Raw genomic sequence first — 144,179 nt, forward strand, 5'->3', positions numbered from 1 at the left:
CTATGTTCTATAACCACCCTTTAACAAAGTCAGACTGGGATGGGTCCAACGCCTGGAGGTCTCCTATGTTCTTGATGCTTCCCATGATACAATTCTTTCCATGGCTTTGCAACTAGGACTTGCCAGTCTAATGTGTCTGTACTTTTAAGGCTCTGTTGAAGGTCTTTCTTTATGAAGGAGGATGACCATCTTGGTCCTCCATTTTCACTGCACAAAGTCTGTTTTAAGACTATCATTAAATTAACTCCAGGGATCCTGATAAGTCATATTTTAGACTGCTCAAGAGGCATCCTAGGATGTTATCAGGGCCCAATGGGGCTGTGTTCTTGGCTTTAATGAATACAACCAGTACATGCTCCCTAGTTGTAGTTGGAATGGGTTATGTTTGAAGGTATTTCTTGGGGATGGTTGGGGTGAGAGGGGATAAAGTTGGAAGCAAATTTGTTCACTAACAGGTTCACTATATCACTAGGCTTGATGACTGTGGCACCATTAACCACCAGTTCAGCACAATGTTAATTTGGCATTGCCTAGAAAAGGCACTATGGATGTGCGTAAAGGTTTAACCGGTATTCAAAAGCTTAGAGGGGAAAGATGCAGACCATCCTTGGTGAAGCAATGTGTCCTGTTAACAATGTCCCCTGAAGCTGACAAATATTTTATCTACTTACAATGACAGTGAAAAGACAAATAGTTGTTAAAAATCAATCCTTTTGGTCATATTGTGTCATCATCCTCGGTGAGGGTAATATGCTGCTCAGTGCATTGTGACATCATCCTCAGTGATACATTGTATCATTGTATCATCCTCAGTGATGGTAATATGCTCCTCAGTGCACTATGACATCATTCTCAGTGATACATTGTATCATTGTATCATCCTCGCTGATGGTAATAATCTGCTCAATGAACATTCAGAGCGTTTGCCTGGATTTGTTCATCTGACACCAGTAGGTAGCAATGCGCTGTACAGTAGAAAACACACAGAAAGCAAATTTCCCTAGAGAACAGTCCACAAAATGGTACTACTAAACACAGTGCAACACACCAAATTTATAACAACACAGAAAAAAACAGAAAACTAATTAATGAGCCCTCTGGCCAATAAAATTACTACACTTTGAAACCTTTTGTGTACGGTCCTACTAATGTAAGCAAATGCAAATTAACAATCAAAAGTACTTAGCGTGGCCTGGATGGCACTGGGTACAAGCAAAACACATCTGGAACACAGGCTAAGATGCCAAGCTTTGTTCATCTCTGAAAAAATCAGCAGGATGTAATATAGGTTCATAGGTTCATACTAGGCTATCTGCCCAAGGGCATTTATAAGCCTAGCCCATAGTTATGTGGCTTTCGCCACCCCTTTAGTTTAAATAAAACTATGCCTATTATTTTGCTGAGCCTCTGTCAAGCAGTGACACTGAAGTAATCCCTGGGGTATATCTGCGATCTCCCATCCATTGGTCAAGATTCCTCTTGAACAAGGCCAGCGAGGTGCTCTGCCTCACATGTACCGGGATTTTGTTCCACAGCATGGGAGTCTCTGGGGATGAATTGATCCCCCCCAGCAACGTTCTATTAATAAACGTGTCAAAGGTTTAAAGTCTCCCCTTCTGAGTTCTTGGGGATCTAGATTTTTGGGTGAGAATCATCATATCAATCTGGGTTTGACATGACATATAGCCATATGTCAGGTCACCTCTCTGAGCAAGCAGTATGAGACTGAATAGAGCTGGAGTTCTTTCAGTCGGGCAGCATAAGACATATTTTTGAGACCCTTTTCCTTTTGGTGAGGGAACTTGGGGCCTTTCCAGCTGCTTGTCGGGTCAGACTCAATCATTTCCGGAATGGGTGGTGAGCACAGGGGGCCGATGAATGATGAGTGAGTACAGGGGCGATGACCTCCTTGATCTAGATGTGAATCCTTCATGATCAGGTGGGCAATGTAGAAGGTTTTCCTGACTACTTTAGCAACATGAGTGTCAAACGAAGGCTAGGTGTCAACCTGGGTCCCCAGGTCCTGATGACTTCTTCTGTGCTCAGTGGATTACCTATATAGTAGCTAGGGTAACCTAACAGTTGTTTTTCCCGAAGGGTATGACTATGCATTTCTTGGCGTTTAATTTTTAGGCCATGGCTCTGGCACCAGTTATCCATTTCCTGTGAGGCCCTTCTGAAGGATATCTGTGTCAGAAGTGTTTTCACTATGGTGCCCAGTTTGCAGTCATCTGCAACTTTGTTTGTCCATAATAACCCTCCTGTGTTTGCTTGCACTTCAGAAGTAGATGCAACAAGAGAGTGGACCCAGGACTGAGCCCTGTGGGACACCACTTGTGACAGGCTTTGAGTCTGACATGGCTCCAGCAGCTCTCTGACCCTGTGGGTTTTAATGCTCCAGCCAGTTTGCAGCCCATCTTGTGTATTGTGGGTTTACATTCAAGCTGATGAGTTTTTGATGATACCTGAGTGGGGGTATTGTAGTCGAAGGCCTTTGCCAGAGTAGGCTATATGGATGCCTTTCCCACATCAATGGCCTGGGTGACTGTTGAAGAAAAAGAAAAAGTCAACCAAGTTTAAAAGGTCTGCCTTTGACAAAGCAAACTGGGTTGGATCCAAAGTCAAATGCTTCCCTATGTGATTGATTTAGGCCATTATAGTCCTCTCCATGGCTTTGCAGATAAGGCTTGTCAAGCTAATGATGGGATGGTAATTTCAGATTTGGTGTGGAGCACCCCCCTTGTGAGAATGGGACACCAGTGGCCGATGCGCCACTCCTTGGGTACGTATCCTGAGGTGATGCTAAGAGATTACAGCTGTAAACAACTGTCCTAATAATTCCTCATGAGTTCGTGGAGCACACAGCCGGGGACACCATCCGGTCCATGGATGCTGTGTTTTTTGCCTTGAGAGAGGTTCTCACTCACCTGGAGTGGAGATGTTTGGGGGGGGCAATCCTCTATATATGATATCTCTCCTTTTGGGGAAGTTTGCACTGAACCTGTCAGCCAGTATGTTGGCAATGTGTGTAGGTTCAGTAATCTTCACATCATTTTGACTAATTCTTGAGCATATCGGGAGTTTCCTCCTCCTAGGTTTTAATAAGAAGAGGAGAGGCCTTATGATTGTCTGTTGTGTCCTTTTTTTTTTTTCAAAAAAAATGGATGATTTTATTTTTATAGAGCTCTTAGTTTTTTTTTTATATGATCAAAAGTGTCTTTACCTTTCAAAGTTTTGCTCTCTCTCTTGTAGTAGCTTCCTCCTTTTGTTGTAGAGCTTGTTTATGTCTGGGGTCCACCAGACTGGACGCTTCCTTTGGTACAAAGAGTCTTAGGTTTTGTTTGGGATTGCCTGATCCATGCAGTCCTGTAGGGGGGTAGAGCCAGCCAGAATCAGTTCAGCGGGGTTTTTGAGTAATGTTTACCACTGGCCTGGGGGGCCTTAAAAGGGAGACCACTTTAGTTTTTGTGAAATGTGAAATTATTTTGAGAAGTTTTCATACTTTTATTTTAGGTCAGGTGGTGAGGACCTCCGAAGAGATTAGTTTATAAGTCTGAATCATGAGTGGTATACTTCCGGTGTTTCGGTGTGTGGGTCTACATATTCATGATGATATGGATCAAAGTATGTTTCTCCTCTTGTGGGGATGGTGGACTAGTTGTTCCATAGCATTGAGTTTTATTGACTCAAGGAACCTTTGGCTTGTAGGGGTGGTGAAGGCATTTGTAAAGTGATTCAATGTTTGAGTAATGTTTACCACTGGCTCAGGGGCTTAAAGGAGGGAGACACTAGTTTTTTTAGAGTGTGGTAGGGCTTTGAGAAGTTTTTTTTCACTGTGGTCTTTTTATTTCAGGTGCGGGATGAGATGAGGACCTCCCGATAGATTTATAGTTTATGATCTCTAGTGAGGGGTGAGGGGTGGGTATGAACATTGTTGAACCATGTGTACATGATGATGAGATGAGAGTTATGTTTTCTCCTCTTCTTGTGATGGTGACTGGTTGTTCCATGGCATTTGAGTTTATGAACTCCAGAACCTTTAGGCTAGAGTGTTTGGGCGAGTAGTGTTCCCAGTCTATATTAAGGTAGTTGAAGTCACCTAGTATGATGGTGTTGGAGATACATTTATTCCTCCAGTGTTTCAGGAAGGCCATGTGAGGTTCCTGAGTTTGAGAGGGTGGCCTGTAACATGCTACAAATTGCAGAGCAGTCTTGCCTATGGTTAATTGCACCTGGATGGTCTCCGATGCATCGTGCATTGCCACCAACCTTGAGGTGTGTGTGTCCTTTGAATATGGACACCCTCCTTTCTTGGTGTTGTCTGGATTTGGGGCCGGAGCATGATATGAGGTGAAACCTGATAGTGCTGGGGTGCTCTCAGGAGCCTTGAACCAGGTTTCTGTCACAGCAGCACAGACATCGGTGTTCTCCACTGGAAAGGGCCCCTCGCATCATCTTGAGTTTGAGACTTTCTGGCATTGAGCAGCATTACCCTTTTTTTTTTCCTTTTTTTTGTGTAGTAGGTAGGTTTAGGTTAGAATTTGAGCCTTGCCTAAAAAGGCACTATGGGGTGGCAGAGCTTTGCCAATATCCGGAAGCCCAGGGTGACAGGTGCAAGCCGCCCTTGCGCAGCATGGCTTGTCCAGCATGTCATCCCAGGCAGACGAACATTGGATCCCCTTTTGAACACACAAATTAAGCCAATTTAATTAAGCTGATCTCTTATCATCTTGGTGTCATCTCATATCTAGGTGTCAGTGGGTGCTGCTCAAGGTCAGGGTCATACCTGCTTGGGCTACATAATCAGAGAGCTCCTCAATGTCTCTTTTCATGTAGTCCCTCAGGTCGTTGACACCAGCGTGGACAATGACTGAGTCGCGTGCTTACCTGCTGTGTTGAGACCCTGAGTGCTTGCGTTATGTGGCAGATTCTAGCTCAACAGGCAGCTTACTGTGACCTTCTCCTTACTCAGTCTGGTGCGGGCGCCAGTGTGTCTGACTATGGAGTCACCAAATGACGAGTGTGTCGGGCATTGTGTTGGGCTTAAGGGGGTGTGACTTGACTGCATGACCTGACTGTGTGTGCTATGTGTTTGGTGTGTTTGTGGTCCTGAGGTGGTTGGTTTGGTGGGTGTCTGCTCTGGTGGCTGGTGGTTTTGTAGATTTTTGATCAGAGCCTCCAGCCTCCAGTTTGGCGTATAGTTGCATCTCTCGCGTATATTTGTGTTTTGTGGGAGGGAGGAGGGATTGTTTGTGTACATGAGGCAATGTAACATTGCCTCAATATTCCCAAGTTCTTTCACCAGAGGAGGAGGAGAGGACACTAACTGATCCGTCGACATGCTAGAAGTAACAGATAAAAACTTACAAAAGACTCCGGGGATGTGGGTTCTTGGCTGGTGGGGTACTATCTATAATCAAAGTGCTTTATCAAGGTGCAAGTACTGTAGGAGCAAGTGCTAGGCTTTACAGATAGAGAATAGTCTACTTGGGAATCAAGTAGAGATGAACTTTTTAGTTATAGGATACGCTGGTTAGATCAGCAGTACAGTTCGAGGAAGGTAGTTATAAAAAAAAAATTGAAGTGGAATTTAGGTAGCCGATAGTTTAACCTTGTTTTAACCACACGCTGCTCTTATTGTGCAACAGTGGCAACTCCTTCATCGCTAAAAAGCGTATCGTTAACTTTATAGCGGGGCTTGAAAAAAAGAAAATGGAAAAAAATGAAATAACCCTGCACTAGTTGCTGTTTCTAACCACTCCTCTGAGGACAAACAAGCAGCTCAGTACTCCCCACTCCCACTGGTGAGTGTATGTAGCAAAGGAGGTTTACTCAACAGCTATTTAGTGGTTAGGTACTTAGTATCAGGGATCAACAGAAAACAGTGGGTGGGAAAAGCACTTATTTAGCTTATGCAACATTCATTATCAATGAAAGAAGAGAGTGAGGGGCTTTGAGTGGAGTTGAGGAACACAGCCTTATAAATACACCATAGAAAAAGGGTGGGATGGAAAATTCAAGAAAGAAGCAGGCTAGCGAGAGAGGGATCACAGCTTTCCATACCTCTTCAAGTGCTGCATAAAAAGACCCTGGGTGGGAGTAGCTCTGTGCTGGATGTAATAAGCTGGCAAGAAACTGATCATTCAAATAAAGCCAATATTGTAGCTCTTTCAGAAACGTTAATGTCTCAGTGGGGACAAACACAAAGAACAGGGGAACTGAAGGCACTAGAATGCAACATTAAACAGGAAAATGGTAAGCTGGCTATATATATTTTTTTACATTTTATTAAATAATCAGTTAAGACATAGGCACACATACATTTCTATAAAAGAAAAAAAAATGTGTTATGTTCACAGTTACAAGCATTATACAGCACATATATGATTTTATATGATTATCCTCAATCCCTGTCTGCCCTTAAACCTCACTCCTCCTCATCCAAAAAATATTCTATATGTATTGACCCACAATTTCCATTTTTTCTATGTAGTTTGATCCTACCATTTTGTAAAGATCACACTTCTGGTTCTTTTATCTCTGCTTCAATATTCACTACTTCAAATACACTTGGTTTAGACTCTGATTTCCATTTTCTAGTAATTGTTTTTTTCACAGCCAACAGAATTAAACTTAACAAGGAGTTACTATGTCTAGACAATTAAGATCCTGTATCCCAGCTCAAAAGAAAAATCATTTCTTTGGTTACACCTATTTACTCACCCAATATTTCTGACAGAGCACTCTGTGCGGAATTTTAAAAGTCTGCTAACTCATTACATTCCCAAAAGATATGTTCCCAGTTACCTCTTTGTTCCCAACACACCTCCACCTGAGGAGAAATTCTTCGGAGTCTGCATGAGGTATAGAAATGCCTATGCAAGTGCTTCCAAGCAAAAGGCTTAACTGTTTTGGACTATATTGCATATTTGGAAGCCATGCATATGTCATTCTATTGTTTCCTTGTGGAGTGCTTATCCAATCTATCTACCCAATCTTTTCTAACCTCTTCTGACTGATTCCTGTAGTTATCATGCAATATTTTATATGCCCTACTAATTTTTCCTTTTTAACTGCAGCTTCTGTTCTAGATTCAGCTAAAACCTCTACCAGAGCAGGTCTTTCCCCAAGGATTACCCTGTCTCTTTCTCTTTGCTTATACTCTGATATCAGTCCCTGATAGGGAAAGCAGTCTCTAGCTCCCAGTCTAAATGTCTTCTTTGCCTCTTCCCATTTTATTGCCTTTCCCTCTTTAGTTATTTGTTCACAATACTTTGGTTCCTTTTACAGTTTCCTCCAGTACATTTCAGCCTCCTCTTGCTTATTAAAACGAACAAGAAAGAAACACAGTGCCAAAATCCAATGAACTGTTAAACCAATAGAACACACCACAAGGCACTGCCAAATCACCAGGCAAATAAACAAAGTGAAACATTCCGAGAAGAATTTATTGAAACACCGTAAAACAGTCAATACACTTAAAATGCTTAACTATATCACCCCATTTTTCATCCCTAGTTAATGGATTTCATCAGATGAATACTACAAAGACACAGGGTTTGAATCAATACACATTCCCTCCCTAAATTAATCAGACACTAAAAACAAATAATTAACCTCCGTAGTGAAATCTAATTACTTAGAACAAATATCTCTGTACAAATATAAAACATATAAATACATATAAAAACATCATAAAGGTCATCAAAAACATAAAAAAATGCAGTATATTGTCACTATTTTCCAAAATATGTTAAAAAATTATAACAGTAAAAAAGTAATAAAAATGAATAAACACCCACAAATGTAAATATATTAAGCAATATGATAAAAAGTTGAATCATGAAGGATCATAGAATGTGATCATAAATCTGTTGTCATGACAATTATAGTTAAACACTGTAAATATTATATTCTATGCAAATAAAAATAAAAAACATCTACTTGCTATTGAAACCTAAAAGCAGTAAAACAACACCACCTAGTGTTCAGGTTGAAAAATAACCATCCGGCATGAAGTAAAAAACTCTAATAATAAAATATCCAAAAAATTATAGATATTTGTTTAGAATACCTTGGTTCCAAATTCCAGCATCCTCTTGCTATTCTCTGTAACTCTATCTGCAGTCCTCCCTATCAGTAGAATCTTCTACCTCCATTCTCCCATTGGTTTAGTTCTTAGAGTACTCTCTGATACCTTATGAATGTAGCATTCTGTATGGGTGTTGTCATTCCCTTCTAAGATCTAAATCCAAAATCCCATTCTCCTCGTATTTCTTAAGCCCCCCCACCCTTTTCATTATTATTCCTTTCCACTTTGAATTATAACCTTCTGCTTGTGTTATGTATACGAGCCTTAACTGTGTAGTTCTAAAATATCCCTTCTAATCAGGTAATCCTAAACCACCTTGTTCTATTGGAAGGATCAGCTTATCCCATTTGACCCTTGGCCTCTTCCCCTGCCAAATTAAATCCTTCAACTTTCAATTAATTACTGTCTACAACTTCTCCTCTGATTCATAAAAATATGTGTGACCTGTATATAAAACTAAAGGGACTAAAACCATTTTCACTGCTTGTATCTTGCTAGCCTTATCCATAGATACAAGGTTCCAGTTTCTGACTTTTTATATTACCTTTTGTTTAGCCTCTTTGAACACATCATTAGCTGCCATAACAGAATCTTTTTAACTCATACACCTAAGTACTTCATTTTATCGTGCTCGCATAAATATTGGGATTGCTGAATCAATTCATGGGTGGGTCCATAGTTTACAGCTATAGCCTTTGTTTTGTCTTCATTAATTTTATATCCACCCCAAAAACTGAGGCTGTCTGAGAATATTCCACAACACTGAGAGAGATGTCCTTTTCTGGTTTTATCAGGTACAAAATAATATTGTCTATAAATAATGCCAACTTTTCTTGATTACCATACTAGTTATATCATTGAATTTCAGAGTCATTTATTTTCTTTGCTAATAGCTCTAAATATAAAGCAAATAAGGGGGAAAAAGGGCACCCTACATGTTTCCTCTGTTCACACACAACTTATCAAAGAGGAACCCACCCACTTTAATTTTCATCTCAGATCCCTCATATATCCTCCTAACTAACCTTATTACTGTATCAATGGACACAAATATTTCCATTGCCCTACTCATAAAATCCCAGCTTACTCTGCCAACTGATTTCTCTGCATCAAGACCCACCAACAACAGCAGTTTCTTACATCTTGCTTTTCTCTGGATCATCATTGTTCTATGAATGCTGTCAAATGTTTGCCTTTCTTCCACAAAATTACATTGATCCATATCTATCAATATTGGCAATACCGTTGCTACTCTTTCAGCTATTATATACATAAACACTTCATAATCATGGTTTAAAATTGAAGTGGGCCTATATGAAGATAGGTCTGATGAGTCTTAACTGTATTTAGGTATTATAGCCAACATGGCTTTCTTCCAGGATGTTGGTCCTTCTCCTCCTTTTAAAATGCTATTAAACAAAACCATCCAGCTCTTTGTCCCCTTTTCCCCTCCCAGCTGCCAAATTTCCACAGGAATACTATCTATTCTGGGAGATTTCCCTGTAGATTAAATACACATCATCATTTTATCTTATCCCATCTTAGCCGTCAGTTGTTGAGCCTCAGTTACCTATAACCTTGGCATACTTACGTTTTCCATAAATATTTCTATTTGTACTTTTTCTCAGTTTCCATATTCCTCTGCTTTATTCAAATTTTCATAAAATTTCTAAATATCTCTAATACCTCCACATGATTTCTGGTTATTTTACTTGTTCTAGGCTCCCTTAGGCTCCCTAAGTTTGGCACAATCCTTTCAACTTTCTGTTGCCTAAGTCATTGCGCTTACTATTTCTGTGGTCTTGAGTTAATATAAAAAAATTTTACTTAGCAGCAGTCTTTCTGAACTTATGCATATTATCCAGATACTCCCTTAATATCTCTTTAGTGCCCTGCAGTTGAGCTCCTTCTTGTTATGTGATTTTCCCATTATTCTGTAATAATTTAACCTTTGTCAACTCCTCTAAGTAATTCTTGTTACTTCTTAATCATATTTCTTTTTCTTTTATTTCTACCCTGTTTTTAAACCCCACTTACATTTTATCCCACTCACTAGCTATAACGTCTGAAGAAATTTCTGTCTTCCCTAATAATTCTCAGAAAATTTCCACTACCCATTACTTAAATTGCTCTTTTTAATAGGTAGGTGGGGAAGCACCAGTGTCTCATTTTTACTTCATTGTTCTGCATTTTAATTTTTGTTTTTATTTGTGCATGATCTGAAGCAGTCATTGTGTGTGTGCATGTGCATGTATGTGTTTGTGTGTGTGTGTGTGTGTGTGTGTGTGTGTGTGTGTGTGTGTGTGTGTGTGTGTGTGTGTGTGTGTGTGTGTGTAAAAACCTTTAATTCAATGCATACTTTCCTGTGAAATATAATTTATGTCTAGTCTAGTTCAGCTATTGTACCTTAGAGAATAATATGTAAATTCTCTCCAAGTTACTACTACTGAATTCATGTCTTCCATACCAAATATTTTCTTAAATTTCTTCCCCTACTCTTGTTTGTTATATTTTCCCTCTAGATTCCCCCAGATACATCCTCATTGTTGCAAATCAAATTCCATTCCCCACCTATAATTAATATTCCCTGTTGAAAGCTTATTATTTCTCCCAAAAATGTCTTAATCCCATAATAGCAGTTTTTGATAAAATATAAATATATGCTAGTATAATCCTCCTCCCTTGCGAGTAGCCCGTTACTGCTATAAATCTACCATTACTATAGCTTTTCCTCTTCTTTCACTAGTGGAGCTGCTTTAATTAGTAGAAGTATCCCCCTTTTCCTTTGTCCTTGATGCTCTGCTGAATACACATGCGGAAAAACTTTCTTTATCAAATTCACATACTTATTTCTTTCCAGATGTATCTCCTGTAGCATTGCTATTTGTACTCTGCATTTCTTAATATAATTGAATACCCACGCCGTTTTGTCTATACCTGTGATGCAAATCACATTCTACAGTAATATGTTTACAACCTGAAGCCCACTACAAACTTTTAGGGGTCATTACTGATGATGAACTCATATTCAACTTGTACATTCTCCAATGTATAAGAAAGACAGACCAAAAACTTGGTCTACTTTATCGCAATAAAACATTTTTAACAACTAATTCCAGACTCACCCTTGCTCAAGCTCTCCTCCTTCCCCCTTCTTTATGCTGCCCCTGTACTCACCAACATCCAAACTACAACCTTAGACAAACTACAACAAACTTATCATAAGATAGCTAGATTTATCACTAACTCTCCATATAATATTCATCATTGCCTACTCCTAAACCCTCTCCACTGGCTTGAATTCCCACATTTACTGTTGATATCAAAACTCCAAATGTTACATACCATTCTGTATAGACCTTCTTCCTGCCCTGCTCTCTCTACCTTCATTACCACTTACTCTCCTACTCATACCATCCGTTCATCAAATCATCAACTGTTACATATCCACCACCCTAAAAATGTGATAAAAAAACTGTACCAAATCAGCAACTGTTACATATCTATCACCCTAAAAAACAGTAGGCAAACTACTGCATCAAATCAGCAACTGTTACATATCTACCACCCTAAAAAACAGTGGGCGAACTACTGTATAAGTACTCTGTTACCCAAGCATGTAACAAACTTCCGAGAGACATATGCTGCATCATACACCCATCCCACTTTAAAAAGAAACTCAAACTTCATCTACTCAACTCCAAAACCTGCCCTTGTCTAACCCCAACTTAACTCCCCCTCCCTCTCTTGTTCCCCCCTTAGGCAGATGTATTTCCCCATAGTAAATACTTCTAACCCAAGCTCTCTAATTACAACTGATTAATTCAAATCTTTATGCAAATATGTACATATTCTACCTACTTTGTATAAATATGATAGCTGCATTTGATTGTATGTGAATTTTAGCTACAATATTTCCTTATGTTGTTGTTTAATCAAATCATTTCTTATATAACTACTTAGAATTGTGCTTTTTTTTGCAAATTGTATATCTATTCTTGGAGCTTTTCTCCTCGGTTCTCCACTGAAAATGGACCACAACCTCAGCTGCACTAACCCAGTTAACAAATGTCAATAAATAAAATACATTTAGTGTAGCCATTATAATAAGAAGTTATTATTCCCACCTACTATATATGACAACTTTTAAAATGTCTAGTTCCAGATTTTGTGTTACTTGCAACCATTAATATTTGACAGGTTGATCCCTTATACAGTTGTTTTTTGCCATTTACACTTAAACCTATGTCACATTTTACAAGACTTTTTGTTTTAATGAAAACCATTGAACAAAGCAAACCAGCATTCCTGAACAACATGCCTATAACCTATTAACTTAGAACAAACACACAAAACTGTGTACATCTTCAAATAATGAAGTTTAACCCTCCTTATAGGAACAGTTGTCCCAAATTGACAGCTGCACACAAGCACACACACACACACACACACACACACACACACACACACACACACACACACACACACACACAATTTAACCTAACATTAAGGTTATCCATACTAAGATGCATGTTACATCCTGTGCTCCTACTTACAGTAATTATTTTTGTTTATTTTTATTTTACATTTGTTGACTGGAAAAGTCAGACTGGACACATATCCATTTTCAGAGGAGGCCCAGGGAGAAAAGCTCCATTATGATACATGATCAAGTTCATAAGAACAGTAGTATTTACATACAAATCAGGTAGAATAACATTAGTAAATATAAGGCAGTATTAGTTCAGGCTCATAATAAGATTTACAGTTCAGAATTATCACACTTCTTAATACATGCAGTACACTGCAGACTTACACATACAATACATGCAGTTCTTTGTAGACTTATAGACACAATATTGTAGTACATGCTTTTCTCTGCAGACCTATACATTCAACATGTTAAGGTAATACTTGAATCAGAAAACAGGGTGAGAAACTAAACATGACATATGGCTGTGTTGAGTTATTGCTTGTATGCCCGTCTTTACCCAGGGGTGAGACAGGAGCATAGCCAGTTGTTCATAAGGTTGGCTTTTAGGAGTTTTTTAAATTGTGTAGTGGAATTATTGGATGTTAGGGTGGCAGGTAGGGAGTCCCAGAGTTTAGAAAAGAAGTAGCTAAAGACAGATTTTCCTGCCTTATTTTTATGTTTGGTGACGTCTAGGAGGTTTAGGTTGCTAGATCTCAAGGTTCTTGCTGTGGTCTGAGGATGTATAAGATGTAGCAGAGCTCGGATTTTGTCTGAGTTGAAGTATAACTTGTGTGCTATTGACAATTTATTGAGCTGAAGTAGTAGAGGGAACTCCAACCAGTTTAGCTTTTTGAGAGAGTCACAGTGATGTGTTCTGTATGAAGATTCTGTAGTAAATCTGTCTATCTTATTGTAACAGGATTCTAGTTTGTATAGGTCAGTTTTACAAAGGTTAGTTAGTACTGAGGATGTGTAGAGGAGGGTGGATGTGTCCTGGCTATTGTGGTTTTAGATTGCTTTGAGAGAAATTGCTTGTTACGATAGAGCAGTCCTAGTTTTTTGTGTAATTTCTTGATAGTTTGGGCAAAGTGCAAGTCTAATCTTAGATGGTTGTCTATTTCAACACCTAAAGATTTGGTGTGGGTGGTTGGGGTAATCACAGTTTTGTTATTAGAGGTGATAGTAAAGTTATCTGTTTGGGAGAAGGATCTATAAGAGCTGAAGAGGAGTAATTTTTAGTAGTAGTTTTAGTTGGGTTAAGAATAAGCTGGTGGTTATGAACCAGGTTTCAGCTAGTGAGAAGCATTCTTATGTTTGGGAGTGGAGGTGCTCAAGTTGGGGGAGGCACATATGATAGTGGTGTCATCTGTATATTGAATAACTGAGGCCTTTGCTGTGGAGGATGAGAGTTGATTGGTGAATAGACTGAAGAGTAGGGCCTAGAATGGAGCCTTGAGGGACTCCTAGGGATACTGGCAGTAGAGATGATATTTCTTTCTGCCATTTTACTGCCTACTGATGACCTGATAGATAGTTCTTAAACCATGTAATAGAGGAGATGCTGAAATTTAGGATGGAGAGTGAATGGGGAAGTTTATTTTGATTTACCATATTGAAAGCTTTAGATAAGTCTAAAAATATGGCTGAGACTAGTTGTCCATTATTTCTATGGTAATTAACAGGATTAGTGAATGATATAAGTTCGGTGGTGGTACTATGGAAGGGTCTAAAGCCATGCTGTTTTTTAGATATCAGATTGTTTTCTTGAAGGTAACCCATGAGTTGACTGTGTATGACCCTTTATAGGATTTTTGATAATGGTGATAAAATAGCAATAGTATGATAGCTATTGAATTCAAAGAAGTTATCTCCTTTGTGTAGTGATATGATATGGGAGATTTTCCATATATAGGGTACTTTACACTCTGAGATAGATCTGTTAATGAGAATTGCAACAGGATAGGCAATAGCTACTGCAGCTATTTGGATGTATTCTGTGGATAGGTTATCGATGGCCAGGGTGGTAGGTTTGAGTTTTTGGAGGAGTTTTAGGATGGTTTTGATTGTCACTGGCTGAAAGCTAAAGTGGGAGCTCTTATCTTGTGTTTCATTTGTAGTTGGTATATTTCTTGGGGTAGGGTGATTGCTATTAATTTGGTTATTAGCTAGGGCCTGAATTATCTCAGTAAAGTATTTATTAAACTGGCTAGGGATGTTATCTTGGTTGTTTCCTGCTGTGGGTGTGGGGGTTGTAGTTTTCCCAGGTTGCAATACAGAGTTGATTGCTGCCCAGAATCTTTGGGGAGTTTTAACATGTCTTTCCTGTAGATTTTGGTAATAGCTGATTTTATCTATGTTGATGAGTTTCTTGGCTTTGTTACAAAGTTCTAAGTAGTTTTGTTTTTCTACTTGGGTTTTGTTTTTGTGAAATTGTATCCATGCTCTGTCCCTTTCTTTGAGATTTGATCTGGTAGGTTTATTTAGCCAAGGGCCCTATTTAGCTTTTATTCTAGTGGTTCTGGAGGGAGCATGGTGGTTTAATATTTTAAGAAGATTAAATTAAAGCATAGTACTGCATCTTCAAGAGTTAACTGTTTTAGAGGGGTCCAGTTGCAACATTTTAGGTCACAGATAAAGTCATTAGGGTTAAAGTTCTTTTTGTCTCTGACTTCTTTTTGTGTTACCTGGCTTATATGGGGTGTTTCTCAGTAGGTATGTTGGTTGGTGGTTGCTGAGGATGTCTGGCAGACATCCAGCTTGGAATGTGAGGGATGGGTGGGATATAAGTATCCAGTCCAGTATGGACTGGAGTTTGGATCTTTTGTCGTTTCTGGTGGGGATGTGATATCTTGGGTAAACCATTGAGGTTAATGTGGATGAGTGGATTTTGGATAGAACGGTTGAGCCAATCTATATTAAAAGTCACCAAGCAGGATATTTTCTTGAGGACGGAAGTTTGAGATCCATTCTAATAGGTTTTCCTTTATTGTAATACTGTTTCCTGGGGGGATGTAGCAGCTAATGATATTAATATTTTTTTGGTTTAGTTTAAACTTAGCAAAGATGAGTTATACATTTTTGAAGTCTGGGATGGTAATATCAAGTTGTTCAAGGATGAGGCATTTTTTTATACATTATAGCTACCCCTGTCCCCTTTGCCTGCTCTGTCTCTGCAAATGATATTATATTCTGTGGCTGTAATTTCATTATTGTGGATTTCTGGTTTTAGCCAAGTCTCAGTTAGTAAGACAATTTCTGGTTTGTATAGAGCTAGTAGGCCATGGAGATCATGGACCTTATTAAGGATACTTCTCATATTTAGGTTAAGAAAGAGGAGAGAGGTTTTTTATCTATGGACTAGGGGATTGGCTTGATTTGGGTTTGAGGTGATTGGTGTGCCTGGACCTGGGTTGGGGTGTATGTCCCCACAACATGTAAGTTTTTTTAGAAGATATAAGTAGAGTTTGTTACATTTGATGATAATTTTAAAGTGTTCTAGAGAGGTGTGGGACTTTCTACTGGGGAAAGGTAATTTGTGTAGGTGATAGTCTATGTGGGAGGGTTGGAAGAGGTAAAGAACTAATTGAATGTTTGGTGGGGCCAAATTATAGCCTAGGGTTGTAGACTGCCTGGGGGATGTTAGGTTGTGGTGAAGCTGGACATGATAGTTGGTTAAGGCTGAGAGTAGAAGCAGGATAGAGATGGTGCTTGTACAGAGTAGGAGTCTTAGTATGGAATTATGTTGTAAGGGGTACATTTCTTATTATATTAGGGAGAGTTGATAGAGTAGGTGGAGCAATAGTAGTACTGTGATGAGGGTTGTAGTAGACCTGTTAAGAGGGCTGATTGGGTAGTGGAGTGTGATAGGTAGCTAGGGTGGTGGGAGGTGGTCTGTGGTAATGGAGAGGAGTGGTCTATGGCTATAAATCAAATTAAAAAGGGGTGGGTGGGAATAGGGTAGGGTAAGGTATGGGAGTGGACCAAGGCTACAGGGTGAGTGGAGCAGGGTAGAACCACGGACAGCTGACTGAACAAGTAAGAAACAATCAGTCAGGTTCTTATTTTACAGGTCTGACTGTATTGGATAGCTATGGCTATACAGTTTTAAGTTTTGCTGCTTAGCATACTCTTATTGGACTTGTAATATATTATGCAAAAAGGGCTAAAAACAACAATTTTCAGTTAATTAATGGCAGGAGGGGGTGTTGAAATGATTAGAAGTGCAGTCTGGGAACAGAAAGGAAGGGTTGGTATAAACTACTCATGGGATGTGAAAGTATCCATTTAACAAGTGATAGGATATAATTACAGTTAGTCAGTTTTAAACATACATTGGTTGTAGAGCAGTCTGGGTACTCAGGCTTTAAAGTCCTTGCTTAGGGAGCACAGACAGGGTTCCGGCCAATTACTGTTGGGTTCTCTATGGGTGGTTCCTTGGTCAGAGCTTTTTAACTTCTGCAAAACAAAGTAGGTATAAGGTGACAGGATAGTACAGAGAAAATAGATACAGAGAATAAGAGCCTGTAATGAGCAGTGATGAGGTGGGGGTAGGCTATGGGGAAGAGCATGCTTAAGACAGAATAATATATAAAATATGTACTAACTAACAGGAATTGGAGAGCATGCTCTGGCAGAATAATGTAAAAAATATGTGGTAACTAACAAGAATTGGAGAGATGTAGGTAGAGGCAGGGTGGGTGAGAGAGTAAAGTGGGGAGAGGGAGACAGGTAGTTCACTGGATATGTGTGTAGGTTTTTTTGGAGAGAATGTTAAGGGAAAAGGCAAGAGAGAAAAAGGAAATACAACAGGGCAGTTTAAAAGTTAGAAGTTGCAGTTTTCAATGCAGTACTGCAGTGGTCAGGGATAGGATAGTGGCTTATTGTTTAACTATTTAGACTTTGCTGCATTAAGTAATCACTGTATGTCCCTGGGTAGCTAAACACTGTAATCACAACAACCAGGAATGTCACCACTCAACAGTTATTATAGCTACACAATTAAAACAATTCAAGCGGTTATTACCTCACACAGTCAATCAGACAGTTTCAGGGCTATTCTATACAATACAAATACAGGAATCAGTTTTATCCATTCTAACAGTGCCACATAGCAATTAAGTTAGTACATATCAGGTTTGTTTGGTGCTACAATATATTTAGGCAATTCATTCCATAGCAGTAGTTGGCAAAGAGTAGAGACAAGCTGATGATGAAAAAAACAACTAATTCTCAGTGCTAGGAAATCATGGGGTAGTTTTCTGCTTTTCCCTTTTAGCATTCACCCTAAAGGTATACTCTATGCAATGTAGGAACTAGCAAAAGTAGTAGTATCCATTAAACTAATCAGTTTTAGACCTGCGTACTACATTACAGTGAAAGTCAATAGCATCCTTGCATCTTTAAAGTAAAGTTGTTAAATACCATATGCTGTTGCCAGGAATACGAATCTATAACATCCATAGCTTTCAATAGTCCTAGGCAGAACACCATTGTATTACTATACAATAAAACAAAGCATTATCTATTTATGGCACTTGGACATCATCAGTGAGCTTTCTGGAGCCTGCAGGGAGGTAGAGGGAGTGAATATGGCGTAGTGCTGCAAGCAGGGATTTTGAATGCCACAAAGGTTCACGGGAGTTGCATGGGCCTATGCAAAGCCAAACTCCATGGGAGATGTTAATTTAGGATAGGATAGCACATATCCAGAACCACAGACAGCTGACTGAGAAAGTAAGATATAGAAACAGTCAAGTTCTTATTTTACAGGTCTGATTGCATTAGATAGCTAGGGCTATACAATTTTAAGTTTTGCTGCTTAGCATACTCGTATTGGACTTGTAATATATTATGAAAAAGGGCTAAAAAACAAGAGTTTTCAGTTAATTAATGGCAGGAGGGGTGATAAATTGAATAGAAGGGCAGTCCAGGAGCAGAAAGGAAGGGTTGGTATAAATGACTCATGGGAAATGCAAGTATCTATTTAACAAGTGATAGGATATAATTACAGTTAGTCAGTTTTAGACATACATTTGTTGTAGAGCAGTCCGGGTACTCAGGGTTCAGATTCCTTGCTTAGGGAGTACGCACAGGGCTCCAGCCAATTACTGATGGGTCCTTTGTGGGTGGTTCCTTGGTCAGGGCTTTCTGACCTACTGGTTGTAGAGCAGTCTGGGTACTCAGGGTTCAGAGTCCTTTCTTAGGCAGTAAACATATCAACTTTACATATATTATAATCTGTGCACTTGTACACCCATCCCCTAAATCGAAGTTACAGCATTTTAACTTAAATATGCTTTTGTACAACTCTTTCCTGATTGCTGCATTTCTTAAAACTAAAAAGGAAGAAAAATGGCATTTGTTTACTTTAGTATCTTTATCACATACAATAACTTAAAAACACTACTATATAACATGCAGTTTTATACCATGAAATATTTTAATTGTTTTCTTTTTTTTCCTCCTTTTCTTCAGTGTCCTGTGAAACATTAATGTCATGAAGTAGGGCATATGCATTTCAGTCCCTTACAGTAGTAACAAAGTCACCAAAAGTCAGTCTTTCCACTTTTTTCTTGTGAAGCCATATTTAATAAATGTAATTGATGGTTTATAGTCTCACATTTATTCACTAATTTGAATGTTGCTAGTAATCATCTTGTTCATTTCTATCTCCCTACCCCAGACTTCATTTCAAGTCCAAGGTACTCCTGATTCTTCTAGTCATCTCTTGTGTTTTTCAGTCTCTCAAGAATTTTCCTTTGGAGCATTGGAAAAGATTTCACTTTCAAAGCTTCTCTATAATGTTTATTATCAGAAGAATGTGAATTAGAGTTCATTTCTGTTTGGTGGCTCACTTTTAGTTGGAGAAACTTTTGTATATCCTCATTAGCCTTTTCCACATCAAAAATATATTTGATCCTCCAGGAAAAATATTCTGAAGGCAGATTGGTACAGCAGCTTGAATCTCACACCTGACATTCAACATTACAGAACTGCTGGGATAAATTTGCTTCAGTATTGCCTGGTATACAATGAATAAACGTCTTCTTTAATCACTCTGCTGTCTCCAATATTTAATTATTTGCCCTTCTGCCACAGTTTTCTCAGGATTAATTGGGATTAATTATTTATACTGGTATGATTGTATTATTATGTATATAGGTCTTGGTTGCTTCCTTGGGGACAGGTTTGGAGCATTCACATGATGTGCCCCTTCAGTTAACAAATCCTGCTCTGGAATACCAGTCCAGTTGCTTAGTTGTGATTTTATAACATTAATAATGTCTGTTCCTTCCAGTTTCCCTGGTACCACAGAAAATTGCAGGTTTCCTTACATGCTCTGTCCTCTAACTCTACTATTTTTCTTGAGCAGTCTCATACTCAGTCAACCTTTTCTTCATTTCAGTCTCTGATTTTTGCAGTTTTATAATTCATCTGAATAGCTGTTTAAAACTTTTCATTTTCCCAGCCTTTTTTTTTCATTGATATACCCGTTCAGTGTTTCATTTATTTTAATCAGACTAGCCCACATATGGTTTATTTTTCCTCTAAATTACTGGAGATCATGTCTTGCACCAAAGCTGGAGCTCGAACTGCTTTCCACTGAGCAGCTGCAGGATTTTTCCCAGTCAGTATATTTTCTTCACATTCTCTAGTCAATTATCTTTCCAGCTGTCTAAGTTTCTTCTTTGCTGGCATCAATGTGGTGTACTTTCTAGCCAGTAACACAATTTACTAAAACATGCAGAATTTCTGGTCTTTATCTATCAGTTTCATTTTTTACACTAGGAGAGCTGAAATTGACCTGTTGGTTAATGTGCAGCCATCTTGGAAGTCCCTGAATATAAAATTTTGGGAGCAAAGCTGAAGCATCAACACTGTAAAGCACAACTCCTAGAGAAGAAAAAAAAAACATTGCTCTCACTACTAAAATTATACTACATTTTAAGGCACCAAACTATGCAGATATTTGCTAGTAACAATGTTTATTGAACAATCAGTAATAAATGACTAAACAAGGCTCAAATTCAGAAGCAGTAACATTTCTGCCACAACTATGACTGAAACTTCAAGACTAGGGTACACAAGTGTTTAAAGTACTAGCAAATAGCTTTTGCAAATAATTCTATTTGTGGAAATAGAAGTGCAATATAATGTAGAAACAATCTCCCAACAACTGTAAATTCAGATACAAGACCAATGTCTCAAAACAAACTAAATAATGCAAACAGATAATTATTTTGGCAAAAACATAAAACAGGCAAAAAAGTACAAAGACATATCACCACGAAGGTCATTTTAGGTGCAATTTAAATATTTAAGTAAAATTGAAAGAATGCTCTTGCCTTTTTGATGAAAAGCTTATTACTCACAGTTCAGGGCTTCCTGCACAAAAGACCATGGGTCCTAGTAGCTTAATGCTAGGTATAGCAGGCTAGATAGGGAGGGATCAAATCATAATGTCAATATTAGAGCTCTTACAGAAACTTTAGGTTAATGTCTCAGTAGGGGATGGGGCAAACACAAAGAACAGGATAATAGAAGACACTAGAATACAAAAACGGAAAATGATAAGCAAAATATAAATTTGTAGGAAAGAAAATGGAACACCAACAGTAAAAAAGCACTTGAGCACAAATTCTGGAACAGAAAATACAGTGCTCTCACTATTGAAATTGTACTACAGTTTAAGGTACCAGACTATGCAGACATTTACCAGTAACACTGTTTATGCAAAAAGGCAGTAAAATGACTAAGCTAGACTCAAATCAGGCAGAAGTACAGAGTTCAGCCACAACAGTGAATGTAACTACAAGACGAAGCCCCAGCAGGGTTTGAAATGCAAACAGATAACATTTACAATTGATTATACTTGTGGAAATAGAAGTGCAGTATGATGCAGAAATCTTCCAACAAATGCAAATTACGGAACAAGACTAACAGAAAACTTTTTTTGGCTAAAACATAGAAAAACCCAGAAAAGTACAAAGAGGTATCACCACATGGGTCACTATAAGTGGAAGTTAAATATTTATGCAGAATTTAAATAGTTCTATTTCCATTTTGATGAAAAGCTTGTTACACACCATTTAGGAATTTCTCTACCTCTCCATGTATTTCTTGAATGACCCTGGGTGGGGATACCGCTGTGCTGGACATATCTTGTTACACACCATTTAGGAATTTCTCTACCTCTCCATGTATTTCTTGAATGACCCTGGGTGGGGATACCGCTGTGCTGGACATATCTTGTTACACACCATTTAGGAATTGCTCTACCTCTCCATGTATTTCTTGAATGACCCTGGGTGGGGATACCGCTGTGCTGGACATATCACGCTAGCTAGAGAGGGGGCCAATCAAATAAAAAGCAATACGGGAGCTCTTTCGGAAACTTTTGTTTAATGTGACATGGGGGATGGGGCTGACACAAAAAAAAAGGGGAAAGAAGGCAGGAGAATGAAACTTTAAGCAGGTAAATAATGAGCAGAATATAAAATTGTAGGAGCACTACAGGAATATCAACACTGTAAGTGCACTAAAGCACACATTCTGGAGCAGAAAAAGAAATACTTTCACTATGGAAATTTTACAAGAGTATAGAGTACCAAGCTATTCAGAAATTTCCCAGTAACACCGTATATCAAAATTAAACCAGAGCAAGAAAATCTTGTATGTTCAAAAACAATGTTCCAGTGTTTTCAATATTCATTAAATTCATTAAACAATCACATATGAAGACATATTTGCACTAGTACATCTAAAAAATAATAAAACTATAACTAAAAATAAATCTCATAAATAAATAGAATAAGGCAGGAAGAAACTCAAAAACTTCAAGTTTTATTTGGCAGATGAGCACTTTACATAAAGATAAAAAATTTAACTGTTGGAGAATATATACCTAGTGGGAAAACCGGTTTAATTAATTAATTAAAATAGACCAGGTGACATCATATATTTTCCTTACAAGCTAACATGTTACTACATCATATAAGTCATTAGAAATACAAGATTTACCAATGATTTAAATATGTTCCACTCAGTCTGTTTAAGGGGATATGTAACAATTGTTGTGAATTAACAGAAATGATTTATGTAGTTAGGTAGTGGTAAGCATATACATTTATTTTTAAAACTTATTAAAATATATTTCTGATTAAGCCTGTGGCAGAGATCGAACGGTGCCCCTTCAGAGAAGAGACCACAGTTGCAAGGGTATAAGCGGAGATGTGATTGGAGGGATATCGTGCGGGTATGTACATGATTGGTTGATTAAGCCATTTAACATTCATTGATTGGTGGGTGCGAGCCTGCTCTGTGGTTGGAGCAGGGCAGGAGCTCAGTCCACTGGCTAGGACATGGGTAGAGTGGCCGCCCCCTGTCGATGTCATTGGTGGACAAGAAAAGGCACCAACTTAGCTTTAGATGCTGATAGGACTTGAGGGGAAGCTCCATGATAGGAGCAGGTTGCAGAAGGGGACAAGACTAGTAGTTTGGAAGCCCCAATCAATGCCATTAGTGGGTACAGAAGTGGCACCAAATCAGTTAAAGGCATTGCTAGGTGGAAACGGGAGCTATGTGAATGGGGAGTGATGGGGGTGGTGTTAATGTGGAAAAAATGACCATTGGTGAAGTGAGAAAAAATGTCAAAAGGCAGGCGCCAATGGAGGAGCTTTAGATAATAGGGAGTGGAGAGGTAGGATGAGGTATATGCCCTAGTAATCTAATTGGTGCAACATAGTGGATGATAGACTGGGTTTTGTGGGATCACAATTAGGCAGTCACAGCAAAACTCATCCCTACGGAATGGTCCATATTAGAGGTCACCATAAGTGGCAGTATTTGGTTGGTTAGATTACTGAAATGGGCGGAGGATTTGAGGAGTGAGAATGGGCGAGGCTAAGGTGATGTGTGTTGCCTTGATTAAGCTGATTGCGTTGCGTTGATTGGTAGCCAAGCTTACACCTCACCAATTACGTGAGAGTGCTCCTGCTTCAGAGCCAATGCAGTCAGTCAGTCAAGTTCTCCTTATACCTCGTAATTAAACAACCAAATAGTACCTCATATATTAATTAAAGAAAAATAATAACAAAAATAATAAAAATAATAATAAAAATAAAAGTAATAAAAGGCATAGAAATAGAGTCAAAAGTGAAATTTGGCATGTGTTAAAATAAGCTTTTTTGGAAGGACAGCTATGTAGAAAGTTATATTACAAATGTTACAGAATGCTATAAGGCGAATGTCGGGAATTTAACAATACGAGTCTGAAAGAGACTTTCAACCATAAAATGAAAGCCTTCAGCTTTGCAAAACTGAATTAGAGCTGTAATGAAAGGTGAAAATATGAACAGAGGAGGAAGGCCACAAAATATCTCCAATTTACCCAGTAAAATACTATGTAACGGAGTCATAATGTGGTAATAAGTAGAAATAAACAGAAGATAAATTTTTCTAATGATATAGCGAACAGGACTGCATGAAATTAAATGAACTATGAAAAAAAAATAAAATAAAATGAAGTAACAAAATAGGTAAAGTTAAAAGCAAAAAGTAAATTTAAACATAGAGGTAGAGCAGAATGGGCCATGTGGAAATATGGCGATTGTGGTCGATTTGTGCTGTATCTAGAGCACACCTCCGACCATGTAAAAATGGGGAAACTAAGGGTAAAAAAGTATAATAATTCATAGGATTTGGATAGAGGGCTCCCTCAGCACTAGTATTTAACCACACAGTATTAATATGTTTATGCTTATTGAACTAAACAAAAAAATAATAACGCAAACTAAGCAAAAATAAAATGGAATAAAACAAACCAAAACAATACATTTCGTAGATATACGTTGTTGAAAACCATGCGTTGTAGAAAGCTTTAATACATTTCTGCTAGGTAAATGCCTTGTAATGCAGCAGTGTGGGTTACTAAGGGATAATTTCAAACACATAGTGTACAAAAACTTGAACAAACTTGATAAAACTGGCCATCGATCCCCAGTGGCGTGGGTCGTAGGCTGTGGGTATAGCAAAAATATGGCTTTCAAAAGCCATCTTAATAATGTTGCAGAAAGTATATTCATTCACCAATGCAATGAAAAAATGGAGAAAGTCATGAAGAAACTCAGAGAAAACTGTAGTGTGAAAGCCCCTTGGTGCTGTCATAGTTAAACAACAATGATCATAATTATAATTAACCCTGTGGAATGAACTGCAGAGAGGGATTGTGTGCTCGCTGCAAAACGTTTTCTAGATACAAATATTAATGAACCACAGATAGTACAGTAAAAGTAAAAACCGTAATCAATAATATGAGAATTCCTTGACAAATGTATTCTCCAGATTTGTATTAGGAAAACTTGCGATCCATTATGGAGCAGTGGTAAGAAAACCACATGGTGTGGGTAGTAATAAATCATAAATCATTTATCCAGACTTCCAAGTTTCAGTCTCGTTTGTTTGATTTCTGCTGATAATACTATTACAGTATAATAGCAACCGTGAAAACCAGCAATGCATCCTGGAGAAACAGAGAAAAAGAAGTATGCCTAACCACCTAATATAAAGTAGAATAAAATAAATACTAAACTAAAATAAAATAAGGGTAAACAGTAAGAATGTACATAGAAAATACCACAACAGTATCATAAGTTAGGATAAAAACCAGTAAACCAGTTGAATGAAGGGGGGTTAATACAAGTGAAGGTAAGCCACAGAAAAACCTTTTGCATAAAGAAAATAGTTAAACAAAGCAACTCTTGAGCATTGCGCTCGGGTTTTTAAGAAAAAACAGAATGTTAATGTGCTTTCACATATAGCTTCATCAGAACTGCTATTCAACCTGGGATAGAAAACAACTTCAAAACAGTGCCAAAAAATCAACATATTAAGAAATATTCTGAGAAAATCAACAGTTAAAATCATCAGAAAAAAAGATTTGTCCATATGAAAAGGTCCGAGCTAGTAATAAGCGTGGTGGTGAATCTTCCGAAGGTTGAGTACACTGGTTATGGAAATGGTGATGTTGAGACTGGGGGGTTTATTGGCTTGGAGCCTAAGTTGCCAGTCTAATTCTTTCTTTTCCAGTTTGTCATTGTAACTCCCTTGTAGTTCCTCAAATTCAAGGATGTCCAGGACATGGAAGCTGAAAGTTGAATGTCCCGGTGTTACCTTGTTGTGCTTGACTAGGACGTTCAGTGGGTTGTTTTGTTTTATGTCTGTGGGGTGCCTAGCAATCCTGGTTTTTAGCTTATTGATAGTCTTGCCCACGTAGAACACTGGGCATTTCTTGCATTCGGCCCGGTAGATGACTCCCTTTGTTGAACAATTAACTGGAATTTTGCTGAAGTATGTTCTCTTAGCATTCAGGCTGTGTAAGGAAGATTTGTGGCTCATAAGGTGGCAATATGAGCATCCAGGTGGGCCACAGCTGAAAATGCTGTGCACGGATCCTATGGGTTCTGTAATCATCCGTGAGGCTTGTCCCAGGTAGTCTCTTAGGTTTTTGTTCCTTCTTTTGTTAAATATTGGTTTCTTGGGGATCACTTTTTTGAGTGAGGGGTTATTTCTCAGGCTCACCCAGTTGTCTCTAATTGCTTTGGTGATTTGGTAGTAGTCCGTAGAGAAACTCAGGGTCATCGATAGTTCGAACTGGCTTTCTTTTTTACTTTTATTACTGTTGTGATTTCTTTGGGTATTGGCACCCTGAGGAAAGTCTGGATATTGTTCCCTATTGATGGCTATGGGTTCAAGGATGGTTATGACGAATTTCCTGCTATAGCCACAGGCGAGGAAATCTTTTTCTAAGTCCAAGAGGTTTTAGTAAAATCGGCGGTCTCCCTTGATACTCATGCCATTCTGATACCTTGTGATTTAATCACGTTTTTCCTTGTAATCAGGGGGTGCATGCCTTGTTGGTGCAGTAATAAATTCACCCTTCTGGGCTTCCTGTATAGATTGTTAGAAAGGTGGTCGACTACTTTGGTGATAGTCAAGTCCAAGAATATCGCTTTGTTTTTATCGTGCGTGTTGTGAATTTTAAGAAATCCATGGATTTGTCTATGTGGTCATAGAACTTGAATAATTCATCTTCTAATCCATTCCAGATGATAAAAATATCATCAATATAGTGGAAATAGCATCCCATGAATTTAAAAAGGGGGGATTTGTACACATGTTTTTTTTCCCATTTGCCCAGTGCGATATTAGCGAGGCTGGCGTGCCATGGCTGGATCCATAGCAATCCCCTTCTTTTGACGGTAAAGGTCGTGGTTAAATTTGAAATAGTTGTTTTCCAGGAGAATTTCCCTGTGATTTCCCTGGAGCTGCTGGCTTCATTTTCTTCCAAGGTTTCTGAAACAGCAATGATGCAGTAATCATGTGGGAGTGCTGAGTAAAATGCTTCCACATCTATTGTGACCAAGAAGGCGTCTTCCTGCACTCTGATGTTTTTGATTTTCTTTAGAAGATCTCCCGTGTCCAGCAGGAAAGAGTCATTATTTTTGGCAAGGAGCCTGATTGTAACCTCTAAGAAAATGGAGAGGGTTTCAGTGATGCTCCCACCACTAGCTATGACTGGGCGGTAAGGAGGCACATGAATATTCTTATGAGGTTTTGGGATTCTGAAAAAAATGTGGAATCTGTGGGTTGAGCGCTGTGATGAAATCCAGAACTCTTTCACTGATCCATCCATTTTCACATAGCTCTTGAAATTCCAATGGGATATTCTCGTAGGCTGCTTTAACCTGGAAAATGTTGCATTTTTCATAGTACAGGCTGTTGTTCAGCATACCATCAATAGGCCACTGTATCAGTCACTAAAAGGCCACTGCCTTTGTCGACCTTCATAATTCTCCTTGTGGGATCATTGCAGAGGTTCTTGAGTGCTTTTGATTTCTCTGGTTTAAGGTTGAAGTATCTCTTTTTGGGTGTTTTTTTGAGGATTTTACAAATATCAGCCTCATATTTGGATTTGAAAGCTGAAGTTGTTGGGTGGGGGGTGGGGGGGGTGCACAGAAATTACTGTTTTTTTTCCAGGGTTCTTTGGCATGTTCTGGTTTTGGTATGTCCAAGAAAAAACATTTTCAGGTTCATTTTCCTGATGAGCAGTTTTAGATCGATTAAACCTTTCAATCCACATAAACACACTACAACATTGCTCAATCCTCTAAATTCATATCCATATACTTCTTCTACCCCTAACTATCAACTACCTAGATGTCACATCTCAAATATGTCTTGCCTTCTGATAACAAAACTAAATTTCTAACCTTTCTAAAATGTAACCTCACTATGAAACCTATCAATCTTAACCTTCAAGCTGGAGATATCCACCCTAACCCTGGTCCAACTTTCTCCTCTCCCCTAATGTCCATACCCAAACTCAATAATACCTTCCTAATAGGACATCTTAATACCCAAAGCATAAACAACAAAATACCCTACGTGCATTCCCTCCTTCATATACACTCATTTGACATTCTCTGCATCTCTGAGACCTGGCTAAAGCCCTCCACTAAAGACACTGAGATTACTCCCCAAGGCTACAATATGGTAAGACTTGACCGTCCCAACCGTAAAGGTGGTGGAGTTGCAATTCTTTATAAAACTCATCTAAATATTACTACCCTTCCTGCCTCTCCAACTCAAGATAGCAAGGTAGAAGCAATCATTTCAAAACTCCAATTAAATTCCAAAAAATCCCTTTATATTATATGTATATACCTACCACCTGGTAATAACATACCAATCCTCGAAAATTACCTTAGCTGGATATCTGCCACATATCCCCAAGAAACTATCATCCTAGGTGACCTGAACATAGACTGGAATAGCATTACTGCTGATAATCCTTCTTCTCATATCAACCTCCATGGTTTTATCCAAACCATTACTTCAACTACTAGGCTCAACAAACATAGTAATAGAGAAAGCATTTTAGACTGGATTCTTATAAATAAAGTCAAAGATAGTTACAAAGTAGGAACTTTGCCAGATGATGTTAGCGATCACTCCTTAACATTCATAACAAGGGAAAGGCTGATTGTGTAAACTCCTGCATTATAAGAAACATACGCACCATCAAACACTTCAATCCAGAACTGTTTCAGTCTGAACTTAGTGCATGTAATTGGAACCCCTTAAAAACACTCCCTCTTGAAAATGCAGTAATATACTTTAACTCTACTTTTTTATCCATTCTTGACTTACATGCTCCTGAACGTAGCATTAGAATTAAATCTAATGCTGCCCCCTGGCTCTCCCATGATACCAAAAAACTTATTCTCACTAGAAATAAAGTCTGGTCCGCATGGAGATCACACAGAAATAACCCTGATCTTCTACACTTCTGCCAGCTTAGAAATCTAACCAAAAGGCAATAATAGCTGATAAAAAGAAATTCTACTTCAATCTACAACAAACTCACCTTAATAATTCAAAACTTTTCTGGTCTTCAGTCAATAGACTCCTCTCCCCAGGAAGTTCTAAAACACCTTCCCCACTTAATGCTGATCCTGATACCCCTCAACAAACTGCAGATGCTTTCAACTCTTTTTTCACTGAAACTATACAAGCTCTTGCTAATCAATTGAACGCTAATAACTCACACCCAACATGTAACCTTATAAACTCTGCCTTTAAATTCTCTCTACATCCTATCGCTACATCTTACATACACAGACTCCTTCTCAAACTAAAACCTTGTACTCCCTCTGCTGACAAGTTACCTTCACTCTTTCTACAAAAAGCTGCCAAGGCTATCGCATATCCTATTTCTATTCTCATAAATAGGACAATCAAAGAAGGTATCATCCCTGATTTATGGAAGGTCTCTCACATTATCCCACTCCATAAAGGTGGTAACTCCATTGACTACTCTAACTATAGACCTATTGCTCTCCTTTCTCCGCTGGCCAAAATAATGGAGAAATGTATACACCATCAGCTTGTACAACACCTCTCTCTCCACAACATTATAGCCAACTGTCAACATGGCTTCAGACCATATCATAGTACTACTACTGCCCTCCTTTCCTTTGTAGACATTATTAACAGGAACCGTAACAACAACCTACTCTCTTCTGCCATCTTCATTGACCTCTCCAAAGCATGCGATATGGTTAACCACTCTTTATTAATCAATACTCTTGAATCCCTATCTTTTGATATCCCTGCCATTAGATGGTTTACTTCTTATCTCACTAACAGAAAACAAGCTGTTCTCTGGAATAACCACATCTCTTCTCTTTTGCCTGTTTCTATCGGAGTTCCTCAAGGCTCTATTCTCGGCCCACTTCTCTTTTCCCTCTTCATTAATGATCTCCAAAATATAATCCCTCAAGCTACTTGCATTCAATATGCTGATGATTCTACACTCATCTGCTCTGCATCGTCCACCTCAGAACTTAGATCTCATACTCAAAAAGTATTTAATACCGTCGAAACATGGTTCTCTAGTCGATTCCTCTTACTAAATGCTAAAAAAACTAAACTCCTCCTCTTCACCCCCACAGCCAGGACCCCCCCTTTAAACTTCACCATCTCCTCTAACAATGCCACTATCATCTCTCCTGACTCTACCACTAAACTGTTAGGTATTACAATTGATAATAATCTCTCTTTCAACCAACACATTAACAACTCCATAAAACTTGTCAATAGGAAAATAGGATCCTTATATTGTATTAGACCATTTCTAACACCTTCCTCTAGAACTAGGATTGCTCACTCCCATCTGCTTTCCACTCTTCTCTATGCTTCTCCCATTTTCACCAACCTTAAGAAAAACAACCTTTCTAAATTGGCTACCTGCTATAATAACATTGCTCGCTTCGCTACAGGGAACCCCTACAGAACACATCACTGTCTCAACCTGAAACCACTAGGCTGGCCAGAATTTCAAAACTATCTTGCAATCCAACAACTCACTATTGCCCATAAAATTCTGTACCAACCAATGAACACCCCTATACTCTCTCAACTCATAATCCCCTATAATAACCTTAACTCTCTCCGCTCCTCCAGTAAACTATTGGCTAGTTCTATAAAATCAAATAACACTGCTGGTGACTCCCTTTTTACCAATTCAGTAGGTACAAAATGGAATTTACTTCCTAGCAACATAACAAAGATTACATCATTACCTCTTTTCAAACAAAACATTAAACTGCACTTCCAAAATCACTGGCTGTGCACCTGTAGTAAACCTGATTAACTTTCCACTACTTATACTCTACTTCAAAACTATCTCCTACTTCTTACCTACTTACTTGCTCTCCTTTCTATAACTAATCACTTCTAATTTCCCTTATTCTTAGCTCTCTTTTCTCTTACTTCCTACCTGTATCATTATCTTACAAAGTATTTTTAACTTTATATAATGTCTTTGGACTTTAACTGTGTGTGGTAGTAATTATTTCATTTAATATCTTTATCATACTTAGTATTTTATGTTTGTATAGGTATTTTGTGTTTTACTTTGTGGACTGTGTGAGTCAGTAATTAACTCACTTAGTAATAATAAGTAACTGTAGAGTTGTTAGTTTTTGTCTCTTCAAACTTTCTTTAAAACACAAGTATGTTTTCCTTTATTGTATTCTCTGTGGAGCTTTTCTCCCCGGGCCTCTACTGAAAATGGAAATATCTCCAGCTAGACTAGCCCGGTCAACAAATGTAAAATAAAAAAAATAAAATAAATAAATAAAAGTCTGTGCAATTTCACTTTTCTTGGATGGAATAAACATCAGACCTTTTCCCAGCCCAGTTAACTCTGTTGTTGTTAGTTGCTTTTTTTGTAATGGTTCCAGATTTTGTTACCAGGGGGTGGTTGTTGATTCGGTATATCCTCTTGTTGGGTAAGTCCATTGGAGGGACCCATAGGTGTTTTAGGTCTCTCATGCCATTCCAGCTTTTGTCCCTCAGATGGGTCGTCTTTACTGGGGATTTCCTCAGTCTCCTGTCATAGTTTTCCTTTGTGTGCAAGTTCAGTGGGTATAACAGTGCACCTAATTGTGTAAGCCCTTGCTTTGTTAGTTGAGGGTCCAGTCTTGGTGACATCTGAACAATCCAAAAATCCTGCTCGTTTGTTGTTGATGTCATGGCACCAATATTGGGAGAAACTACGCTAGGCGTTAAATTCCACCCAGGAAGTGCTGTAGGTCTGAGCATAACTTTTGTTCATTGTAGGATGAGGAGATATGTTGCTCCAGCTGTGCCGTCTCATGGACCAACTCAACTGCTGTTTGTTGGCATTGAACTACATTGGGAGGTTTGTTTCAGTCAATCGCTGTGTGCGGGTTTTGAGATTCAAGTTGATGGTTAGGGGATGTGGGGATTGCGCTTTATTTGGCAATCTTTAGGTCCCTGGAAAGTTTGTTTTGTTTTTTTGTTTTGTTTAAGTTTGCTCTCAAAGACATATATCTGGGATGCTATCTCCTTTAGCTTGCTCGGGTTGGAGGTTTCAAGGTTGGAGATTAAATTATCTATCCTTGGTGTCTGTTGCTTTTGTAGTTTCAGGTTATGTTTCAACAGAAGGTCTATGAGTCTCAGGCATGTGTTGTTGAGAATTCTGTGCCATTCTGTGAGGATGGCATTGTCGACATTCCCGGTGTTTAATCTCTTATACACCCTGAGTCCCTTGGGGATGATTCCTAGGTCAAGACATTTCCTCAGATATAATTCCTCCCACTGAAGGCATTTAAAGTTTTTAAACTCTTGTTCGATGTTCGGGTGGTCGTCGTGCTCCTTTAGGGAATTGTCCCAAAGTGGTATAAGGCAGTTCATTTTTGGAGCAATTAGCAAGTTATATAGAATGGAAACCATTTCCTTGCTTTTGCATCTTTCAGTATGAAGCAGAACAAGTTGGTGGTCCTTTGTGCATAAAACCCTAATCGGCAATTAGGGTCAGAACATTACATTGTAGAAAATGCACTTAGTACCTCCGAGATGGTCGCTCTTGTTAATCCATGTCCCCTAGGGTCCACGCCGGAGCTATGCTATAGATACAGCATAAATCAACCACAATCACTGTATTTCCACTTGGCCCATTCCGCTCTACCTCTATGTTTAAATTTACTTTTCGCTTTTAATTTTACCAATTTTGTTACTTCATTTTATTTTATTTTTCCATAGTTCATTTATTTCCACGTGGTCCCATTTGCTATATCATTAGGATAATTTCTCTTCCATTTATTTTTACTTATTACCATATTATGAGTATTTTACTGGGTAAATTGGAGCCGTTTTGTGGCCATCCTCCTACGTTCATATTTTCACCTTTCATTACGGCTCTAATTCAGTTTCGCAAACAGATTTAAAAGAATAGTAAATTAAATATATTCAATATATATCTGGCAGCTTCGATATGTGTTTTTAATGAATGGTAAAACAAACATATTAAATATATATATATATATATATATATATATATATATATATATATATATATATATATATATATTGTTCCAACTTAATACAAATTAATAAAGCTGAAGGCTTTCATTTTATGGTCAAAAGGCACTTTTATGGTTAAAAGTCTCTTTCAGACTCATATTGTTAAATTCCCGACATTCGCCTTATAGCATTCTCTAACATTTGTAATATAACTTTTCTACATAGCTGTCCTTCCAAAAAAGCTTATTTTAACACACGCCCAATTTCACCTTCGACTCTATTTCCATGCCTTTTATTACTTTTATTTTTATTATTTTTGTTACTATTTTTCTTTAATTACTATATAATGTAGTATTTGGTAGCTTAATTATGAGGTATAAGGAGGACTTGACTGATTGACTGCATTGGCTTTGATGCAGGAGCACTCTCACGTAATTGGCGAGGTATAAGCCTGGCTACCAATCAATGCAACGCAATCAGTCCAATCAAAGCAACACACATCACCTTAGCCTAGCCTATTCTCACTCCTCAAATCCTCCGCCCATTTCAGTAATCTAACCAAACAAATCCTCCCACTTTTGGCGCCCTCTAATATGGAGCAATTACTCCTTAGGGATGAGTTTTTCTCGGACCGCCTAATGGTGGTCCCACAAAACCCATCCTATCATCCCCTACATTCCACCAATTAGATTACTAGGGTGTATATCTCATCCTACCTCTCCACTCCCTATTATCTAAAGCTCCTCCATTGGCGCCTGCCTTTTGGCACCTTTTCCCACTTCACCAATGGTCTTTTTTCCACACTAACCCCACCCCCATCACGCCCCATTCACCTAGCTCCTTTTTCCACCTAGCAACGCCTTTAACTGATTCAGCGCCACTTCTGTACCCACCAATAACATTGATTAGGGGTGTGAAAACTCCTACCCTTGTCCCCTTCTACAATCTGCTCTTATCACGGAGCTTCCTCTCAAGTCCTATCAGCACCTAAAGCTAAGTTGGTGCCTTTTCTTGACCACCAATGACATCGACAGGGGGCGGCCGCTCTGCCCACATCCTAGCTGGTGGACTGAACTCCTGCCCTGCTCCAACCATGAAGCAGCCTCGCACCCACCAATTAGTGAATGTTAAACAGCTTAATCAGCCAATCACGTACATACCCACACAATATCCCTCCAGTCATATCTCCGCTTTTACCATCGCTACCGTGGTCTCTTCTCCAAAGCATCACAGTTCGATCCCGGCCACAGGCCTAATCACAAATATATTTTACTAAGTTTTAAAAATAAATTTATATGCTTGCCACTACCTAACTACACAAAACGTTTCTGTTAATTCACAACAGTTGTTACTTATCCCCTTAAACAGACTGAGTGGAACATATTTAAAATATTGGTAACTCTTGTATTTCTAATGACTTATATGATGTACCAACACGTTAACTTGTAAGGGAAAATACATGATGTCACCTGGCCTATGTTAATTAATTAATTAAACTGGTTTTGCCACTAGGTATATATTCTTCAACAGTTAAATTTTTTATCTTTATGTAAAGCGCTCATCTGCCAAATAAAACTCAAAGTTTTTGAGTTTCTTCCTGCCTTGTTCTATTAATTTATGTTATTTATTTTTAGTTGTAGTTTTATTATTTTTTAAATGTATTAGTGCAAATATGTATTTATACGTGATTGTTTAAAGAATTTAATGAATATTGAACACACCGGAACATCGTTTTTGAACATACAAGATTTTCTCGCTCTGGTTTAATTTTGATCTAGTTCCGACGTGGTCCCTAGGGGACACGAATTACCAAGAGCGACCATCTCGGAGGTACTAAGTTCATTTTCTACAGTGAACAGTAACACTATATATGGAAAATGTAGTAATACATGACTAAAAAAGGCTCATCCTTGGCAGTAGTATATAGTTCTGCCACAACTGTGAATGAAACTACAAGACAAAGGCCTAGCAGGGTTTAAAACATAAATATATAGCTTTTGCAAGTAATTCTACTGATTGAAATAGAAGTGCAATATAATATAGAAACATAATCCTCCCACAACTGCAAAGTAAGCTACAAGTCTAAAGTCTCAGAACAAACAATAAAATACAACTTGTTTGGCTATAACTTGGGAAAAAAGCAAAAAAAAAAAAAAGTGTAAAGACGTATCACCACCCAGGTCAGTATAAATGCAACTTAAATATTTAAGCAGAGTTGAAATAATTCTCTTTCCTTTTTGCTAAAAAGCTTGTTACTCACAGTTAAGGGCTTTTCACATCTGTCCAAGTCTTGCATACTGAAGAGGTATGAAAAATGCAAATGTTTTACATTAAATTCTTTTTAGTTAGTTTAAGTCATAAGGGATATGGCTTGTCATTAGCTAAATAAGAATGAACATCCTTTGTGTTAGCAGAAGAGGACCTTCAATACTTTCAATTTGCAGTATTTGCATATAGTGTTGAATAGAGTATGAAAACTTAGAGTTGAGTGGTCTGCAAAAGAGCACTTCATATACCTCATTGGAATATTATGCTTCTAAGCAATTTTATATACATTTATTTAAAGCCCTTCTTTTTTTCTAATCAAACACATGTTACACTGGTTTCTGTATACATCTGACTGAATAAGAAGCACAATGTACAAGCAGTGGTAACCACATATTTTTTTTCAAAAAAAAAGAAAAAAAAAAAATATATATATATATATATATATATATATATATATATACATACAGTCATAGTTACCAGAAGTGTATTCTTCAATTATTATTTAACCAAGACATGCGACTGACTATAAGATGTCATAGAAACAGCACCGAAAAGCATGATAAACTGGAATATAAGGATGATGCCCAAAAATAACTCATACAGGATGTTGACATGGCAGCCTAAGCAGTACATCTGTCTTAATAGTCTCACTTTGAAAAGTACATTTAAAAAGCACACCAGTTCTGGGCAGCAGCCCATTCAACTATTTTGAAGTCTACTGCTAGATCTGATTTGAAATTGAAAAATATAAGTAACATTTCTACTTATTTAATGTATTACAGCATGCTAGTGCTAATCTAAAGGTCTTGCCTTGTGCTGTAAAATTTAAATCTGTAACCTTATCTGTCTGGCTCCCATTGGTGATAGAAGGGGCTACTGCTATTGTGTTTGCCCAGAATTACTACTTGTAATATAGCAATGTTAATTTTAATTAACCTGTGTACATATGTTGCTGCTTTAAACTTGAGTTTGCATACACTACTGCTCTATTCTGATAGGCACTATTATCCTGAGTTGAACTCTGTTATCAGACTTGACTTGAAAATCAGTCCCCCATTATATGGGAAGTAGTTGTTTTGTTTATTTTAAACACTGGAGTATGCTGATTTAAAAGTCTTGTTTTTGGGTTTTGTTAAATTTGCCTCGGAAATGGATCTAGCAAGTTTCCCCTGGTGAGAGAAAGGGCTAGTTCTGTTGCTTCTGACCTGAACTACTGTTTATTATATGGAATTCTTACTTTAATTGTCCTGTCATCTCTTGTAGCCCACTTAATAGTTCTTGTTTTATCAGACACGGATTCTAAATTGTGTTAGGTTATGGTATGACCAGCCTATCTTGACCCTGCTTCTAAATTTAACTTGGAAAAAGTCGCTCAATATACTGAAAGTAATTTTTTTAGTTATTTTATATACAAGAATATGCTTGTGCTCACTTAACCATTTTGTTTTCGGGTAATTTTGCATCTGAATCTATTGTAGCTGTCTCCCCTCCACTGGGAGAAGGGTCATCTGCTGTCATCTGTTGTTTTTGACCTGAGCTACTGCTGTTTACATAGTAGTATTAATTTTACTTGGTCTGATAACTGCTGTCATCTGTTGTTTTTGACCCTAGTTACTGCTGTTTACATAGTAGTGTTAATTTTACTTGGTCTGATAACTGCTGTCATCTGTTGTTTTGACCTGAGTTACTGCTGTTTACATAGTAGTGTTAATTTTACTTGGTCTGATAACTGCTGTCATCTATTATTTCTGACCTGAGTTACTGCTGTTTACATAGTAGTGTTTGTTTTTGACCTGAGTTACTGCTGTTTACAGAGTAGTGTTTGTTTTTGACCTGAGTTACTGCTGTTTACATAGTAGTGTTTGTTTCTGACCTAAGTTACTGCTGTTTACATAGTAGTGTTTGTTTCTGACCGTAGTTACTGCTGTTTACATAGTAGTGTTACTTTTACTTGGCCTGATAACTGCTGTCATCTGTTATTTCTGACCTGAGTTACTGCTGTTTACATAGTAGTGTCACTTTTACTTGGTCTGATAACTGCTGTCATCTGTTATTTCTGACCTGAGTTACTGCTGTTTACATAGTAGTGTTAATTTTACTTGGTCTGATGCTCCTGTAGGCTTCCTTATATTTGTGTTTGTGGATGCTGGTATTGTATTTTTCTAGGCTATAACATGCATAATTTGCCTTGAGCCCTGTTATTAGATTTGACTTTAAAAACAGTCTAGTAGCATTCAGGAAGTGCTGTGCTTGGTACAGTGGGTTTGTCAAATGCACAACACAGTACCAGAGTGCATGTGACACTATCGAGTACTTATTGTAGTGACTATCCAATTCCTCTTAATCCCTATTCCTTGGCCTAGTACAAGGTAGCACACACCTGTGGATGTACCTGTCTGTTTGTGGTGACAGGAATGCTGACACTACCTTTTGTCTGTTAGTGACTATGGGTTGCTGACTGTTACTCTCAGCTGCCTACTTCTCATCTGTGGCTGATTGTTTACTTGTATACTTTTATCCTTAATGTGACTGTTTGTTTAGTGTAACCTATACTGTATCCTTGCTATAATAGTATTATACAACCCTGTTGCATTACTTTTACTTTTCTGCACTGTATTTATTACTGTTGCACCCAAATTTGCTGCAAAATACTCAAGTACTAGGTAGTAATACCCATACCCATTGCATTCAATGTCACTTTTAACATTTTGCCTCTTGTGTTATCTTTCTTGTAAAATCTTGTGGCATTGTGACTATAGTATTAATCACTACATTAAATCTTACAAACAGCTCTATCCATGGCATCTGGATTTCTTTGCTGGGGCATTCATGTCTGATACTCATTCATACACTAATAAGTTGGTGCTGCATTTCTGATGAAGTTCTTACAGAAAAGCTAAGAACAAAAGTGCTAAATTCTGTTACAGTTGGCTCCTTTGTCTTTTTACAGAGTTGTACTTGTACTTATTACAATTGGAGGCAAACCTTTCACAAAAACAAGTTACCAATACCCATAATACAACTGAGGCAAACCTCTGATGCAAACAACTTACCAGTACCCATAATACAACTAACAAACCTCTCATACAAACAGGTTACCAATACCCAAAATACAACTGGAGGCAAACTTCTCACACAGATTACCAGTACCCATAATACAACTGGAGGCAAACTTCTCACACAAACAGATTAACAGTACCCATAATACAACTTGAGGCAAACCTCTCACACAAACAGTATACCAGTACCCATAATACAACTGGAGGCAAACCTCTCATGCAAACAGGTTACCAGTACCAATAATACAACTGAGGCAAACCTCTCATGCAAACAAATTACCAGTACCCATAATACAATTGGAGGCAAACATTTCACACAAACAGGTTACCAGTACCTCTAATACAATTGGAGGCAAACCTCTCATGCAAATAGGTTACCAGTACCCATAATACAACTGGAGGCAAACCTCTCACACAAACAGGTTACCAATACCCGTAATACAACTGAGACAAACCTCTCATGCAAACATGGTATCAGTACCCATAATACAACTGAGACAAACCTCTCATACAAACAGGTTTCCAGTACCCATAATACAACTGAGGCAAACCTCTCATACAGATTACCAGTACCCATAATACAACAGCAGGCAAACCTATCTCACAAGCAGGTTACCAGTACCCATAATATAACTGCAGGCAAAGCTCACACACAAACAGGTTACCAGTACCCATAATACAACTGAAATCAAACCTCTCACACAAACAGGTTACCAGTACCCATAATACAACTGGAGGCAAACCTCTCACACAGACAGTTTACCAGTGATACAATTGAGGCAAACCTCTCACACAAACAGATTACCAGTACCCATGATACAACTGGAGACAAACCTCTCACACAAACAAGTTACATGTACCCATAATACAACTGGAGGTAAAGCTCTCACACAAACAGATTACCAGTACCCATAATACAACTGGAGGCAAATCTTTCATGCAAACAGATTACCAGTACCCATAATACAGCTGGAGGCAAATATCTCACATAAACAGATTATCAGTACCCATAATACAACTAGAGGCAAACTTCTCACAGAAACAGGTTACCAGTACCAGTAATATCACTACATTTACATACTGTGAGGCAAACATAAAACCTTCTTATGCTGGGGTGTTTCAAAAGTCACTTCCACAACCACAAAGACCTCCTCAGTGTGACACTACAGATTCATGCATCACAGCCAAACCTCAATAAAAAATGAACATTCATTGTATGCCATGTACAGCTTCTTCCACAAATACAACAATTAGCAGAGTGGTGTGGCCATGCCTTTCACACTACAAGAGTAGACATCTTGCCATGGGAATGTACTTGTTAAAAATAACTCCATAGTTCAGCACAACAATGCACTACTCACAAAGTTGAACAAATGCAGGTAACAGCCACCTGCCTCTCAAGTGCTAGAATCTTCTGTGTCATCAGGGCACTCAAGCCCCTTCACCCCAAGTATGTATATAGCAAAGTCATTTCTCATGTGGATGTGAATGACTTATGATGCACTTCCTTTAAGCTACAATAAAAGGGAAACAATGGAGCTTTCTGAGTATGTATGTGAGTCAGTAAAGAAACTGGTCTTGAACAATAGCCTTCTATCATGAAGAATGATTCCACAATACAAACAAAACATGGCTGACATTAATACTTGGCTAAGTTAGTGGTATCATTCTGAGGAATCCTGATGTGTGTCAGACTGGATAGAGATGGATGACATCAGTGGTAGCCAGCACCTGTCCCATCAGGGTTTTGTGTACTGGCAAATTATTTTTCTATCCTAGAAGGCCTTTTGAGGTAATGTCTCTGTATTCACAATATCAACCTGATGCATGCACATTCTTATATGGCAAATAATAATGTAGTGCTAGTCAACACTAGGATCTTAAATAAGAAAATGTCCTTCCTTGGGGCCTTGCTAACTTTGGAAAACATGGAAATTTGCATAGTAATCGAAATCTGGTTCCAGAGCAGTGACGATACCACTCCTTAAATGGCTTCTTTGTCTGCCAATCATTTAAGACACACAGGTGACCACAGTACTGACTTTGGTGGTCATATGTCAGTCAGTATCTGAAATATCATTGCCTCTAGGCTAACTGACAAGGACAGTGATCACAAACTCCTTCATATCGTAATATCAGTAAACAACACCTCAAAACACATCCTGGCTAACTACAGAATTCCAAAGATCTCAGGATGACTAACATCATGGGCAATTGCAGGTTTGGAGCCATCAGAAACTCTCCTGAATATACTCTGATCTTGCAGGACAGTATAATGTAGACAGCGTCATTGTATCAGTATCATTGGCTAAAGCAGAACATTAAGAAATGCAACATTTTACAGTTTGGAAATGGGAGCTTTCAAACATCAGCCACAAAAATGACACCCCTTCTCTTAAAATATTTAGTATCATTATAGACTTGACTTATGCAGTCCACATAGGAGGTTAGGAATTGCCCTAATGATGTCCAAGTAACTTCAGATATTGAAATTCAATCTGGCTATATTGAAAAAGAACTACACAAATTGGACCCAAACAAGGTACTAGAAGGAGATGGAATTAATAATAATGACCAGAGAACACTTCAGCATGAACTTACAGTACCATTATATCTGTTATTGAGTAGGTCATTTGGTAGGGTTACCACCTGTCCCACTTTGCGAGGGACAGTTCCTCTTTGAGCTGTTGTATTCTATGAAAAAAAATAAAAAATTACAAATGTCCTGAGATTTTCAGGACAAAAAATATTTCCTAAGTTTTTTTAATAGTTGCATAAAACAGTTATTTTTATCTGAAACACCTAAATGTTATAAGAAATAGCATAAGCAATACATATGCTACAAAAATAAACTTTTATTTTGGCAAAAAATGAAGTTCTGTCCTTTGCACTGGCTGTGGGTATGTTTTGTCCTGCAACATCTCATGTTTCTACAAAAAATATCTCATTTTGGGCATTTGAAAAGGTGGCAACCCTATCATGTGGCATGGGAAGCTTCATTAAGATTGGAGATATCTTTAATACCTCTGTGAATGTTTGGTAGAGAATTGTCATACATACTATGTAGAAGATTTATTTGTTTTACATTTGCTTACCAGGGTTGTCCAACTGGGCCTGTGGTCCTTTTTCAGCTGAGGCCCAGGAAGAAAAGCTCCATTACTAAAACACATTCCAGACAATAGAAGAAATTGATAACAATCAAGAATACATAACTTTGGTAAATATAGGTAGTAAATAGTTTATATATAAACAATAAAAATTGAGAGAGTAATATAAAGTGGAAAAAAGAAAGCTAGCAAAAGCTAGCATGAAATAGCTTATGCCATCATAGAGAAATGACTGCTGAATTCAGTAGATCAATATCATGGTTTTGGTGGTAAATGTTTATGAGATACATGTACATATTTATGAGGTAAATGTACATATTTATGAGATACATGTACAGATTTATCAGATACATGTACATATTTATGAGGTACATGTACATATTTATGAGATACGTGTACATATTTATGAGGTACATGTACATATTTATCAGATACATGTACATATTTATGAGATGCATGTATGGTATATGAACAAAAATATGGCTGATTGTTGCTATGCTAGTGTTACTTGCTCTAAATAGTGATAGCTGAGGTGAAGTACAAGAAGGAGGGACTATGATGAAACTGTAGGAAGCTTGAAAAGGTAGATAAAAACAGGAGCAGTAGTGAGCTTGAGATAGGTAGAGAGAAACTGGAATTCCATGAGAGAAGGGATGGTTTGGATGTTAGAATTTAGTAAGGGAAGAGAGATTTTGGTTGTAAGAACAAGGAAGGACAGAATGATCAGCCTGGATTAGTGCAGGAGCAAAGCCAGGTTTTGGTTAGGTGTTCGTTTAGCAGTAGTTTAAATGTGGATTTGTTGTCAGAATTTAGTATTATCTGAGGCACTGAATTTCAGGACATAGATATTTGGTTGGAGAATAGAGAGTTACTGTAACAATTATTAGATTTAGTTACTTTGAGTAGTAGTTTGTTGGAGGATCTTAGTGGCCTGCCCTAAGGGTAGCGCAGCACTAAGCTGTTGAGTGCTGGACAGCTGTCTGGATGGTGGAAGATGGAATGAATGAAACTTAGTTGGTTGAGGGATAGGAGATTGGGTAGTTTCATTTAATTTAGTTTATGAAGTGCTGTGCAGTGATGTGACCTGTAATGGAGGTTAGTAGCAAATGTGTGATTTTGTTATAGCAGGACTCCAGTTTGTTTAAATCTGATTTTCTGAGATTAGTGAATATTTGTGAGGTATATAGAAGGGTAGAAAGTAGATGAGTCCTAGCTATGGAATGTCTACTGGCCTCAGTTAGGTATGGCTTGACTCTATATATTGAACCTAACTTAATGTGGACCTTTTTGATAGTTAGAGCAAGGTGTTCGTCAAACTTTAGGCTGTTGTCAATTGTGACTCCAAGGAGTTTGGTGTGCTGGACAGGTTTAATTTTAGTTTTATTAGCTGAGTAGATGGTGAAGGGGCGGGGGTGTTATCAAAAACTTTGCTATTAGTGAAGAACAGATCTGGTGTTCCCAGTACTGATTTGATAAATCAATGTCATGAATAACAGCAGCAACTATAATTTACCTTAGGAACATGATTGTGAAACATAATGGTTATATATAATTAAGCTGACAAGTAATTGCTTGAATGCACAACAAACCTGGAACAACAAACCTGAAATTCCTTACCACTTTCTTTCTAAAATACGTCAGGATGACATGACATGAGATCACACAAGTCTTTAAAGGGCAACTTTGTGTTTTATTATAAATCCAATCACAATAATGCAACACATAAACAAAACATACTTTAAACAGTATAATTGCTGATATATGTATGAAGCTACTTATCTATGCATGAGTAAGTCTCCAATGGAGTCTCTGTTTATTTCCTTTTGGTTTTATCACTACCTGTGTCACCATATATTATTGGAGGGGTAGTTAAGCCTCAGCCATTTCAAAAACCTTTAATAAATAAAGTTATTAAACAGATGACATATTCTATCTTCAGAATTAGTAAAACATTAACCTTAGAAATGACTTAGAAAATGACTACAGTCATGCAGTAAACTTGTGATACTTTGTTTAGAAATATATGGCTGGCAATTATAGCTCTGAGGCTGAACAATGAGACAGAATAATCTATACTTTCAGTTCTATCATTCAAATATAAGAAATACTGCATAACATATGTCTGTTAATAAATATCAAGAAAAGTAACCTCAATCAGTAGAGAGATGTTGCCATAGTGGATGTTCACAGCATAATCTATGTTCCCATGCATTTACATCAGGCACTTGAAAACCTTCACTAAAACAAAGTCATACAACATGGCAGCCTGTCGTCAACACATTTTGGTGTATAACAAATCAGATACATTAAGCAAAATAATAGTAACTCTTTAGAGTAATGCAGATGCACAGACATTACAGAAAATATCAAAGTCTGCTGAAATAAAAAATATATTTTCTTCAGGTTTTGGGTGTAGCTGTTAGCCTTCCTTGACACTTTTTCATTCGTACATTTCTTCAAATGGGATGATAATTCACATTGCAGTAGAAATCAGGTCAAAGTAATACAGTCAACAGTTGTAAATGCTGGAGAAAAAAAATGAATTGGTTGTGAGTTACATTTCATACCACAGATACCTGCTGTACAGAATGAATGACTCGCATTGCACTACACCAATTACCTCACACCTGGCACACCCCGCTGTCTACAAACTACACTTCTTTTAGCAGCTGCTTTATTTCCTGCATGCCAAATGCTAGCAGCTCATAAACTGCTAGACTTCCTGTCAGACTAACCATCTAAATTAATTATTATACTTATTGATTCATTTTATAGATATTAATGAACTAATTAAATCATGGGTCTATATTAGAACTTCGAATGTTCTAATATCGAACCCTATTCAGCGAAAGCTGAAAACATCGAACATACAGAACAGCAATTTTTTTCCTAAGGAAAAAATTTGCTGTTCCAAAACACATACACACAACACAAGCACACCAAACAAACAGCAATCCACACACATACACCTAAAATCTTAACCTAACCCTACACTAAACTATACATACACCACTAACTATCCACTTACCTTAACCCAAACCCTAACCCTAAGGTCCGTCACTATAGCACACTCACCTCACCAGCGCCCTAACCCTAACTCACCTACCCTGCCCTAACCCTCATGTCCACACAGTCGCACACATACCTAACCCATGCCTTAACCCTAACTCACCTAACCCGCCCTAAACCTCACGTCCACACAATCGCACACATACCTAACCTGCACCCTAACCTTAACATACCCTAACTAACATAATCTGCACTCAATCGCACACTTACCTGAAACCGACCTGTAACTTTCCACCACAGCGCTGAAATACCAAAGCAACAGAAACGGACAACCAAATTCTTTCCCTAGTACTTACCTATGAACCTATGAACTAGAGCTTACTACCTAACCAGGTCCTCATCCCTAACATTTAATGCAGCTTTCTACAGCACTACATATAAACAGTCACTCTCCACTACTCTGCAAACTACTAAATAACATTCAAGATACTTCTACAAACTCAAGTTTGACTCCTTTATCTACATAACTGAGTAAAACTTTTCAGCTCTATTGTATTAAACAATTATGAACACTATTTGCTCATCACACATCTACTGGACTCCAGGCTGCAGTACACATTAGTATCCCCACTGTGTCTATTAATAATAATATTATTACTTAACAGTCTTTCACAGTGGTTTAGAAAACACAGTCCAAGGTTCAGTACTTCATACTCATCAGTGGACACACACCACCTTAGTTCCTTCACTCTCTGAGTGACAGATGTTTATGCTACAACCCATATCTTAACACTTGTGACACCTACTGAACCAATAAAATGTTATTAAAGTATAGCTGGCACACACACACACTGCTGTCCACCACTGCTGTAAAAAATAAATAATGTCAATGCATCAAGAACAGCAACCCCATTTACCACACTGACCAATATCAGCATTTACTCAACAATACACCTGACATCTAATAAAACAAACATTTCTTACTCTCGCCAGTAATAACATTTGTACAACTAAAACATAAGGGAAAGAAAATAGCCAGATTTCCCTGGAAGTAAAACATAACTACTACATATATAATTCAAACTGCAATAGCAGAAAAATGGGTAGGGGTGTAGCTATTTCTGTGAGCAGAACATACAAGATTAACATACAGCTTCACTGAAACTATTCAAAACTCTCAGAGCAATTCAAAATGGGACTTAATTGAACTTAAACGAGGCAACAACAGTATAATAATACAAACCACAATCTGTATTACATTCTCCTCCTAATACTCAATCCTACCAGCACACTATACATTCCAAGGCTGGAAACCATAATCATGGGTGACCTAAACATGACTTGGCAAAGATATGCCCAGAGGCTGCTTACAATCAACAACCTTACCCAAATAATCCAAGAAAGTACCTGACCACACCGGAATACTGGAAAAAACTCACTAATTAATGTAGTATGAATTAACATACCTGTAAAAGATACACCCCAAGTATGAATGTTTACTGGAACATTCTTACCACTTGGCCATCAAATACCAAAATAGAAAATCTAAGATAAGACAAATATATCAGATTCCAACTTAACTCAATGGGCAGCTGAACTTCTATTAATTAGGGGTGCAGAATACAGCTGTACAGACCCAACTTCTGCTCTTTCCATCTTCTGTAATTTGCTTGCACTAGTGCATGGCCAGCTATATCCATTAAAATGATACACAACTCAGCAAATATTCTCTTGGTTAACAGGTGATCTTTAAAGGGAAATAAAAGAACACAACGAAACTTGGCCTGATCAGAAAAAAAATAATGCACAAAACAATAACAAACTTAAACACAATCAAATCTCTTAAAATTCAACAAACATACTGGCAGACAGGTTCAGTGCAAATTTCTCTCCTCCCTCTCCCCCAAAAGACGAAATAAATATATCAGATGAATGCAATCTCCCTGAAATCTCAGATGTCCAGGTGAGAGCTGCCCTCAGCAAAGCTAAAAATACAGCATCTATGGGACCTGACGGTGTCCCGGGTTGCATGCTACGTGAACTCCTAGAGGAGCTAAACCCGCACATAAGAACACTGTTTAATCTTAGCCTTGCTACAGGATACGTCCCTGAACACTGGTATACAGCTACAGTGGCCCCACTCCACAAAGTTGGCACCTCTACAGACCCTGGAAACTACCGCCCCATAAGCTTGACCAGTCTGGTCTGCAAAGCTATGGAAAGGATCATTATGGAACTCATAAACAAAGACATTGGGGACCTACAGACAATTGACCCTACCCAGTTTGGCTTTATAAAGGGCAGATCCTGTCTTTTAAACCTGGTGGACTTTTCTGAAACAGTCACTAGAGCCATCGATGAAGGCAAAGCAGTTCACACAGCCTACCTGGATCTGGCAAAAGCCTTTGACACAATACCCCACTCGGGCATCATAGACAAGCTCAACAGCTTAAATGTAAACCCGTTTGTCACAAGATGGGTTGCAAACTGGCTAAAAGACAGAACCCACAAAGTCAGAATAGCTGGAGCTATGTCAGACTCTAAGCCAGTCACAAGTGGAGTCCCACAGGGCTCTGTCTTGGGACCCCTCTTATTCGGCATTTATTTCTCAGATGTGCAGGCAAACATAGGGGGGTTGTGGCTGACAAAGTTCGCAGATGACTGCAAACTAGGTGCCATAGTCGACACACCAGCTGACACATGCATCCTCCAGAAGGGCCTCACAGAAACAGATGACTGATGCCAGAGTCATGGCCTTAAATTAAATGCCAAAAAATGTATAGTCATCCCCTTTGGAAAAAACAAAGTACCCACAAATTACCACATAGGTGGTAATCCATTAAGTACGGAAAAAGTAATCAGAGACCTGGGGACCCAAGTTGACAGTGACCTCTCATTTGACACCCACGTCGCCAAAGTGGTTAGAAAGACCTTCTACCTTGCCCACCTTATCATGAAGGGATTCACATCCAGATCAAAAGATGTCATTGTACCCTTATATTCCTCCCTTATCAGGCTTATGATTGAGTACAATGCCCCATTTGGTATGTACCTCACCCGGCACCTGCAGCAGCTGGAGAGACCCCAAAAGTACCTTACCAAGAGGATCAAGGGTCTCCAGCATATGTCATATGCTGCCAGACTGAAAAAGCTCCAGCTCTATTCAGTAGCATACCGTCTGCTCAGAGGTGATCTGTGCCTTACGTACAAGGCCATGTCCAATTCAGAATTAATGGACATGCTCCACCTCAAAAAATCCAAATCCATCAGAGCCATGAGAGCTAAAGATCTAAACCTCAGCACCAATATGAATAGGACATGCTGGAGGGACAGATTCATAACCCAGAGGCTTCCCGCACTCTGGAACAGGATACCTGTCCATGTTAGGCAAAGCCCCTCACTGACTCTCTTCAAGAGAAATCTGGACGAATGGATGGGTGATCGTAGGTTTACCCCGGGGGTCATCTCTGTGTCATTGCTAGATAGAGGCACAGTAAACTAAATTTAATTTAAATTGTACACTTTTGTATCATTACATGGGGTGGCAAAAGCCACATACACTTTGGCTAGGCTTATAAATGCCCTAGGGCAGATAGCCTAGTACTATACTATGAAACTATGAAACTATGAAACTATTAATCAGGCCGAAAAGGACTACTTAACTACACATCAATGTCCAATGAAATTCTGGCAAGACTTCAAAACAATACATAATATGTTGTCTTTCCCGGTTACCAGGAGTGAATTTAATCAAGTTGTTCTTTTATTAACTCAGTTAACAGAGAACTTACGAGATCGTGTACCTGAGACATCATCCGGTTTTCTGGGGAATCAACAGCAGCTTCCTGATGCCCAAAAGCCACATAATGGACGTGCGAAGACTTTTTCTCGGGCTGTTATGGAGAGTGAGGTTCGTACGAGCGGTTCCAATGTCAACGAACAGCATGCACAGTTGCAGCAAGGGATGGGGAATAATAACAACAATAAAACTTTGCAGGACAGTTTTGGGACTGACAATATGAACAATATGAGTAATTTCAATTTTGAAACATGGACAACCAAGCAATTTAGTTTTAATGAAGGTACATTTATTCATAACACTGTTAATTTTGATGATCATTTTGGTGTTTTTAGTGACATATTGCATGCTTTTAAGACTAACCAGTTTGAAATTGATTATTTAAAAGAATGTATTCAAGTTAATAGAGTCCCAAAAGGACTCCGGGTATTTAAGTTTCCAAATAATGGTAAACAGGATAGTATTTTGTATCAACAGCTGTGTGAAGTATTTAATAGGACCGGCATTGAAGTAATGAACTTAATGATACGTGAATATGAGGCTCAAAGTGAGGCCCTGTTGAACGAGCTGAATTCTGTTCATCATAAAATTATAAGTGACAATATGTTTGGTAGAGAGAAAATGAAATATGAGAATGTATTTAGGCAGGTAGACAACCACTGTGAAAAGATTATTACTAGAAAATTAAGGAAACTGGAGAGGGATTTGCTGGAATACAGGGAAGGGAGAGCTTATCCCTTAACTAAAGTGTACCGTCCCTCCACTAAAGTGGACAATGTTTTTGTCAACAGGACTGATGAAGGCCATAATAACAACCATCAGTTGGTAGGATCTTCTGGGGGACAACCTGTTCTTAGGAGAAGTGAGAGGTTGGCTGAAAAAGAGAGAAAGCATTCGGTTCAAGATTTTCAATATGGGGGGGGGGGAGATACAGGGGGAGGGGGTGAAATTACCCCCAGAATTAAATGTCCCGCCTACTATTTTTGTAGATGAGGGCATGGTGTATGAACACGGAGAAGGACATGATCAAGAGAACAGAATTTGTAAAAAAGGGAACTTTACTATTTACAACTTTACTGACATTTGTTTAACAGATGATTATTTTGAACTATTCTCCAAAGGGTTCCATTTTGTTCCTTCCTGCCCTGGGTTGTTGGCCAATACTATTATTGACCTAAAACTTTTTATTAGGCAATTAAATTTGAACATTTTATTTAAAGGACAAGAATATACACAGCATGAATTTTCAAAGAGGAGTGTATACAATACCCCCTCCCACCCATTTTTGAAGATGTTTGAGGAACTTATAGAAAAGGATATTAGGCAACTAAATTTTAAGGATGGTCTGAGTCATAATTTTTCTGAAGTGGATGACCAGATATTGATAACGTTGAATGAACAAAAGTGTAGGGTTATGAAACCGGATAAGGGGGGTGGGTAGTGTTGATGTATGCGGTCGATTATGATACACATATGTACAATATATTGCAGGACACTGAACACTACTCCTTGGTTTCTCGGAATGAGATCAATATAGCCTATGCTAAAATTAAATATTATTTACTGGATCATCTGCTGCAAGGGAGTATTGTTGAGAAATTATATAATTTCTTATATGTTGATCAGCCTAGAATCCTGATTATTTTTGGGATTCCAAAGACACACAAGGGGATTAGCAATATTAAGTTTAGACCCATAGTAGCAGTGGTGGGGGAATTACAGAGCCTTTGGCCACCTTTGTGGATTTGAAAGTAAAGGAATTTGTTGTCTCAATGCCACATATTAGTAAGGATTCAAGGATAAATTTGAAAAAGACATACTGATGGTTACAATAGATGTTGTAGAACTTTTTCCAAGTATCCCTCATGAGACCGGTCTTGAATGGTTTTCTGAGGTATTTACTATGGAATCAGGACTGGATGTTAATACTATTAATTTAATTATTGAATTTACTGAAACGGTCCTTAGGAACAATTTTATGTATTTTAATGGTGAATTTTATCACCAAAAGAAAGGAGTGGCTATGGGCCCATATGCCAATTGTGTGTTATATTTTTGGGAGTGACATTTATATTACAAACTGATTGGGCTAATTATATCACTTATTACACAAGATTTTTAGACACCATTTGTTTATTATGGAAGGGCTCGAAAGAGAAGTTGCAGGAATTTTTTTGCTACATTAATGAATCCACTGAGTTTTTGGCCTTCACTTCCAGTGTGAATGATTGTAGTTTAAAGTACTTGGATGTTACGTTATATAAAGATTATAACAATGGATGTTTTCAGTTGAAGTTGTTTAGAAAAAAGACATTTTCTAATGCATATTTGAATTTTGATAGCGGCCACCCTTTTTATCAAAAAAGGGGATTGTGAAGGGCCAAATGATCAGAGTCTCAAGGATGACAAGCTTGTTTGACCAATTCTTGGAAGATTCACTCTTTCCAGAGAGGGGTTACCCTAAAAAAGTTATAGATAGTGTAGTTAGGGAAGTTACTGATAATAGAGATTCAAAATTTTTCCCCATATTGGCTATTGGAATGACTGAGCATACCAAGTGCAACACAGAAGCATCTAAACTGAAAGGTGCCTTTATACATACTTTTTCTACAACATCAACTGAAGTGGAAAAAATAATCATAACATACTGGTCTATACTAAGAGTGAATGAGGAAATTTCTAGTTTTCTCTCCACATATCTCCACTTTGTGAGGAGGAGGGACATGAACCTGAAGGAATTAGTGGAAGGAGGGTTTGATTCCCAGGAAAGATGGGATAGAGTAAAGAAAGGTACTTATAAATGCAGAGCCTGTCATCAATGTTGTTACATGATAAATCAAGGGTCCGTGTACACTCCTTCTAGGAAAATTAAAATTCAAGCATCTAAATATTTCAATTGTAGGACCAAGGGTGTGGTATATATGGGGGTATATGATTTGTATGAGTTTTTATATAAGGAAAACTGAAAGGCATTTGAAACGGAGAGTGTACGAACACATGTACGACGTTAGTAAGGGTAAGGACACTAATGCCTTTTACAAGCATGCCATAGTTTGTAAGGATATGGACATTAAGTTTTTAGTCCTGGAACAGGTTTTGAACGATCCTCGAGGTGGTAGTTGGGAATCAAGACTTGAGTATAAAAAGTTGCTTTGGCAACTGAGATTGGACACTGGTAGAGCCCCAGGGCTTAATGGTAATATTAATATTAGCAGCGTCTTAAAATTAAGGGCTGCTAGATTATAAATTGTTTTCTCCAAATGCACTGATTTTATAGTTTTGCAGCTGTTGACACTTTGTAGAATGTTAGGGTATTATAAATTAGGTAAACATTATGGATATATATGTATAACATATTTTTAAACAATTTTTCAATTATTTTATTGGTGGGAGGGGGTAGTCACATGATGTATATTTGCTATTTAAGCTGTTTGAACACAATGTTCATTGTTCTGATGGAGCCTGGTATTTGGACTGGGTGAAAGCGCTTAACAGATGTGGAAGACTGGTTGTGGAAGTTTTATTAAAATATTTATACTTTGCTATTCTACGTTGTTTGGAGATCATTTGTGGGTCCACTGTCCTGTGAGCCATGGTGTTTTTGCATTGGTTTGGTGCTTCATGTATTTTTTGGTATTCCAAGTTGTCTTTCCACACAGATGGACATGAAGAATCTTGTAGAATTCCAGTTCTGAATAAAATGAGAGGCAACATCTATTCTCCTCCGACATCCACTGAGAAGCTATTCAGCTCTCTAGATACACCTACTCCAATGACTCCGCTAGATTTTCTTTTGGAATGCCTCCATCCATTCAACTTTAAAGTCATTGCTACAGGTGCAATTTAAAAGTTCCTAAAAAATTACTATTAGTTTTCATTTGTATAACTGTACAGGAACCTATATCACTTTTTTTAAAAGTCATGTTTAATAAAGATATTTAAAAATGACTATCGCTACAACCCTCACTTTCACATATTACACCCCAAATTACTGCAGACAGACTGTCACATACTAAGCAAACCACTAAAACACATTATAATCTAATACTTACCACCAATACATTACATCCAAGTTTTAATCATAGTTTGATCCTGCAAACAGTCATTATGCCATGCCCAAAATAAACACTAACAAAACAGTCATACTGTATGCAAAGTAAACACTACCAAACAGTCATTATGCCATGCCCAGAATAAACACTAACAAAACAGTCATTATACTGTATCCAAACAAAACACTACCAAACAGTCATTATGCCATGCCCAAAATAAAAACTAACAAAACAGTCATACTGTATCCAAACTAAACACTACCAAACAGTCATTATGCCATGCCCAAAATAAACACTAACAAAACAGTCATACTGTATCCAAACTAAACACTATCAAACAGTCATTATGCCATGCCCAAAATAAACAATAACAAATCAGTCATTATACTGTATCTAAAATAAACACTACCAAACAGTCATTATGCCATGCCCAAAATAAACACTAATAAAACAGTCAAACTGTATCCAAACTAAACACTACCAAACAGTCATTATGCCATGCCCAAAATAAACACTAACAAAACAGTCATACTGTATCCAAACTAAACACTACCAAACAGTCATTATGCCATGCCCAAAATAAACACTAACAAAACAGTCATACTGTATCCAAACTAAACACTACCAAACAGTCATTATGCCATGCCCAAAATAAACACTAACAAAATAGTCATTATACTGTATCCAAACTAAACACTACCAAACAGTCATTATGCCATGCCCAAAATAAACACTAACAAAACAGTCATACTGTATCCAAACTAAACACTGCCAAACAGTCATTATGCCATGCCCAAAATAAACACTAACAAAACAGTCATACTGTATCCAAACTAAACACTACCAAACAGTCATTATGCCATGCCCAAAATAAACACTAACAAAACAGTCATACTGTATCCAAACTAAACACTACCAAAAAGTGATTATACCATGCCCAAAATAAACACTAACAAAACAGTCATTATTCTGTATCCAAACTAAACACTGCCAAACAGTCATTATGCCATGCCCAAAATAAACACTAACAAAATAGTCATTACACTGTATCCAAACTAAGCACTACCAAACAGTCATTATGCCATGCCCAAAATAAACACTAACAAAACAGTCATACTGTATCCAAACTAAACACTGCCAAACAGTCATTATGCCATGCCCAAAATAAACACTAACAAAACAGTCATACTGTATCCAAACTAAACACTACCAAACAGTCATTATGCCATGCCCAAAATAAACACTAACAAAACAGTCATACTGTATCCAAACTAAACACTACCAAACAGTCATTATGCCATGCCCAAAATAAACACTAACAAAACAGTCATACTGTATCCAAACTAAACACTACCAAACAGTCATTATGCCATGCCCAAAATAAACACTAACAAAACAGTCATACTGTATCCAAACTAAACACTACCAAACAGTCATTATGCCATGCCCAAAATAAACACTAACAAAACAGTCATTATACTGTATCCATACTAAACACTACCAAACAGTCATTATGCCATGCTCAAAATAAACACTAACAAAGCAGTCATACTGTATCCAAACTAAACACTACCAAACAGTCATTATGCCATGCCCAAAATAAACACTAACAAAACAGTCATACTGTATCCAAACTAAACACTACCAAACAGTCATTATGCCATGCCCAAAATAAACACTAACAAAACAGTCATACTGTATCCAAACTAAACACTACCAAACAGTCATTATGCCATGCCCAAAATAAACACTAACAAAATAGTCATTATACTGTATCCAAACTAAACACTACCAAACAGTCATTATGCCATGCCCAAAATAAACACTAACAAAACAGTCATACTGTATCCAAACTAAACACTACCAAACAGTCATTATGCCATGCCCAAAATAAACACTAACAAAACAGTCATACTGTATCCAAACTAAACACCACCAAACAGTCATTATGCCATGCCCAAAATAAACACTAACAAAACAGTCATACTGTATCCAAACTAAACACTACCAAACAGTCATTATGCCATGCCCAAAATAAACACTAACAAAACAGTCATACTGTATCCAAACTAAACACTACCAAACAGTCATTATGCCATGCCTAAAATAAACACTAACAAAACAGTCATACTGTATCCAAACTAAACACTACCAAACAGTCATTATGCCATGCCCAAAATAAACACTAACAAAACAGTCATACTGTATCCAAACTAAACACTACCAAACAGTCATTATGCCATGCCCAAAATAAACACTAACAAAACAGTCATACTGTTTCCAAACTAAACACTACCAAACAGTCATTATGCCATGCCCAAAATAAACACTAACAAAACAGTCATACTGTATCCAAACTAAACACTACCAAACAGTCATTATGCCATGCCCAAAATAAACACTAACAAAACAGTCATTATACTGTATCCATACTAAACACTACCAAACAGTCATTATGCCATGCCCAAAACAGTAACCAACTGCCACCCAATAACAAAGACTTTCCCACTAGCCAAGTTTCTAGAAATGTTATTCCATAATCAAATTTTGGATTGCTTCAAGAAATATGATGATCTTTGTAACAAACAACATGACAAAAGGCAAAAGTATGGCACCCTAATTGTTCTTTATACACTAGCAAGCTTTATTTATACTAACATCAGAAAAAGACACATAAGTATGGCAATATTCCCTGATCTCAAACAGGTCTTTGAGGCTGTTGATCACAAACTATTACTACAAAAGCTAAAGAAAATTGGATGCTCAGGCTAATAGTTCACTTATTTAGTAACTTTCTTCTCGAAAGAACATTTGTAATATTTGTAACTACTCCTTCCATAAATCAATGATCATTACCAAAAGGGTTCTACTTGGCACTCTGCTGTTATCACTATTTATTAACTATTAAAATCTTCCCAGAACAAACCTAACACTACAGATGACATAGTTATAATCTCAGAACATGCATCACTAACAGTGCTAACCAGATGGCTACAAACACTTTTCACATATTTCATGTTGACTACAAAGCTTAAAACCTGGCTTCAGTTACCATCAACAATTATGTTAATGACAAATACAAAACCACTGCATTAAAATGGTGACCAAAAACTAAAATGAGTATAAAAACAATAAAACAAATACCAGGACATGGCCAAGTAACTCAAAAAAACAAGCCAAACTTAAATATACAAAGCAATAAGAAAGTTTAATAAAGCTGGTGAGCTCTTTCGAATGGTAAATGCTTCTTTAGACCAAATTACAACAATAAAAATCAATCACACTTAAATACTATTAATTAAAATGATCAACGACCAATCAAATGCAGAATAACAGTTTCATTCATGAAACGCACATCACATGACATGCGTACACCAATAATATAACAGAAAAATCCACACCTCCAAAACCACACAAGTATTAAAGGTACAGAGTCTAAAACATCCTATTATGTTACTTAAATAACTGAATATCCAATAATTGCATAAAAATATATGCATAACAATGCAAAAATGGAAATACTAAAAATTAAAACAATACCCAACTCCTACCTAATAAGCCTACATGACTTCAGCATTAGTTTCAGTGGTACATGTTTGTTCAGGCCCTACCCTCTATCTGCCTACAGTAAAATAATCCAGGTGGACTCAGACATCTCAGTCCTTTTACCAAATTTGCCCAAACATCTTGTATTAAACAATCTGTCAATCACTAGAAACCTAAAATAATGTACATTACCTTCATTAACAACATGCTTTGCAAGGGCATTGCACAACTTACCTTTCCACATATGAGATACATGCTTACTAATTCTCTGTCTCAAAGAATAATTGTTTTTTACCAATATAAAAACATTTACACGGCACACAATAGACAAGATAAATAAGATCTGTACAGTTACTGTCGGCCCTGATTTTAAAAGAATATTCATCCCCTGCATCTGGATGTTTGAAGCAGTTAGTGCTATCAATCAGATGACAATAGGCACAATGACCACAAGGAAACATGTCCAAAGTACCCTCATCCATTCCCAATTGACCATTATTTAACGGATAACATAAAAGTCTTTTCAATTAATGTTTATTCCTATAACAAAATCATGGTTTAAGACCAATAAAATTCCTAATCTTATCATCTGTTAAATAATCGACCAATGTTACCAAAATATTTTCATAATTAACCTAGAATTGCTACTATGGTAAATAGGAACCATAGCCACTTTCCTATTAAAAGGGGGCCAGGGTACTGATCTTTGTTCAGAGGAAGGACAATATGGTCTAGACCTAGTCTCTCTCTCTCATAGAACAACCACAGTCCATCTTCTAACTCACATGGATGATAACCTCTACCAACCAAATCTTGTCTCAACACATCTAAATCCCATAAAAACTGGTCATCCTTCACATTCAACCTAGAAATTCACATGCTGTGACCCTTAACAACATTAGAAAAAATGTGTTTAGGGTGCATGCTAGTTCTATGTAACAAAGAAAACTTATAACAATCTATGATAACAAGCACTCACCAGCTTTATTAAAGTTTCTTATCGCTTTGTATATTTAAGTTTGGCTTGATTTTTGAATTACTTGACTGTGTCCTAGTGTCTGTTTTGCTGGTTTTTAAATCTTCTGTTAAGCTTTTGGGACCCCAAAGAGGTTGTGTTCAATACCCCATCCCACCATTATTGACCCCATAAATGATGAAATTTCACACAATGCTCAACAAAGATATCTGGATATAATTCTTGATCAATATTTGACCTTGCACATTCACACAGAGGTCCAAATAAACATAATCAGAACAGAAATGAAAAACAGGCTACAAAATATTCCACTTGTTAAACAAAGACATGCACAATACTACTGCGAAACACGTACTCATACTTAGATCAGAATACACAAGTCCAGAGGTGCCAGAAGCTGTTGAAGGCTGGAGGGAGGGGCAGAGGGTGAGTCCTTAGCAATCTAAAAAGGGCAATTTTTTTAAAACTATTTACAACCACAATGTAGGTTCACGTGGAAGACATTTTAAGCTTAGCCAATTTCCCTTTTGGTAATTGAAATAACATTTCCTGATTGGTCTTACCTATCCTATGGCTGATAATTATATATTAGCCCTAGTGAGAATAACTGTGATCATACCATGGATAATTTGAGGGGACCCATGTAAAGGATGCAGCATCCATTAGTGGCACAAGGGGCAATCCTGGAGTACATTTTCTATTACCCATCCTTAGTTACAACTTGCATTTGAATATGGACAGGGATAAGCTTTGTTTTACTTATTTTACTTGAATAGATAGTCTGTTCTGGAACAGTGCTAGCCTCTGTGATATCTATATATCTCTCCACAACATTCAGTTTAGATACCTGGACTGAGTATTTCTGATGCATTCTGACTTGCTGATGTTCATTAAGTCCATCAGTATTAGGTCAGAGAATGCCTTGTATGCCAGACACAGGTCACCTCTAAGCACTCTGTAGGATACTGAGTATAGTGATAAATCTTTAAGGTGGTCCATGCAAGAACTATTGTTTAGGACTTGTATACTTTTAGTAAGGTATCTCTGTGGGTATTCCAATTGTTGCATGGGTCTAGACAAATACATGCCAAAGTGGGCATTATACAAAATTATTGACCTAATGAGGGCTTTGTAAAGGGGGACAATAACATATCTAGATCTAGTCACAATCAATTTGTTTATAAACTGTGCAATACAGAAAGACTTTCTTATAACAGTGCATGCAAAATACCAGAGCTGGATCATGGTTAAATGGGGCCATAGGCAGGGTAACAGATTGAGCCCCCCTCAGATCAGACCCTCCTGCAGCAACCCCCTACTGCTCCAGCAGCAGCCCCCCTCCCTGGCCATTCCAGTGTTCCATCTCTTGGCTATTTCTCCTCAGTTACCATAAACATTGTTGACACCTGTCAGCATGCATACTGTTTTCTTATTTACTTCTACAATGATTACAGAAACTGAAATAAAATAGCACAAATACTGAGCCGTTTGCTAAACAAACAATAGAGTCTTGCAATGAAAACAGATTTAGCACGAGCGGTAAACTTCTCTGTCCTTAAAACACAGTCATTGAAATGGCATGAAAACCCACATTCATTTGCATCTGGCCAGTGGAGGACTAAGCTTACCTCTGGGCTGTTTTCAAAACATTGGCCCTTACACATTTTAGCATACATGCATGCATTCTTTGATTCACCATCCTGATTGTATTAAATTACATTCCTTGTATAATAGAGCACCACTTGTTAGAATGTGTTTTAAATTTGTAGTTTTGAACAGTCTTCTAGTAAGCAATGAAAGAAAAGGTTTGACCCATTTCAGAAAATTTTAACCATAAAATGCCACTCAAACTTCTCTCAATACAGTAAATATGCAAAATCTGTGCAGAAGTAAAAGTCATCTAAATAATTCTACATTAAAGAGATCTGAAACTAATGAAGAGGTTGCCACTAGCAAAGAACTTTATATTTCATTGTTTCATCTACAAATAGTGCCTGTTACCCTTGAAGAATAATTTGCCTATGTTACATTAAAAAAATGATAACCTAGTAATATTGCAAAAGGGAATGGATGGCAAAATGATAATAGCTTAATAGTTACTAGGTAACTCCTCCAAAGGAGAACATACAGTATCAGCGATCCATTTGCATACTGTGGGAGTAGAACCCACAACCTTCTGCATCAAAAAGCAAGCATATTACCTGTTGTGCTACTAACAATACAAACAGACTTAGCATAATCTACACTAAACTTCTCTTCCCCTTGAAGCTCTCAGCTCCTTGTAAAATCCACTTGACACTCAACTAAATCTCTCAACTTCTCAGCACAAGAAATCTGGAAAAAGCCAAAAATTATTGGGGAGGGCAAACATCCAAACCTAGAGACACATTTTAAGCATTGCTTGTATAATATTAGAAAGTTGCTAAAATAAAGTGTTTTGTGTTATTATGTGTTTCCTGAAAGAGAGGAAAACTGAAACTTAAAGGGCTATCATTATTTAGTGAATTCACTTTTCACTGATTTGGCAGAAAACCACAAAATTTAAGAGTAACAGACCAAAAGTATGAGCCAAATATTCTGCGAAAATCTGGACAGTTGAAAGCTATGGACTCAACTCCTTGAATCACAAGTGGTGGTGTGGGTAGAGAATTCAGGCTCTTGTTCCTTGTATCTAAGGTACAGGGTTTGAGCCTGAGTAACACTAACCACCCAGCTGGGGCATTTTACACAGACACACACAAGAAAGCAAAGAATACTTGGGCAGAACCAGCAAATGATTTCAGCAGTATAAGAAAGCAAAGAGCACTCGTGCAACAACAAAACTCTCCTTACCTGGAAGCACACTCGGGAGGGGGGGGGGCAGCATAACTCTCCTTAAAACCTGAAATACACGCTCAATGGAGCAGCTATATTTTAAATTGCAGGTGTAAGTGTAGAGTGTGTTTAAATCCACTTTGGCATGCAATGCATGCATGGATCCTTCTTAAAAAAGACACTGCCACCATGGAGTTTTGGAGTGGTCCTAGGTAATTGCCATGGTCTTGCAGCTGTAAACGTGGGGGTGTGCTCCCTCCGTATCACTCTATGGTTCTGGTGCCCTTGAACAAGTCTTATTATTTTTGTTGGTACCTAGCTAAGTACTAACTTCCTGCAAACAGATGAAAACAAGATCGTAAGATTTATGCACTCTGCTTCCTGGAGCACACACCACTGTGACACATTTGAGAAGATGTATTGGATACCTACTAAAGCCTGTAAACTATATACAGTTTCCAATGAACACACTAACATTTAATTTATTCGGTAACAGTCACCGCCCACCATTGATTCAACTAGTATTCCAGAGAAGCCCACACTTCAAGCTAAGAAATCAGTCCTATGCACATTCACAAAGACCCCCTTTTCCCTACGCATAACAAAAAATAATTATGCAGACTGGCCCTACATTATGCAGTTCTCTTCCACTAGAACTGCAGGATATCAGTGAACTGCTACTCTTCAAATGACAGGTAAAACACACCTGAGAAACAGAAATGCAAAAGACTGAATGCTTATTATTTCCTCAGTTGAGCATGTATTTTTCCCAAATGTTCCAGAAACTCAGAAATAAATAAATTAATATTTCCCCAGAGAAAATGATGCTAGAAATTGATACTTGAATGTTCTGTCTCTTTCTTTCTTTCAAGAAATAATCACTACATGCAAAATAGCAAATAAGTAATTGCTATGCACAGTACATAAATGTTGGCAAACTTTCACATCCTTCATAAAATAAGTTTCAGATGCTTTGTATAACACTCATGTCATGGCTGAAAAAAGTTTTTGGACCTGCACTGCTACCCAGTTAACAAAGTGAGTCAGTCAATCAGTCTGTCAATCAATCAATCAATCAGTCAGTCCATCTCATTATATGACTTATATAACCTCTTTTAATGCAGCATAGTGGCTATGAACAAATAAAGGAATGAAAGATTACTGGGTATGTACATGCAAAGGGGAAGAAGACTGGCATAATGGTTAGGATGTTTACCTCACAAACCCAAGGTACAGGGTTTAATCCTCACCAGTGGGAAACTTGCTAGGTACCTAGAATGGCAGTTAGCCTAGTGCTGACTTATAAAACTATAAACAAATTGATAATGAGGTGAGAGATAAAAAATCAGATGTTGGAAAGAATAGAGGATAATGAACTGAAACAGAGAAGGGAGAAATGAAATGGAACAATAAAATATAAAGAGCAACCGAATCATTTGGGATCAACAGGTATGTGTTTTAACACACACACACACACACACACACACACACACACACACACACACACACACACACACACACACACACATGCAGATATATGTACATGCCTGCACACCCACACACACACACACATATGCATATACACACATGCAAACATTGAAGGTGCACAGTATACGTGAGGTGTATACCTCATAGTAACATTTTTATATTCAGAGACAGCCCAAACAGGATGATTTTTCCACAAGGTGTATGGTCTATGTTAGCTGTATACCTTGCTGTAACGTTTTTATATTCAAAGACAGCCCTAATGGAGTGACTTTGCAGAAGGTGTATGATCTATGCGAGTTGTATACCCGACAGTAAATTTTTGTATTCAAGGCATGCCCATGGGGTGATTTTGCACAAGGTGTGTGGTATACATGAGGTGTATACCTCACTGTAACCTTTTTATATTCAGAGACAGCAGTAATATGGTGATTTTGCACAAGATGTACAGTGTATGTGAGGTATATACCTCACAGAAACCTTTTTATATTCACAGACAGCCCTAACATTTTGATTTTGCACAAGGTATATGCTGTAGGTGAGGTGTATAAAACTTTTTACATTCAGAACCAACCCTAACTGGTGTACATGAGGTGTATAATTTGTGTTAACCTTTTTATATTCAGATACAGCCTAAACAGAGTGATTTTGCACCAGGCGCGTGGTGTACATGAGGTGTATACCTTGTGGTAACCTTTTAATATTCAGAGACAGAGTGATTTTGCACCAGGCGCGTGGTGTACATGAGGTATATACCTTGTGGTAACCTTTTAATATTCAGAGACAGCACTAACAGGTTGATTTTGTAAGGTGCATGGTGTACGTGAAGTGTACACCTAGCAGTTATGTTTTTGTATCCAGAGACAGCCCTAACAGGGTGATTTTGCACAAGGTGTATGGTTTACATGAGGTGTGTACCTCCTGGTAACATTTTTATATTCAGAGAGAGCCGTAACAGGGTGAGTTTGCACAAGATTTGCAATGTCATGAGGTGTATAACTCGTGGTAACTTTTTTATTTTCAGAGACAGCACTAACATGGCGAATTTACCTGAAGATATGAAGCACCTCGTTAGGCTGTCTCCAATGTCATGCTGCATGTTAATTAGACATTCTGGGGGAGAAGCATATGCTAATTAGCCACATGTTCTCCTCCAGAACTGCCTTCATGAAAGCATTTTCATGGAGTTTAGTGGTAAGGTAGTGGTGTGTGTGTGTTGTGTGTGTGTGTTTGTGTGTGTGTGTGTGTGTATCGGCATGTATTCTGTGTGGGAGACAGAATGGTGGGTGCTTGTGCTTATACAATACAGCAGTGACCACTATTAACTACCTCAGCACATGCTGATTCGCACTGAGCTGTAGCTAACCTTAATTCAGAAACTTGCAGATTAGCCAACAATGAAGTATTTTGTCTTTCCACTAGTGTGTCTTTAAATCATAAATGGATGCATGGTGAAAAACATGGCCTTTTTAAGGCCAGTGGTGGGGAGCTTTATGAATCATCAGGGAATTATTCAAAACAGGCATTTTAAGCCTTATGGCAAGAATAACACAAGTGGATAGGTTTTGAGTGAGACAAACAAACAGAATGAAAGAGAGAAAGAATAAATAAGGTGAAGGATGAATCAAAAGAGGCCAGAGAACATGTTAAATATGACATAAGTACAAAAACTTAATACATGGCATCTAATAAGGATATAACATTGTTATCACTGGAACTTGTATGATTTATAAACAGAAGCTTTAATGGACATCACAATTTATTACAAATAAAATATGTGAGGTTGTCATTATGTCACTGACACAGCACAGCAACAACGTAAAGAAATATGAGGCTGGTGTAGAAAGGCAAGCTCAATAACTCCTCGGCTTGGACACAGTACAAAGTACACGACTTTATTGCACACAACACAAAATAAGAAATTCTCCAGGTTGGCATTATGAAAGTTATATGATTTTGGGTGTGGAGTTTGCAAAATAGCAACATTACTGAGATAACTGCATTGGGCAAAGATAAAGAAAACGTAAAATATGGAATGTGTTAGTGATGTGATTATTACTGGAGAGAACATGCTTATAGATAATAGGATACTGGGAATGCAGGTTGTAAATTTACTGACAATATTAAGTTAAAGAATATATCAATGAAATATTTTATCTGTTTAATTATATATGTTTTATCGATGTAAATATGGAATGCTGTATACATTTTATATTGTTTTGCCTAAATATGGTGTACTTAAATCATTCTATCAGAAAAGCCATGATTATGCATCAGTTTGGTATACAACTGATATACTCAATCATCAGCAGTGGCTTTGCAATGCTATCATTTGTCCAACCAACAATGATAGCTACTATGAGCAGGCTATGTCAGCAACATGTGAGCAGTCCAGAAGGCTTGTGCATGGTACATGGATGTGCAGACAAAGTAGAGATGTCTAATTCATAACTATTTGCCATGACATTCAGTGTGTGACAGTGTAAAGTTATAATGATAATTCTTGTTGTGTGCAGTGTTACTTCTGGGCTATGCTAAGTAGTGGATAGTCATTTTACACTGTATATTAGACATTTCTCCTCATATCATACACTGTGCTGGTGCTCAGATTCTTTTAGCCATCATCATTTGTTCAGTGTTCAGTGGTCAGTGCCACAAGTGTTAGTTATACTGGTGGGCTTTACATGAACTATAAAGAAGCAGGTGCTAAGTAAACGTTTAGGGCTATAGTCTGAGTAATTTAGTGCTGTGTTACTGAAGTTGAATTTACTAGATAAAGGAAATGTATTTTGATTTACAAAATGAAACGTATTGCTGTAGCTGTTGTCTCCCTTTTTGTCTCTCTCCCTCTCTCTCTCTCTCTCTCTCTGTCTCTGTTTCTTTTTTATATTACTGTTTCTCTCACTTCTTTCTGGAACAAGTAAGTATAGCATTACTCTTGTGAAGTATGTTCAGTGAAGTCATGTATTCCATGTTTGCAAAAGGGTCTTCCTGCTTAGAAATTCTTGAATGACTGATATTCAAAATTTTACTTACATTCGGAAAGTGTTATACACAATGTTTCCCAAAGATAGTGTAGTTGATGGTCGCATAAATTGTCAGCAATTGTTAGCATATGAGCTTGATACTGAGTTGCTCCAGGGATGCTATTTACTGGATGCAGAGAACCTCTTCATATTCACCTAACAGTGGTGCAGGACTTAGCCCTTGACTGAGAGGCTCTGCCCAATCATGTGGTAATCCAATTTAGCTTACTTTATTATGGGTATTTACATGAATGCCCACAGTACTTTTTTAGGCATATGCAGAGGGTCTGGCCTTTTAGTCTAATATGCATGCAGGCATTCCTTCATCCATGTCCAGCTGTGTCCCCAATGTGTGACTGCTAGTGTGCTGATGGAGGCTTAGATCAGTGCCACTTGTGCAATAATATTACACATGAATGCCATATCCAGCACAAAGCAACCTAGGCAGCAGCCTAGGGTCCAATGCTGTCAGAGGGCCTGTAAATATTAAAAACAAATTCACTCAGCCCCCCAAAAAGAGAGAAAAAATGGTCTCACTCTCATATCTGAAATTTATAGCAGTTGCTCTGTGCTCTGTACGACTCCACTGCTCTAGCTCCACGAAGTCCCTCTGTCGTTGACTGTACTGCTCTACATTTGAGTCAATAAGACTAAAGGTTCCTGGATTTTCAAAGCATGGCATTTTTGTGAAACTTTTTTTTTATTTTTGCTCAATCAGAAGTGATTTATGAGACGGACATTTTACTTACTTTCAATTCATTTGGGGAGCTGTTTTATTCATTTATTGGAAACAAATAGCTCATACCAGCTGAAGCATGGAAGCTAATTTACTTGCTTTCTCCTCTTCTTTTGGAGAGTGTTGCAAGCTAGTGTTTCAGTGAATGCACCATTAGTTGTTTATGTCTGTCAAGCACAGGAAAAGGATCAAAAAATAGTTGAATTTGTGGACTGTAGACAGGACAGGCATTGGCAGTTGGTGCACTTTTGTGGCCGAGTAGTGTACATGTTTAATTATATTTGCCTTCTGAAGATAAAGTGCTTAGAGGATGCTACATTTCTCAAAGCACAAGTTGGAATGTATTGTTGGTAAACTTATAAACTCTTTCAGTAAACATTTTATCCAATAGAATTTGTTCATTTTCAGCATTTCGGATTCTGATACAGTGGAACACTTTGCTTTAGAAAACAGGGTTTGTTTCATATTCTAAATACGACCACCATGAACTTAAAACTAAGACAGTTTATTCACCAAACTAGTTTGATGAATAAACTGTTTTAGTTTTAAGTCCATGGTGGTCATTTTTGGTTTTACATTTTTATTTTTCATTTGGTGGTTTCTAATTTGTTTCATATTCTTTTAAACTCTAAGATAGCTGGATTTCTTTTGAAGAAGTTCAAAATAGTGGTATAGTTAGTTTAAAGGGACTGCATTAGTTAATCCAGTGAATTAGGGATTTATTCATTATTTTCCAGATGTGACTATCTGTTATCCTCAAATAGTGTTAATTGATTATATAAATCAGCACTTCTGAGTGTGAACTTTGGGAGTGAAGACTTTGATAAACTGTGATAATGTTTCAGAAACATTTAGCAAAACAACTAGCATGTGCTATGGGTGTACTTTACAAATCGGATTGGAGAAGCAACATAGCAGTGTGTGTGTGTGTGTGTGTGTGTGTGTGTGTGTGTGTGTGTAAATATCTAGTTCCTGCATATCAAATTAGTTATGGTATAAAGGAAAAGATTGATTGCAGTAAACAGGACTGTCATCATATGAACCTTGTGTTTTGAGTATAATGCTTGGTCTCCTTGTTTGGTTGACTGTTGAGTGTGTTTATCATTTGGTTGTGAATGAGCTGGGCAGCATAACACCTGTGAGTCCAGTTTTAAAATATTATGTATGAATGCATATATAATTTAACTTTTTTTGCAGGCACATGGGTGCGAAATGCACTATGTTGGGCTATAATAGTGTATTTTACATAGGTTCATAGGTTGGCACTAGGCTATCGGCCCTAGGGCTTGTACAAGCCTAGCCATAACAATTCCCTGGCTATTTCTTCCCACAATATTTACTTCCCTGGACCCCTTTCTAGCAGGGCGGCTGACGTGATCCTCAGGGTAAATTTCCTATCTCCCATCCAGTCATCAAGGTTCCTTTTGAAGAGGGCCAAGGAGGCGCTCTGCTTGACATGTATTGACATGTCTATTCCAGAGTATGGGGAGTCTCTGGGTCAGGAACCTATCCCTCCGGCATGTTTTGTTCATTGTGATGACAAGGTTTAGGTCCCTGGAGCATGTGGCTCTGATGGATTGGGAATTTTTTAAGTGTAGCATGTCCAACAGCTCTGGGTTTGACATGGCCTTTTATGTTAAGCAGAGATCGCCTCGACTGGACGATATGCAACAGAGTATAGCTGGAGCTTTTTTAATCGGTCAGCATAGGGCATCTGCTTTAGGCCTGTGATTCTTTTAGTGAGGTGTTTCTGCGGCCTTTCCAGTTGTTGCAGATGTCTTGTGAGGTGCATACCAAATGAGGCATTGTACTCCATGATGGGTTTAATGAGGGATGAGTACAGTGGGACAATGACCTCCTTTTTTCGGATGAAAAGCCCTTAGTGATGAGGTGTGGCACATAGAAGGATTTCTTGACTGTTGTGGCGATATGGTTATTGAAGATGAGACCATTATCCACCTGTGTCCCTAAGTCTCTTATCACACTTTTGGTGTTTAGTGTACTGCCACCTATGTGGTAATTCATGGGTACATGTTTTTTCCCAATGGGGATAACTATACATTTCTTGGCATTGAGCTTGAGCCCATGGCTCTGGCACCAAGCATCTGTTTCTGTAAGGCCCTTTTGTAGAATATCCACATCATTTGAGGATTCAATATGGCTCCCAGTTTGCAGTCATCTGCGAACTTTGTTAGCCAGAGTCCCTTAGTATTGGCCTGTACTTCAGAGAAGTAGATGCCAAACAAGAGCAGATGAGTTAAGGCTATGAGCTGTTAATGAACTGCATCTTGTACTGCAGCATTTGATTCCCTTAGCTTTTTTTTGTCTAGTATGTAGGGCTTAGCAAAACACTTCACCAGACAGCCTTCTTGGCTTACCTCTGAAAAGAGACACCTGTGTCCAGTTGGCTTTCTCAAACTGTATTACGTATTTGTCTTTTGAATTCCTGCACCCTTTGGATAGCTTTAGTGCTTCAGTTTATGCTACTTTATGAATTGTAACACATCTCTTATAGGTTAATGGATTTCCAGATGCATTTTTAATAGTTTTGAATTTCAAATGAAAAGAATTTTATTGTTGTTTACACCAAGTCTATTTTCAATGTGAGTGTTTTGTTTTGTTCATCAAATGACTTTCATTATTTCTGCTTCAAAGTTGTTAATAAAAGGTTTAACTTAAATCCAACTTTCTGATCACTGTGAAACTAAAACAGCAAAAGATAATGTATACTGATGGGTATGAACACTATTTCTATGATTATTGAGAAGAAACAGCCAATTAATGGAATATTGATATGACTGAGGGGTCCAGTCCCTTTCCTAGGGCCCCATCTGACCATGATCTGAGGTAAGTACTAGACTAGCTGCCCATTGTGGGCTATTTTAAGTCTAGCCTTTTCCCACTTTTGTGCTCAAAATAACCAAGCAAATGTGGTTATAGATTGGTCTTACCCATCCTTTGGTTGATAATTGTATATTACCCCAAATGAGAATAACTGGCGTCATACCATAGATAATTTGAGAAGACCCACGCATGATATAAAGCATTAAGAGCTGCCTCTGTCCATTAGTATTACAGGGGCCAGTCCTGGGGTACATATTCTGTTTCCAATCCATAGATCTAAGTTGTGCTTGAATATGGACAGGGATTAACCTTGTTTTTTGTGGATGGACAGTCAATACCACAGCATCGGTATTCTCTTCAAGATATACCTGCCCCTCCAAACTGTTGTATCAAAAAAGGCTTAGATCCCTAGACTGAGCATTTCTGATGTGGTTAAATGTTCACCACTGGTGCTGCTACAGGCAATTGTATTCCATTTAGCTTTTATATTTACATGGACCAGTATGTCATTAGATCTTTCCCTGCACTGTACCAAGGTGCTTTTACTTCCCCTTTTAGCATTTATGTCAGCCATGACCTGGTTTTGTATTTTAGTTCACTCTGGCTAATTTGGCATCCCTTTGAAAAAGAATATTTCACATGCATCCTAAGTGCATCCACGAGGATGCGGTTTTCTTCAGGAGAGAAGTTGTCTCCCTTTTGCCTTGCTCCCTGAAGTTGCAACATTTTTTCCCTAAAAATAAACATTTGCAATTAATTACAGATTCCTTCCCAGTATGAGTACAGTAATTTCTGTTGTATGCATTTCACTGATTAATTGAAGAATAGCAAAATCAAGGCAAGTGTTACTTATGTGTATGAGAGTTTTACTAATTTTCTCTGCTGTAATGATTTTTCCTGCTTCCTTGTCTATTGATCTCTGTACTATACATGTGTCATCTGTTATATGTAAGACTGTGAACTGTGAAATTTAGGCATTTAAAGTAACTGAAACTAAATGAGAAATAATTCCTCTGTAATGTATTCTCTCATTTGCAGTAAAGTAGCCTGCACTTTGGTCCTGAATATTTCCATTTCCAGATACCACTGTCTGTAGTAATCAACTGTATATATATTAAAGTAATAAACACAACACTAAACATGACACTGCATCAAAAACTGCTACACAAACTCTCTGGCTTAGAGCAAAACAAGTCACCACTGTTGTGGTTGCCTTCAGGCAGTAAGATGGCAAAATGATACACAAAGAGATGGCTGGACTATTTAAGAGAAGATCTGCAACAGTCAGGCATAGCCATCGAAGTAGGTAAGGGAATGGCAGTGAATATCTGCAACAGTCAGGCATAGCCATCCAAGAAGGTAAGGAATGGCAGTGAAGATCTGCAACAGTCAGGCATAGCCATCGAAGTAGGTAAGGGAATGGCAGTGAATATCTGCAACAGTCAGGCATAGCCATCGAAGAAGGTAAGGGAATGGCAGTGAATATCTGCAACAGTCAGGCATAGCCATCGAAGAAGGTAAGGGAATGGCAGTGAATATCTGCAACAGTCAGGCATAGCCATCGGGAAGTCGAAGGGAATGGCAGTGAATATCTGCAACAGTCAGGCATAGCCATCGAAGAAGGTAAGGGAATGGCAGTGAATATCTGCAACAGTCAGGCATAGCCATCGAAGAAGGTAAGGGAATGGCAGTGAATATCTGCAACAGTCAGGCATAGCCATCGAAGAAGGTAAGGGAATGGCAGTGAATATCTGCAACAGTCAGGCATAGCTATCGAAGAAGGTAAGGGAATGGCAGTGAATCAAGAAAAATGGAAACAGTTGATGCAAAACCTCAGCCTGATGTAGAAAATGAGGGGAAAAAAGAACATTGATAACATATCCCTTTTTTGGTGCATACTGGTGTACCCTTGGGCTCTGTCTACCTCCCACTTACTCTTTACTATTTTTAACCACTTACCCCAAAAACTATACTCATCTTAATGGCATATTTCTTTTTATACATCTTGAAATAGTTATGCTATACTCCTGATTATTGACACTGTATAACACTGTATTGCTACTTAATGCCTTGTAATAATCCTGTAACATTGCTGTTTAATGCTAATTTATAATGAAAATTGTATAATATGTTGGAGTTTTTCTCCCCAGGCCTCCGCTGAAAAAGGGCTTTTCAGCTCAGTCAGACAATCCCGGTCAAAAAATGTAAAATAAAATAAATAAATAAATACATTTATCAATGACCACCATATTGCAGAGAAACAAACAGCCTTAATTTAGTGTGCAGCTGATTCTACTCTCTGCACCTACAACAACTAACACAAAATTCCCTCTACCACAGAGACATGGCTAACTAATGTTCAACTCTTACTAAACTCCAATAAAACTAAATGAATTCTGTTCTTTGTAAATCAGATTAAACTCTTAGGAGTCATCATAGACAATGACATGAAATTTAACCTCCACATAAAACAAGCAGCTAATAAAACTTACAAAAAATTAAGTAATTTTTTAACATGTTAAACCTCACATGACTGACTATGCTAGCAACGATGCTGCCTTTAGCCTCCTTCTTCTAAACCTCCTTTACTGTGTTCCAGTACTAGTTAACCTACTGTTCCAGTACTAGTTAACCTAGATATGGGGAGATTCCTCAAGAGTGGAGACAGCGCTTATTAAACCTGTCTTTAAGGGAAAGGGGAGTAGTACAAAGCCAGAGTCATACAGACCCTTAAGTCTACTTTCATGTTGTGTAAAAATAATGGTGAAGCTAATATTGGATAAGTTATTGTTAGAACTGGATAGGGTGGGACTTGAAACCATATATCAGCATGCATATGTTGAAAATAGATCTATTACCACCTGTAACATGATGTTCTGTAACAATATAATAACAGCTATGAATTAAAAATCGTGCTGTGATGTAATTTATATAGATTTAACTTCAGCATTTGACAGGTTCATACACATAACACTGATCAATAAATTAGTATAACTAGGTACTGATGTACTCTTGATAAGATGGATAGCTGCAAGACTTACAAATAGGACATGGCAAGTATCACACAGCAACTGGACAGGCAGAATCCTTGTTTACAGTCAGGGTGTCCCACAGGGCTCTGTCCTAGGTCCTTACTTGTTTAGATTGTATCTTTTAGACCTAACTTTTTCATCTGAAGTGTTCTACAGTCTATATACAGATTACCTGAAATTGGGTAAACTGATTACTTGTGTTACAGATAATGTCTGCAAAATAACTTGACTAAATCGATCATTTGGGCACAGGAGAATAATATGCTGATAAATACATCAAAAACGAAGCATTTGAGATTTGGGAGACATACATTGAGAGGTGAATATTTAATACAGCATACATTGATTGAAACTGTAGGCTCATGTAAGGACCTGGGTAGATTCATCTATGTGTTTTTCTAATCATATCAACCAATTGATTAATGATAGTTATAGAACTATAGGTTGTATAAAAAGATGTATAAAATCTAGGGAATCAAAAATAATGAAGTCATTATTTGTTAGTTACATTAGAACCAAACTTGAGTATGGAATAACAATATGGAAACCCTATAAGAAAACAAGCATGAATAAACTGGAAAGAGTACAGCGGAAATATACTAAGAGTATCCATGGATGTGAAAATTTAAGTTATTATGAAAGACTAAAATATTTGAACTTGTACAGTGTCTCTTGCAGATATATAAGAGGAGATCTTATTCAGGTATATAGGGCATTTAGAGATAACAACCTCTGGGAATGTTTGGGGTTAACAAAAAGTACTAGAGAATCATCAGATAACCTATGTAGGAGATTCTATAGGAATGAGAAGTGTACTAAATGGTTCTCTGACAAAGTAGCTGATGCATGGAACAGACTACCAAATTACATTAAAGCAAGTACTAGTTTAGATGTTTTTAAGAACAGCCTGGACACTTATTATGGGAACAAGTGTTTTGGTATATTGGCAGGCTAGAAGGGCATTAATGCCCATGCTTGAAACATTTGTATGTATGTATGTATGTATGTATGTAAAAAAACACACAGATAATTATGCTTGAAAAATGCTTTAACAAAGTAGTCAAATTCACAGGTAACATGGCCTACAGAATCCATTCCTGTTCCTCCATTTAATGTGTAAACTGGATCCAAATTCACAGGTAACATGGCCTACAGAATCCATTCCTGCTGCTCCATTTAATGCGTAAACTAGATCCAAATTCACTGGTAACATGGCATACAGAATCCATTATTGCGCCTCCATTTAATCTGTAACTTGCTCCTCCATTTAATGTGTAAACTGGATCCAAATTCACTGGTAACATGGCATACAGAATCCATTACTGCTCCTCCATTTAATGTGTAAACTGGATCCAAACTCACTGGTAACATGGCATACAGAATGCATTACTGTTCCTCCATTTAATGTGTAAACTGGAAGCAAATTCACTGGTAACATGGCATACAGAATCCATTACTGCTCCTACATTTAATGTGTAAACTGGATCCAAATTCGCTAATATGTTCTACAGAATCCATTACTGCTCTTCTGTTTAATATGCAGACTGCATAGAACTCCCCCACTTCCTAAACTTGACACAGGTAGCCACACCCACACCTTAATATACCATCTTGAAAAATGTCCATCTCTCAGTAATGTCTTTCAACTCTAACTCTCCACAATAAATACTTCACTCTTTAGACAAACTAATCTTGCTGTCAACTAAGTCCAATAACACTGTAAGTGATTCTCTGTATTCATCACATGTTGGCAACGCATGTAATGCAATTCTCTATGCAGTAAAACAACTCACAGTCGTAAAGCTGTCAAATATCACTGGAAACAACACTTTAAAGGCTCATGACAATGCTCTTAGCTAAACATGCGTAATGGTTTTATTACACTTTTTTTCTCTGCTTACTTTGCTACACACACTTACAATGTGACTGTCCTTATTCATCTTCCACATATTCCATTATCTAAAGTGTTAAAGCTTTGTGTAAATGTTGAAAGCTTTCAAACCATACTATAACTATTGACAACCCAGTTTGAGGTTATGTATTATATGCATTCTATTTCCCTCATTGCATATGTAATATTGCATAGTGTACTTTTTATGCTGTATTTTTACTGTGATATTACATATGTATGTTGTACATTTCACATGTTCTGTGATCTTACATATGTTTTGTTTTATATTTCTGATACTGTAATTTGTATATCTGGAGCTTTTCTCTCTATGCCTCCTGTGTGTAAATAAGCACATTAATAAATTAGTTATGTTGCACTAGTAAGTATCATTGCAACACCTTTCCGTAATAAATATAAAATGATATTGATAATATATTGGAGATTTCCAGAACTTTTTTCATCTTCTGCAAATGTTACATTTAGGGGTATCACACCCCTCATAGGGGATGGCAGAGAGGAAGGAAATCACAGACCTACATGTTGTTCATTAGGTTTGTGTTCATGCAAACTGACATGCTTTAGGCCCTAATCTCAATGCCATATTTTTCCAGGTCTGCCTAATGCTGAAAATACATTTAAAATGTCATATAAGTAGTAGCAACACATATTAAAAAGTATACATTAATGGCAATAATTAATTTGAGGTTATACTGGACACTTGAAAGTTTTTTAGAAGCACAACAACACTTGCAACACTCTGGACTTAGTAAAGCTGACTATTTGCTAATATTGTCATAGAGGCAAACTTTTCACAATGCGGAGATAAACACTTTAGTCACCCTCCTCCCAGTAAAGGTATACCTGAATATGCCAACTACAGAAGTCCAGTACTGCCTGTAGCAATTTATTTTTAGTCACAAGACATTTCCTCATTTTACAACAGGCATAGCTAACATTTTTTTGTTTGTTTTTTTGCAGGATGGATACTTTAATTACTTAATAGCCAGAATTTAAACATGTTGTTTCCTATGGGACATTATACAGAACATTCTTTACATTTGCAGTGTTAGCTGTTTTACTTGTTAATACAAAACTATAGAGGACAGGATAAAAGGCAGGGTAATGGGGTAGGATTTTAGACAACAGAAAGTGTACAGCTGATTTTCCTGACTAAAGCTATAGTGGGAAATATTAAATATAGCAGTTCTGTAAGCATAATGCAAACACACACACACACACACACACACACACACACACACACACACACATATATATTTATACACACACACACACACACACACACACACACACATATATATTTATATACACACACACACACACACACACACACACACACACACACACACACACACACACACACACACACACACACACACACAACAACAACAACTCAGATTCAGGTTCAGTAATCCCTTCTTTTTTCTATTATTTCCTCTCAATGAGACAGCTGCAGATAAGGTTAACCATAAAGAAACATAGAATCGGTAGTGGTAGGACAGGCTGATTAAGAGCGAAATAAAAACCAACAAGTAAAATAATAATAAATTGAATAGTTATTTAACAATAGATTGCAGCCTATATAGTAATTGGGTAGCAAAATAGAGTCAGCGGGGTTATGTTATTTCCCTTCAAAAATTCATATAGTAGTCAGTCATTGTAAAGACAGTTCTGTATTACAAAGATGAATACTTCTGAAGTACTAAAATACCTGAATCTGAAACAGTGCTGCTCACTAAATACTGTTAAAGTAATTAATTTCAGTCATCTGTGTAGATACTGATGGATTTAACATTCCTGAATAAAAAATATCGCTCTGATGTTTTGCACATTCTAATAAAAGCATTTGGTATTTAACACTTATGAGTCCTGTTATGTCCATCTCTCTGTCCTCCATTTTCTTTTTTTTTTTTGTTCTATTTTCTGCAGGTTCAGTTATGCATGCGGACCTCAACCACAGTCAATGTAGGTGGAGGAAAGCTCACCGTCAGTCATTGCCTGCCCAGGGAGTGCCTCACGGTGGCAGCAGTGGCTCCATTCCTGTGGCACCCTAAAACATGTCAGCATGGAGAGCCAACACACTAAGCTTCAGGGCCTGGTAGAAGTTACATTTCAGAGTGCAGAGAGGAGGTAGTAGGGTCCATGTCAACGTATCCTCCAGTGGATGAAAGAGTAACTGTCCCTCTCTGCTCTCACTGTTCACCACTGGGGTCACACTGCCCAGGGCCCATCAAGGCAAGGATATCTTCCTGACTGGAATGATACCATGTGCAAAGCCTCATCACCATCTTGCTTATGCCTGTCCACCATCTATGTATCTTGTCTCCCCCTCTAATCTTCGGCCCAATACACTTTTCCTTCCTCTCATATTCATCTTTTATGTTTATGTCATAAAATATTCCATGACTCAACTCCCTCTTTTATACAGTCTGCACATCTTCCTTCCCTAACTTTTCTTACAAAAAAACATTTAGAAAAATGGGGTCTGTTCCCACTTAATTCAGTACAACCTTCTTAATGTCCCCATGTGTGTTACCCTTGTCTGCTTTCTCCCCCTTTAATGACAAACTTATAGAATCCAGAACAGAGCGCCAGTATAAGGACATCTTCAAAGTGAATTCAGCTTTTAAAAGGTTTTCATCTGCTGAGCTATAACCAACGCAAATATTCATGAATGATCTCAACAGAACCATGCATTTCTGTACATGCTACCAGCTTTTGAAACTGGACAGTATAATTTGTGAATTTATGTACGTATGAGGCAGGTTCACAACAGCTGTGACATTTCCATATGTAACTAAACTTTTTTCATATCAGTTTATGCAGATTCAGATCTGTGAGGCTATACTCGACATTTAGTCAAAGCCTGAGTACTTCTAAAACTAGAGCTGCTTGCCTGCACTTTTCTCATTTACACAGCAGCACTATTGGCAATCCATATATTGTCTCTTACAATATGGACCACTTATAGGCATGCTTCCTGTTGTTCTTTCTACATATAGAAAACATACTTTTATTGTATATATATATATATATATATATATATATATATATATATATATATGGCTCTGTTAAAAACAATATATATAGGTACATCACCCCAGGTGAAGCTAACTATGCATGTATTCTCTGTCTTTCCTCTGAATTTCTCTCTGCTTTTTTCATTCACACTCTCTCTCTCTTTCTCACCTTCTGGTTCTAGCCATTCTTGCTACCACCTCTGTGCATGGCTTTGCTCCATATACAATTTTTATCACTATGTCTTCCCCATCTATTACCCTGCTCTGGCAACCTCCTGGCCTGAGCTATGTATCCTCTCGCATCCCTTACCTCTTATATTTCTCTTTCTCTTTCTCTAACAACTCTGTCACATCATCTGACTATACTTTATTACAATCTTTTGTTCTTTTAAAGTACTCAACACTTATCCAATTAATTATTACCTTATAAACCATGAATCGATCACTTTCCCCTATGGCCCTCTTCTCATTTCTTTTGTATCTCTGTAACGGACATACTATAATGTTAAGACTGCACTATTATACCTTTTGTACATTAAAGATTGTACTGTATTGCTTTCTCACAAGTTTCATTGTAACTGCAATTCTTACATTTTTATTCTTTATATATTTTGTTTAATTGTTTTTAAAAATGTTGCAATATAGAACTTTTCTCCCTGGGCCTCTGTTGACAAGGGGCTCTTTTTGGCCCAATCAGACTTTCCCGGTAAACAAATAGCAAATAAATAAATAATACAGTTTGCCATTTTAATTTGCTCTGGGAGGGATACTTGCACATGAGTGGAGCCTTCCAGATTTCATCACCCTGAAGGGAACACTATAGGGAAAACCAGAACAACTAAGTAAAGGTGGGTTTCCTCCAGTTCCTAGAAAGAGATCTATTCAAATGTCTTGTCCACGAGTAAAAATCCTGGAATTATCTGTGGTTTGATATGATCTTGTGGCTCAGCATTCATAAAATACTCAATCATATGCAGATGACAGTGATTTCTGCTGAAGTTACTAATGTCTTTGGGCTTGTTGTGTACAAGAGAAACTGTGAGTGCCTGTACATCTACCATCTATCTGTAAGGACTTTCCTTCACAGATTTATTCTTCTACTTGTATTGTCTAGGGTAAAATTGATAGGGCCAGTGTCTAGTTCCAAGGCAAAGGGCTGTACCCTGACTTGGATGCAGGTGTCCACAGTTTGGCTAGTGCCTCAGGAACTGAAGGGGGCAAGTGGAGAAGATGGGACTGAGCAGCCAAACATCTTATCAAAAAAATACACATCCAAGAAAATAGTCCACAAAAACACAATACTGCCCTCATGTAAGGAACCACACAAGGATGAAGTGAATAACAGAATGTATTCTTCTCTTCTGGTACCTCGGCCTTTCGCCTTCAAGGAATAATACAACAATTAAATCACATACTTTTATACCCAAGTACAAAACACCATTAAAGCTTTCAATAATTCAGTAATTAAATAACTAATTAATTAAACTGTTAATGAATAAATTAACCAATTAGAACTATAATGAATTAAAGAAACCCACAGAAGTGTGCTGTTGAGAGCAAGACAAATATACATTTTTACCAAATATATCCTAGATCTATATCAACTTTACAAAGTAATATTACTATCCAAATTCATGCCCTGAAGAAACAGCCTATGAAAATTAATAATCATCCTACATTCAAGTCTGCTGAGTTCCCTTTTGAAATTACCTATATAAGCTGAAGGTCATGTTAAAATGCTAAAAAACAGACTACTGGGTGATCCATCATGTTTGGACACAAAATGGGCAGCTACCAGACTCTCCAATCTATGCCGTCTAATGTCACCCAAGTGCTCCAAAATCTGCACCTTGGCCTTCCTAGTAGTTTGACCAATATACCAGCACATGCAACTACAACCACAACCAATAATGTGAATTACACCCCAAGAATTGCAGTTATACAATTCCTTTGCTAAATACACTTTCCCGTTGATTTTGCATCCATTCAAATTCCTAACACGATTACATACTGAACAGTTCCCACATTGATATGTACCCACTTTGCCTCTTGTTGTAACTTTAGAAGTGTTTTATTAAGTAACTCCTTAAGGTTACTGTATCTGCCATAAGAAAACATTATATGCTTGGGGAAAAGAAAGCCAACAAAAACATCCTCACAAACAATATTCCACATTTGTTTAACAATCTTCTCCAATATAAATATAATAGAAAATTTGGAATATGTTATGACAAAAAACAGCTTTTCAAGATTTTCAAAATGTTCAAGTTTCCATATGACCAACCTTACAGTGGCCACATGCTTGCACCCTACGCCTAGCCCTATGTAAAATGCTATCCGCATATCCTGGAATGCACAATCGTTTGTGGACCTCATCCAAATATTTATCCCTAAGTTCTACTTCAGAAGTGTTATTCAAAATTCTTCTGAATTCCTCATATGGCAAGGACTCTGTTAAATGGAGAGGGTGCATACTGTCCACATATAAAAAGCTATTGACAGCTGTTGGCTTCCAAAAAGGTTTATGCTGAACTCTTGAGTTGCTATTAACATAAAGTTCAACATCTAAGAATGAAATGCTGCCCACCCTAATACTACAAGTAAACTTTAAACCGTGGGGGTTATCATTGAGCAGTTGGATGAACTCCAGAAATTTATTCTGTTCACCCTTACAAATGAAAATCAAGTTGTCAATATATCTTTTATAATATATCACATTATTCACAAAATATTCATTCAACATCATGAACTGCCTCTCAAAATACCCATATATATTATGGCATATGAGGGGGCAAAGGCAGCCCCCATAGCTGTACCCTTCTTTTTCAAATAAAAACCATCCTTCCATTTAAAGTAACTGTGAGTTAAGCAGAACTCTAGAAGGACTAACAAAAAGGTTGACCTATGTCCCTCTCCCAGGACTCTGGCTACAACTTTCATGCCCCACCTTTTTTCTATATTGGTATACAGAGCACCCACGTTCACCGTCGCTCCAAAATAGTCCTGTTTCCACTCTAAATTACATAAATCCATACAAACCTCACTGGTGTTCTTAACATGGGATGGTACCATGGTCAAATATTTCTTAAGATGCAAATCCAAAAAGAGATTGACATGTTCTAAAAAGGAAGCTATTCCAGAAATAATAAGTCTTCCTGGAGATTTTCTAAGTTCTTATGAAATTTGGTGATGGCATACAAGTAAGGATCCCTGGGCTCTTTCATAATTAACCTTCTAACATCCTTAGATTTCAAAAAAACCAACCTCTCTCCACATTCCAAAATCTCACACAATTCTTGAGTATAAGTCTTAACAGGATTATTGGGTAATTTACTATAATAATTTTCTTCAAACAAAATCTGATGAACCATTTCATCATACTGTACTCTGCCCATCACAACCCAATTGTCCCCCTTATCAGCAGATTTGAAAACATCCCTGTCCAATTAGAATGTAACCACTGAAATGCTAACCATTCATCTTTACTAAGATTGTAAGAATCAAATTGTCTTAAGAAAAGACAAAACTTCCACTCAACCATGTGACCCACTGTGTTCTCAAAAATATTAATGGTATTATTATGCCTGGGAGGCATAAACATGTTGTCAGAATGTAAATTGGGTAAAGCTAAGGGCCCATAACCAGTACAACCCCCCCCCCCCGTTTTCATTAAAGTCAGCAATGGCATCAGCACCTTCTCCATCACATAAGCAAACATCATCCTCGATACATTGAAAAAACATCACTTTTTCATATATGCTTAAATTCAGCAAATCATCATCATCACCCCTTCCCACATTATACTTATTCATTTGTGAGCGGTTTCACTCATAAAAAAAAAGTTTCAAGTTTAATTTACGGCAGAACCTCTTATCATCCCATATGATGTCAGCAAAAGATGGCACTCTAGTGGGAATAAACTTAGCATATGTGGAAATATTTATGGTGAACAAATTAATTATTGTCAACTCCTGATTCACATTATTGCATTTAGAACAGATTTTATTGTTGTATTATTCCTTGAAGGTGAAAGGCCGAGGTACCAGAAGAGTTTTTGTAAACTCATCATATTATACTGGGGGGGGTGCAGCTAGGCACCCTGCACATCTAATAATATGGAACACCTCTAAAAATTTGCTCAGAAATTTTCAGCCACCACTGTAACTCACAATTCAGCTCAACCCAAAAAATAACAAACTACTACTTTTTTTCCACAAATCCCTCTCTCATGAAAAAACAAAATTTAAAGTCCTCTGTCTTGATAATACAACTACAACCATTGAAGCCTCTTCTCTGAGCAAATTATTAGGGGTGTTAGTGGATGATAATCTTACATTCAACCTGCATATACAAAATTGCATATGAAAAACTCATCATAAACTAGGGATGCTTTACAGAGTCAAAAACGTTCTCACCAACGCAACTAAAACTACACTTGCCACTGCTTGTCTTCTCCCCAATCTTTTTTTATGGTGCTTCTATCTTTTTTAACTGCCAGGCTTCACAAAAATTAAAACTTGAACAATGTTATAACAAAGGTGGTAAATTTGCAGCACATACCCCTTTCAGAACCCACCACGAAAAGCTTAAACTGGTTAGAACTGCCACATCAACTAACATATACACAACTTCTTACCATCTATAAAAGTATCCACCACCCATCTGCCTGTCCAGCACTAACAAAAAAATCTACACAACTATTTTCCAAGTCAGTCATTGTGATCTAGTGACCAAAAAACTCCTGTCTCTCTACAAACCTAAATTTGCTAGGCATTGTTTGCATCCATACAAGGTTGCTAAGGCCTGGAACTCGATACCTGTATCCATCAGGTCTACACCCTCCCTCCCACCTTCCAAAACCACCCTGAAAGACTTTCTAGTTAAAATCTGGCTCTGTTCTTGCTCAAAATTAGGATAAACTATACCCCTAAATGTGCACAAGTACCTCTTCATTCCTTATACCTCCTTATTCCCCCTTCTCCACTTAGTTTGACTTAGTTTGTCACTGCTGACTAATTCTCTTTCCAGACTTTCTCTCTAAATATACCATAAATCTGTTTTCCCTCACTTCATATTGCAATTCCTATATGTATTAGACTAAGTTGCCTTTAATTTCTCAACAAACTGTCTAAGGTTTTTCTAAATATGAAATGATTGTCATATACCTTGGATCGATTCTTAATCAATGTTTTATATTATGTCTAATTTGTTATAATTATTTAAACTACAGATGCTTTTGTTTTATTTTTGAATATTGTAAAATGATTGTTCTTACAATGTTTTGTAATAATTTGGAGCTTGTCTCCCTGGGCATCTGCTGAAATGGGCTTCTACCCAACTGAATTTTCCCAGTAATCAAATGTCAATGAATAAAAATAGTAGCTGCTGGGTGGTTTCCAGTACAGAGGCAAAATATTAGCAGTAAATGGATTTTGATGGAAAGTGATCCCTTTTTGCAGTGTATGTTTTAACTGGAATCAAGCATATGCAATCTTGCTAATGTACAGGTGCTGGTATTGTAAACTGCACCCATCAGCCACAGAGGGATCGGGACATAAACTCAGCAAAAATGCCCCTAATTACAGCTTTCATAACAGCTACCCTTGACCAGCTATCACTTTGAGATGAAAAGAAATAAGCCATTTAGCTTTCCCCTTCTCAGAGGAAAAATGTGGACAATCAGTCAGAGAAGTTAACGGTTAACAAACAGAGTAGGCATAAAATAAATATCAGAAGCATATTAATGTTGTGTGATTAAAGCACCTAATTTGATAAGGTTGATAACTGCACACTGTGTTTTTTTTCTGTTATAATTACTGCTCTCCTAAGCTAAACCTATGAAAGGGATAGTACAATTTTACTGTAGATATAATTAATTATTAGATATAGCCTTTGCTTTAGAAAGTGTTTACTATTCATGTACTTTGACATATTTATTCTCTGATATTTCTCCTCTAGCTCTCTAGATTATAGAGTTCTCCCAGCTAACTATAGGTGTCCATGAAATGCCATGTGACACTTCCATTCAACCACACTCGGTCCTCTTGAATAACAATCCTGTCACACACCATCCTGATTAGAAAAACCTCACCACACATAATTTAAAGGAAAGGTACATCTATTAAAATAATCTAAGTTTAAAATCGAGCAGTCTCATTCTGCAGCTTTGGCACACACACCTTGCTGTGTTGTTTTTTTCCCTGGGTCCCAGTCTCTCTCTCTTTCACTACTACACCCAATCAGGAGTGAATTATGTTATTGTACAAAAAAACTAAGTTTACAGATAGTGAAGCAAGACTATTACTTTAAAGGGGAAGTTTGTTTTTCCACAAACTATTGTTTGGTTTCTCTTTTTCCTTCATTTATCTCTCAATCAAAGACATAATTTTCCTAGTTTATCTACAGTCTTTATTAAACTGTTTGCTACTTACTGTTCTGCCAGCAGTATGCATTAATTGATTCCAAAAGAAATTGGGCAAGGGATACAGTTCTTTTTCCCCTAGATGTTTGGGAGGCAACTGTCATGTGTTAGAAAAAAAATATCAGGCTTGCTGATTATTTTTTGTCTTGGTGCTATATCTCTTGGTCTTCACTCTACCCGCTCCATTTGCCCTTTGCTTCACCTGGGCTCACTCCACTCTCCTACCCTACCCTACCCTCATTACCACCCACCCCCACTTCAACTGCATTTATACCTTATGTAACTCTTCCCCAGGACCTGCCACACCCAATCAACACTTATTAATCATTCCCTACCCAAACACAGTACCCCTCATTAATCCACAACCCACTCTCTTAGCCTCCACCTCACTCATGCACTGCATTCCCTTCACCCTTCAGTCTCTCAATCATGTCTCACTATAGTGTCTCTGCACTGCTACTCATCTCACTAACTCTCACCCTTCTTATATGCACCACATCATTACACTCCCATGACCTTTTCATACCACTAAAACCCTCCTCATCCACAACTTCCATAGAAATACAAATACAGTCCTTTTCCAATATATCTCCCTCTCTATACAACTCCAGCATTGTATTACTCATCAAATTAAAACATGTACTAGACCCATCCAAACCAACACACACATTAAGTACTAAATTAAAACAACCCTCCTTAACCACCACAAACAAATATACTCATACTTAGCCCAGTGCAGCAATATCCATCTCAACCCTGGCCCTTCCACTACCACCACCTCTTCCAAAATTTCTTCTCCTAAAAATCTTCTATTACTCACTCTTAAACTATGTAACATGTGCAACAAAATCACAGAACTCCATGCATGGCTATCCCAACACTCCCCTGATGTATTAGCTCTCATTGAAACATGGCTTAAGCCACATATTACCGATACTGGACTACTGACACCAGGCTGCAACATAATTAGGGCAGACCAAACTCACAAAAAGGGGGAGGTGTAGCATTAATCTACCCAAATACTCTCACCCTACTCCCATATCCTAAACCCACCCCCTTCTTCTCCACAGCCAAAATTCTCTTAGCCACTTTAAAAATCAATAATTCCAAACAACTATGCATTGCAGTACTGCTTATACCTCCAGGAAACAATATCCCTATACTTAAAGAGTTCTTCTCCTGGATCTCCTTAAACATTAGCAATGAAACAATCATCCTAGGGGATACTAACATAAACTGGCAAAGTCTAAACTCTGATCACCCCAACAACAGCCTAAACCTATACAGTTTTCCCCACCTCTACTAACAGGGGTCCTGATGAAGAGATGAAAAGTTAGCAAGCAAAGGAGTGTAGTAGTGTTGAAATTTAATTCATCCTCAAGTCTTGGTGAGTACCTTCGCGAGGTGGACCCTGTTTTTTACAAAATCTCACCAAGGCAAGACTGATATATAGACTGTATTTATACAGCATATATGATGGACAGAAGTAAATCAAAAATAAAAAAAAGATAGCTGGGTGCACAAGACCCAAAAAAGTGCCCAATCCTGGTAGGTGCACTGGTGCCAGGACTGGAAAAAATGACAGTGTAGAATCCTCAAAATAAAAAAACAATCCTACAATGGGGCCAGGCCAGGCTCAAGGGCAGGATGCCCCCTCCCCCATTGGAAAGTAAGTAGTAGTAATGACAAAAAAAAAAAAAAAAATTGATTGGCCAGAGAAAGAGGCCATAAAGATGACAGTGGACTAAAAACAAATAATGTTTAACTATTATGTAAAAACTCAAAAATTCCAAAAACAATGATGCAGGAAAGAAAAAAAAGAAAGAGAAAAAAAAATAGAAAAAAAAAACAAACCTGGAAAATTCATTAGTACAACAGATTTTTGAAAAATAGTAAATAGATCAAGAAACTTTGATCTCTTTGGAAAAAGAAGCCTCTGAGGAAGTGAGAAAGTATAAACAACAAAATCTAGAGATATTTGAAAAATATAAAAAAGAAATATGGACATGGGAAAGAAAGAGAGATTTGATATGGTACAATATTTATGCAAAGGACAAAACCCAAATAACTAATATAAAGAAGGCTTTTTCAAAGATATTCGAAGAAAACTACAGGCAAAGGCTTCCAGATATGGAAAATTTCACAATAAAAAGACTAAAAGCACAAAGATTTAATGTAGAAAAGACAATTAGTAAAGTAGAAGTTAAAGAAATAGAAGATGAAGTTATGGAGTGCCTGCGAAGTGAAGGATTTAATGTAGAAGGTCTAAAACAGACTACATCACAGTATGATGGAGTGAGTCCCCAGTGTAAGGAAAAGCAAGAAGATCAGGAGATGTGAAGAAGAAATATGGACAGGGGGAAGGAAAAGAGATTTAATGTGGTGTAATATCTATACAAAGGAGAAAGCAAAACTAATATAAAAAGAGCAGCACCAAAGATATTTGAAGAAAAATATAGGCAAAGGAATCCGGATATGGAAAACTTTACAATACAAAAAATAAGAAGACTAAGAGGAAAAGTAGAAAAAGAGATTAGTAATGGAGAAGTCAAAGAAACAGAAACTGAGGTAATGGAGCAGCTGCAAGAGAAGGATTCAGTGTAGAAAATTGAATGCAGAAAGCACCACAACAGGATAGAGCAATGGATATCCAAATTAAGGGGAAAGCAGTGGAACAGGAAGTAATTGGTCAGGTGCCATATCAAGATATTTTGGAGCCTTCCACGGGAAACCAGTATAAACATTCACTTGATGCTAGACAGCAAGGAAAGGAACAGGAAACTGTGGAAACTCTGCTGCAGTCAATGTTGAGGAGTGATAGGCCAGTGAGTTTCCATATGACAAAAGATCAGATGACACAGAATGAAACTGAAGAGAATGTGCCACAAGAAGATGTTATAGAACTTTCTATAAAATGTCCGCAGGAAATGGAAAACAAGGGATGTGTCCTCAGTATGGAAGAAAAGGAGTCATGAGAATAGTTGCTTGATTTAATAGACATAGACAGATATATCAAGATCAATGAGAGAAACAGACTGCAGAAGGTTAATAAAACCCCAAAAGTCAGAAGCTTCATAAATCAAATGAACACAGTAATTAGGACTGTCCATAGAGACCCATGAGATATAACAGAAGTAAACAGAATATATTACTGTGCGGCTAAATTAATAACTGATAAAGTTCTACCACTGGAACATAGGGTAGCGAGGGAAAAGGGGGGAGTGAAAGCGAATACCATCATGGAAGTATCAAAATAAAGCAGCTAAGACAAGAAGTGTCATTGTTAGGAGATTATAGAAGAGGGAACAGATCAACAGAAATATTAAGAAACTTAGATGTGATAAAAGTAATGCGCAGTATTAGAACAGACCAGGCTCTATTATGCACTATTGGTGATAACAAACTAAAAATTTAAAAACAGGTGGAAAGACTCAGAAGATACAAAAATAAATATAAAGGAAAAGCACAAAATAAGCATTTTACTGATGACCCAAAAAAGTGTTATAGAGAATTGGGAAATTAGGTAAAAGGAATTGATAGACCACCGAAAAAAGAGGAAGTAGATACATTTTGGAGCAGTATCTATGAAGATCCTGTGGAACATAACAAAGATGCTAAATGGATAGAAGTAAAAGAAAGAATAAGAAGTTTAAAGGTACAGGATATGAAATGAGATGAAATAACAGCCAGAGAGATTGAAACAAAGTTGAAAAAGGCCTCTAATTGGAAATCCCCAGGCCCAGATGCAGTACCTAACTTTTGGCTTAAAGTATTAACTTCTTTACACGAAGAACTAGCCATGAGTAAAAACTATTTATATGCACATCCCGAACAGACACCACACTAGTTAACAACAGGAAAAACAATGCTCTTACTTAAGAGTGAACCTGCAAGCTACCCTAAAAATTATAGACCAATAACTTGTCTTCCAACAACGTATAAACTATACAAGGGGATTGACGCCAACAGAGTTTATAGTCATTTAGAAGAAAACTCAATTATGGCAGTAGAACAAAAAGGCAATAAAAGAAAGGCATATGGAACAAAGGATCATTTGTTTTTAAATAAAGTTATAGTGGAGAACTGTAAGAAAGGAAGAATCTAAGTATGGCATGAATTGACTATAAAAAAGCAGTTGATAGTATTCCACATTCATGGGTAAAAGAGTGCTTAAAAATGTATAAGGTACATCCTACACTGATTAATTACATTACGGTAACCATGAAACAGTGGCAGACCACTTTGCAATTAAGCCATGATAATGGATAGATTATTATCCCAGGGATAAAAATCCAAAGGGGGATATTCCAGGGTGACTCCCTGTCACCGTTGCTATTTTGCCTTGCCATTAATCCATTAAGCTGTTTACTTAACAGCTTAGGTCATGGCTATAATTTGGCTTCTAGAAAACAACAAAGTCTAATGACTTCTCATCTTCTCTTTGTCGATGATTTAAAATTGTATAGCTCTTCAGATGAGGAACTGAAAGCACAGCAGCAGGTTGTCAAAACTTTTTCAGATGATACTGGAATGTCATTTGACCTTGATAAATGTATAAAAGCAACCTTTAAAAAAAGGAAAATTGCAGCACCAAGAAAACATCAGTTATGGACAAGAATGTGATATAAAAGAACTTGAGCAAGAGGGGTGTATAAATACTTGGGAAGTGATGAAGGATCAGCAATAAAACATGAACAAATGTGAATAAAGCTTAGTAAGGAGTACTTTAGAAGACTTAAATTACTCCTGAAACAGCATTGACACCTAGGAATAAGATCCAAGCTATAAATCAATTTGCTCTTCCTGTCCTAACTTATAGTTTTGAAGTGATTGACTGGCCTCACAAAAGTGTTGAATAGATTGGATATTAAAACAAGAAGGATGCTTCATGCTCACCAAATGATTTATAAAAAATCAATGAATACCAAGATTATATATTCCCCATTCTGAAGGAGGGATGGGCCTCCTCGAAATTGATTACATGTATAGATCTGCAATCGTGGGACTCCACACATATCTACTGACCTCACAAGATTGTGATGTGGTGAAAGTTTTGAAACATGAGGAGAATAAATCTAAGATGACTTCTCTGCTTAATTTAGCAGAAGCATATCGACGTCAAGCAGGAATGGAAATCAAACCAGAAGTAGATAAAAACCAGGCAGCAACTGAATGTGCTAAAAAAAAAAAGAAATAATATAAGGTGAAGGACCAGATGAGAAGGCAAGAAATGTAGAAAAAACATAAATATAGTTGCAAGTATAGAAAACTTCTGGAAGAGCCTCATGTTGATCAAGAACAAATGCAGGAATGGTTAAAGAGAGGTGAATTTACATCAAGAAATGAAAGGTTAATATTGGCAGCCCAAGATACTGGGCTACGTACATGCTAGTTTACTAAGTCCATTGAACATGTGGGAGAAACAGACATATGTAGGTTTTGTGGAACCGAACTGGAAACAGTCAGACACCTTATTGCTGGTTGAGACTCTCTAATGGCAGAGGGACTGTATACTGAAAGGCATAATAATGTGGAGAGATTGTTACACTGGAAATTGTGCAAACATTATGGTATCGAAGTGGCTGAAAAACACTGAAAACATGAGCCACAGAGAATCATAGAAAATGATGAAGCTTACATCACATGGGATCACCCAATACCAACAGTCCAAAAGATAGATGCTAGAAAACTGGATATAGTGGTCCAATAAAAGAAGACAAAAATAGCACTGATCATTGAAATCGCCACACCTAGTGACTAGAGTGTCTTGCGTACAGAGAGACACAAAGTCATAAAATACCTCGATCTGCAGGCAGAAAAGAGAGCCATGTGGAAGAAAGATGCCCAGATAGTTCCAGTAGTAGTAGGAGCAACCGGTCTTATAAAAAAGAATTTACAATCGTATTTAGATATGTTACCAATTCATGTAACACCATACGAATTGCAGAAGGAGTCATTACTGGGCACATTGCGGGTGCTGTGAAGAGCACTTTTGGCTAACATCAAAGAGTGAAACAATACTAATTTCATGAACTTTAATCATACTTTGACTTAGGAATGGGGTCCATTCCCGTCATGGTATTAGAAACCCAAAAGACTTGGAGAAATTAAAAATGACAGAACCATAATTCATACCACCAAAAACCACAGCTATAAAACCACATGCAATTTGTCTAACTTCAACCAACAACAATTTAATTCAGTACTAAAAAATCTATAAATTGGTCTTCATTAAAATCCTACCATTAGATGACACCATTAGCCAGTTCCACAAAATATTCCCTTAGATACCCTTAACAACCTAGCCCCCCTCTGCACTAAAAGAATAAAAACAAATCATGCTCTTTGGTTAACCAAGGACACCAACAACCTACTAGTAACAAGAGACATAGCCTGGCAAAAATGGCAACAAACCAAAAGTGAACCAAGTTACCAAAAGTGCAAACAATTAAACAACCAAGCAAAGAAAATGGTCAACAATGACAAAAAACATTATTTCTCCCACCAGCTAACATCCAACAAAAATAACTCAAAAACATTTTGGCATACCATCTCACAACTCCTTAACCATGGAACCAAAGTAAACCCACCCCCTGCCACTGATAAAACCCATCCCAGAAACTGAAGCTTTCAACACACATTTCATTGACAGCATGCTCAATTTACTCAATCCTCCCACCAGCCTTTGAACTCTCACCACAATCAAAATCCCAAGTCTCTTCAAACTATTACAGAACCCATTCCACATCTTCCCATGCCCCTCAGGATACTTCCATAACTCAACATCCTCCTGTCCTTACTCTCCAACCTGTACTCACCCACCACACACACAGGTTACTCCTCAAACTAAAACCTTGCACCCCCTATGCTGATAATCTCCCACCAGAGTACTTAAAGCTTGCTGCCGATGCCATAGCTTATCCAGTCATTATACTCATCAACCAGTTAATCACAGAATCCTAATCCCTACCCTCTGGAAAAATCAATTATTACCCCCACACAAAGGGAGTAAATCCTAGGACATCTCAAACTATCGCCCCATCACCATACTCACCCCCTATACAAAATATTAGAAAAATGCAAGCATAAACAACTACTTAATCATACCCTACAAAACAAATTACTCAGCCCCCCCCAACATGGATTTAGAGTAGACCATCACATAGTACAACTACTGCATTAGTCTCCTTCAGTGATACCATCAACAATGCTAGGTATGACAGACTTCTAACTTCTGTAATATTTCTTGATCTATCCAAGGCCTTTGATACCATTTCATACCCAAAACTGCTACAACTCTCCGACCTCGATCTCTCCCCTACTTTTCAACTATGATTCAACAGTTACCTAACAGACAGATAACAATGCATAAAACAGGAGGGCACCCTTTCAAACTATCTACCAAATAGCACAGGAGTTCCTCAGGGGTCCAGTCTTGGACCACTACTCTTTAACATCTTAGTTAACAACTTCCACACCACCTCTAACCAAAGCACCATAATTCGATACGCCGTTGATTCTACCATCATCACATCCTCCAACAAGATAAAACACCTTCAACATCTAACTCAAACTGCCTTTACATGTATAGGGACCTGGCTAAATAAGGCACAGCTCCTGTTGAGCCCAAATAAAAGAAAAATTCTCCTTTTCACACACAATAATCTCTCAGCCAATTTCAAGATCACTTCTCTTAACAATACCCAACTAGAAGTTGTTACCCAAGATAAACTGCCATGAGTAACCATAGACAATAAGCTCTCCTTCAATCTACATATTCACAATGCAATATAAAAACCCACTGCAAACTCGGAATGGTATACCAGCTGAAAACCGTCATGAACGCAACCACCAAAACCACCCTGGCTGCTACTTATCTGCTGCTCTCTCTTCTCTAGGGTCCTCCAATACTGACAAACATTCATATTACCTTAAAAAATAAACTAGAATCCTGCTACAATAAAATTGCAAAATTTGCTAGAAATGCATCTCACAATACACACCACTGCACTGCCCTCAGTACTCATAATTGGCTCAAACTCCCACTCCTTCTAGACCACTTACAACTAAATATTGCACACAAAGTTGTATATCAACGTGATAATTGACCAGCACTCAACTCTCTCCTCCAAACCTATATACCCACCAGACATCTCCGATCTGAAGACAAGCAACTAGTAACCCTACACAGAACCAACAAAAAAGCTGGTCACTGCCTATACTCTTGCAGTGTAGCAAAATTTTGGAATGCCCACCCAAGCAGCATCAGGACAATAACAGACCACAAACATTTCAAAATCACACTAAAAACACTTGAAGAATACTAACATCTGTCCCTGTTCCAAATCAGCCTAACAACCCCTCTTCCAATCAACCTAATTCTCCTCCAGCTCTCCCCATCTCTTCTACAGCTTAGCTGTACCAGTTGTACTGTAGCTAAACCTCACTTTCTCATAAACTCTGTTCCAAAAAAACTACCTGCAGTCTACCTAAAAACCCGTGTAGACACCCTTTTTCAACAATATAAACTTCCATTATAATCTGCGTTCTATTACAGTACCTACAAAGATTATAACTACTAAATCAACTATAGTTAACCATTATTCCTGTATTTCGTGATAGCAATACTGACTGCTGTAGGAATGGTAAACTGCCTTTTATCAACATAATAACCCATAATATGTAAACTACACTTGCACAGAAATTTAGAATAGGCATTGTATATTTTTCCAAATGTTATTCTTGTTGCAAAAGTGTTTCTCACTATTGTGTACTTGTTTTCTGTTTTTTAAACCGTTTTATAGTTTGTGGAGCTTTTCTCCCCAGGTCTCCGCAAAAAATGGGTTCCTGACCCAGTCAGATTTTTCTGGTCAACAAATGTCAAATAAATAAATAAATAAAATAAAATGAATAAATAAGGAGTCTGTGATCCTAGTATGAGAATTCCATTGCAGTACAAAGTGATTTGTATTTGTTCAGGTTGTTACCTGTGATTGCCATCTGAATGGACATATTGTGGACTAAGTCCTCCACCTTGGTGTTTTCATTAGTGAGATGGTGGTAGAGCCTGCCACCTGCTCAGATTAATGCATGCCACTTGGTCAAATCAATGCCTGTTTCATATTGCGGTTGAACTTCCTTAGATAAAGTCCCCAAAAGGGGATGATGAAAGCCCCAAAATTCTGGTCTGAAGAGTGCAAATTGACTTTATCCTGTCTTCTAGTATATTTTCCAAGAGGGCAGTGCATGTTGATCAGTTGAATGGTCATAATGACTTAACAAGCACCTGAGCCATGGTGCATCACAGAGATCCATGCAGCAGACCAAGTGAAGGTTTGACTGCAGGTGGTAATTTACCACTCGGCTTGAGAACAGGCCTAAAGTCATCATCATCATCATCGTCGTCATCATCAGAACCATCATCATTATCATCATCATCATCATCACCATCATCATCGCCATCATCAGAACCATCATCACCATCATCATCATCATCATCATCACCATCATCACCATCACCATCACCATCACCATCATCATCATCACCATCATCATCATCATCATCACCATCATCATCAGAACCATCATCATCAGAACCATCATCATCATCACCATCATCATCATCAGAACCATCATCACCATCATCATCATCATCAATGAGGTTTCTCCTATTTTCAAATAGGGTTGGGGGGTTGCATCAACTATCTCCATATTTCTTTATTTATTGCCATTCTCCTGCCTATCTCAGTGGGCATGCCTGACTGTCACAGGTGTTTTTTCAAACAATCCATCCATCTCTTTGTGTGATGTCCTTGTTTCCTCTTGCTTTTTTCCGCTCTCTCCCAAATCTTCTTCACCAAATTGTCTTCTGCTTTCCTGCATATGTTCCCAAACCACCATAATCTGTTCTCTGTGACCTTCTCTGCAATTGAAGCTACTTCAGCTTTTGTTCTGATGTCCTCATTTCTACATTTCTCCCACAGCGTGTGCATCCCACCACCTGTCTCTTCTTCATCACCTCTAGCTTTCTCAACTGCTCTGCATTCACTGCCTAGGTTTCTGTGCCATACAGCAGTACTGGTCACACCGCTGTTTTGTATACCTTACTTTTCAAGTTTGTTTGGCACTCTTCAGTCACACACTTTGACCATACCTGTGACATTCTGCACCATTTTGCTGTAACCCCTTACATTCTCCTTAACTACCCCTCCTTAATACATAAAGGTATTCCTCTTTGCACTGTTTTACTTTCTATCAAAGTTTTTCACTTCTTGTAACTTCCTGTATTTGCTGCTATGACAGCCATCTTGTCTGTACTCAGTTTCATCCCATGTCCCTTCAGTTTTGCATTCCATTCTCCAATAACTTGCTGAAATTCTTGTTCATAGTCAGCAGCTTTGTTAATCTGTGCCTTCTGACCTTTTTGCTAATATTATTCATCACCAGTATGAGCAACTGTGGGCTCAGAGCTGAACCATGATGCACAACCACTCCCACTGGGATTCCCTTTGTGACTTAATTCATTGCCTGTACTTATCATTAGGTCTTTGTACAAAGCCTGTACAAATTTTGCTAATTTTCCCGGGACTTGGAACCATCACAGTTCTGCCCAAATGTGCTTTCTTGGGATCTTGTCTTATGCTTTTTGCTTTTTCTAAGTATATGAGTGCCACATTGGAGCCTTTCCTTATCTCTAGCTTATTTGCAGCTATCTTTCTCTTGCAGACATTGGATATGTTGTGCTGCATCCTGATCTGAACCAGACTGCTCATTTCCTATCTTACTTTCTACTGCTCTGTATATTTGTTTATCAGTTACTCTCTCCAGCACTTTCATGCAGTGTGATAGGAGTTCAATACCTCTATACTGCTCACAGTTGTTTATGTGCCTTTTGATCTTGTACACTGGCACAAGAATGCTTATTTTCCCGTCATCATGGTTTATGCCTTTCTCTCTATACAGTTATAAGATTCTCCCTTAACTCATTCAGCATATTGATTGTATATGCTGTGACCTCATCTGAGCCTGTTGCTTTCCCTGACTTCATTTTCCTTAGTGTGTTCTTACTTCTTACAGGAAGAGCTCTTCTTCCCCTTTCGTTGTAGGGCTACATCTGGGGCAGTACAGATTCTGTGAGGCTTTACTTACTTAGAAGCTGTTAGAGGTACTCCTTCCATCGCCCTTCCATGTCCTGAGGGCTGGTGAGCAGTTTGATGCTGGTATCTCTTATGAAGGGTATCTGACTGTCGTCTTTATTTTTCTCTCTTTGCCTTGTAATGTCATAAGAGTTTCTTTGTGCTATCAGCTGAGTCACCTTCCAAAAGTTATTAGAGTGCTACAAATGCCATGTCATTTGCTATTATGACTGCTCTTTTAGCCTCTTTGTTAGCCAGTCAGTATTCCTTCTGAGCGTGGCCCTTCTTTTCTGTCTTCCATTTTTTCCTGCACTCATTATTTCTTTTGGCGACTTCCTGAACTTCTGCATTTCACCACCAGCTTTCATTTTGTACTTGGCTTGATGGCATAACTTTTCCACAGTCCCCACAGGTGCTGTTTGAGAAGGTGACATTCATCTGCAACTCCACACATTTCCTCTCCTTCCTGAGGTTCTATAACCCTAAGTATTTCCTTGAACTGTTGCCCCTTCAATCCAGTCAACGTTCAGGTTCAGAGCCTAGTCTGGATTGACGCTACACCTTTCATGACAACTGTTTGCAGCTGACGGTGACCACCAGTGGTTCATGCTTTGGGCTGACTGTTTCACTGGGGGTGTCTACCTTAGTGCCTTTTCATTAATAGCAGTAAATCTACCTTCATTGCATGTTGGCCACTCTTGCATGTGATCTTATGATTATCACTGTTGATGATAGCCCCCATTAAGCTATTTGCCAGAAAGAATTCTAGAATGGCCTATCCTATTGCTGTTGCCCCACCCATGTGGACCCAAACAGTCTTCATATTGTCTTCAGTCCATCCTGATACAAGCATTCATACTCCCCATAATCAACAACAATGTATTTTGTTCTACTCTATCTAATAGGTCCTGCATCTGCTGCTTGAATGTATTCTTTTCCTGACTAAGTCCATGTAATTGGGGCAAAAGCCCTCGTTGTGGAATAAAAGAATCTTGGTTTCACTTCTGTCTCCTTCTTTTGGATTCTTGGTTGGATTACTTCTTTTTGTATTACTTTTCCTGACTATCACCAGCTCCCCTGCTGTGTGGCATAGGCTGAGATTATGAATGATACCTTATCCTTACACACTGAAATCTGACTGCAATGCCACAAATTCTGATGACATCCCTCACTGTCTTCTGAATAACCTCACTTACCACAATTCCAGCTCTATTATTATTCTGTCCTCCTCTGAGTAGTAGACTCTGGGTCTCAAGGAAAGTGGGCTTGCTGCCCTTTCTACTTGCCTTCTGAATACAAAGGATGTCCAGGGTGCCCTGTACCATCCACTTGCAAGCTGCATCCTTTCATTCTGAAGATATAATGAATTTAATTATCCTTTGTTCATGTTTGGCAGATTGGTTTTACATCCAACTTTCATTCAATAGAAGCAGCTATTCCATCTAACCCAAGCTGGGCAGCTGTACACTGGCCAGCCCATAGTTTGGCTGCTAATACTTATGGGAGGAACACACAACCAACTTATAAGCAGCAAATACCCATGCCCATTTTTGGTGACTTTAGTCAATATGACCAGATAACCTAGAGCCAGCCTTTATACCATCTGACATGGATTAAAGTCTGTGATCAGAGTTCTGTTATCTAGAAGATACTGTTCATCATGCCCACTGTGGTTGGCCTATATAACTTATAACTCTTCCTGCGATAGGTGCTACTTAAAGTCGGTGATGCTGCTCACAACTCCCTTTGCTTCTTGATAGATTTTGATGAGGAAATACACAGCATGTTTTTTTTTTTTTTGTTTGTTTGTTTTTTTTGTAGTTGGGTGGACCCCACAGATACACTAGGGAACATGCAAATTCCATGCAGGCATCAGCCAGAGGTCAAGATCAAACCTAGTACTTTGTGCATGGGATACAAAAACGTTACCATTACAATAACTGTGCTGTAAAGTGATAGAACATTATACAGTTTTCCAGGCTCAGGTATCCTGGATGGAGTCTTTCTAGCTTTCCCTTGAGATGTCTACAGTGGCAAACTAGCCGGTAGTCAGAAGACTGTACAGCAAGCCTGCCTAACATCTTGGAAGTTTTTATTTTTACGAAGGATGCAAACTTAGCTTATCTTTTCAAAGCTATAGACCTGATTACATCAAGGTTTAACACTCTACATTCAATAGGACATCCAACTGTCTTAGCACAAGAAATCTGTATAAAGGCTAAAATAATGAGGGTGGTGGCAAATGACCCAAAACTGGAACAGGTTTTAAACATTGCTCATAAATTTAGAAGGTTGCTAGAATATGATTTGTGTTAACATTCATTTTCTGAAGGATATGAAGTCTGAATCTCATATGTATTTCATTATTTAGTGACTTCAATCCTCAGTGATTTGTCAGAAAGCCACAAATTTTATGAGGAATAGATCAAGAATATGAGGCATAAATCTGGAAATTCTGTGAAAATCTGGACAGTTGAGAAGTATGAGCTGTCCTCAGGATTCGATGTCTTCCTGGAGATGGATCAAGCTTGTCTGTCTTGATTAATCAGTCTTCTCTCTGCAGTTTTGAGCATGCATCAGCCTATATGTGCTTGTATCTTTGTAGGCTTTTATTTTCTTACTAGGCTTGCAAGTTATAGCCAAGGAGGGAATTGAGACTCTCAAATGTATCACCCAATACTGATGCAACATTAATAGTGCCCCCAGTTACATATATTATCCTTATATATCCCAGCAAAAAGTTTGTGATCAGCTGCCCAAATATCCTAACTGGTGCTACCGGTCATTATGGAAGTACTCTGCTAGGCATATAACTGGAATATACTATAGGCACTGGAGACATATTGGGTTATGTACCCCGTACACCAACTGGTATTGTTAATATGGTGGTATAAGTGTTGGAACCTTGAATGAATGCCTGCTTTGCACTGATTCTATTCAGGTATAGGAATGCTAAACAGACATCTAACCATAGGAGCCTTCCTTCTTCCTTCTTCTGATTATTACTTCCTTCGGTGAACTGTGACTTTTTCCATTAATACTAATGAATATATTGCTTAACCTGATTCTTACAAAAATCAGTTCAGATCTTCAATCTGGATATTGGGGATAATTACTGTCAAACCATAAGGGTTAGTTTTATTAATAATTCTGGATACAGTGATGACTGTAGAGTTTGATTCACATGTTAATATAAATAATGTCATTGATCTCTTTCCATCTGATTTTCAGACAAGTTATAGTCTTGTGACAGTACTGAGCAGAGACTTCAATAATTTTCTGATAACAGAGTATCAATGCAGCTACTTAGCTTTGGTCCAGCTTGACATCTTATTGGTATTTGACACAACTGAAATGGGATGCCTCTTCGGTATTTGCAAGATAACTATGGTCTCATAGGTGTGGTCTTGGATTAGATTGCAGGATCACTGGCATGTTTCTACATTGTAAGACTAAGACACAGAAACTTGCCAAAGAGATGCTGCTGAGTCATTGACACAGAGGCCTCTCATGGATGTAGTGACATTCCTGGTATCCCTCATTGGACAAAAGAAGAGAACTCTGATACCTGTCTGTGGATATGATGTCTGGGGGGGTGACCACTTCTGAACTGTCTGCAGCGGATACACCAAGTTAGTAGCAGCATGTGCTATTCCTGTAGGATAGTGTCTTGCAACTGAGAAAGTTTACACAGACAATCATATATCGAAACCTAACATCTAAGGACAACAATGCTGTAACAGCAGAAAAGAGTGCATATCTCTGGTGTGGGGTGATTAATGGATGCTTGTGCCTGGATAACTTGACTTGCATATCTGCTGATTGTCAAATGTCATACCCAGGACTGTCAAAATCCTGGAATCACTGTGGCACTTGTCATGTTCATTGTCTCTTCCATATGGTGTTTCCACTCACAGAAACTCCATCCAATTGCTAGAAGATATAATCTCTGATGCCCCCAACCTCATGACACCTACATCCACATCTAACATTGATAGTCTTGCTGTACTCTGTGCTCTGTCATTGTGCCACACCCCCCACTTGTGCAAATGATGATGACTATGCTCTGCCCACCCCTTTGGCCTGTGTTTTTATCAAAATATCTAGTGCACAGCAACAACTCTCAGTGCATGGTATTGCATAGCATGGTTGTGTTATTGCATACATCAGTTTATTCTGTGTTTGTTTACTTACTGTCTACAGTGGTTGCACAAAAAGGTATGTATGTGCCCATAGACTGTATACAACAGGCATATAGTAGTTTGTGTACTACATAGTGGTGGGAGTCACAAACGAGATCAGGCATTGCTAAAAGCATGTTATCTGTAGTCATTTGCAGGGTCAAATGGAAGAAGATCCAACACAACAGGTCAGAAACTTAACTGTTGTTATCAAGTCAACAGGCCCTATGGAACTGGCACCAAAAACTTAGCACAGTCTAATGGCATAGTAGATCTTAAAGCAAAATCCATAGATAGATGATGATATAGGGGTGAGATGAACATCTGGATTCCCCTATGTTTAGTGAAGGCTGCCTTGTCCCTATCAACCTCATATGTGGTACACAGATATCTCAACCACATGTGGTACACAGATGTCACAACTGCATATGGTGCACAGATGTCATAACCAGAGGTGGCATCACAGTACTGCAGTGTCTTTGGGGTTCACCCACCATATGGAAGAGACCATGAACATGACAAGTGCCACAGTGATTCCAGAATTTTGACAGTCCTGGGTATGACATTTGACAATCAGCAGATATGCAAGTCAAGTTATCCAGGCACAAGCATCCATTAATCACCCCATACCAGAGATATGTACTCTTTTCTGTGGACTGTGGAAGTAACTGTAACCACTGCGGGGACTGGGGGGCATCCTGCAATGTATGCGAGTCACATTATTTATAGGGACCTTGAGCAGTCACACCTGTTATAAGGATACAGACAACCAGCCACATTGATGGTGCTAAGAGACACCTGGACATTGTACATTCACATGCCAGGATTATGTAGATGGCACACTGTCCACACTGCCCCCAGCTGCTTCTACCATGGACAGAATTACCCTAATGGTCATGCCCAGCACTTTTCTATCACTGGCACAACCCACAGGCAACCCAGAGAGGGTACAACAGTTCAATGCTATCACCTTCCCCTGTAAACATATCATGAGCAACACCTACTCATGCCTCAGGGTTGAGGAGGCCAACATTACACTGGAATTTCACATGGGGGTCACAGCAGAGTTCCTGCATATGTTCAGAAAATAGTACATCACCCCTTGGACAGAATGAGTATGTTCCTGACACTGCAGGACCACATGGTACACCCAGCCAGTGTTTCCACTCACAGAAACTCCATCCAGTTGCTAGAAGATATAATCTCTGATGCCCCCAACCTCATGACACCTACATCCACATCTAACATTGATAGTCTTGCTGTACTCTGTGCACTGTCATTGTGCCACCCCCCCCTCATGTGCAAATGATGATGACTATGCTCTGCCCACCCCTCTCGCCTGTGTTTCTATCAAAATATCTAGTGCACAGCAACAACTCTCAGTGCATGGTATTGCATAGCATGGTTGTGTTATTGCATACATCAGTTTATTCTGTGTTTGTTTACTTACATCTACAGTGGTTGCACAATTCCTGCTCTATGACAGTGACATGACTTATTGCACCTACCTCTGTCTCACTTGGAGAACTGTCCCAGACAGTCCTTTAGATGACTCTTTATGCAGGTCCTCCTCTGCTGCTTCCCCAGTTATGACAGGCAGTGCTATGGTGCCCTCACATTATAAATGTTTTTATCCTACAACATTAGGTAGCATGGCACAGACCACAAATGTCTTGCTGTAGGTCACTAGAACATACTGCAGTTTACTACCAGATGTTATCCAAGCCATAGAAATAAGCCTTTAAGAGTCCAAAAACACAATTTTAATGATGGCATATGTCTGTGAAATAGGTTTTATGTGCCACTTCTGTCATGGTCTGAGGGCCGCAGTTGGGGGTCATAAACCAAGGTTCCAAGATGTATACAGCATATCTGTCAACACACAACAGAGGATACATGATGAGTGGTTTGCTACGGACTTTCAAGGAATTTGTGAGTGACATTGTGTGCACTACTAACTAGATAACTTTGCAGAAAGTCACCCTGCATGGGACACTGGTAGAGGCTGCATATGTGCCAGATGTGGGAATTATTGTTATTTTCTGGGTGGTGTACAAACACATTGTATATAATTCCCCTATGCACTGGATGCCACCTGGCATTTGATGGACTGGAAACGCTTTCTGACATGGAGCAGGTGGGGCTTTGATTATGAGTAATGTCATAGAATGACTAGTGGTGTTTCTCTCCTATGCTGTGTGTGGGGACCAACTATACCCTTCCAGTTGCTACAGCATTACATCAAGAAACTGGAGTGGGATGCACAAGGCTGATGCTAACAAAGCTCTAAAACTGTCCACAGTTGGACACTCTAAGGAGAGTAAGGATGGTTAATGCTACAAAAACCTTGTGTTCACTGGAACATGCATTGCGTGCTTTTATTTGATTCTATGTGAAAAATGTACATGATCACTAACTTCCATATGGTATCTCTGTCCACACAGCCACGATCACTAACTTCCTTATGGTATCTCTGTCCACACAGCCATGACCACTAACTTCCATATATGGTATCACTGTCCACACAGCCATGATCACTAATTTCCATATGGTGTCTCTGTCCACACAACCATGACCACTAACTTCCATATACGGTATCACTGTTCACGCAGCCACAATCACTAACTTCCATATGGCATCTCTGTCCACACAGAAGGTAACAATATCCCAGTTATGAAGATGATGGCATGTCAACCAGTGACTGATTCTTCTGTAACATGGAAGGTGGCAATGTGCAATATCATGGACACTGTCTCTGAAGAAAGCCACTAACAGATGCAAACCAGCTACTGCAGTTATTCTCCTGGCATCTTAGCCCAAACGACATTCCTATACACCATAAAATGCTGGTGTTCAGAATAATATGCTAACGTATCCTGCCTCCATGTTTGATTTTATCATTTGTATACATGATGGTTTTCCTTAGCATGCTGGCACTCATTTTCATGCCATTATAAGGTCATTGGCATGTAATGCATACTGTGCTATTTCTTCAGTAGCATGGCCATGCTATGTGTGTCTCAGAATGAGACACCTCCATGTGTATTGCCACTCAACATGCTATTTTGTGTAATGCACCTTGCAATTTGTTACTGAATATCATCCAAATTGCATTTATCTATAGATATATCTATACAGCTACATATAACTATGTGTGTGTGTGTGTGTGTGTGTGTGTGTGTGTGTGTGTGTGTGTGTGTGTGTGTGTATATATATATATATATATATATATATGTATGCAAAAACTGAGCTTGACTTGACTACCGTATGCCATTCCACCTCAGAAATATAACCCAGTATTGTCTATTATTGAAACTGAAAGGGAGTAGTTGCAAGTAATAAGATACAGAATTAAAAGTTCAAAAATGTAATAAAAAAATAAACCAAAGAAAAAACCTACCTGAACGGTTTAAGCAGGGGGGCATTTTTAGTGTCTCTCTGCTGTTTAAAACATTTTTTAGTGTTCCCCCCTAAATTAGTGTAGCTAGTAGTTGTAGCATAGTCCAGACACAGGTTTGCTGCATCTGGGTCTGTTTCTAGTGTCTGTTGTATTCTGAGCACATTTTCCAAGCCATCTTTGATTGGAAGGGGCCATTCTGCACACTAGTGAGAGAAGTGTGCTGATTGGAACCTGTCTGGTGAAGAGTGAGGGGTCTAGGGCTTGGAGTAAACACCCTCACTGGTTCTTTTGAGTTTTTAAATTTTTTTGTTTTACGTTTTTAGCTTCTGGTATTTAAGCCCCATGTTTGAGCAGGTTTCTGCTTGTTTGCACATCATGCAGCACCGCAAACTACTGTGCAATTGTGCGCCATAGCTGAACAGATCATTTTGACTATTTTCCCTTTGATATGGCTGTAGTACATTAATGAAGTCCTCAATTTTAGTACATCTTTGGTCTAAGAAGTATTGCTAGTGAGTTGTGACCTATCAAACTACCAACCAAAACTACTATTAGAAATGTCCATCTACAAAGCACCTTCTAGATCAGTCCTGAAAGCACCCCCTTTGTGATAACAGATGTTCATCGTGTTTCACTGTTGCAGTCATTACTCTAGGGTTATCCTGCTGGCAGGCTACCCTCAGTCAGTCAGAATTCCAAAGTCTAGATCCGGCGTCGGTTGCTGTCGCCTCTTCCCTGACATCAGTGTGCCAGGTGTATAAAAGATGCATCCGACGCCATTTTCTTCAGTCTTTCTTGCCGTGTGGTGCCCGAAGCAAAAGCAGTTCGCAAGTGCCGGTCGGCCAACTCCTGAGATTTTCAAATCCGAATTTCAGAACCAAAGTCTTCATTAAAGCTAAGTACCCCATTGGGGAAACCTTTTCTTGCTCCAGACCGATGTCAGAAAAAGTTAACAATTGTATTTCTTGTGGGAAGCAAATACCTCATAAGGATTTTCACTCTTACTGTATTCCTTGCCTAGGCCCTGATCACAACGTTGCTAGCTGTCGGTTTTGTGCTAGATTTAACCAACGCACTATTAAGAGTCGGTTCGATTTTGCATTTCATTACTTTGGCTGAAGATTTAATTATATAATGCCATCGGAACAGCCAACGACCGGAGTTTACAAAAAATGCAAGGACAAGGAAAAGGATAGGCATCCGAGGTCCAAAACCGACGACGAGGCCTCCGCTAGGCCAGTCGCTGGTTCTCAGTGAGGCGCTTTCACAGCCCCTGGCGCCCGCTACCTCAGAGCCACAGGCCACTTCCGACTCCCACGTGGAGCCAACTGGGCCTCTGGATACTCAAGGTATTGGACACTTGGAAATCATTCCCTCAGATGGGTCCGGAGCCGCTGAACAGGCATCGGCTTCTGAGGGTGTCTTCAGACCTACACAACTATATGTTAAGCCATCTTCAGCTTCAAAGACTAAAGTAGCTCTAAAGACAAAGAAACAAGTACAGCATTCTCCTACTCAGACTTCCATGCCTAAAAAACAGATGCTCAAAATGGCCGAAGACCTAATTACTTTGATCAAAGGTTCCCACCCCCCCCCCCGATAAGAGGCCTAGGCAAGAGACAGAGTATGATTCTTCTGATCAGGTTTCTATTTCCTCTGATTCCTCTTCTGAACAGGATTATTCCATGCTTCCCTATGAGGATTCTGATGCTGAAGAATCCATTCCTTCAGCCTCTCCTCCTGAGGATTATTCTTTTGGGGAAACCCTGCATACCATGAGGGAGCATTTCCAATGGGAGAGCCAAGATTATACTGAATCTAAGAAAAGGCTCAGAGACTTTCTGCTACTTCATCAGCACAGACCCCTAGCTATTCCACCTGTTCTAGACATTGTAGATTATGTATTTTCAGAGCCCGGCCTGCCCCCTGACTCTTTACCCCCTGCACCTACTAAGCCAGACAGATACTACAGGGTCCCGGATTCTCATAAATTCCTATTTAAAAACCCCGCTGCTGACCCAGAAACTATATCTCAGGGTCCCAAAGGGGTTAAAGCTTCCACTGCAAAAAACCTTGTCCCTTCTGGTAGGGATTCTAGGGATCTAGATAGATGGGAGAAAAAAGTTTACACTTCTGCTACCTTGGCTGTAAGGGCTTTAAATTGTCGGTTTCATATGCTTAAATATCAGCAATATTTAATGTCACTGCTTAAACAGAAATTGTTGACAAATACTGAATGTTCAGAGAACAAGGAAATGCAGGATTTATTGCATGCAGCTGAACAAGTGGAAAAGCATACTTTGCAATGTGGTTATGATTCGCTGGAGGCCTCTTGCAGGGCCGCTGTTACAGGTTCTGTTATTAGAAGGCATGCTTGTTTAAAGGAACAGAATCTACCTGATCATGTTAAAGCAAAATTATTGGATGCTCCATTACAGCATGATACTTTGGTACTAAAGCAGAAGAGGTGTTGAAAAAAATGGAGGATAAAGCAAAATCCATGCAGACAGTCAATGATTTCTTACAGGTACAGCCACCCAGATTTAGCAGGAACTGGCCTTCTAAAAATTGGTCCTTTCCAGTGTCAGACAGACCACAAAGAGGCAGATACAGGTGTCCCAGAGGCAGATCTCAGCCCCAAGGCTCATACAGGCCTAAACAATGGGGTGCTCCTACCTCCAAAACGGAGAACACAAATCACAACCTTACAGGAAACAGTCACAATGACTTTCCTTTGCCAGATCCAAGCACTTTTCTTTTGGCAGCCCCCTTAGGGGGAAAGCTAGCACTTTTTTCATCAAACTGGCAAATGGTTACCCAAGACAAATGGGTCCTGAACATAGTGTCCCAAGGCTACAGGTTCCATTTTCACACCCTACCAAGGTCAAAAGGTATGCCAGACCTGCCACACAATCAATGGGCAGAGGCACAAAAACAAATTACAGCCCTCATGGACATGAGGGTCATTCAACAAGTACAACAAGAGCAGGGGCAAGGCTTTTACTCCAGACTTTTCCTAGTGCCCTGAAAGGACAAAACCCAGAGACCAATACTGGACCTGTCAATACTAAATATGTTTCTGGAAGTTCCAAAATTCAAGATGTGGACTCTACAGCAGCTACTGCCCATGCTGGGCAAGAAGGCTTGGCTCGTAACTTTGGACCTAAAAGAGGCATACCTGCATGTCCCAATCAGACAATCTTGCAGAAGATACCTCAGATTCATAGCTGGCTCAATGCACTACCAAATCTCTGCACTGCCTTTTGGCTTATCTACTGTGCCCAGGGTATTCACAAAATGCCTGGCACCAGTAATTGCGTTTTGCAGACAAAGAGGAATTCAAATATATCCCTACTTGGATGACTGCCTAATTCAAGCAGAGAAAAAAGACATTCTTCTAAAGCATCTGGCATTTGTAAAAAGATTACTAATTGGCCTAGGGTACACAGTAAATGAAAATAAATCAAAACTAGTGCCCTCTCAAGAGATAATATTCCTGGATGCAAGCTTAAATACAACTGCCCAGATGGCTTATCTCACGCCAGACAAACAAAAGCAACTGACTTCTTACTTCAAGAAATTGGCAACAAAAACCCACTTATCTGCAAGGAAAATCCTGCAGGCCTTGGGTTTCATGGCATCCTGCATTCTACTAATCCCATATGCCAGACTGCATATGAGGAAACTACAATGGTATCTAAAAAGTGTTTGGACTCAGCATTACCACAGCCTGGAGACAGTAATTGCACTCATTCCCTGCCTGCAACAGGAGTTTCAATGGTGGGCAGAGGCCTGTCATCACAACAAGGGTCTGCCATTCAGTTTACACACAGCCAGACAGATACTGACAACGGATGCATCAGATTATGCCTGGGGGGCCCATATGGCAGGAAAATGTATTCAGGGCACATGGCCTGCAAACCAGATGCATCTTCACATCAATCAAAAAGAGATGCTAGCTGTTCAAAATGCCCTGACAACTTTCAAGGACCAGCTTCATCCAGGACAGCTACTGATAAAGACAGACAATACTATGGTCATGTGGTACATAAACAAGCAGGGAGGTACACATTCCTACCCCCTCTGCAGACAAGAAATGATCTTATGGGACACAGCATTGACTTATCAAGTTCACCTGCAAGCACAATTCCTGCCAGAAAAAACAAATACTCTGGCAGACGATCTAAGCAGAAACCTCATGGATCCCCACGAATGGAAACTGGATCCACAAGTCTTCAGCATGATAACAAGGAAATGGGGATGCCCAGACATAGATCTATTTGCTTCCCCTCACAACTGCCAATTGCAGAGATTTTGCACAAGGATTTATCACAAGCAAGCATGGAAAGTGGACTCCCTATCCTTCAGCTGGAAAAATCTAACAGTATATGCCTTCCCTCCACTGCCTCTCCTTCCCAGGGTACTCCTAAAGGTCAGACAAGAGAAGCCAAAAATTATACTGATTGTACCAGACTGGCCATGCCAGCACTGGTACCCAATCCTAAAGAGCCTGTCTCAAGGTCCAGCATGGATATTGCCTCAAACTTCTCACTTGCTGACCCAACAAAACAATCGGATTCTGCACAGCCATCTCAGGACCTTAAATCTGACAGCATGGCAGATAATGTAGCCATTCAGAATACTCCTCTTTCAAAAGCTGTTATGGATGTTATCTTGGAGGCCAGGAGGCTCAGTACCAGAAAATCTTATGCAGAAAAATGGAAGAGATTCTGTGCTTAGAACCAGGAACAAGGCATTGACACATGTGTACCAAATATCCCTCGGATTTTACAATACCTAACTGAGATGCTGAACAAAGGCCTTTCTTTCTCATCAATTAAGATTCATACCTCTGCCATTTCAGCCCATTACAATACGGAACCACCTATCTTTTCTCATCCTTTAATAAGACAGTACCTCAGAGTGGCCAAAAACATTAGGCCTCCAAGGAGAGCACCAATTCCTCCCTGGGACCTCAATTATGTTTTGAAAAAATTCACACTGCCTCCTTTTGAGTCAGCCTCAACAGCGGATATAAAATTCTTATCCTGGAAAACAGCCCTGCTCCTAGCAATAACCTCTGCAAGACGAGTCTCGGAGTTACAAGCACTCATGGCTGTGGAACCTTTTATCATTTTTCATCTAGACAGGGTTTCTCTGAGGACAAACCCAACATTTATACCTAAGGTGGTGTCCAGTGTGGCCCTCAACCAAACCATTCACTTGCCTACCTTTTATCCAAACCCACAGAACAAGGGTGAAAAAATTCTGCATTCTTTGAACATACACAGGCAGTTATGCTTCTACTTGGACAGAACTAAAGCTTTCAGAAAGGCTGAGCAACTTTTAGTGTCATATGCTGCAGGATCACAAGAAAAGGCTACCTCAAAACAGACTATTTCTAAATGGATAGACCATTGCATCCATTTCTGCTATTTTCATCATGGCAAATCAGTGCCTAAGGGCATTAGGCCTCATTCTACCAGAGCAGCAGCCACTTCAGCAGCCTTCCTCAGAGGAGTACCAACCAAAGATATCTTAGAGGCTGCAACTTGGAGTTCAGTGCACACTTTCACAAAGCACTACCACTTACCTCTTTACTCTAAATCCAGAGCAGGCTTTGCCACTGTAGTTCTGCAGGGCCTCATAGCCTCTCCTAATCCTATTTAGCCCAGCCACCCATCCTCAGCTTTGGGATTCAACCCAAGAGTAATGACTGCAACAGTGAAACATGATGAACATAGTACAGTTGTGTACCTACCATAAATGTAGATGTTTGAGTGTATTCACTGTTGCAGTCCAGGTTACCCACCCACCTTCCCCCTTTTCTTTGCTGGAACTTATCTATACTTCTCTATCCTATACAACCTATTTGATGTATTTGCTTGTAGATGAAAGAAATGTTATTTTTGTGCATGCATACTTATTGGCATATTTTTTCAGCCTACCAATTTGGGGGCACCTGACATCTGGGGCAAGAAAAACTGAAGAAAATGGCATTGGATGTATCTTTTATACCCCTGGCGCACTGACATCAGGGAAGAGGTGACAGTAATTAATGCCGGACCTAGACTTTGGAATTCTGGCCGACTGAGGGTAGCCTGCCAGCAGGATAACCCTAGAGTAATGATTGCAACAGTGAATACAATCGAACATCTACATTTATGGTAGGTACACAACTGTACTTTCTTCAAACCTAGCATTATGGACAGTTGGACTACTCTTAATTCCTTTGCCAGCCTTGTTAACTTGGGTCTTCAGAGGCAGTGAAGTACACTGACAACCCTCTACTCATAACTCATTCTAGTATCGAGTGTGAGAGATCTATCTACACCAAGAATCTTGAATCCCTGCGCTCTCGCATTCGAAACAGTAACACTAAAGAGATTGTCAACTCACCCACCACTATGCATGCACATAGTATGCATCAAACGTATAAATCAACGTATGCAGAGGTTCTCTTAAAAAACTTACGGAAACACCAGAGACCTCCAGAACAAAAGACTGCTACAACTAACACAGTTCTCACAGCACCTAAGACACTTAGCAACACCAAATGACTCACCTACTAAACCCCTAAGGCGTAACACTCAAAACCCAAATTTTCTTGTCATTGTAGACTCCATAGTGAGACACTATGTCCCACTCACCAGGTTAGATAAGGAGACAGTCACGGTCAGCTGCCTGTCCAGTGCCAGGATTCAATAGATCATGCATGCACTCAGGTCTCATAGCAATAAGTACCATTATGACTCTGTCATAGGTCATGTAGGAGTGAAAAACTTAAGGCATACCTCACTGGACTATATGAAGACAGACATGACTGGCTTACTTCTTGTGTCATTCAAAGGGGATCTAGTTTCTGTCAACCTGAGATGACATGCAACAAACCTTGCTGCTTTGCCAGAGATGGTTTGAACTGGCACCACTAGGCTTTTGGCTTCTGACAAAGGCTCTTGCCTCCTCCCTAGTGTCTTTTTAGACAAGGTCTCAAAAACAAAATTACTGACATGAAAATTGCCAACCATAAGAAAGTAAGGGTTATGCTGCTAAATGCTAGGAGTTTAAACCAGAAACTGCACACCCTGGAAGCACTTCTATTGCTGGAGGATATAGATATCTGTGCAGTCACAGGAACCTGGTTCAAGGCCTCACAGAGTACCACAGCCTTGCAAGGCTACAATGCCTTCCACACCTTCAAACCACAAAACAAATGTATAACAACTATAGGAAGTGACATTTCTATCTATATTAGATATAAATTCACCTCCCGGCCAGGGACGTTGGGAGGCATACACACTGTACTGATTTCAGTACAACTTCTTAGAAGAGGGGGCAGCATTTAAAAAAAAAAAAAAGTATGTATTTTTAAAGGTTGTTGGCTCCTTTAAGGGGGATACGAGCCAGTCGGAAGTGAGCTCACGTCATGTCCGGCTGGCCGCGAGCGGGAAATGTGCAGTAGTGAGCAAGTGGAAGAAGACAATTGCAAATGGATTATCACGAGCAGGAAATGTGAAGATGGAAGGCAATCAAGTGTCACAAATAGATTATCAGGTAAGGAAGGTGTGTGTTTATGTGTGTGTAGATTACAAATCTTATTTTATAGGGGCATGTTTCTTCAGTATTCAAACTGAGCAAAGGCACAAATCAGGGAAGCCCTCAATAAAGTCTTAGCAACAAACGCTGATTGGGCAGAACAACATCTGCCTTGCTAGTAATTTATAGTGGTGTCCTGTACACAATTTTTATTGTACAATCCAAGAGTCAGAAAACAAAGTGCACTGGCTTGTGAAGTGTATTGCTTCTCAGTTGCAGGCTTTAGGGTTGGGGTCATAGAGCCATTACTGTACAGGTATTGTTTGAGGGAGATCTAGGTGGTTATGATATTTCCGATTCCCGGAGCTCCATCTCCATCCAGCAGGACGTGCCCTGCAAACATCAAAAGGAGAGCCTAGTACAAAAGAAACTCAAGTAGGCTGCAACATAAAAAGGAGAGATGAGCTACTGGTGAATACTAAATGAGTTCAGTAAACCACAGGAGCTCTTAGTTTCTTGTATTTATCTTATTCAGAAAGGAGCAGCAGTGATATGAATCCTGATGTGAAACCCCGCCACTTAACGGTTTTATGCAGAGCCCTTCCAATTTCTGAATGTAACTCTGGACAGAACCCCACCCCCACCCCTTTGGTTACCGGATACCTGTAATATTGCATTTGGACAAGTTAATGCTTTTGTAGTTACAGCCTCATATTGTTGTCCACATCGGTCTGGTATTAAAATGCACACACCCTTCCAAATGCCGCCATTCTAACTACTAACTCCTATAATCATTTTAAGTTTATTTTTTATCTTGGAGCAGAAGTGTACTCATTTATGTAACTTGTTACTTAAAGTAGTTATGTAACTTGTTACTTAAAGTAGTTAACGATGTTGCAAACTGTTGAGATTAAAAAAAAGTTTCAAATATTCAGTATGCCAGGCTACACAACTGATTTCACTCCCATATTTTTGTTTTTCTTCCTTTTCTGGACAAATCAACAGCTTTGATTAAAACGCTTTTATGTAAAGTGTGTGTTTGAGTTTTAGAATTTGACTTGTGCAATAATTCGTTGAGTCACGTATAGATAATCACACCGATCGATAATTTATTTACACAGTCACTCCCAAAAGTTGGTATTTAGTCTGGCAAACAGCTTGTAAATGAAATAATAACACCTGCTACTACCCTAAAATACAATTGACTTCTCTGTTAAGTTTCTCTGGGGCTGCGCAATGAAAAACTATACCGACCACTATGTTTCTCAACTAAACTTGAACTTAGTGTGCACTTACACTTTAACGTAGTCTTTCAACATTAATACTCTCTTGAAGAATGTTTATTCTCCAATACGGTGACAACGTATATTTAGGCCATTATTAAAATTTTAGTAAAATGGCTTTAAAAATGTGATAAACCACTAGATATCATCAAAGAGTTGCAAAAAATAAATGTTGATCTTCAGGCAAAAGAATATAGAGAATTATGATTGGGTCTCCAGTCACAACAAATTTATTATGTGTTCAAAAGCTGATATCAAGAAGTTCATTGGCAAAGCTCAAAAAGTGAGTCCAGTATAATTCTTGGTTATACATAGAGTCTAAGCTACCCAATGTGTTATCATTAGAAAGAGTGTGTGTCACCTGCTGGCTATAAGTGTTCAGGCTCAAACCCTGTACCTTTGCTTCAGGGTAATAAGAGCCTAAAGTCCTTAACCACCACCATTTCTGAACTTTGTTCAGATTTGTTTTTCCAATGGTTGTTAGCTATGCTGAGAAGTGAACTTGCATTTCCCCCATTACTGTTTTTGTTGTGTGTCCAGTTTTCTTGTGCTAAGGTGTGAAGTGTAAACTGTTTGTATTCCCTCATTATTGGCTTTGTTTGTCCAGGTTTTTTTGTGCCAAGAAGTTGAGAGCTATCTAAATGATAGCCATTAAGTTTCAGTCTTCCTATTTTTCAAACTGCTGATTTAGCATAGTGGCGTGTTGCACTGACTGTATTGCATATGGTTCTGGGTTCAAGACATGCATGGTGATAACACAACATTTTATTCTAGCAACTTTCCAAAATTATACAAGCAATGTTTAAAATGTGTCCCTGGTTTTTGAGCTTTTGCCCCCCCCAATAAATGTTGGCTTTTTCCAGATTTCTTGTGCTGCAAAGTTCAGAGATACAGTTGACTGTTGACATTTTACAACGAGCTGAGTGCTGCAGGGGAACTAAAGTTTAGTGCTGCTTATGCTGAGTCTGCTTGTACTGTTAATAGCACAGCAGGTAGTGAACTTGCTTTTGATGCAGAAGGCTGTGGATTCTTCTCCCACAGTAGGTAGATGTATTGCTGATACTGTACTGTGTTGTAAAAGGGGGATGGATGCTGTAGTCCGTTTTGGCAAAGATATCTAGTAGTAACTATGAACATGTTATCAGTTTGCCATCCATTCCCTATTGCAATATTACTAGCGTATCATTGTTTTTAATGCAACATAGGCAATTTATTTCTCAAGGGCAACAGGCACTTTATTTGTAGATGAAACCATGAAATATAAAGTTGCTTGCTAGCAGCAGCCTCTTCATTAGTTGCAGATTTCTTTAATGTGGAATTATGTAGATGGCTTTTACTGGTTCAGAGATTGTGCATATCTACTGATACTGGTGGACTGTAGAAGTTTGAGTAGACTTTTATGATGGAAATGTTATGAATTGGGCTGTTTTGTCATTATTGGTGCATGCATTTTGTTTCATTGTTTACTGGAAAAATGTTCAAACCAATAAATTTAAAATGCTCTCTAACAACTATACTGTATTGTACAAGGAATATAATTTAAACAATCAGGAAGGTGTATCAAAGAGCATATGTATGTTTCATGTGCAAGGGGCCTATGATTTGAAAACAGCCCAAAGTTAATCTTTATCTGCCACTGGCAAAATGTATTTTCAATGAATGTGAGTTTCAAGGGCAGAGAAGTTTTAATGCTAAGTCTAGTTTCATTGTGAGACTGCATTGCTTTGTTTAGCAGATATTAATTGGTGTTTGTGCTGTAAAATGCAAAATAAAACTTTTCTGGAAAATCATTTAGGAATGAAGTCACTAAATAATGACCGACATTAAGTTTCAGACGTCACAATCTTCAGAAAAATGCATGCTAAAGCAAGACCTGATATTCTGTCAACTGTCTTAAGTTTATACGAGATCAATTTTTAGTACTGTTTGTATGTTCCCCCAATATATTTGGCCTTGTCCAGATTTCCTGCATTAAGAGGTTGAGAGGTATGCACAAATAAATGGCTTTATAGAATTAGGAATATCCAAACCTCTCAACTGTTCCCAATTTTGGCTCAAAATGTTGCTCTCCCCCTAATCTCTCCGCAAAATAGCAATTTTGGAAGAAAACGTGGAGGGTTTACTTTTATAAATAACTGTAATGATCAGAGTTATACATTACTTTTATTTCAGAAATGCATGTAGATTCTCTAATTTTGTCAGCTGCTCAAGTTAACTGTGCTCATATTAAAATGGTGTCCCTTCTTTGACAGGTTTCCAGCTGTATTGTGCGGCAATTTTATATTTTTGTATCACATTTTTGGTCCGTTTTTCATAAAATTGCAGTTTTCTGGCAAATCGTTAAAGACTGAAGTTAGGGAATAATGGCAGACATTTGAGTTTCAGACTTCATACCCTTCAGAAAATTCGTACTAATGCAAGACCTACTACTATTCTATTATCTTTCTAAGTTTATAAGAGCAATATTTAAAAAAAGTCCTTATTTTTGGGCCTTTGCCTCAGTTTTATTTATGAGTTTGTTGCTCTAAGAGGTTGAGAGGTGTGTGTGTGTGTGTGTGTGTGTGTGTGTGTGTGTGTGTGTGTGTGTGTGTGTGTGTGTGTGTGTGTGTGTGTGAGGTAGGTAGGTAGCATACCTCTCAACTGTCCAAATTTTGCAGAATGTCCAGATTTTTGCCCCATATTTTTTGTCTGTTCCTCATAAATTTTGTGATTTTCTAGAAAATCATTAAAGGCTGAAGTTGATAAATAATGACATTTGATTTTCAGACTTCATGTCCTTTAGAAAAATTCATACTAGCACAAATCCTGTTATTCTAGCAACTTTCTCATACTAGCACAAATCCTGTTATTCTAGCAACTTTCTAAGTTCATGAGAGCATTTTTAATATCTGTCCCTGTTTATTTTAGGTTTTGTCCATATTTCTTGCACAAAGAGGTAGGTAGGGGTGTGTGTGTGTGAATGAAACACCCTAGTTAGGGGTAGAAGGTGGTTAGTAATTTACTCAAGCTCAAAACCTGTACCTTAGTTACAGAAAACAAAAGCATGAATTCTCTACCCCAACTACCATGCTGCATTTTTCAAAGAACTGACTTTCAGGTTCATTTTCAATTCAAGGAACCGAGTTTGAGTGAATCTATATTATATTACTGAAGAGGCATTACAGCGAATGCCTTTTCATCGACACTAAAAGAGCAAACTGTGAATTACGAGAATGGCCGTAGCTTGGCTGGGGAGGGGGGTAGCAGTTTGAGAGCTGTGAGTACAAATTTGAAAATCCTAGCTACACCCCTGCTCCCGGCAGGTTATATTGGACAACTCCATGGAGTTTCTTCAAGTTCAGATTACTGTGGGTAAGACCCTCATTCAAGTCATTGTTAGTTATAGATCCCCCTCCTTGGAACATGATGCATATGAGGCCTACTTGATCAAACTGGAGTTAATCTAAATATTGCCAAACGCTCAGGTCATGAGGGATTTTAATTATCTCACCATCAACTGGGAAACCTACTCTAGCACTAACTCACTAGCACAAAAGTTCCTTGACTTTCTTAACTCACATGCCATGGAACAAATTGTTCAAACCCCAACAAGAGAAACAAACATACTAGATGTGGTCCTCACTAATATGACAAATGGTACTTTTCTGTTAAACCCCTACCACGCATTTTAGGAACTGTCAACCTAAAATTGTAATCTAAAATGTTTTGACTTCATTACAAACGTAAATACAATAAGCTCATAGTACAAACTCAGCTATCACCAAATACTGGCAGTACAGCTTTCAAAACTACTGGACTATGCATTTCACTTTCTTGTTCTTTCTTTGCTCTTCTAAGCACATTTAAGAATTTTCTGAATTCATAAAGAAAGAAAGAACATTCTACTCCTCCCAATGAACTTTCTCAAGTTACTTCTCAGTAATACCCACATTTATCTCAATGTAAACAACTGGGCCCCTCAAAACCAATCTAATCTTCCACACTTTTTCACATTTTGAAGACTTACATCTACTACCCAGGCCATTACCCATACTCAACCACAATATTTAATGCAGTCTTATACAGTAAAGGTGCCGTAAGCTCACACATACACAATTCTCTTCATGTTTAAAATGCACAGGAAAACTTATAATGCTTCAATCGCATACAGGAAATGTTATGTTTGAAAAACATTGAGAAATATAGGTGGCTATTTCTTTAGTTCCAAATTATACACATAGTAAAATCACATACATCGGCACACACACAAAAGCAAAGGTATCTACACATAGCTGTCAATATTCCATCTCCACATTATGGAGCACTACGTCTCGCAATGCGAAACTAATGAGCACAAACGTGGAATACCTAACTAACTAGAAAGCTCACCGGATGAATACGGTGTTTTTTATAAGTTTGTCTAAAGTTATATGATTCAGTATTAATAACAGTACAAATTCTAATCAGTAAAAGTGTTACAGACCTTTTTGGTCTGGAACTGCGAGGATCATGGAATTATTAAGACTCACCTCACAATGAGGAATATTTGACAGTTGCGTATAAACAACAAAAACCAGCACAAACCTTAAGGTTACTACCATGTCATAGTAATTTTTTAGCGGACAGCTCTGTTAGACCCAACACAGTAGATCAACGTTAATTTGAAATGATAATTGCCTGTAAAAATACTTAGGTTTCATACCCTTCAATCATCAGGAAAAGATGTCCCTCAAAATATACAAATTTTAATGAAAGAACTGCAAACAAAACTAAATGACTTGTCTACGATGGAGTAGGAAGTCGATAAACAAATAAGCCAGAATCAGGCAATACAGCTCCTAAAATGCATGGTAGGGGTTTAACAGAAAAGTATCTGACAAACAGATGCACCACTGAAACTGTCAGATCCTTATTAGTTAAATCTGACCACAAATTAGTCACCTTTGAACTGGCACTAACACCAAAACACACAAAGGGTGAAGTCAGACTAAAAAACCCTCACCAAAGCAAACTATACCCTCCTAGGGGAAGGTAAAAATGCATTCCAAGCCCCACCCTCAGGTGGAAGTGGTAACGACCCCAAAGCCTACACTAAAGCCCTGTACAATCACTTGTAGAAGTGTATAGACTCAGCTGTTCCACAGGGAATCAAAGTCAGAGCCCCAAGTAAAAATAAGCCACCTCGGTGGACATTCAGCATCAACAAACTTTACAACAAATGGAGAAAGTTGCTGTCTAAGAAAACTAAAGTGAGGCCCCAGCAATTGAAAAGCACCCTCCTCAGCCTCAACAGGCAACTAAGACAACATGTCAAATCTTCTAAGGGTAACTTTGAGACAAACTTAGCATTCACAGCCAAGGATAACCATAAGGTCTTTTACAGCTACATACATAGTCTAAAAGGTAGGACCCAAGCATGTGCAGAACTAGTAACTAATGGTATCACACACACCGATCCCACAGAGATATCAAACCTGCTAATGGACAGATTTGGTGAAACTTTCACTCCTTTATCCCCTCCAAACTTATCGCAAACCTTGTCCGCAACTTCTGCTCTACTCTACGTATCTGAAGGGTAGATCATTAAAGTCTTATCTAAAGCAAGAAACACAGCCTCCATGGGGGCAGACGGCATACCAGGCTGTCTTCTAAAACTAAAACATGAACTTGCATCACCATTAACTACCCTATTCAAGCACAACCTAACCATAGGCTTTGTTCCTGCAGAATGGAGAACAGCAGCTGTTATCCCCCTTAGCAACAGACCCAAGTAATTATAGATCCATAAGTCTGACCAGTCTCATATGTAAAGCCATGGAACATATCATCATGAACCTCATAAATAAAGACATAGGTAACCTCCAATCCCTGGATCTAACCCAATTTGGCTTTATCAAAGGTAGATCTTGACTGTTAATCCTGGTGGATTTCTTTGAAAATGTGATCAGGGCCATTGATGAGGGCAAATCTGTGCACACACCATACCTCAACTTGGCAAAGCCTTTGACACAATCCAACACTCAGGCATTACTGATAAACTTAGCAAACTGAATGTAAACCCCTTTGTTGTAAGATGGGTTGCCAACTGGCTCACAAACCGGAGACACACTATCAAAGTGGATAACTCCACATCAGCCAGTAGACCTGTCACCAGCGGAATGCCACAAGGGTCAGCGTGGGTCCCCTACTGTTTGGTATATACTTCTCAGAAGTTCAGGCCAAAACTAAGGGCTGTGGCTGACCAAGTTTGCGAATGACTGCAAACTAGGTGCAATTATTGAATCCTCTAATGATGTCAGTATAATTCAGGAGGGTCTTATGCAGACCAATGACTGGTGTCTTAGTCCCGGTCTGAAAGTGAATGCAAAGAAATGCATCATCATTCCCTTTGGTAAAAACAGTGTCCCTTCACACTATCAAATTAACAACAATACCCTAAGTACCTAAAAAGGGATAAGAGATCTGGGATCACAAGTAGACTGCAACCTTAACTTTGGCCACCATGTGTCTACTGTAGTAAGGTAGGTTTTCTACATAGCATACTTGATTAGCAAATGAATTGCCTCTAGAGCAAATGAGGTTATAATGTCCCCTATATTCATCACTAATCAGGCCCATAAATGAGTATAACACCCCTTTTGGCATGTACCGCACAAAGCACCTGCAGCAATTGGAGAGACCTCAGAGGTTTCTCACTAAGAAGATCAAGGGGACTCCAGCACATCCCTTACACAGACTGACTAAAGTCCCTGTCACTATACTCAGTATCGTATAGACTTCTTAGGAGAGACTTATGTCTGGCTTACAGAGCAATCTCCAACCCAAACCTAATGAATCTGCTACAGACCTGTAAATCAAACAGGACTAGAGCTACCCATTACATGGACCTAAATATGGCCTGTGACTTATAGGATGTGCTGGAGGGACAGATTTGTCTGCCAGTGACTGCAGCATCTTTAGAACAGGCTGCCAATTCATGTGAAGCAGAGCACCTCTGTGTCACTGTTCAAAATGGAGGGGGCACAATAAATTCTTACCAGGGATAGTGCCCACAACCCTCCTGAACATGGGTCGTCATTACTAAATACAATGCTTGGTATTGACTAGAGTATCTATGGTATTACATTGGGATAAAATGGCTAGGCTTGTAATGACCTCTGGCTCGATAGCTTAGTAGCCTCCTATGATCCCATGACAAGTAACCAGAGAGAGAACAGAAAACAGGTACAATACTGAATTACTATTTGCAATATACAACCAAGTAACCAGGGTCCATGAAATAACTTATCTGAGGGGTGTCAGTCCAAGTTATCACCCTCATTATAATACATTATGCATTAGGGTTAAAACGTTTTCTGGAAGTACTGAAATGTCATGAATCTTCTACAGACTTCAAAAATTCAGTTTAAGCATAACTCTCCACAGTCCCTGGTCCTGCATAATGTTCCTGACTTCTGCTGTCCCTCATAAAACTTGTGTTCTTCTGTCAAGTCATTGAGGGTTGCAGTGACAGGCATTTCAGTTTCATATCATTCAGAAAATGCATCTACTGCAAAACCCGTTATTTTATTAGCTTTGTAAGGATATGAGCAATGTTTACAAATCTGACCCAGATTTTGTCATTTGTCTCCCCATATTTTTTGTCTTTGTCCATAATTCTTCCACTAAGAGGCTGAGAATTATAAGTGTAACTACCTTATGGGGTGAGCACCATGACAATGGAAATGTGTTTTGGGGGACACTGATAAGAGTAAGAACTAAACAACAGTATTACTATGTTGATATTCCATATTATGCTTTGAATTGAATGATGACACCTATGTTTAACTTACAATTTCTTTGCATAACACCATAAAAGTGTTATTGAGGTTAAAGTGGGTATTAAATCATTTTCAAAGAATAACTGAAACAGAGTAGTAACAGTATTGCCCAGTGTATTGGTAGCACATGTCCAGATAAATACAGCCTCACTAATGACACTTAACTGTATAAGTCAGCCACAGTCAATATAGCAACTGTATAAGTCAGCCACAGTCAATACAGTCCACAGCTTATTCTCACTCAAAACAAAATTATATATACATTTCTTATTACAACATGTGTTTATTAATACTGTGAGCAAAAACAATAATGCCATATGACAACTAATTTATACTAATTGTCACCCTATATATCAACACCTGTCTCTACAATTCTGCCTTGACTTTTTGGTTTCTTAGACTATGGAATAAAACAGTCTACATACAAATCTGGAAAAATCATACTTTGAGAATAATTCAGGAAACATTTAACGTAAACATAAACTAATGAAAAGAGTGATTGATTTTGCTGACAATCATTTGTTCAGCGAGTTACGCCTGGCACTTCAGTGATAGAGTCATTCTCATGACTTTGCCGATTTAGTGCAGGAGCCTGACATAGTGATTGGCAATGATATAACAGTCATTTTACTGATCTTTCACAAGTCTTATGCATGTGCAAATACCCAAGAGAGTTCAAAGGGCACAGCTAAAGGTTATTTCTAGTGGATAACCGAAATGTCACTTCTGAAGGTTAATGTGAATCTTGTGCAAAAATGAAATGATTTTGTTTAATGTCATGGATTCGCTGGAGGGTTATTTGGCTAACATTTCAGTGTCCATTTTACAAAATATGCTACACTTTCACTTATAGTACAGTGGACGTGCAATTGCCCAATAAACCTCATTTGAAGTCTACAAAATAAACGTAAAATTGGGTATGTTGTTTTCCACTTAATGATAAGCATAAAAGGGAATATAGCTGAGACACCAGTGAATAAATGTGGTTCATTGAACTGCTTTAGATATCTAGATATAGCAAAGAAAGTAGGACACTCAAACAGAAATATAAATTATTGCACTGGATATGTAAGTGACACATTGATTAACTGCAATATTTAGAATTGGATTTTTCTATTGCTGTTAAATGCTTTTTTTTGACAGCTTGAAGTACATGTAAGAAGTTGTTTAATTTATTTCTATTACACTAATGATAAACAAATTCAGAGCACCATATTTCTTTTAGAGTGATTTATGTTGAGATTCACTTTCTATTTAAATGATTACCATTTATGTGTTGATTCACCATCAGTGAACTTCAGTGGTCCCAACACTTAACAATTAGATTTCTGTTACACAGCTAATGGATAACTTAATCTCTCTAGAAACATATTTGTTCCTTATTGTTCCTAATTCCAGTGACTTACATAGCTAAGGTGACATATCCTGAGAAAGGAATTATACTTTTAAGTATGACACAGCCTCTAGGCATCAAACATTAGGAACTGTATCCATGAAATTCCAATATATACATATATATATATATATATATATATATATATATATATATATATGCATTGTAGTTTCTTGTGACTGCCTGGTATCCTTGATCACAAACTGGCATGGTATTGTATTTAAAGTTTATGAGAAGTCCAAATATAAGTTAGTCACAAACTAAGATAAGAGGCTATGCAAAGGTGTAGGTGTAAACTCTCTGTCCAAGTCCCCATGCTGTAGTCCTTTTGGTAAGATATGTATCAAGGAGAAAACAATTCGCTGAACAGTTACTACTGGGAAATGTAAAAGAGAGCCATGACTTCACAGACATTGAATAAGCTTTGTGGGAAAAGCCAGTCCTGTTGTGTGGCATAAGGGGATGGAGCCCCCATTATGACATGATAACCAGAAATCAACTAGCAGTTTGATCACCAGGGAGGCTGCAGTGGGATAAGTTAGAAACACAGGCTTTGTGGGCTTATCCATTCTGGGAGGGAAGATTTTCTGCCTATGATGCAGATCATCCCCGCTGATGAGAATGTGTCATAATCACAATCATCAGATAGTTGGTAATACTACAATATCTGAAGATGGGTCAGAGCTAACTAATGTCACATGTACTGATGTACATGACATCCCTAGAGCCAGACAGTTAGGGCAAAACCAAAAAATCACACATATATCCAGGGCCAGTGCATGCAAAGCTGCAGTGCACTCCTCTCCACTTCCCATTCCAACCCTCCATGGGTGCAGTCTCAACCTCAGAGGACACTACTGGGTACCCTTAAGGCCAAACGGTGCAGCTGGGGATGTGCAAATGGGGAAGAGAAAATAAATATAAGTCCCTCTGCTAATTTTTTAGTCAATAAATAAATCTACAAGCAAAGTCCAGAGTATGTAACACTTTGACTCCAAGTGTAATGGAGCCACTACTTTAATAAAAGGCTTGGTTTTCTAAACTAGCATGAATACAGAATATCTTTTGCAAAGCTGTTTTCCATATCTGTAGTTATAGTGTTGGGTTACATGTATTTAAGTACTGTCAAGCATATGCAACAGATTAACCTTCCAAAATGAGAATATTGTAGCTTTTAGCAGGTAAAAGAAACTGCTGTTTCAAAATGTCCCTTTTAATCTTTTATGTATATATAGTTTAATCAAAATATGTCGTTTTAAATATGATGATGTTTACTTCCAAATCAATGTGTTCCTCTTAGATGGAATAATATTACAGAAAACAAGAAACCTGATTTCAGAAATAATTTATTAAGTGCATGTAAAAAATGCCTGGCATGCCTTTTTTTCTTTTTAACATATGGCAGCAGACATATTTTGCTGAAACAAGCAAGTACACTTTCTGACTACATTTTTCTAGTATTAGTAAATGATTTCTACACATAATAGCCTTTACTACTACTTACAATCAAATGACAAAGACCCTTCTGTAGCACACTTCACATGAGGACATCAGACTACATGTTTTGAACAAGATTCACTTGTTTAAAAAATTCTGCATTGACATTATATCTATGGTTTTATATCTGTGACTCACAACCATGGTGTTATAACCAACACTTTCCCTGGAGAAAAATACTCTCTAATGCCATTAAATATTTATTCAGCCCTGGGGTGATCAGCCTGATTCAGATCAATGCTTAGATGATACTGGATACCTCCCAGTATCCAAATTTTCATAAAATGAACAGTTTTGCCTCATATTTTTGATCTGTTCCTCATAAAATATTTGGATTTCTGGCAAACCATTGCGGATAGAAATTTGTAGATAATAATAGGCATCTGAGTTTCAGACTTCATATTTCAGAAAAATGCATGCTAATACAAAATATGCTTTTCTATCAACTAGATTTAAAAGAGAAATAATTAAACCCGGTCCATGATTCTGATTCCCCACCTTCATTATTTTTGGTTTTGTACAGATGTTTTGTGCTTTGAAGTTGAAAGGTATGCTTGTCTTTTATTTTTATTTTTATTTTATTTAACATTTGTTGACCGGGAAAGTCCGACTAGGTCCCACAGAGCCTGTTTTCAGCGGAGGCCCAGGGAGAAACGCTCCAGATGCATGTCTTTGGATTGTATGTTTGTCTTCCCATGTTTGAGATAACAGACAGGAAATGGCAGAGAAGTTAAAAGAAGAGGAAACATGAAGTTGGGCTCCAGTGAGGGAGAGTGGTAAATCTATACAGAATTACTTTTCTTATGCATGTCTGTCCCCTACTGTGGCCTTGCTACCTAGTGCCCCATGTCCAGTCTAGGTCTATTACCTACTCAATTCCTCCTCAGACTTCCTCCAATTCTGCTGGGTCCAGACATGGAGCCTAAGGGTGTCCTGTGGGTCTTGGTCATCAACATTCCCCTGATTTTTGTTCCTGTGTATCCTTAGCCATCACACTCCCTTCCAGTGCAGTATTGTAGTGACTCTCAGTGGGTGGCTAGGCAATAGTGCATGTGGCATATCACCCCACCTTTGCAGCAGCTCTTCCGTGTTCACCACCTTTTCCATTTTACTCCTCCTTGAGCTACACCCCCTCATAAAACACCTCCAGCCTCTAAAAGAGATCATCACTGGAAACACTACTCCACCCACAGATATGAGCATACCCATCCTTACCTTGCCCCTCTGTCAGTCATCTGAGCCACTAATGATAGCATAATAGTTAGGGAATTAACCTTAGAAATGCAAGGTACAGGGTTTGATTCTGGCCTCTGGTTATTTGCTAAGCTAGAAATGGTCTGACAGACCAACAGCCTAGTATTTACCTTTGAAAATATGAACCTATAATCAAATCAAGGCCAGCTGTGCTATAGTCACACCTTTATTCCTCTATGGTGCCCGAATGGCACCTATGTACAGTTACTCAGCAGGGTTTTCTTTGAAGAGCAACATTAATATGGCCTGTGAGGCCAGTGAAAGAACTCCCTGAAAACTTTAGCAGAACTATTGGATAATGAAATGGTTTCATTGTAGCACTAAAAGAATGAGTTCACATTCAGGACAGAAGACTAACATTCTGAAATTCAGATGGAAGACTAGCATGCTGGGAAACAGATTCCACATAACAATGTGAGATTGCTGAAGATTCCATATAGAATAAGAGAAAATGAAATGAAAATAGATAAAGAAGTCCCTGAAGAGGTGACCCAACAGATTGGTCAAGTTGGTCAGCTAAGAGTAGCTATGGGGTATGTGATATCCAGCTCCATTAAGTACAGACAAACACACACGCACGCACACACACACACATACACACACACACACACACACACACACACACACACACACACACACACACACACACACACACACACACACACACACACACACACACGATCAGCATAGAGAGGGAGGGAGTGTTGAAGGAAATGGCTGCCCTAGGGAAGTAAAGCATAAAACAACAAGAGATTCATCTAAGAGTCTTTGCACATCTGGACAGTGGGCTGGCAGACCCCATAATGGAAATCTTTAATTCAGCAATGGCTAGAGCAGATGTATGTGAGGACAAGCAGATTGCAAGTGTGGCAACCTTGTATAACAAGGGATTAACAAAACTCCAGTGTACTACAGGCCTGTGAGTTTAACAACAGTGTCAGGGAAAGTTAAGCAGAGAATCCTTTAAAGAAAGATGGTAGTGACAATAGAAGATGGCAATCTCCAGTAGAGCAGCTGGCACAGGTTCACAATACAGGAAGCTATAAATCAAACCTGATCCAGTTTTATGATTTGATTCAGTCCTACTCCAGAGGCTGATATGAAATATGGAAGTTGAAGACAGAACAAATACAATAAGGAAATGGATTGATGTATGACTGAAAGGGCAGGACTGGTAAGATTATGCCTGATACTGAGGCATGCCTGTATCTGTATCATGTATGTATGTGTGTATTTACAGAATTATAGCTTAAATATAAAAAAAAGCATTGCATGTGTTTTGTGCCTTCCATGCTTTCAGTCATGGTGGAAACTGTGGTGGTGTCTCCATATTTGTCAGGGAACAAAATGCATATATACTGTTACCCACACACCTACAAATTGTGCTCCTAGAACTTCCGCTTATCACTGATGAGACAGACTTCCACTTATAGCAGTTCCATGTCTCCAGGTGATATTATCACACTTCAGTATATGTTATCCCTGGTGGTCTAGTGCATCCCCCCACCGATTCCTGCACCAAGGTTGTGGTATGTAGTTGATCATGGCTGTTTGATAGGGCTCATTATCAGGATATGTTAGGGATATCTGTGCTGTTCTAAATGGCTGTGTAGATTCCTTCCTGGAGGTGGTTTGGGAGAGAGAGAGATACATAGCAATTAGCAAATGTGTTTCTTTCAGAATGCCTCATTAGCAGTCAGCAAGATCACCAAGCCAGTCCTTGAGGTGCTGCACATAGTCATGGCAGGGGATTGTGCAGGCCTATGTTAGAGCAGGTGCTAAACTAGGAAAAGGTACCTCAATGTGTACCCTAATGAATGTTATCCTTAAAAGGCACATCAGTGTGTATCCTAATGAATGGTATCCTTAAAAGGCACCTCAGTGTGTACCCTAATGAATGTTATCCTTAAAAGGCACCTCAGTGTGTACCCTAATGAATGTTATCCTTAAAAGGTACCTCAATGTGTACCCTAATGAATGTTATCCTTAAAAAGGTACCTCAGTGTGTACCCCAATGAATGTTATCCTTAAAAGGCACCTCAGTGTGTACCCTAATGAATGTTATCCTTAAAAGGTACCTCAATGTGTACCCCAATGAACATAACCCTTAAAAGGTACATCAATGAGTACCCTAATGAACATTACCCTTAAAAGGTACCTCAGTGTGTACCCTAATGGATGTTATCTTTAAAAGATACCTCAATGTGTACCCTAATGATTATTATCCATAAAAGGTACGTCAATGTGCATCCTAATGAATGTTATCCTTAAAAGGTACCTCAATGTGTACCCTAATGAATGTTATCCTTAAAAGATACCTTAATGTGTACCCTAATGAATATTATCCTTAAAAGGTACTTAAATGTGAACCCTAATGAAAGTTATCCTTAAAAGGTACCTCAGTGTGTACACTAATAAATGTTATCCTTAAAAGGTACCTCAGTGTGTACCCTAATGAATGTTATCTTAAAAGATACCTCAGTGTGTACCCTAATGAATGTAATCCTTAAAAGGTACCTCAGTGTGTACCCTAATGAATGTTATCTTAAAAGATACCTCAGTGTGTACCCTAATGAATGTAATCCTTAAAAGGTACCTCAGTGTGTACCCTAATGAATGTTATCCTTAAAAGGTATCTCAGTGTGTACCCTAATGAATGCTAACCTTAAAAGGTACATCAATGTGTACCCTAATGAACATTACCCTTAAAAGGTACCTCAGTGTGTACCCTAATGAATGTTATCCTTAAAAGATATCTAAATATGTACCCTAATGAATGTTATCCTTAAAAGGTACCACAATGTGTACCCTAATGAATGTTATCCTTAAAAGGTACCTCAGTGTGTACTATAATGAATGTTATCCTTAAAAGGTACCTCAGTGTGCACCCTGATGAATGTTAACCTTAAAATATACCTCAATGTGTACCCTAATTAATATTATCCTTAAAAGGTACCTCAGTGTGTACCCTAATGAATGTTATCCTTAAAAGGTACTACAATGTGTACACTAATGAATACTATACTTAAAAGGTACCGCAATGCGTACCCTAATGAATGTTATCCTTAAAAGGTACCTCAGTGGGTACCCTAATGAATATTATCCTTAAAAGCTACTTCAATGTGTACCCTAATGAATGTTCCTTAAAAGTTACCTCAATTTGCAGCTTAATGAATATTATCCTTAAAAGGTACCTCAGTGGGTAAATTAATGAATGTTACCCTTAAAAGGTACCTCAGTGTGTACCCTAATGAATGTTATCCTTAAAAGGTACCTCAGTGTGTACCCTAATGAATGTTATCCTTAAAAGGTACCTCAATGTGTACCCTAATGAACATTATCCTTAAAAGGAATCTCATTGTGTACCCTAATGAATGTTATCCTTAAAAAGTACTTCAGTGTGTACCCTAATGAATGTTATCCTTAAAATGTACCACAATGTGTACCCTAATTAATATTATCCTTAAAAGGTACCTCAGTGTGTACCCTAATTAATGTTATCCTTAAAAGGTCCTCAGTGTGTACCCTAATGAATGTTATCCTTAAAAGATACCTTAAGGTGTACCCTAATGAATATTATCCTTAAAAGGTACCTCAATGTGTACCCTAATGAATGTTATCCTTAAAAGGTACCTCAGTGTGTACCCTAATTAATGTTATCCTTAAAAGGTACCTCAAAGTGTACCCTAATGAATATTATCTTTAAAAGGTACCTCAATGTGTCCCCTAATGAATGTATCCTTAAAACGTACCTCAATGTGTACCCTAATGAATGTTTTCCTTAAAAGGTACCTCAATGTGTACCCTAATGAATATTTTCCTTAAAAGGGACTGCAATGTGTAACCTAATGAATGTTATCCATAAAAGGTACCTCAGTGGGTTCCCTAATGAATATTATCATTAAAGGGTACATTGATGTGTACCCTAACGAATGTTATCCTTAAAATTTCCTCAATTTGTACCCTAATGAATGTTATCCTTAAAAGGCACCTCAGTGGGTACCCTAATGAATATTATCCTTAAAAGGTACCTCAATGTGTACCCTAATGAACATTATCCTTAAAAGGAAGATCATTGTGTACCCTAATGAATGTTATCCTTAAAAGTTTCCTCAATTTGTACCCTAATGAATGTTATCCTTAAAAGGCACCTCAGTGGGTACCCTAATGAATACTATCCTTAAAAGGTACCTCAATGTGTACCCTAATGAACATTATCCTTAAAAGGAATCTCATAGTGTACCCTAATGAATGTTATCCTTAAAAAGTACTTCAATGTGTACCCTAATGAATGTTATCCTTAAAATGTACCACAATGTGTACCCTAATTAATGTTATCCTTAAAAGTTTCCTCAATTTGTACCCTAATGAATGTTATCCTTAAAAGGCACCTCAGTGGGTACCCTAATGAATATTATCCTTAAAAGGTACCTCAATGTGTACCCTAATGAACATTATCCTTAAAAGGAATCTCATTGTGTACCCTAATGAATGTTATCCTTAAAAAGTACTTCAATGTGTACCCTAATGAATGTTATCCTTAAAATGTATCACAATGTGTACCCTAATTGATATTATCCTTAAAAGGTACCTCAATGTGTACCCTAATTAATGTTATCCTTAAAAGGTCCTCAGTGTGTACCCTAATGAATGTTATCCTTAAAAGATACCTTAAGGTGTACCCTAATGAATATTATCCTTAAAAGGTACCTCAATGTGTACCCTAATGAATTTTATCCTTAAAAGGTACCTCAGTGTGTACCCTAATTAATGTTATCCTTAAAAGGTATCTCAAAGTGTACCCTAATGAATATTATCATTAAAAGGTACCTCAATGTGTCCCCTAATGAATGTATCCTTAAAACGTACCTCAATGTGTACCCTAATGAATGTTTTCCTTAAAAGTTACCTCAATGTGTACCCTAATGAATATTTTCCTTAAAAGGGACTGTAATGTGTAACCTAATGAATGTTATCCATAAAAGGTACCTCAGTGGGTTCCCTAATGAATATTATCACTAAAAGGGTACATTGATGTGTACCCTAACGAATGTTATCCTTAAAAGTTTCCTCAATTTGTACCCTAATGAATTTTATCCTTAAAAGGCACCTCAGTGGGTACCCTAATGAATATTATCCTTAAAAGGTACCTCAATGTGTACCCTAATGAACATTATCCTTAAAAGGAATCTCATTGTGTACCCTAATGAATGTTATCCTTAAAAAGTACTTCAATGTGTACCCTAATGAATGTTATCCTTAAAATGTACCACAATGTGTACCCTAATTAATGTTATCCTTAAAAGTTTCCTCAATTTGTACCCTAATGAATGTTATCCTTAAAAGGCACCTCAGTGGGTACCCTAATGAATATTATCCTTAAAAGGTACCTCAATGTGTACCCTAATGAACATTATCCTTAAAAGGAATCTCATTGTGTACCCTAATGAATGTTATCCTTAAAAAGTACTTCAATGTGTACCCTAATGAATGTTATCCTTAAAATGTACCACAATGTGTACCCTAATTAATGTTATCCTTAAAAGGTACCTCAGTGTGTACCCTAATTAATGTTAACCTTAAAAGGTCCTCAGTGTGTACCCTAATGAATGTTATCCTTAAAAGATACCTTAAGGTGTACCCTAATGAATATTATCCTTAAAAGGTACTTAAATGTGAACCCTAATGAATGTTATCCTTAAAAGGTACCTCAGTGTGTACACTAATAAATGTTATCCTTAAAAGGTACCTCAGTGTGTACCCTAATGAATGTTATCTTAAAAGATACCTCAGTGTGTACCCTAATGAATGTCATCCGTAAAAGGTACCTCAGTGTGTACCCTAATGAATGTTATCCTTAAAAGTTATCTCAGTGTGTACCCTAATGAATGCTACCCTTAAAAGGTACCTCAATGTGTACCCTAATAAACATTACCCTTAAAAGGTACCTCAGTGTGTACACTAATGAATGTTATCCTAAAAAGATATCTAAATATGTACCCTAATGAATATCCTTAAATGGTACCTCAATGTGTACCCCAATGAATGTTATCCTTAAAAGGAACCTCAGTGTGTACTATAATGAATGTTATCCTTAAAAGCTACCTCAGTGTGCACCCTGATGAATGTTAACCTTAAAAGATACCTCAATGCGTACCCTAATTAATATTATCCTTAAAAGGTACCTCAGTGTGTACCCTAATGAATGTTATCTTTAAAAGGTATCACAATGTGTACACTAATGAATACTATCCTTAAAAGGTACCGCAATGCGTACCCTAATGAATGTTATCCTTAAAAGGTACCTCAGTGGGTACCCTAATGAATATTATCCTTAAAAGCTACTTCAATGTGTACCCTAATGAATGTTCCTTAAAAGTTACCTCAATTTGCAGCTTAATGAATATTATCCTTAAAACGTACCTCAGTGGGTAAATTAATGAATGTTATCCTTAAAAGGTACCTCAGTGTGTACCCTAATGAATGTTATCCTTAAAAGGTACCTTAGTGTGTACACTAATGAATGTTATCCTTAAAAGGTACCTCAATATGTACCCTAATGAATGTTTTCCTTAAAAGTTACCTCAGTGTGTACCCTAATGAATATTATCCTTAAAATGTACCTCGATGTGTACCCTTATGAATGTTATCCTTAAAAGGTACCTCAGTATGTACCCTAATGAATGTTACCCTTAAAAGTACCTCAATGTGTACACTAATGAATATTATCTTTAAAATGTACCTCAATGTGTACACTAATGAATGTTATCCTTAAAAAGTACCTCAGTGTGCACCCTAATGAATGTTATCCTTAAAAGTTACCTCAATTTGTAGCTTAATGAATGTTATCCTTAAAAGGTACCTCAGTGGGTACCCTAATGAATATTATGCTTAAAAGGTACCTCAATGTGTACCCTTATGAATGTTATCCTTAAAAGGTACCTCAGTGGGATCCCTAATGTACCCTAATGAATGTTATCCTTAAAAGTTACCTCAATTTGTAGCTTAATGAATGTTATCCTTAAAAGGTACCTCAGTGGGTACCATAATGAATATTATGCTTAAAAGGTACCTCAATGTGTACCCTAATGAATGTTATCCTTAAAATGTACCTCAGTGTGTACCCTAATGAATGTTATCCTTAAAAGGTACCTCAATGTGTACCCTAATGAATGTTATCCTTAAAAGTTACCTCAGTGTGTACCCTAAAGAATATTATCCTTAAAAGGTACCTCAATGTGTACCCTAATTAATTTTATCCTTAAAAGTTACCTCAGTGTGTACCCTAATTAATGTTATCCTTAAAAGGTACCTCAAAGTGTACCCTAATGAATATTATCTTTAAAAGGTACCTCAATGTGTCCCCTAATGAATGTTTTCCTTAAAAGGTACCTCAATGTGTATCCTAATTAATATTTTCCTTAAAAGGGACTGCAATGTGTAACCTAATGAATGTTATCCTTAAAAGGAACCTCAGTGGGTTCCCTAATGAATATTATCATTAAAGGGTACCTTGATGTGTACCCTAATGAATGTTATCCTTAAAAGTTTCCTCAATTTGTACCCTAATGAATGTTATCCTTAAAAGGCACCTCAGTGGGTACCCTAATGAATATTATCCTTAAAAGGTACCTCAATGTGTACCCTAATGAAATATTATCCTTAAAAGGAATCTCATAGTATACCCTAATGAATGTTATCCTTAAATGTACCCTAATTAATGTTATCCTTAAAATGTAACTCAGTGTGTACCCTAATGAATGTTATCCTTAAAAGGTAACTCATTGTATACCCTAATGAATGTTATCCTTAAGAGGTACTTCAGTGTGTACCCTAATGAATGTTATCCTTAAACGGTACCTCAGGGTGTATCCTTATGAATGTTATCCTTAAAAGGTACCTCAAAGTGTACCCTAATGAATGTTATCCTTAAAAAGTACCTCATTGTATACCCTAATGAATGTTAACCTTAAAAGGTACTTCTGTGTGTACCCTAATGAATGTTATCCTTAAAAGGTACCTCAGTGTGTATCCTTATGAATGTTATCCTTAAAAGGCACCTCAATGTGTACCCTAATGGACATTACCCTTAAAAGGTACCTCAGTGTGTACCCTAATGAATGTTATCCTTAAAAGTTACCTCAGTCTGTACCCTAATGAATGTTATCCTTAAATGGAACCTCAATGTGTACCCTAATGAATGTTTTCCTTAAAAGATACCTCAATGTGTATGCTAATGAATGTTATCCTTAAAAGTTACCTCAGTGTGTACCCTAATGAATGTTGTCCTTAAAAGGTACCTTAATGTATAAACTAATGAATATTATCCTTAAAAGGTACCTCAATGTGTCCCCTAATGAATGTTATCCTTAAAAGGTACCTCAGTGGGTTCCCTAATGAATATTATCATTAAAGGGTACCTTGATGTGTACCCTAATGAATGTAATCCTTAAAAGTTTCCTCAATTTGTACCCTAATGAATGTTATCCTTAAATGTACCTCAGTGGGTACCCTAATGAATATTATCCTTAAAAGGTACCTCAGTGTGTACCCTAATGAATGTTATCCTTAAAAGGTACCTCAGTGTGTACCCTAATGAATGTTATCCTTAAAAGGTAACTCAATGTGTACCCTAATGAACATTATCCTTAAAAGGAATCTCATTGTGTACCCTAATGAATGTTATCCTTAAAAAGTACTTCAGTGTGTACCCTAATGAATGTTATCCTTAAAATGTACCACAATGTGTACCCTAATTAATATTATCCTTAAAAGGTACCTCAGTGTGTACCCTAATTAATTATCCCTAATGAATATTATCCTTAAAAGGTACCTCAATGTGTCCCCTAATGAATGTATCCTTCCTAATGAATATTTTCCTTAAAAGGGACTGCAATGTGTAACCTAATGAATGTTATCCATAAAAGGTACTAATGAATATTATCCCTAAAATTTCCTCAATTTGTACCCTAATGAATGTTATCCTTAAAAGGCACCTCAGTGGGTACCCTAATGAATATTATCCTTAAAAGGTACCTCAATGTGTACCCTAATGAACATTATCCTTAAAAGGAATCTCATTGTGTACCCTAATGAATGTTATCCTTAAAAGTTTCCTCAATTTGTACCCTAATGAATGTTATCCTTAAAAGGCACCTCAGTGGGTACCCTAATGAATACTATCCTTAAAAGGTACCTCAATGTGTACCCTAATGAACATTATCCTTAAAAGGAATCTCATAGTGTACCCTAATGAATGTTATCCTTAAAAAGTACTTCAATGTGTACCCTAATGAATGTTATCCTTAAAATGTACCACAATGTGTACCCTAATTAATGTTATCCTTAAAAGTTTCCTCAATTTGTACCCTAATGAATGTTATCCTTAAAAGGCACCTCAGTGGGTACCCTAATGAATATTATCCTTAAAAGGTACCTCAATGTGTACCCTAATGAACATTATCCTTAAAAGGAATCTCATTGTGTACCCTAATGAATGTTATCCTTAAAAAGTACTTCAATGTGTACCCTAATGAATGTTATCCTTAAAATGTATCACAATGTGTACCCTAATTAATATTATCCTTAAAAGGTACCTCAGTGTGTACTCTAATTAATGTTATCCTTAAAAGGTCCTCAGTGTGTACCCTAATGAATGTTATCCTTAAAAGATACCTTAAGGTGTACCCTAATGAATATTATCCTTAAAAGGTACCTCAATGTGTACCCTAATGAATTTTATCCTTAAAAGGTACCTCAGTGTGTACCCTAATTAATGTTATCCTTAAAAGGTATCTCAAAGTGTACCCTAATGAATATTATCTTTAAAAGGTACCTCAATGTGTCCCCTAATGAATGTATCCTTAAAACGTACCTCAATGTGTACCCTAATGAATGTTTTCCTTAAAAGGTACCTCAATGTGTACCCTAATGAATATTTTCCTTAAAAGGGACTGCAATGTGTAACCTAATGAATGTTATCCATAAAAGGTACCTCAGTGGGTTCCCTAATGAATATTATCATTAAAGGGTACATTGATGTGTACCCTAACGAATGTTATCCTTAAAAGTTTCCTCAATTTGTACCCTAATGAATGTTATCCTTAAAAGGCACCTCAGTGGGTACCCTAATGAATATTATCCTTAAAAGGTACCTCAATGTGTACCCTAATGAACATTATCCTTAAAAGGAATCTCATTGTGTACCCTAATGAATGTTATCCTTAAAAAGTACTTCAATGTGTACCCTAATGAATGTTATCCTTAAAATGTACCACAATGTGTACCCTAATTAATGTTATCCTTAAAAGTTTCCTCAATTTGTACCCTAATGAATGTTATCCTTAAAAGGCACCTCAGTGGGTACCCTAATGAATATTATCCTTAAAAGGTATCTCAATGTGTACCCTAATGAACATTATCCTTAAAAGGAATCTCATTGTGTACCCTAATGAATGTTATCCTTAAAAGTTTCCTCAATTTGTACCCTAATGAATGTTATCCTTAAAATGTACCACAATGTGTACCCTAATTAATGTTATCCTTAAAAGGTACCTCAGTGTGTACCCTAATTAATGTTAACCTTAAAAGGTCCTCAGTGTGTACCCTAATGAATGTTATCCTTAAAAGATAACTTAAGGTGTACCCTAATGAATATTATCCTTAAAAGGTACTTAAATGTGAACCCTAATGAATGTTATCCTTAAAAGGTACCTCAGTGTGTACACTAATAAATGTTATCCTTAAAAGGTACCTCAGTGTGTACCCTAATGAATGTTATCTTAAAAGATACCTCAGTGTGTACCCTAATGAATGTCATCCGTAAAAGGTACCTCAGTGTGTACCCTAATGAATGTTATCCTTAAAGTTATCTCAATGTGTACCCTAATGAATGCTACCCTTAAAAGGTACCTCAATGTGTACCCTAATGAACATTACCCTTAAAAGGTACCTCAGTGTGTACACTAATGAATGTTATCCTAAAAAGATATCTAAATATGTACCCTAATGAATGTTATCCTTAAATGGTACCGCAATGTGTACCCTAATGAATGTTATCCTTAAAAGGAACCTCAGTGTGTACTATAATGAATGTTATCCTTAAAAGCTACCTCAGTGTGCACCCTGATGAATGTTAACCTTAAAAGATACCTCAATGTGTACCCTAATTAATATTATCCTTAAAAGGTACCTCAGTGTGTACCCTAATGAATGTTATCTTTAAAAGGTATCACAATGTGTACACTAATGAATACTATCCTTAAAAGGTACCGCAATGCGTACCCTAATGAATGTTATCCTTAAAAGGTACCTCAGTGGGTACCCTAATGAATATTATCCTTAAAAGCTACTTCAATGTGTACCATAATGAATGTTCCTTAAAAGTTACCTCAATTTGTAGCTTAATGAATATTATCCTTAAAAGGTACCTCAGTGGGTACCCTAATGAATATCATGCTTAAAAGGTACTTCAATGTGTACCCTAATGAATGCTATTCGTAAAAGGTACCTCAGTGGGAAAACTAATGAATGTTACCCTTAAAAGGTACCTCAGTCTGTACCCTAATGAATGTTATCCTTAAAAGGTACCTCAGTGAGTACCCTAATGAAAGTTATCCTTAAAAGGTACCTCAATATGTACCCTAATAAATGTTATCCTTAAAAGGTATCTCAGTGTGTACCCTAATGAATATTATCCTTAAAATGTACCTCAATGTGTACCCTTATGAATGTTATCCTTAAAAGGTACCTCAATATGTACCCTAATGAATGTTATCCTTAAAAGTACCTCAATGTATACACTAATGAATATTATCTTTAAAAGGTACCTCAATGTGTACCCTAATGAATGTTATCCTTAAAAAGTACCTCGGTGTGCACCCTAATGAATGTTATCCTTAAAAGTTACCTTGATTTGTAGCTTAATGAATGTTATCCTTAAAAGGTACCTCAGTGGGTACCCTAATGAATATTATGCTTAAAAGGTACCTCAATGTGTACCCTTATGAATGTTATCCTTAAAAGGTACCTCAGTGGGATCCCTAATGAATATTAACATTAAAGGGTACCTTGATGTGTACCCTAATGAATGTTATCCTTAAAAGTTACCTCAATTTGTAGCTTAATGAATGTTATCCTTAAAAGGTACCTCAGTGGGTACCATAATGAATATTATGCTTAAAAGGTACCTCAATGTGTACCCTAATGAATGTTATCCTTAAAATGTACCTCAGTGTGTACCCTAATGAATGTTATCCTTAAAAGGTACCTCAATGTGTACCCTAATGAATGTTATCCTTAAAAGTTACCTCAATGTGTACCCTAAAGAATATTATCCTTAAAAGGTCCCTCAATGTGTACCCTAATTAATTTTATCCTTAAAAGTTACCTCAGTGTGTACCCTAATTAATGTTATCCTTAAAAGGTACCTCAAAGTGTACCCTAATGAATATTATCTTTAAAAGGTACCTCAATGTGTCCCCTAATGAATGTTTTCCTTAAAAGGTACCTCAATGTGTACCCTAATTAATATTTTCCTTAAAAGGGACTGCAATGTGTAACCTAATGAATGTTATCCTTAAAAGGAACCTCAGTGGGTTCCCTAATGAATATTATCATTAAAGGGTACCTTGATGTGTACCCTAATGAATGTTATCCTTAAAAGTTTCCTCAATTTGTACCCTAATGAATGTTATCCTTAAAAGGCACCTCAGTGGGTACCCTAATGAATATTATCCTTAAAAGGTACCTCAATGTGTACCCTAATGAAATATTATCCTTAAAAGGAATCTCATAGTATACCCTAATGAATGTTATCCTTAAAATGTACCACAATGTGTACCCTAATTAATGTTATCCTTAAAATGTAACTCAGTGTGTACCCTAATGAATGTTATCCTTAAAAGGTACCTCATTGTATACCCTAATGAATGTTATCCTTAAGAGGTACTTCAGTGTGTACCCTAATGAATGTAATCCTTAAACGGTACCTCACTGTGTATCCTTATGAATGTTATCCTTAAAAGGTACCTCAAAGTGTACCCTAATGAATGTTATCCTTAAAAAGTACCTCATTGTATACCCTAATGAATGTTAACCTTAAAAGGTACTTCTGTGTGTACCCTAATGAATGTTATCCTTAAAAGGTACCTCAGTGTGTATCCTTATGAATGTTATCCTTAAAAGGCACCTCAATGTGTACCCTAATGGACATTACCCTTAAAAGGTACCTCAGTGTATACCCTAATGAATGTTATCCTTAAAAGTTACCTCAGTCTGTACCCTAATGAATGTTATCCTTAAATGGAACCTCAATGTGTACCCTAATGAATGTTTTCCTTAAAAGATACCTCAATGTGTATGCTAATGAATGTTATCCTTAAAAGTTACCTCAGTGTGTACCCTAATGAATGTTGTCCTTAAAAGGTACCTTAATGTATAAACTAATGAATATTATCCTTAAAAGGTACCTCAATGTGTCCCCTAATGAATGTTATCCTTAAAAGGTACCTCAGTGGGTTCCCTAATGAATATTATCATTAAAGGGTACCTTGATGTGTACCCTAATGAATGTAATCCTTAAAAGTTTCCTCAATTTGTACCCTAATGAATGTTATCCTTAAATGTACCTCAGTGGGTACCCTAATGAATATTATCCTTAAAAGGTACCTCAATGTGTACCCTAATGAACATTATCCTTAAAAGGAACCTCATTGTGTACCCTAATGAATGTTATCCTTAAAAGTTATCTCAGTGTGTACCCTAATGAATGCTACCCTTAAAAGGTACCTCAATGTGTACCCTAATGAACATTACCCTTAAAAGGTACCTCAGTGTGTACACTAATGAATGTTATCCTAAAAAGATATCTAAATATGTACCCTAATGAATGTTATCCTTAAATGGTACCTCAATGTGTACCCTAATGAATGTTATCCTTAAAAGGAACCTCAGTGTGTACTATAATGAATGTTATCCTTAAAAGGTACCTCAGTGTGTACCCTAATGAATGTTATCTTTAAAAGGTATCACAATGTGTACACTAATGAATACTATCCTTAAAAGGTACCGCAATGCGTAACCTAATGAATGTTATCCTTAAAAGTTACCTTGATTTGTAGCTTAATGAATGTTATCCTTAAAATGTACCTCAGTGGGTACCCTAATGAATATTTTGCTTAAAAGGTACCTCAATGTGTACCCTTATGAATGTTATCCTTAAAAGGTACCTCAGTGGGAGCCCTAATGAATATTAACAATAAAGGGTACCTTGATGTGTACCCTAATGAATGTTATCCTTAAAAGTTACCTCAATTTGTAGCTTAATGAATGTTATCCTTAAAAGGTACCTCAGTGGGTACCATAATGAATATTATGCTTAAAAGGTACCTCAATGTGTACCCTAATGAATGTTATCCTTAAAATGTACCTCAGTGTGTACCCTAATGAATGTTATCCTTAAAAGGTACCTCAATGTGTACCCTAATGAATGTTATCCTTAAAAGGTACCTCAGTGTGTACCCTAAAGAATATTATCCTTAAAAGGTACCTCAATGTGTACCCTAATGAATGTTAACCTTAAAAGGTACTTCTGTGTGTACCCTAATGAATGTTATCCTTAAAAGGTACCTCAGTGTGTATCCTTATGAATGTTATCCTTAAAAGGCACCTCAATGTGTACCCTAATGGACATTACCCTTAAAAGGTACCTCAGTGTGTACCCTAATGAATGTTATCCTTAAAAGTTACCTCAGTCTGTACCCTAATGAATGTTATCCTTAAATGGAACCTCAATGTGTACCCTAATGAATGTTTTCCTTAAAAGATACCTCAATGTGTATGCTAATGAATGTTATCCTTAAAAGTTACCTCAGTGTGTACCCTAATGAATGTTGTCCTTAAAAGGTACCTTAATGTATAAACTAATGAATATTATCCTTAAAAGGTACCTCAATGTGTCCCCTAATGAATGTTATCCTTAAAAGGTACCTCAGTGGGTTCCCTAATGAATATTATCATTAAAGGGTACCTTGATGTGTACCCTAATGAATGTAATCCTTAAAAGTTTCCTCAATTTGTACCCTAATGAATGTTATCCTTGAATGTACCTGGTGGTACTTAAATGTTGCCTAATGAATATTATCCTTAAAAGGTACCTCAATGTGTACCCTAATGAACATTATCCTTAAAAGGAACCTCATTGTGTACCCTAATGAATGTTATCCTTTAAAAGTCTCAGTGTAGTGTCTAAATGATGCTGCCAACAAGGTAGGTACCTCAATGTGTATATGAACATTAAAAGGTACCTCAGTGTGTACACTAATGAATGTTATCCTAAAAGATATCTAAATATGTACCCTAATGAATGTTATCAAAGGAACAAAGGTACCTCAGTGTGTACCCTAATGAATGTTATCTTTAAAAGGTATCACAATGTGTACACTAATGAATACTATCTAATGAATGTTATCCTTAAAAGTTACCTTGATTTGTAGCTTAATGAATGTTATCCTTAAAATGTACCTCAGTGGGTACCCTAATGAATATTTTGCTTAAAAGGTACCTCAATGTGTACCCTTATGAATGTTATCCTTAAAAGGTACCTCAGTGGGAGCCCTAATGAATATTAACAATAAAGGGTACCTTGATGTGTACCCTAATGAATGTTATCCTTAAAAGTTACCTCAATTTGTAGCTTAATGAATGTTATCCTTAAAAGGTACCTCAGTGGGTACCATAATGAATATTATGCTTAAAAGGTACCTCAATGTGTACCCTAATGAATGTTATCCTTAAAATGTACCTCAGTGTGTACCCTAATGAATGTTATCCTTAAAAGGTACCTCAATGTGTACCCTAATGAATGTTATCCTTAAAAGGTACCTCAGTGTGTACCCTAAAGAATATTATCCTTAAAAGGTACCTCAATGTGTACCCTAATGAATTTTATCCTTAAAAGGTACCTCAGTGTGTACCCTAATTAATGTTATCCTTAAAAGGTACCTCAAAGTGTACCCTAATGAATATTATCTTTAAAAGGTACCTCAATGTGTCCCCTAATGAATGTTTTCCTTAAAAGATACCTCAATGTGTACCCTAATGAATATTTTCCTTAAAAGGGACTGCAATGTGTAACCTAATGAATGTTATCCTTAAAAGGAACCTCAGTGGGTTCCCTAATGAATATTATCATTAAAAAGTTTCCTCAATTTGTACCCTAATGAATGTTATCCTTAAAAGGCACCTCAGTGGGTACCCTAATGAATATTATCCTTAAAAGGTACCTCAATGTGTACCCTAATGAAATATTATCCTTAAAAGGAATCTCATAGTGTACCCTAATGAATGTTATCCTTAAAATGTACCACAATGTGTACCCTAATTAATGTTATCCTTAAAATGTAACTCAGTGTGTACCCTAATGAATGTTATCCTTAAAAGGTACCTCATTGTATACCCTAATGAATGTTATCCTTAAGAGGTACTTCAGTGTGTACTCTAATGAATGTTATCCTTAAACGGTACCTCAGGGTGTATCCTTATGAATGTTATCCTTAAAAGGTACCTCAAAGTGTACCCTAATGAATGTTAAACTTAAAAAGTACCTCATTGTATACCCTAATGAATGTTATCCTTAAAAGGTACTTCTGTGTGTACCCTAATGAATGTTATCCTTAAAAGGTACCTCAGTGTGTATCCTTATGAATGTTATCCTTAAAAGACACCTCAATATGTACCCTAATGGACATTACCCTTAAAAGGTACCTCAGTGTGTACCCTAATGAATGTTATCCTTAAAAGTTACCTCAGTCTGTACCCTAATGAATGTTATCCTTAAATGGAACCTCAATGTGTACCCTAATGAATGTTTTCCTTAAAAGATACCTCAATGTGTATGCTAATGAATGTTATCCTTAAAAGTTACCTCAGTGTGTAGTGTACCCCTAATGAATGTTGTCCTTAAAAAAGGTACCTCAATGTGTCCCCTAATGAATGTTATCCTTAAATGTACCTCAGTGGGTACCCTAATGAATATTATCCTTAAAAGGTACCTCAATGTGTACCCTAATGAACATTATCCTTAAAAGGAACCTCATTGTGTACCCTAATGAATGTTATCCTTAAAAAGTACCTCAGTGTATACCCTAATGAATGTTATCCTTAAAATGTACCTCAATTTGTACCCTAATTAATGTTATCCTTAAAAGCTATCCCAGTGTGTACCCTAATGACTGTTATCCTTAAAAGGTACCTCATTGTATAACCTAATGAATGTTATCCTTAAAAAGTACTTCAGTGTGTACCCTAATGAATGTTATCCTTAAAAGATACCTCAGTGTGTATCCTTATGAATGTTATCCTTAAAAGGCACCTCAATGTGTACCCTAATGGACATTACCCTTAAAAGGTACCTCAGTGTGTACCCTAATGAATGTTATCCTTAAAAGTTACCTCAGTCTGTACCCTAATGAATGTTATCCTTAAATGGAACCTCAATGTGTACCCTAATGGATGTTTTCCTTAAAAGGTACCTCAATGTGTACGCTAATGAATGTTATCATTAAAAGTTACCTCAGTGTGTACCCTAATGAATGTTATCCTTAAAAGGTACCTTAATGTGTAAACTAATGAATATTATCCTTAAAAGGTACCGCAATGTGTACCCTAATGAATGTTATCTTTAAAAGGTAACTCAGTTGGTTCCCTAATGAATATTATCTTTAAAGGGTACCTCGATGTGTACCCTAATTAATGTTATCCTTAAAAGGTACCTCAATGTGTACCCTAATTAATGTTATCCTTAAAAGGTACCTCAATGTGTACCCTAATGAATGTTTTCCTTAAAAGGTATCTCAATGTGTACCCTAATGAATATTTTCCTTAAAACGTACCTCAGTGGGTTCCCTAATGAATATTATCATTAAAGGGTACCTTGATGTGTACACTAATGAATGTTACCCTTAAACGTTTCCTCAATTTGTACCCTAATGAATGTTATCCTTAAAAGGTACCTCAGTGTATACCCTAATGAATGTTATACTTATAAGGTACCTCAATGTGCACCCTAATGAATGCTATCCTTAAAAGGTACTTCAGTGTGTACCCTTATGAATGTTATCCTTAAAAGGCACCTCAATGTGTACCCTAATTGACATTACCCTTAAAAGGTACCTCAGTGTGTACCCCAATGAATGTTATCCTTAAAAGTTACCTCAGTCTGTACCCTAATGAATGTTATCCTTAAATGGTACCTAAATGTGTACCCTAATTTATGTTATCCTTAAAGGGTACCTCAGTGTGTACCCTTATGAATGTTATCCTTAAAAAGTACCTCACTGTGTACCCTAATGAACATTACCCTTAAAAGGTACATCAGTGTGCACCCTAATAAATGTTATCCTTAAAAGGTTCCTCGTTGTGCACCCTAATGAATGTTAATGTTAAAAAGATACCTCAATGTGTACCCTAATGAATATTATCCTTAAGAGGTACCTCAGTGTGTACCCTAATTAATGTTATCCTTAAAAGTTACCTCAATGTGTACACTAATGAATATTATCCAAAAAAGGTACCACAATGTGTACCCTAATGAATGTTATCCTTAAAAGGTACCTCAGTAGGTACCCTAATTAATATTATCCTTAAAAATACCTTAATGTGTACACTAATGAATATTATCCATAAAAGTTACCTCAATTTGTAGCTTAATGAATGTTATCCTTAAAAGGTACCTCTGTGGGTACCCTAACGAATATTATCCTTAAAAGGTACCTCAATGTGTACACTAATGAAAGTTATCCTTAAAAGGTACCTCAGAGTGTAAACTAATGTATGTTATCCTTAAAAGATACTATGCACCCAAATGAAAGTTATCCTTAAAAGGTACCTCAATGTGTACCCTAATAAATGTTATCCTTAAAAAGTACCTCAATGTGTACCCTAATGAAGGTTATCCTTAAAAGGTACCTCTGTGTGTTCCCAAATGAATGTTGTCTATAAAAGGTACCTCAAAGTGTACCCTAATGAATGTTGTCCTTAAAAGGTACCTCAGTGTGTACCCTAATGAATGTTATCCTTAAAAGGTACCTCAGTGTGTAGATTAATGAATGTTATCCTTAAAAGGTACCTCAATGTGCACCCTAATGAATATTATCTGTAAAAGGTACCTCAGTGTGTACCCTAATGAATGTTAGCCTTAAGAGGTACCTCAGTGTGTACCCTAATGAATGTTATCCTTAAAAGGTACCTCAATGTGTACCCTATTGAATGTTATCCTTAAAAGATATCTCAGTGTGTACACTAATGAATATTATCCTTAAAAGGTACCACAATATGAACCCTAATGAATGTAATCCTTAAAAGTACCTCAGTGGGTGCCATAATTAATATTATCCTTAAAAGTTACGTCAGTATGTACCCTAATGAATGTTATCCTTAAAAGTTACCTCAATTTGTACCCTAATGAATGTTATCCTTAAAAGGTACCTCAGTGGGTACCCTAATGAATATAATCATTAAAAGGTACCTCAGCGTGTACCCTAATGGATGTTATCCTTAAAAGGTAACTCAGTGTGTACCCTAATGAATGTTATCCTTAAAAGGTACCTCAGTGTGTACCCTAATGAATGCTATCCTTAAAAGGTACCTCAATGTGTACCCTAATGAATGTTATCCTTGAAAGGTACCTCAGTGTGTACCCTAATGTATATTATCCTTAAAAGGTACCTCAGTGTGTACCCTAATGAATATTATCTTTAAAAGGTACCTCAATATGTACCCTAATGAATGTTATCCTTAAAAGGTACCTCAATGTGTACCCTAATGAATGTTATCCTTAAAAGGTACCTCAATGTGTACACTAATGAATATTATCCTTATAAGGTACCGCAATGTGTACCCTAATGAATGTTATCCTTAAAATGTACCTCAGTGGGTTCCCTAATGAATATTATGCTTAAAGGGTACCTTGATGTGTACCCTAATGAATGCTATCCTTAAATGTTACCTTAATTTGTACCCTAATGTATGTTATCCTTAAAAAGTACCTCAGTGGGTACCCTAATGAATATTATCCTTAAAAGGTACCTCAGTAGGTACCCTAATTAATATTATCTATAAAAAGTACCTTAATGTGTACACTAATGAATATTATCCTTAAAAGTTACCTCAATTTGTAGCTTAATGAATGTTATCCTTAAAAGGTACCTCTGTGGGTACCCTAATGAATATTATCCTTAAAAGGTACCTCAATGTGTACACTAATGAAAGTTATCCTTAAAAGGTACCTCAGAGTGTAAACTAATGTATGTTATCCTTAAAAGATACTATGCTCCCTAATGAAAGTTATCCTTAAAAGATACCTCAATGTGTACCCTAATAAATGTTATCCTTAAAAAGTACCTCAATGTGTACCCTAATGAATGTTATCCTTAGAAGGTACCTCTGTGTGTACCCAAATGAATGTTATCTATAAAAGGTACCTCAAAGTGTACCCTAATGAATGTTGTCCTTAAAAGGTACCTCAGTGTGTACCCTAATGAATGTTATCCTTAAAAGGTACCTCAGTGTGTAGATTAATGAATGTTATCCTTAAAAGGTACCTCAATGTGCACCCTAATGAATATTATCTGTAAAAGGTACCTCAGTGTGTACCCTAATGAATGTTAGCCTTAAGAGGTACCTCAGTGTGTACCCTAATGAATGTTATCCTTAAAAGGTACCTCAATGTGTACCCTATTGAATGTTATCCTTAAAAGATATCTCAGTGTGTACACTAATGAATATTATCCTTAAAAGGTACCGCAATATGAACCCTAATGAATGTAATCCTTAAAAAGTACCTCAGTGGGTGCCATAATTAATATTATCCTTAAAAGTTACGTCAGTGTGTACCCTAATGAATGTTATCCTTAAAAGTTACCTCAATTTGTACCCTAATGAATGTTATCCTTAAAAGGTACCTCAGTGGGTACCCTAATGAATATAATCCTTAAAGGGTACCTCAGCGTGTACCCTAATGGATGTTATCCTTAAAAGGTAACTCAGTGTGTACCCTAATGAATGTTATCCTTAAAAGGTACCTCAGTGTGTACCCTAATGAATGCTATCCTTAAAAGGTACCTCAATGTGTACCCTAATGAATGTTATCCTTAAAAGGTACCTCAGTGTGTACCCTAATGTATATTATCCTTAAAAGGTACCTCAGTGTGTACCCTAATGAATATTATCTTTAAAAGGTATCTCAACGTGTACCCTAATGAATGTTATCCTTAAAAGGTACCTCAATGTGTACCCTAATGAATGTTATCCTTAAAAGGTACCTCAATGTGTACACTAATGAATATTATCCTTATAAGGTACCGCAATTTGTACCCTAATGAATGTTATCCTTAAAATGTACCTCAGTGGGTTCCCTAATGAATATTATGCTTAAAGGGTACCTTGATGTGTACCCTAATGAATGCTATCTTTAAATGTTACCTTAATTTGTACCCTAATGTATGTTATCCTTAAAAAGTACCTCAGTGGGTACCCTAATGAATATTATCCTTAAAAGGTACCTCAATGTGTACCCTAATGAATATTACTCTTAAAGGGTACCTCAGTGTGTACCCTAATGAATGTTATCTTTAAAAGGTACCTCAGTGTGTACCCTGATGAATGTTATCCTTAAAAGGTACCTCAGTGTTTATCCTTATGAATGTTATCCTTAAAAGGCACCTCAATGTGTACCCTAATGGACATTACCCTTAAAAGGTACCTCAGTGTGTACCCTAATGAATGTTTTCCTTAAATGTTACCTCAGTCTGTACCCTAATGAATGTTATCCATAAAATGTATCTCATTGTGTACCCTAATGAATGTTATCCTTAAAAGGTACCTCAATATGTACCCTAATGAATGTTATCCTTAAAAGGTACCTCAATGAGTACCCTAATGAATGTTATCCTTAAATGGTACCTCAATATGTACCCTAATGAATGTTATTTTTAAATGGTACCTCAGTGTATACCCTAATGAATGTTATCCTTAAAAGATACCTCAGTGTGTACCCTAATGAATGTTATCCTTAAAAGTTACCTCAGTGGGTACCCTAATGAATATTATCCGTAAAAGGTACCTCAATGTGTACCCTAATGAATGTTATCCTTAAAATATACCTCAATGTGTACCGTAATGAATGTTATCCTTAAAAGGTACCTTAATGTGTACCCTAATGAATGTTATCCTTAAAAGGTACCTCAGTGTGTACCCTAATGAATGCTATCCTTAAAAGGTACCTCAATGTGTACCCTAATGAATGTTATCCTTAAAAAGTACCTCAGTGTATACCCTAATGTATATTATCCTTAAAAGGTACCTCAGTTTGTACCCTAATGAATATTATCTTTAAAAGGTACCTCAATGTGTACCCTAATGAATGTTATCCTTAAAAGGTACCTCAATGTGTACCCTAATGAATGTTATCCTTAAAAGGTACCTCAATGTGTACACTAATGAATATTATCCTTATAAGGTACCGCAATGTATACCCTAATGAATGTTATCCTTAAAAGGTACCTTAATGTGTACCCTAATGAATGTTATCCTTAAATGCTATCTCAATGTGTACCCTAATGAATGTTATCCTTAAAAGATATC

This window comes from Protopterus annectens, chromosome 15.part0 (assembly GCF_019279795.1).
Source record: "Protopterus annectens isolate FY-2018-M chromosome 15.part0, PAN1.0, whole genome shotgun sequence".
Classification (NCBI taxonomy): Eukaryota; Metazoa; Chordata; order Ceratodontiformes; family Protopteridae; genus Protopterus; species Protopterus annectens.